At 40.6% G+C, this 144,179-nt stretch overlaps 5 protein-coding genes across 5 annotated transcripts; 3 read left to right on the forward strand and 2 right to left on the reverse strand.

Moving 5' to 3' along the window:
* The first annotated feature begins 16,910 nt into the window (after positions 1-16,910).
* On the forward strand, positions 16,911-19,397 carry SRP14 (signal recognition particle 14). The gene is made up of 5 exons (XM_053474654.1): positions 16,911-16,992; positions 17,382-17,454; positions 18,552-18,664; positions 18,748-18,780; positions 19,082-19,397. Exons 1-5 carry the CDS (start codon positions 16,969-16,971, stop codon positions 19,169-19,171), a joined length of 333 nt encoding a protein of 110 aa, XP_053330629.1. The 5' UTR covers positions 16,911-16,968; the 3' UTR covers positions 19,172-19,397.
* Positions 19,398-23,002: 3,605 nt separating this feature from the next.
* Positions 23,003-28,314, reverse strand: LOC128505017 (uncharacterized). Its single transcript, XM_053475299.1, has 5 exons — positions 27,938-28,314; positions 27,226-27,333; positions 24,113-24,233; positions 23,448-23,528; positions 23,003-23,201 (listed from the first exon to the last, which is right to left on the reverse strand). The coding sequence occupies exons 1-5, from the start codon at positions 28,111-28,113 to the stop codon at positions 23,079-23,081; spliced, it is 609 nt and encodes a 202-aa protein (XP_053331274.1). The 5' UTR covers positions 28,114-28,314; the 3' UTR covers positions 23,003-23,078.
* Positions 28,315-32,182: 3,868 nt separating this feature from the next.
* On the reverse strand, positions 32,183-86,516 carry PLEKHG3 (pleckstrin homology and RhoGEF domain containing G3). Its single transcript, XM_053474695.1, has 19 exons — positions 86,435-86,516; positions 70,766-70,993; positions 49,570-50,027; positions 48,763-48,863; positions 46,389-46,458; positions 46,020-46,066; positions 44,980-45,130; positions 44,696-44,827; positions 44,080-44,262; positions 43,853-43,945; positions 43,232-43,318; positions 42,748-42,781; positions 42,412-42,507; positions 38,196-38,234; positions 37,785-37,795; positions 36,584-36,775; positions 35,928-36,041; positions 34,017-35,487; positions 32,183-33,571 (listed from the first exon to the last, which is right to left on the reverse strand). The coding sequence occupies exons 2-19, from the start codon at positions 70,947-70,949 to the stop codon at positions 32,637-32,639; spliced, it is 4,398 nt and encodes a 1,465-aa protein (XP_053330670.1). The 5' UTR covers positions 70,950-70,993; positions 86,435-86,516; the 3' UTR covers positions 32,183-32,636.
* A 13,189-nt stretch (positions 86,517-99,705) lies between these two features.
* Positions 99,706-134,057, forward strand: CCDC9B (coiled-coil domain containing 9B). The gene is made up of 13 exons (XM_053475521.1): positions 99,706-99,903; positions 110,927-110,970; positions 111,641-111,751; positions 112,598-112,693; positions 113,075-113,194; positions 114,099-114,239; positions 118,045-118,119; positions 118,400-118,575; positions 120,043-120,086; positions 124,050-124,155; positions 129,493-129,550; positions 129,729-130,172; positions 134,002-134,057. The coding sequence occupies exons 2-13, from the start codon at positions 110,950-110,952 to the stop codon at positions 134,014-134,016; spliced, it is 1,407 nt and encodes a 468-aa protein (XP_053331496.1). The 5' UTR covers positions 99,706-99,903; positions 110,927-110,949; the 3' UTR covers positions 134,017-134,057.
* Positions 134,058-138,189: 4,132 nt separating this feature from the next.
* LOC128504753 (uncharacterized) lies at positions 138,190-139,709 on the forward strand. Its single transcript, XM_053474944.1, has one exon. It carries the CDS (start codon positions 138,730-138,732, stop codon positions 139,651-139,653), a length of 924 nt encoding a protein of 307 aa, XP_053330919.1. The 5' UTR covers positions 138,190-138,729; the 3' UTR covers positions 139,654-139,709.
* Positions 139,710-144,179: the final 4,470 nt, after the last annotated feature.

The following is a 144,179-nucleotide window of genomic DNA, read 5'->3' on the forward strand; positions in this document are numbered from 1 at the left end:
AAAGTCAGGTAATAGCACTAACAAAAGGTTAAATCGTGTTTTGGAAAATGTTACATATATATTTGAGAAAATTCCAAATTGCTATTACTGGAGGAAACCGTAGTTTAGGTACAGATGGGTTGTTTCTCTCTAGTGTTATCATAATTATTACAAATTGTATTTAATTTCACCATCTGTTAGATAGTTTCAAAATGTCATGCACCACCTGTTATTTGTAACTACTGATAAAGGCTTTCCATGATTGCACCTTTTTCTGGCCACTGTTAGTTTAGAACAGGTATCCTGAATTATATAGGGTCGGATATGATTTATAGAAGTGTGCCTAGACATCACGAGTCTTGTTTTGGATGTTCTGCCACTGACAGCCACATCCATTGTCCCAGTCTTACTTTGTTGTCTGTATATGATTTTCTGTTTTATATTACATTATATAAATATTATATACAGCTAATGAGTACGGTGGTCACCATCAGGCTAGTACATGAACAGAATTGACCTAAAAACTCTCTAGGTTAGATTGTTTGCTTAGGAGGCCATATGGTCCACAACTCGTCTAGATGGCAGGTGAGGGGCAGATCGGACAACCAAATAATATGACAAATTCAACTTCAACTTGGTAAATGCAGCTGGCGAAAAGCAACCACACAGAAAATATATGTTATCACACATTGCATATTTCAGGCTGTGATATTGGTGTGTTGTTTTTGTTGAGATGACCAAAAGTTGTAGGTAAAATGGACAAAAGGAAGATGAATGTTTCAGGTTTACTCAATCTAGAATATGTTTAAGCAACTTTTTAAGCAATCCATAGCTCTGTTGATTGTCATCTAGTTTTAATACCCGTTTAAAGGAATTTAGGGATCTGTAATTAGAAGATACCATATTATATGTTGGAACCACTAGCCTACCTTGTGTATGTTGCAGACAAGTATATGTAGGACTACAGCAACAACGCGGGGTTGCGGTTGAACTATAGATGGAGCTCTTGAAATGTCATCATTTGTAATTTATTAGAGAGAGAATATCTCTGTTTTTCCCCAGATCTTCCAGTCCTTCTATAAGGTCACAGTTTCTGTTTACATTTCCACCCTTGACAGAACATTATGGTATTTCATCAGGTCCTTGAACCTGCTCACCCAACAGCTTTCTTCCTTATTTACTATACATGAAATGACTTATTTAGACCCTTTTTATGTAATACTAAATAGCATGATATATTTCATTAAATTTAGAGAACCCTGTATTTGAATTTGACTGGAACAACAGATGTTAAGGACTGAAAAATGTCTGGTATATGATCAAAGGTTTAGTGACTGTTCACAGGTTTTTCCCTTTAAATGGGAATATAATGGAAAACCTAAATTCTCGGGCTGCACTAAAGCATTGCTATCTTTTTGTGATTTAAGTGTCCCGAGTAAGAAGCCATCTGGATATGACAAGCTATTGCTGTTTCCCGCAGCTCTCGAAAGCTAAGCCAATATAGTGTGTTATGTATTACAGGACTACTATGCTGTGAGGCTGATCTTTGAACCTACTGGCTTTTATCTGGAAAGTGTTATTTGACTGTTTCTGTTAGAATCTGGAACTCGTCATGCAGTGTTCTCTCTCACCACTCACCATGCTGTCCTGGGGTGAGTGGTGTGAGAAGTCTGATGCCATGTGAGAGGTCCTGACCCACGTTGACATCATATTGATTTCTAGAAAAGGGCTCTGGACAAGGTGCCCATCACCGTATGGCACCATGAGCAGATGACACTCCTGTCCCATTGAAGTTAAGGTCTGGCATCTGGTCTCCCTGTTCTAAACTAAATACATTCCCTTGTGTTGTGAGTGAGGGTGATCACCAGTAGCCCATGAAGATATTAAAAATAGGTTTTTAGCATTAATTCATTCGCTATGTTACTAAGTGTAATCCTAATACCCTGGTAAGACTCTGGGCCCACGGATCTTGCCGTACCCTGTGTGTCTTAAAATTCCAGTGAAACATTGGGAGCTTGTTTTTGGTTTCATGCTTTCCATAAATCGCGAATAGCGTGATTGAGCCTTATGATCAAATGTGTGTATAAATTGCGCTGGTCTGTAAATCTGTAGATAAAATAATGTACTGTTAATACACTTATCTCTAAAATACCTTTGTTGCAGCAATTCCACCATAGTAGCCCAAATATATATTTACTATACACAGCATTGCAGCTATCAGGCTCCTCCTTACCCAAAATGGGTATGGTTATAGAAAATGTATACTGTTGATCTGACTGAGGTACCCTCAATATCCAGGAAGGCCCCCCCCCCAATTTCCAATAACCCAATAATGACATCAGAAAGTATAAGGTTGAAAAAGCCACAACCAATTTTATCTAGCAACCAAGTCATTGCCACGCAACCTTAGGCCCAACACCTTGTTGCCTTAACAGGGCAAAGGCTAGTAAACGGAACACATAAATATAATAAACATCAGAAAACATAATCCTAAACACCTCCGCCCAAACACAATAATTGGCGCCAAGGCCTAGTCACACTTGGGTTTTCTGAATCTGACGAGCGCTGTTTTGGGGCAAAGAAAAACCCTACATGAGTTTGTTGCAGCTTACCATGAGCTACGTGCCAGTAAAACCTTACTAACACCCCATAATCTAACTACACAATTTGATTAAAATATATCTGACCCAACTGTAGGATGGGTGCATGAGAGCCCTCTGAGATGCGAGCTTGTTCATCTACTTCCAGCCCACGTGTCCACTTACACTTCAGACAGTTCTCCTGCATTTTTGGGGTAGATGTATTATGTATAGACTTAAATCTGCACCAGTGGTGGGATTAAAAATGGCTTAGTAGAGGGTGGCCCTTCGTCCTATATAGCATTGCTAAAAAAATATATATATATTATGTAGCCCAGAAGTTTGATGGACAGTTTTATCGGATATCATTTTGTATTATAAAAAGGGCCAACCCCAGTAAGTTTCTGCTGCAAAAAAGGGCCGAGTTGAATCTAAAGCGCGACGATATCAGGGAGGTAAAATATCCCACGTCTCTACTAACCCCTAAGTTAATGATTACACCCCAAATGTATAAAATATTGGTGATGGATTCCCTTTAAACATTTGAAGAGGGTTAATGGTTAATGAATACCAGGCTGATTGTTCTAGAATAAGAATATATATTTTTTATCACGGGTTCCTCTGTACCATATATTGTATGCTCTGCAGAGTGTTGTATTTCTGTTTTGCGATGGCACGGTGGCCATTCCTCTGGACAGTTTTGATTAGCACATATAACATGTTTTATGGATGGAGACCCAGTGACAATGTAGCAATGCAAGGACTGGTTCATCTTGGAAATACAGGCAACATTGATCTCCAAGCAATACAGGCAAAAAACTAGATGCACAAAAGAATGAGCACCCCCCCCCAATCAAAAAAGAGAGAAGTAAGCTAACAAAAGTCAAGTACAACTTTATCCGGAGGCATAATTGCACATATCTAGATAACAGGACGTTAAGATGTCTGCTCCCAGTGGTAATATCACTACATCTGTCTATAGAGTATTGTATATAAGAACGATATTGTGAAATTAAAATGCGAAACAATCAGGTTTGTTCTCTAGATTTAGGAAGGGTCTGTCTTTGTTCTTGCGTATAGCTATCCTACATTAATAAATGCCGCTTGTATGTGTTTGAGCTACAAACCTCAAGATGAATTGGTTAAGCTTATGTGCTATGAAGACTTCCATTGCTTTGAATGAAACATTTTTGATCTGTATTATATGACGTTGTACTTTTTTTTTTGTTATTTGTTACTATCTCTATTTTTAATAAAACATTCTTAACAAAATATTGTTGCATTGTGCACAATTTAATTAAAATAGAAACGTAGTAAAAAGTAAATATGCAAATTGGATGTATGGATATGATGGAAGCTGAATAGTGACAGCCATTCTCCAACCAAGTGATGTGGTCTACACCATATCAATAACACTCGGCCACCAAAATGTCACCCATATTAAATCTAGTTTTGTATAGAAATTCATATTTATCAAATTATATCAAGTCCTAATAAATATTGCATATAATAGAACTAAGGTTCCATAAAGGTTCCATGGAATTTATGGAGGCTCTTCTGGACACAAGCTCTATGTTAATCTTTTTTTGGGGTGGGGGGGATTTTCCATAATAAACATAACATTATAAAAACAACAACGTAATAATAGCTCAGAACACACTTTCAAAATCAACCCTTGACAAGTCTGACCTCCTTGGTGTCCCATGATGGTATACACAGGCTGCATCATTAACTTATTATGTAAAATAATAATAACAACAATCAAAACGGGGAGGAAGGAGAGAAGTGTGAAGAGACATGATGGTGGGGAGGAATATGATGATCAGGGTATGAATATGGTGGTTGTGGAATAATGATTGTGGTTGGGAACAGGAATGAATTAGGATGTTTGGGATCAAGCACGCATACATACACACATGGCCATTCTAAGAACTCTTTTCTTAGCCTGCCTCTTACATTTTTGTCTAGGAGAGCTAAGTTTACATGCGCTGTTTATTTCCTACTGTTCAGTAACTTTGTTTTCAGTAAATAAAATTACATTATTGATTGTGGGTTTTTTTTTCTCTCGCATTATTTGGACTATACCAGTGCTCTCTCTCAGTTGGTCCCAGCCCATTACATGATGTCTTGGGTGTTTTCATATGTATGTTATCTATGACTAATTTGTTTTTCAAACAAACATACTTTTAAAATGCATGATTCGTCCCTATTCTGAACAAAACATTTCTGGGCCAGAACCTGAAATATGCAGTGTGCCCAAAAATGGCACCATGAAATATGGGGCTGGTGTTCAATTATTTCCAGGGCTGGTTTTAATTCCCAGTCCAGCCCTGCTTCTAAGCTGTTCCTCTATGTGTTTAACCCAGAAAACAAAGCTTTCTCTGTTCGTATTCTCTCCCCCAACTAGGTCACATGTCCCCTTCCACGGATTGGTGACGTGGCAGACCTGACATTCACCCTTTGTGGTTTCAGTTGACCTTGTTTACGTCTGAAAGGAAAATCATAATAGCAACAGTAGTGAAGACGGACCAAGACAGACACATTGCCTGTGTTATTGTGAAACTGGAGCTCAGAGCTTCTGACTAAACTAGTGGCTCATGAAGCCTAAAGTCTCAGCCACGCTGAAGTCTTCCACCACATATATAAAACAGAATCCAGACACTACGAGACAGGAACGCCCTACAAACAAAGCATCGTAAAATGATGAGCCTAACGATCAGGCATAAAAAGTAAATATTAACAGGGCTAGGATTAAATGAGGTTTATCGTTTAGAATCCCGTTGATGAATAAGCTTAATGTTGTCAGGGTTAGCTCATTTTGAAAGCTTATATGTATAGCAACCATGTGTCTCGTATCTTTAAAAATATCACACTGGCTAGAGTGGCTAAAAAGGAAACAAGTCTATTAGAATAATTACAAATATGTCTGTAGGGGCACCCATCGCCCATGGCAGATCACATCCTTTGTGAAATAGGTTTACAAATCCTACATAATAAGTTTTCTGAGCGTAGTAATCTAGCACGTGCCTGACAAATGGCACATTCCCTGACATCAGAGAGATATTCATGAATAAGACCGGGGCAGTCTACTGGTGAAATGACACAGCGCTGAGTCTATTTCATTCATGTTATTGTCAAAATGATTTTCCGATTGTGTACAAGTCAAATTTAAGCAACGTAATCCTGACCCTGGCATAGTCTTTTTTGATCTTGTCATTACGTTTGAAGACAACCCACAAAAGGAATGAATGTTCTTAAAGAAGGACAATAACTTTAGCAGAATTGGTTCTGACAGAAAGGTGTCAAAACACACAGTGCATCGCACTTTGTTGCGTATGGGTCAGTGTAGCCGCAGACCAATCAGGGTGCCCATGCTGACCCCTGTCCACTACTGAAAGCGCCTACAATGGGCATGTGAGCATAAGACTACGGAGCGATGGAAGAAGGTGGGCTGGTCTGACATCACGTGGATGGCCGGGTGTGTTGCTTACCTGTAGAATACATGGCACCAGGATACATCCATGGAGGCCCACCTCGCAACTTACAGGACTTAAAGGATCTGCTGCTAATGTCTTGGCGCAGATACCACAGCACACCTTCAGAGGTCTAGTGGAGTCCATGCCTCGACGGGTCAGGCCTGTTCTGGCAGCAAAAGGGGGGCTTACACAATATTAGGCAAGTGGTCATAATGTTATGGCTGATGCGTATATAAATTCCCTACATTGATAGAGATAGAGTGTGATTTTTGTTTAAGACTGGAATCACAGCAGGCTGTCATTGTAGAGTTACTGGGGATCACGGGATAATCCCAGGGGGTCCATGAGCAGGACCCCAGATATTGATTATGTTATACTTCATATTACATGAGCTTTTTATTTACTATAGCAGTCCAAAAAACTGTTGGGCTATACAGATCAAAATGGTGATCTGCCTATGTTTGGTAACTTACTTTGTTACAGAAGCAGATAACCCAATATGCAGTCCTCTTGTATTTCTTAATTAATGCTTATCATAGTATATGAGCATTTCTGCTAACTCTGGTTCTAAAAAAATCCATATCCCAAATCACCCTCTTTCGAACACAATTATCTCTGCCTCCTCCCGATCTCTGTCTTTTCTAGGAGCTCAGAATGTGTGCTGGGCATGAGCTTATTACAGTGTGTTACGGCCAAAAACTCACTAAAGTGTATATAAACAAAACAGTATTATTCTTCTAAATGCCTTCCTCAAATACATAAATAACCATTAATAGGTCACTGGCTACATCCCAAAAACATGCGTCCTTCTTTGACATGATCATCTGGAATGTAAATCGCTCTAACTTCGCATTTCTATTTTGCAATTAAAAAGTGTCACTTCAGTAAAACTAAATGGCATACCCCTCCAACATGTCAGGTGTCCGCCATTGCTGGGCGGCGTGGGTGGAGATGGTGATAGCGAGGCCATTGAAAGAAAGAAAAGAGCTGGAGCCAGGTCTTCTACCTCACCCAAAGAGCCACCACTTTCAGAGCGTTGGACAGCACAGACCTCCGTCGATGGGCCGGTCAGGGGAGATGAAGAGCTCCCCAACTGCCACTGCCCGCAGACTTGGGACAATGGGGCAGCTTGGTGGGAAATGGCCAAAATTTGGAACAGTCTGCGAAGACATGGATGGTTATGAAGGGTGCATACGCTGTCTTATATTGTACCGGATACTTACAGAATGTATTAGAGAACAGTGTTGCTGAATATGCAATTATGTATTGAATTTAGTTTTACCTGCTCTTCATACACACTCTGGGTATACAAAGATACTTGCACACTCCTAATTTATTTAATTTTGCGCCGGCTCGATTACCACTCTTACAGCTGAACACTCCGCGAGCCAAGTCTTCCTTGGCTCGGCCTACTAATAATTATTTGTGGCAGAAAGCCAGGGACTGCCGCCAGAATCTGTCTCACTTGAGTGAACGCGAGTCACCGGGTTTATTAATTCACCGTGAGCCCCATTGTCTGGGCTCCGGCCTGCAATGTTTATTTACTTCAGCAGACCCTGTATTGACACAGGCAGAGCACAGGCTGGCTACATTGTTTAACTCTGCAGTGACCTTGTTTAAACTCTACAAAGGTGTTCAAAACAAGCACTGTATGTGCAGACGGCAAGGAGCAGCCATATACATGGATCATATTCACTAAATGGCGCTGCAACTGGAGGCAAGTGGGTATTCTTATTATGAATTGGCCTCAGCAGAAAGCGTATGGTGCTAGACTGCGTGAGTATGGTGTTAAAGAGTGTTAACATAAGTTGTGAGCAGGTATGTGTTAGCGTACAGTGTAAGTATATGATGTTAGAGTGAGTTTTAGTCTGTGCTTAAGTGCGTGAATAATGGTTTGATGAGGGTTCAGCTGCTTTTAATTGTACGTTTTGTAAATGTAACCAGTCTTTTATTTCAGACTCTGGCTTCTTGAGTGGAAATTCTCACTCTTACAGCCAGGTCACCTGCAGTTGCCAGCAGCATTCATAGCAGAAGTACAATCTGTAACATCTGGTTTATTTATGAGCCAAAAAGACATGTAGCTAATTTATGAAAAAATAATTTGCAGATCATCTTCATTTGGAGACCTGGCAGACCTGGCAATGGACTAAAAAAGAAGATTCTAATGACGGAAAGACCCCAAAAAGAGAAGAAAGTCAGGAGGAGATAAAATAAAAACTATCCAGAATATAGGGATTGTGTTTTGTAATGGAAGTATTATTTGTGTTCTTAATCATGGTCCAAGATGGCAATCCCTTCCCCCTAGAAAGCCACAAGTAGGGATACAGAGGAAAGTTCTGAGTCCCAGACTCAACAATACCACAGGTTAATTGTTATTTATAAAAATCATGTTACATGGATAGCCAGTCGGAAAACCAATCTATTACCGGTAGTATTTGAGTCCACCTTTGGGAAAGGTGAAAAACTAGATCAACTTAGTTCTGAAACTATACCCAGTTCCTGGATCCTCTCTCTTTAAGATCTGATGTGGAAGCCGAGCTGTGCAAATTGGGGGAGCAGAGTAGCATAGAGCCAAGCAAACATAGTAACTGGACATCACCCATAATGAGGTTAGATCAGCTTTGTGGGCTTCTTTAATAGAAGGTAAATATCCATTAGCCCATACGGAAGTACTTTACACATATCTGGCTTGTGACAAGTCTTTCACAAGAATACGCTTGAAGTAAATATACTAGTATTTACAAATCTATCCAAATGAAAAACACCTTTCTAATGTATGCCGACAGTTGAATTATTATCCCAACAGAGTTAGTGGATTTTCAGTAAACAGCCACTTCTTCACTTGAAACAATGCAGTTGTTTCTTAAATCTACAAAAATAAGAACTTTATGTAAGATTTCCTCCAATTATTAATAGCTCACTGTCACTGGGGCACAGTCATGCTAGAATAGAAAAGGGACTCCCTGAACTGTTCCCATAAAGCTGGAAGCATAGTATTGTACTAAATGGCATGTTATGTTGAAGGAAACAGACATTTTGGACAATGCTATGCTTCCATCTCTGTGGGAACGGTTTGGGGAAGGTTATTTTCTATTCTAGCATGACTGTGTCCCTGTGCACAAAGCAATGTCCATGAAGACATGGTTGGATGAGCTTGGTGTGGAAGAACTTGACTGGCAGCACAGAGCCCTGACCTCAACCCCATCCAACACCTTTGGGATGAACTGGAACAGAGACCGCAAGCCAGACCTTCTCTTTCAACATCAGTCTGACCTCACAAATGCTCTACTGGATGAATGGGCAAAAATTCAGACAGAAACACTCCAAAATATTGTGAAAATCCTTCCCAGAAAACTGCAAAGGGTGAACCAGCTACATATGAATGTCTATGTAGCTAAAATGCAATGTCATAAAAGTCCCTGTTGGTATAATGGTCAGGTGTACTGAAACTTGTGTTTGGATGTGTACAGGGGTAAGCTGGGCTGGCAGGCAATTGCCCCCCAAGCCGCCCTAAATGTTAAAAAAACAGCCAGCCGAGTGGCCGATGCTGGCGCACAACCGCCATGGCCGTCTTTAATGCGGGACAAAAGCCCGTATTAACTGTGATAAGTTCCACATAGGCCTTGCCACTTTCCTGTGCGTTGCTCGCTGTGTGAGCAGCGTCTCTTGTTCCACCCAGGACAAGCAGGAAATCAGTGGAGTCACGTGACTTTACGTCAAGTCACATGTCTCCACTCCGTTCCTGCTTTCCCAGGCGGTACAAGAGAAGAACGGAGAGGGATGCAGCAGCTCCTGCAGAAGTGTGCGAGTGGCACAAAGTGATCTGCAGTTCAGGTAAGGTGGTGGGGGAGGCGGTATGAACGAGTATGCGTGACTGAGGAAATTAGTATCGGTCAATGAGTATCTGTAAACGATTAGTATCTGTAAATGAGGAAATGTACAGGTGTTGGGCAGATCCTGTGAGTGAAATCTGGGTGCTAAGGAGGGGCATTCATTCATGAGAGGGTGCTAAGGGGGGCATCATATATATCAATACTAAAGGGGGGGCTGGGCGGTGGGATAAATATACAATGCGGGGCTAGCTGAGGGCAATACACAAGGGTGTGGGCGCATTAGGGTGACTGCGTTGGTCATGTTTTCCAGGACACATATAGCTTTTACATTCTGCTGACCAGCCCAGATAAAAACAAACTAGTCAGATATACATCCCCCATACTGCAGGGAAGCATTTTATCTATGCTGGTGGCATCAATACACAAGGGTAGCAACTGGGGCCATTACACAAAAGGGGGCAAAAACACTAAAAGGGGGTCAACGACAATGCAGTGTGGAAAATACTTTAAATTATTGTTGTAGCTTAGCCCGTCTGGTGGGTGTCAGAGTCTGTCCTAGTGTGTGTCTGGGTGTCAGTATGACAGGGCCTGTCCTGGTGTGCGTGTGTTTGGGTGTCTGTGTGGCAGAGCCTGTCCTGGTGTGTGTTTGGGTGTCGGTGTAGCAGAGCCTGTCTTGGTGAGTATTTGATCATCTGTTTTTTAGTGTACTGACCTACTCCCAATCCCATCGCATTAAATCAACATGTGTTAGAAAATTAGGACAAGATGGCCATGGATGGTGGGCTGATTCGGTGGGACAATAGGCCAGTTGACTAGACTTGCTCCCACGCCGTAGGCAGCCAGCCCTCCCCTGGATGTGTATGTTTGGATACTTGCTTGATAAAAGTGGCAGCATGTTACACTCTTATACTTTTGCAATGGACAGCTGTGTGAATCCAGCCAATGGCCTCACGGGTTCCGCTGCACTTATCACATTAAAGATATGTGGGAGGCAGCTTCAGGCAAGTATTTGTATGGTTTCAAAGATGGCCAGTCCAGGCCTTGTAACCATGCACTTCTACGGTATTGCTCTCTCAGTTAAACTTAACAGCATACCAAGCGTCCTGGTTTTCAAAGGACAATCAAGATTTCTCTGACACTGTACTGCTATCCTGCCTTCACTCAGTGGGGAGCATGTGCTGGTTGGGAAGATACACAGATCTCCCCTGACCAGCCCAGTGATCCCTAAAATCAATTAAGGCCTGTGCTACTGCACCAAATACCTCCACTGCTGCTCCCCAATGGCCAACTCACACCGCTCTGCAGCAGAACATTCTTCGGACCTTACTCACTCCTACCTGCAGCCCTTCCGCACATTACCAAACACAGGTGTCCTTTAAATGTTGGGGTGAGTGTCCTACTCGACTGGTCAGTTTTTGGGGAGATGCATGAAGTTTGTGAATAATTAATTGTACCCTAAATACTAAAAAGTCCACATTGTGATCCACTTCTTGTTATGTTTAGTTATTGTACGGTGATGCAGGATATGATGGCGCTATAAGAATAAATCATAATAAAATGTCTTATAGCCATCTGTATATTTACAATACATAGCCACCAGCCCAGACATCCCGAGGAACAAAACAGTTGTGGCAGCAGAGAGTTAAACAGCAATATTCTTTTGCTTTTGCCTAAATGGGAGACCCCAGCTGTAAATCACATCTCCAGCTGTCATCAAAACACAGAGCAGCCTTTTCTTGGAAAGATTCCTGCTCTGCTTACAGTCTGACAGCTTGCAGAGTCAGCAGAAGTAATCACTGCTTCTATCTGTAGGAGCTAAACAGGGTTGGGGTGGACAGAGATGGAGTAGTGGACAGAAATGGGGAGGGGGGTCATTAATAGGGTTCCTATTAGCCATATAAGAAACAGCTTCCAAGATTTTACAGGACTGTCTCAGTGACTGGGTAGCATTATTTATACAAGCAGGAGTTCTCTTCTTGGTTATCTCACCATGATTGATGCAGTCATTGTAAGTAGCACATAACTTTTTTTTGGCATAGATGACCATGGAAAGTCTAACAAAGAAAACCATGATTGAAGGAATAAATTATAGCATTTATATAGTCTGATATTATTTTTGTTCTGTTGTGCAACGTGACCTCAGGACTCAAGTGTTATTAAACTCCTTAATGCAGTACGCCTGTCAATTATATTAGGAAAGATAAGATGTTATTTTAATAATTAAAAAGGAAAATTACAATTGTATATTGACTATTAAGAATCTGTCTGGAGATGGGCATGCAAGATCCAGTACACATCCTAGATGTCCTTTTTCCACTGAGGTTGAGCTTCATATACCGCTTTTGCTACACGAAAAGGAAGTTTCACGGTCATAGCAAGCACATGGAGGCTGCAATGGACAAGGCCGGAAGAGAAGCCAGATTCACTACACTGGATCTAGAGATCAGAAGTCTGAGACAAAATCTGATTCATTGCACTTGGAATGGAGATCAAAATAGCAAGCGGGGCTTGAGTCTCCTTATAGGAGCTTCATCTTAATATCACTGATAGTACCTCTGAAATTCTCAGATACAGAGATCGATATGAGGATGGGAAAATCCTTATTACCATTATCCGCAATGTATATGGGACATCGCACACTATTTGGTTGTCTAAATCCCTTTATCTTGGTCACCATGATAAGTGGTGCAGTGGTTGCGAAACTGGACCACTCCACAACTGTACAACTGTTTTATAACACAGCCATTAAAATCCAAAACAGGGTATATCAGATGTCAGCCTAGGGTTGGTGGCAATTTTCATTTTGGTGCACACCCCCCCCCTGACACTTACTGTAATTCTATACACAATATTATTATCGATCTGCAGTAATTAACACAGTGCTTCTTACAATACATATATTCAGAGTGTATGACAAGACTAGAATTGACAAAAAAAAAGATAGGTATAGAGGGCCCTGCTAGCAAGCTTACAATCTACCTCTGTCGCCCTCTCTTCCTCCCATGGGTCACTAACTCTAGGCTCATCCCTAACACAATCGTTAACAGACTAACACCATATTCTCACACACAAACATCACTTACAGACACACACACACACACTCTCAACCTATCCTCCTCTGCCTCTCTCTCACCCCCTCTCAGTCTGTTACCCATTCCTCATCTGCCTTCTACTCCTCTTCATCTGCCTCTCTCACATTTTACTTAAGAAACAGGAAAGCTGTGCCTCTAAAATAAAATCGGTGATAGGTAGGGTGTAGGAATATAGACTATAAATGGGTGTGGCGCATTAAGAAGAATAAAAACGTTTGTAAAATGTATAGTAACTGACGTATCGAAATTGTTAGCCACTGCAAAAAAAAAATGTAAGTCAAATAAAGTCTAATCTAGTTATGTAAATGCATTGCCGTGTTCTTGTGCCATAAGAAAAGCACTATTATGTCATATTCTAATTGAATCCTCGTGTTCTAGAATCATCTGATGATCTCCCAGCTGTTTTTAAGCTTTCTTCATCCAAGCCCGGTTAAACGCTATAAAAGCTATAACTAACATGGTTAGCCATACTGTTCCAATGGGAAAGTACGGTGTTAACTCAGTCTAGAAATTAACTCATACATAAGTAGTAGAGTTCAATGCTGTCCTTACGTTCTCCTTACCCAAACGTGCCTGAAGCATGTCTCTGAGCACGTTGGTGATCCATGGTCTCCTGGGGCCCGGCAGATGCAGCCTTAACCATGCAGAATAAAGCTAAGGTCAGGACTGTCATAATACACCGCAATAGGTTTGTTATGCTTTTATTATGATTTATGATCATTTAGTATGATCTTTTTTAAAGATCCTGATGTAGACACACCTGTCTCAACCCCACTCTTCAAATAACAGTAATGTGTTATTTATTAAGCGTCAAAACATACTGTGTGTGAATACGAGCCAAGATTTCCTGGAGCCCCGACGTTACAGACTGGATACATGTGATCTACTCTACGGATCAGCTCCTCCATCTTTACTGCAGGGTAGTGAGTAAACACTTATCTTGGGCTGTGAGCACTCCACGTGTGCCAACTGAAAATCCAAGACTCTTCAGCGGATTTACACAATGGTAACCAAAACATATCTATAGACATGTGTCCTTAGGGAATAGAAGGAAAGTTATCCTAAAAATAGCACTCTTTACCGCCAGTGCCTCTAACTTTCTTCATAAAGTCCTGTTTCTGATACCCATCGACCAAGAAAGGGTAAACGGTATCACTATCCTACGGGAGAAATTGTATAAAGGAAACAGAATAGGTGTCTGTTTGCTACTTTAATGTGGAATGAATTATTGAACAAACTAGTACATAATTAAGACGGAGTACAGTAGTTTGGTTTCTTTTGAAATTAAATTTGTAAGTCCCTCCGGCATTATAGAATGTTTAACCCCTTGAATGCACATCTCGCATTGCTTGCGATGTACTATCAAGGTAAGACCGTGAAACGATATTTTAGGTAAGAATAGATATATCAAGTATGTTAAGACTTTTTAAAATGAGCGACACTATGATGGGAGCTATGCCTCTTGGGGATGGATTCCATCAGCTTCTCAATTGGTCTCTAATGCAGTCTCTTGGGAAATTATTCACAATCTGCATGTGGAAACGGGAAAGAAATAACTTCCCGGAATACCAGACGCTGCAGTCTGTGATACACGGCGTCTCTTCCAGCCATTGTTCGGCAGCAATGAGTGTCAACAAAACAGGAAGTGGCTTCCTCCAAAGCCGCTAAACTCTGCGGCGACCCCCAGTGTGTCTTCTTTTGTGAGTTGTTACAAAGAGCTTCCATTGCCAACATAAGGGGGTCGTCATTGCGTACTTGGGAACCATAGAGTTTGATCCTCCGCCACGATATGTTCAACCTCCGAACGTCAGAGTGAAGATACTGTCAGCAAATAGTTATGGTGACACACGTTGAGCTGCTAACTCATGGTTTTCTTACTACAGCATCATGAAGAGCTTTAGGAAAGTCCCTTTTGTCCATGCGCAGAGCACATATTGTTTTACTATGCACGTGCAGCTGCTAGATGTCCTGATAGCAGGACCTTGGTCTGGACAGCTGACACGCGGGACATATGTTCCTTGGCGAGGGGCCGTCCTGGCAAATTTACAACTATTCTAATACGGGAATTTGGCATGTAGACTGCAGCAGCAAGAGGTCATCTTTAAATATTGGGTGGTGGGGACACTCAGCTTTACCTGCCCCAGGTTATTATATATATATAATATACGCCTGTGTGTGTAATCTCATCCGCTTCCTTGTGTGTCCCTGGCAGAAATGTAATGTGGTCGCTCTACTACCAACTCACACCATCCCTGCCTCTTATCACAAGATTCTACCTCCTCCCTTCCACGGAACAGAAAGAGGAAGCGTTTTGGCATAGACCCAACGGACAAATACTACCATTTGCCAATGTCTTCTACAAGCCTCCTTATAAGCACTGGTGTACAGTCTGCCTGTCCCTGCGCACAGGTGATACTGGACAGGACAGTTCTTCATCCACAAAAACTACTGCTCCACATGCTTGTGTGCAGGCCTTGACTGGCCATAGGGCATACAGGCTTTAGGACAAAGGACAAGGTCACATCTGCTCTAATTGCTTATCGCACAGATCCATAGATGCGTCGGGGACTTGTCTATAATGTCTTTGATGTTAAACATATTGCTCTAAAATTAAGCACACAGAAAACCGATGTTCTGCACAGATATTGTTAACAGGTTATTCCAATGTATCAAAAACGTACCGGTATACTAAGTTATCATATTGAGTTTGAGAAAACAGCGAGAATTATATTTAGATAAGGAGTGTCCCCTAGTGGCAATAAAATGTTGGCACTAGCCGCAGTGGTTCTTAACCGTTTTGGTGTCGCAACAAATCTTATGACCCACGCCTCCCGTGTTTTAACGGCCCCAAATTTAGGCGTAGGCATGATGAGTTTGCATAAAACAATTCATAGTTGAGAGGCTACTCACACCTCCCTTGGAGTCGGTCCAGACCTCGCCAGGAGACACCTACCCCACAGATTAAGAACCCCGGCACTGGGGTAAATATTCTTGCACAAATGTCCTACATTATACAAGATCTCGCTACTGAGTGTCTATAATACCAGTAGAGGTGTACTTCATATCGATATTACGATTTCATAACTTAAATCAACAGAATACACAGGTTCTAAGGATTTTTCTTTCCAAAAAAGCGGAGAAGAGGGATCATCCTATAATATTACCATTAATAGCAAAAAGTCCTGCTTGCCCAATACACCATTTCATATGATGATGTCATCAGATTATGTCATTAAATCACCCTCAGTGCCTCATAAGTCATCACTCAATACATACCTCCATATTTACACCTCAAGGCATCCAGCAAGAGAAATCTGCCGACGGTTCCGCTTTAAGAACATCCACCTGCCCCAATGGAGCAATCACTCAACGTCTAGTTCAGAAAACCTTCAGCCAAATAAGATGACGTTCATTGAAAACCTCTTAGTTACCGGTTGATGACAGTATATTGAGTTCACCTAAAGGCAAAGTAAATGGAATTCAGGTAACTTCATTCATCCCAATTAAGAGGAAGTCCAAAAGGTGATCCTGGGAGATATTCTCTATCCACTTCCCTAACTTAATTATTTTCCCCAAACTACCATGTTATTAATCAATCATCAACCAATCACAGTGGGGGTGTCTGTGTAATAGAGGACAACAGCCATGTGTGGAACAACGTATTAGTGATTTATGATGAAATCAGTATATATTTTTATGTATGCAAGTATGTGTATGTGTGTGTGTGTGTGTGTGTGTGTGTGTGTGTGTGTGTGTGTGTGTGTGTGTGTGTGTGTGTGTGTGTGTGTGTGTGTGTGTGTGTGTGTGTGTGTGTGTGTGTGTGTGTAAAACTTTTCTGTGCAACATAGCTAAGACAGTAAGGGATGTGTGAATGCAGTTTTCCCCCCGGTGGGCAGGTGGCGCTGCCACACTCTATAACACGCCGATCTCTATTGTTGCAATCGCTTTGCATACTTCCGGGTGACGTTTTTCCGGCGCCGGCTTGTGCTGATCTCAGCTCTGTGGAAATATGGTTCTGCTCGAGAGTGAACAGGTGAGTAGGCAGACATACAAACAAAGCGCCATAGAGCTGTCTCTTTTAGAAACAGTTATCATGGATGTGAATGAGAGAGTAGGGGGCTCTAGTGTGACGGAGGATGGGGCCAGGCTGCTAGGAGTTAAGCGGGGAGGTATTTAAAAGGTGGGGGGAGGGTTGAATAACTCATTTTATAAATGTGAGTTCTGAGCCATAGTCACTGAATCTAAAATATACATTCCACTGGTATGGGGCACAGATTAAGGAAATGTTTGGGTTTCATCTGAGTGCTGCTTAGTAAAGAGGGGCCTTTTCCACTTGTTTGCAGTCTATGTGATTCTCTGCCCCCCCCAATACTATTATAATAGGTTTCATGAACTTGTTTTTATCTTACTCTTGAATTCCAGTTTCTCACTGAGCTGACGCGATTGTTCCAGAAATGCCGAACAACAGGAAGTGTTTATATAACCCTGAAGAAATGTATGTGGTAACGTATGCTCTAACGGGGTCTTCATCAAGGCAGCATGTTTTATATGAGTTGTCTGTAGCAGCTTGTTTAACCCCTTGAGGACTGGTGTCCTCGTACTGCTTCTTCCCTTGAAGACCGCAGTTTTATTTAAATATTTTAATTCCGTGCTCGTGATTCGCTTCAAAGCGATCACATGCACGGAATTGAGGGGGAGTGGCTGCTACGGATTGCTGGGGACACCCAGAGGTGAGTAGCAGCTGCCCCTCATGATCCCAGCGTCCATAGCGTTTTCCTGATCACCCACCCTTAACTCTGAGTGGTCAGGGTGAGTGACCAGTTTAGTAAATCCAATGCTAGTAAGCACAGTGTGTACTCGTACAGAGGAATGGAAGGTTTCAGGTATGAAGAAAGGCTAGAAAAGTAAAATTTGTACACATTAGAGAAACTGCGTCTTGAAGGGGATATTATAATATATAAATATGTACAGGGCCCATAAAAATGGCTCTCTGAAGACCTGTTCGTTAATAGAACATTACAAAGGACAAGAGGTCACCCGCTAAGACTTGAAGAAAGGAGATTTAGTCTATGACAGCAGACAGTAAGGACAATAAAAGTATGGAATTAACTGCCTGAAGAGGTGGTGCTAGCAAATACATTAGATGCCTTTAAAGGTGCCTGGGTACTTTTTTTAATGAAGCAGAACATAGGTGGCTATGTGTGATATATATCTATGTGTAGGAATTAATATTTAGTGCTTGTTGATCCAAGGAGAGATCTGATTGCCATTTGGAGTCAAGAAGGAATTTTTCATCATTGAAAGCACAAGAAATTGCTTTAGGCAGCCTTTTTAGGCAGATAAAAAGTCTGTGAAGTATACCAAGTTTCTTAAAGCAACTCAAGTATTTAATAGTCATTCAGTATATTTTATTGCATATCTCCCGAAGTAAGGGAACCAATGAACACTTTACTACTTTGTTAGATCCACTGGTGATATGCAAAAAAATACATTTTAATGCATATTACCACATTGTTTTATTTGCATCTGTACATAATACAGATAACATTTTTTAATAACAAATTGTGCTGGTCTCTGCATTGCTTTCAACAGATGATGGTCGAACAAAACCAGTTCCTCGAAAGGGACAATCTGAAAGCTTTGAACCAGCGGATAATAAATGTCTTTTGAGAGCTACTGATGGAAAGCGGAAGATTAGTACAGTGGTAAGTCTACTGCTAGTCAGATACTTATTGCTTACCCTACATCCAGCATGTCTTAAGTGTTCTTTGTTTTCTTCTATTTGTAGGTCAGTTCAAAAGATGTAAACAAGTTCCAGATGGTATGTAATGCCAACTTTCCAAAGCGACCATGCTTATTTAGAAACTGCAGGAACTATCCTGCTGATGAGAATCATTGACTCCAATTTGAAGGCTGTTGATCTGTTGCTAGGCTTCTGGCCATGCAGGTCATCATGTTGGCCAAGAATGATCTAATGCTGGACAGGATGGGACTTTTGTCAGTCTTGTTGTCAAGAATTTAGTATAGGGGCCTTGAGAATGTTTACATGCTGGCATTGCTACCCCCTGCCCATTTTTATTGGGTTTTGCATTATCATTAATCTGTTGTTTTATTTGTCCTAGGCATATTCCAACCTTCTACGAGCTAATATGGATGGACTTAAAAAGAAGGACAAGAAGAGTAAAAGTAAGAAAGCTAGTGCAGCGCAGTGAATGGACTAAGGGCACCCCTTTTATCTCTAACTTGGCTGCCTCTTCCAATGCCTGGGAACTCAAAAGAAAACATGGGTGGAAAAGCTCTAGATGGTACTCACCTACTTGGCTGGATTGCAGTGGCTACTGCTGCCTCTTTAAATTTTATTTTGTAAAACAATTTCCTTACATTTTGGTTGTCAAGACATGTATGAATATTTCATTAAAATTGATTCTGTATTACAGATTGTTTTTTTTCTGGCAGCCTGTAATGTTATGCTACGGCGGTTATAGGCACAGCGGATGAGGTTTTTTCCTTCTCTTTTTTTTTTATATTTGTAAAGTCTCTCATGACTGCCAAGATGGCACAAAATATGTATCAGGCTCGAAATTGGCAAGACCTGTATACCTTTTAGGATATGTCAATATTTACAATGTTTATTCAAGATTTATTTTAGAGTTATGTTGAATAATATCAGTACCCACATATTTAAAAATAAACATTCTAAAAGGTCCCTGTCTTCTAGCTTTGCCTTTCTGTTCATTTTGCTAACATGTCATAATTACATTATTTGTTAATTTTTGTTTGAAATAATGCTTATGAAACAAGAATCTCCAACTTGGGTAAACGAAAATGTATTCTTTTAAAGATACTTTGATTTTTGGGAAATAAGGGGTGATTACATTTTCGTGGTAGTTCTTGCCTCTTTCCGGATATGTCCTGCCATGAAGAACTGAAAGCCTTGCTATGTCTAGTGGGCTGAATGTCATATCGCATTAACTTCTATGAGAAGTAGTTTTATTTGTATTTTTGTTAGAAACTGGCACTGTCAAGCAAGAACAGTAAAATCCAAAAGGCATGTTCATAAAAAACTGTTCCATAAGCATTCCACAATTACATGTGGAATTGTGGTAAGATTAAATGTAAAAACACTACTGGATGACATGAAGGGTATATTGCAATATTAATGTTTTCTAGAGCTAATATGCAAGAGCCTTGTCATGTTGGGTGGGGCTTAAGTGAAATGTCCAATCAGAGTGGGTATGGTGGAGTGTGATTAGACTTTTCCATTAAGCTCCACCCTGCGTCTCTGGGAATTACTTTGGTGGAAAAGCTAATGTAGTGGTGCAGATGGGGCGTGGGAATAGACTGATTAAGGACAACGAAATGAAGTAGTCAAGAGGGTGATACACTTAACATACATCGTCCTCCAGAATGTATCGGAGGTGGGTTGAGGCTGATTGATTAGGGAAAATGCTATGACAGCAGGTCAAAAACAAAAATGTACAGCATAAATTTAGTTAGTATGGATGTGTAAGGGTGGTGGTAGCATGGCATAGGGAGGCTGTACTCACACTCCTATCATCCTCAGGTTCCAGCATGTACTGGCTGCCTTGGCTTGATAGGAGTGTGATTGCTGTTAGCAGATATATATATTATATATATATACCGTATATTCCGGCGTATAAGACGACTTTTTAACACCAAAAAATCTTCTTAAAAGTGGGGGGTCGTCTTATACGCCGGGTACTTACCAAGCCGGAGGTTCCCACGAAGCCACCAATCTCTCTAATCACTACGCGCCGGCTATTGAGGCCGAGCGCAGGGATGCCGTCATGTCCCGGCGCCCGGCATCAATTGCCGGCGCGTAGTGATGAGGGAGCAGGGAAGCCCGAGGTCTGGCACTTGAGACCTCGGCTTCCCTGCTCTCTAATCACTAGGCGCCGGCTATTGATGCCGAGCGCAGGGATGACGTCATGTCCCGGCGCCCGGCATCAATAGCCGGCGCGTAGTGATTAGAGAGCAGGGAAGCCGAGGTCTGAAGTGCCAGACATCGGGCTCCCACAACTGGATGGAAGAAAGAAGACAGAAGATAAGGTAAGAGATGGGGAGAAAGGGACAAAGGGGGGAGAAATATATACACACACACACACACACACACACACACACACACACACACACACACACACACACACACACACACAGTTGTATATATATATATATATATATATATATATATATATACACACTGGTGTGTGTGTGTATATATATATATATATATATATATATATACACACATACGTGTGTGTGTGTGTATATATATATATATATATATATATATATATACATATACATGTGTGTGTAAAGGCAGGGGTGTGTGGTGAGGGCAGTGTATAAATGTGTATGTATGGACAGGCATATGTGTAGATATATATATAGATATATATATTATATATGTGTGTGTGTGTGTGTGTGTGTGTAAGGGCAGTGCATGTATGTATATGTCAGCAAATCAACCAGCAAATCACCGGTAAGGTACATCGCTTGCCGTGATTGGCTGGTTGTTGTACGCTGGGTAGAGGGGTAGTCTTATACGGCGAGTATAGTCCAAACTCTATATTTGGACTGTAAAAGTTGGGGGTCATCTTATACGCCCAGTCGTCTTATACGCCGGAATATACGGTATATATATATATATATATATATATATATGCCACTCTGCCCCATGATATGCCTTTTAACCCCCTATATGCCACTCTGGCATATAGGGGATTAAAAGGCATATCATGGGGCAGAGTGGCATATAGGAGGGTATAAGACATTTCTGGAGGCAGAGTGGCATATAGAGGGTTAAAAGGCACATCATGGGGCAGAGTGGCAAATAGGGGGTATAAGGCATTTCTGGGGGCAGAGTGGCAACCCTGGGGGCAGATGTGCATAACTGGGGGGGGGCAGGTTGGCAAATAAAAGGAAATAAAAAAAAATATATATTTTTCTCAATCATAGCTTGTATTAAATATGAAAATATTGTTTACATGAATTAATATTTACTAGTAAAACTTTTTTTCCTATAGGGTAGTCTTATATTCAGGCTTTTTGTTTTTTTCCTAAATTAATATTTAGATTTTGGGGGGTCGTCTTATAATCAGGGTCGTCTTATAATCGAGCAAATACGGTAATTCTTGCAGAAACAGATCATGGGGCTGACACTTTGTAATACATATTGATATCAAGGAGTTGAAATTCAAACCGTTACCACAAACCCCTGGGTTAGTGAATATATTCAATAGATGCTTAAAACCGTGAGTATGACCGAAATGGTACCAAAAGCGGATTGGAGGTGTGATGCCTCAATTTCATTGGGAACATTTTTTCTGCCACTGATTGGCTGCCTAAAGCAGCCAATCATTGGTGAAAACTGTCAGACTAAAGAGGAGGTCTTGCTTTCCCTACCTCCATCTCCTCGTTCATCTCCAAATACACTCCTATCGGCCTCTTCATTCATTTGATGATCTTTGTCTGTCCTCTGCTCTGATTTCCACTACTCATGCACGCTTTAATCGTTCAAATAAATCCCACTTTATTAAGGAAGCCTATCGCAAGCAGGTTAACTCCCTTCCTCCCACCTACCTCACCATTCCTAATCCCTCTGTTGGATGGGGACTGTACTTGTGTCCACCGTTTATTCTATGGGGACCTGTAGATACAGAAAGTTTATCGAGACAGGGTAAAGTTAATTCTTAATTCTTTTAAGCTAAAGATCTGAAAAAATATTGTAAAAAAATAAGTTATGAGTACTGTAGCATTGTTGAATAAATGTAGTTATAATTGTAAGAACGACCACCTTTAATTTTCGGTATACTTAACCCATTTTATACTAAGTGTAAATATTAATAATGTCATCGAAATGATCAACAAACAGGCTACACCTATGAGTGAGGCAACATGTGAGGCCGACTGCAAGAACGGCTGGGTGTAACTCAAGTGCTCCATCAAAGCTGGTCATCTTAAAACACAAACTTAAACCATGGTTTTAAATTTGAAAGTAATACAAAGATGTCACTTGGCAATTAGGATTATTGAATTAGGATTATTTTATTTTCCCTAATAAAAAATGGTGTCTGTGGTATGCTTTCTTTTTCTCTTCTACACTGTGATGGCCTGTGTCCCTTCTAGTGGTTTCGTTTTACCCATCTTGTTGCTCAAACACTTCCTTTCCTCTTCCTGGTATCCAGCTTCCATAACAGCACAAATGTACGTAAACAGACCCTGTTGAGATAAGAGATACAATTATTAGTTAAACTACATGCATTTATGCACAATAATTTGGACACCCAACTAAATGATGGTGTGACAAGCTTTACGGACTAGGCTGTAACATAACATGCGCAACAGCATACATCAGAGAACCAACAAGGATGATTTAGATACAAACAAACCACTTTTCTTATTAAATCGTTCATAACCCATCCATCATCCATTCTACATGTAGTATCAAAGAACAAATCTATCTACCTTCCAGCCTTCCTCCACATCTGGTGTCCATTTGTCTTTTAATATTGGGCGAACAGCAGAAATGAATTCCATTCCCACATACTGCAGAACGAATTATACATTTTAATAACAATCCCCGATCTTGGGCAGAAAATTGTCAAATTAAAATATGTATAGTTGAGTTATGTTGTACAACGCTTATGCAAACCCCCAGGTTGGTAAATATACCCCAGAAAACCTTGCTTTTTTCTGAGCAGTTTATAACATTCAGGACCAAATGAACAATCCATTCTAATCATACCTAAGAACTCATGGTTTTCACCCCAATTTCAGGATGATGGGGCAGATTCTCAGAGTCACACAGTTTCCTTCCTATCACAGACAGCTCTGAACATGTGCACGATTCCCAACTGGTATATTTGCTCCCAGTAGGTTATGGTTGATATCCCTGCTTGTAAGCAGGTGACTCTAATAAGTGTATCTTTAAATAATGACAAGACAATGTTTCCGTAAGGATGGTAGTAGAGATATCTGGTTAACACGTTTGGCAAGTCACTATATAGAATCTTTACGATGGACTATTAAAAGGGTTAATATTTCAAGAGTCTCGGGATCGGCTCATTTATAACGTTTCCAAGTATGATTCTAATCCACAAGAATAATTATTGAATGCAATTAGGGTTTACCTGATAATATCTTGGTGGAGCATTATATCTATAATGACTTCTTCCAAGTTTCAAGGCTAGCTCTTCCAGTCGTGTGACATTATCTAATCGTGCTATACTCTTCTCCACAAAAGACAGGACCCTGGCAAGCAATATGTTAATGACAGAAAGCAGTTTCATGACTTTTAGTGATACTTTATTATCATTTTGAATATAGTATCTGCACCATATACCAACCATAGAAGCAAGATATACTTTCCTTAGATACAACAGATCTTGGCTAGAGGCTGCAGTACCATCAGTGTCTGGCTCAGTATATAGTCATAGGAGTTATGCTGTACCACCATCAATTACTGGCTCAGTATATAGTCATAGGAGTTATGCTGTATCATATCTTTTCAGTAAATGTTAATTTTTCCAACGTTATTAATGTTAACTTATTTATTCAGATTTCAATTTCATTCCAGTTGACATACAGTTTACAAATGTGTGCAATAAATATTTTGGCCAACATTAAGTTTTTGTGGGTGTCTTTAGATTTTAAAATGTGTGTGGAGGGTGCCACATACAGGATCCGCCCCTGGTACTCTAGGTACGACTCTGAGGAGGCAAATTGGGCACCCTTCCCTAGGAAACAAAATCTGTTGATGACTATATCACTGTGTTCTTTCCAAACCTTTTCTTTTTTTAGTTAAGAATCTCTGAAAGAACTTTTTACTTTACAGGGAGGGTTGGAGGTAAATGGAATAGCCTCCCATCAGGAGTAATAGGGGCTAATACAGTGAAGGAAATTAAACATTCAGGGCATAGGCAGGGCCGGACTGGCCCACCGGGATACCGGGAAATTTCCCGGTGGGCCGGAAGGTCCGTGGGCTGGGACCAGGGGCAATTGCCCCCCAGGCTGCCCGAAATCTAATCTGAGCGGCCGCTGGGTGCTGATGCGGCCGGCGCTACTATAATACTTTTTTCTTAATTTAATATGGCAAGCTGGTCCGGCTTGCCATATTAAATTTTAAAAATGTATTACAGTATCGCCGGCCGACCGCATCGGCACCCAGCAGCCGTGTGCGATGGCCGCCTAGTGATGGGAGCAGCGTGAGGGGTGAAAGCTCCGCCCCCTCGCACTGACCTTTCACCCCTCACGCTGCTCCCATCACTATGCGGCTGTCAGATTGCTGGGAATGTAATCTGAACGGCCGGTGCGTTCTGATGCCGCCGGCCGGCTCTGCTTTAATACTTTTTTTTTTACTTTATATGGCGAGCCGATCCAGCTTACCATATAAATAAAATAAAAAAAAGTGTTAAAGTAGCTCCGGCCGGCGGCATCAGCACGCACCGGCCGTTCAGATTACATTCCCAGCAGTCCGATGGCTGCATAGTGATGGGAGCAGCGTGAGGTGGAAGCTCCGCCCCCTCGCACTCAGACTGCTGCAGCACCGGATGTCAGGTCAGTGAAGAGAAGTAGAAGGTGAGTAAAGTAATGTATTTTTTTGTACAAAATGTATAATATTTTTTTGAATGTGTTTTCAGCATGTGTGTGTATGTAAGTGTATCCCCCTATATGCCACTCTGCCTCCAGAAATGCCTTTTACCCCCCTATATGCCACTCTGTCCCATGACATGCCTTTTAACCCCTATATGCCAGAGTGGCATATATATGGGTATAAGGCATTTCTGGATGCAGAGTGACATATAGGGGATTAAAAGGCATATCATGGGACAGAGTGGCATATATGGGTATAAGGCATTTCTGGATGCAGAGTGACATATAGGGGATTAAAAGGCATATGATGGGACAGAGTGGCATATAGGGGAACATAAGGCTTTTTTGGAGGTAGAGTGCCCCATGATATGCCTTTTAACCCCCTTTATGCCACTCTGCCTCCAGAAATGCCTTATACCCATATATGCCACTCTGTCCCATGATATGCCTTCTAACCCCCTATATGCCACTCTGCCATATAGGGGGTTAAAAGGCATATCATGGGACAGAGTGGCATATAGGGGTATAAGGCATTTCTGGATGCAGAGTGACACATAGGAGGTCAAAAGGCATATCTGGAGGTATAGTGGCAAAAAGGGGGTTAAAGGTATATCACGGGGCAGATGGGCATATAGGAGGATTGAAGCATATCAGGGAGGCAGAGTGGCATATAAGGGATTAAAAGGCATATCATGGGGCAGAGTGGCATATAGGAGGGTATAAAGCATATCGGGGAGGCAGAGTGGCATATAGGAGGGCATAAGGCTTTTCTGGAGGCAGAGTGCCCCATGATATGCCTTTTAACCCCCTTTTTGCCACTCTGCCTCCAGGAATGCCTTATACCCCCTATATGCCGCTCTGTCCCATGATATGCCTTTTGACCCCTATATGGCAGAGTGGCATACAGGGGGTTAAAAGGCATATCATGGGACAGAGTGGCATATAGGGGGTATAAGGCATTTCTGGAGGCAGAGTGGCATATAGGGGGTTAGAAGGCATATCAGGGGGGCAGAGTGGCAAGCCTGGGGGCAGAGGTGCATAACTCGGGGGTAGGTTGGCAAATAAAAGGAAAAAAAACCAAACATGTCTCAATCATAGCTTATATTAAATATGAAAAAAATTGTCTACATGAATTAATAAAGAAACAAAAGTTTCTTACCAGAATATCGTGAAGAATAATGTGATCAGTGTTTTGTTCCACTGAACTTTTTCATCTAAAATGTTCGCAGTAGTAAATGTTTTGATCCCATTATGTGTAATGTATTTCATTTATTAGGGCCTTTTAAAACTTTTGCTTTCTGGCATTTTAATACAAATAATGAGATAAAAAGAATGGCGAATAGTGTGAGTCGGGTATGTATAAGGGGTGCGTGTGGTTAAAGAGCGCGACCGTGAGATAAACTATATGGGGCTGGTCTCCAAATTTTTCCAGGGCTGCTTTTCAGTCCCAGTCCGGCCCTGGGGATAGGCATAACGCTATCTTGAATTTAAGACAAGATCAATGACTGATTAAGATCAGCTCTCTCTGGAATTCTCCGACTGACCAGAACAGGTTGGACTGTCAGTGCTAACGTATGTTAGTCCCTGCTATGTTTTAGCGACTTCACATTATGAATTTGATTGTAGAGGGTGCTCCTCAAAGCTTTCTCACCTCAGTCCATGAGCACGTAATTCCTTACTTCTTCTCAATCCATCCAGATCATCCACATCGCGGAAAAGAAAAAATACATCCTTACACTCCGGGTGTGTTTCAAACAGCCTGAAATCACACGTATCATTTAGTAATCTGTCTGCTGCTCTGGCAACCAAGATGATTGTCTTTTTTTTTTCTCCCCAATGAAATTACCATCACAGCTGTTCATGGGCAAATTCAATTCACATTTACAAAACATACACATGGATTCCAGCTATGACTCTCACACAGTAGACATTCAGAGGTTTCAATTATGTCAGATGTTTCAAATGTAGTCATGGGCACATGTGTTGGACCTGTAGCCTTCTTCAGTAGTACTCCCAGTAGGCTATGGTTGATATCCCTGCTTTTAAGCAGGTGATTCAACTAAGTGTATCTTGAAATAATGACAAGTCAATGTTTCCATGAGGATGGTATTAGAGACATCTGGTTAACACATTTGGCAAGTCACTATATAGAATCTTCACAATGGACTATTAAAAAGGGTTAATATTTCAAGAGTCGCAGGATGAGCTCATTTTGAATGAACTTAGAATGTTACTCCCGGTTTAGTGAATACGCCTAAAATACAGATCTTCATTACTTTTAAAGTTTACTTATTAATCACATCTCTAATTGTTCAGGACTATTCGAACAGATGTCATATAGCAGATAACATACAAATCCTTACCTGATAAATATTATAACTCCGACCTTCGCTATATCCTCCTGAATGAGTCTCCAGGATTCCGTAAGCAGCTGCTGTTGCTGCGTCGATAAAGCTAGTGCAGGCAATAAGAGTTCAGGTACTTCAAGGTCCCTAGAAGTTCTTCGTGGCCAACCCAGCCCTGAAAAAACACAACCCATGGCTACTTTAGGACACTTTTCGGTGTAATTGTATTAGATCAGTAATGAGGGCCACAGGGTGCTGAAGTAGACATCCCAAACCGTCTTTGTCCAAACCAGAAGGCAAACAGTCTGCCCGAGGAAACAGATTTGTCAGAACACAGGATGCCAGCAACGACAGTCACACCAACACTATCTTAATATCTCTTCTAGTTTCCTATCAAAATCGCGAGGCTCCAGCTGTGACGAGGGGAAGGCAGTCTGCGCCCACTGGAGGTCCTCAGATGCTGCGTGTCTGTTATGGCTCCAGGGAAGAAAGGCTGACATGTTAATAACCCATTAGAGCTAGAGAAACATGTGCAAGTCACAAAATTGCCCTGGCGACAAAGGATCTCTTTTACTGACAGTCCTTGTCACCTTGTGCTCAATGTCCCTTGTCACTTAAAGTAAACAACAACAAAAAAGTCAGACTGGAGGCGTAAACTGTTGGTTATTTTTTCTATCGCCTGTTGAAAGCAGACAAGTAAACAAGATGTATCTATCAAGAAGCACAGACATGCTTGACTCTGTCTTAATGGAACCTGTGATCAGATTAAGCAGCGATAGATTAATGCAGCCTTACAGCGCTGTGCTAACTGCTCTTCATTGCTTGGAGGAAAGCAAACTGAAGGCTGCGTTGAAGAGCTTCGCATGGGGGCCAGATCAAGTTTTTTTTTTAAATACTTTTTTATTGAGGGTTGGCACCAAATATTCCACATTCCACAGGACATTCTGCCATAATGTATAACAAACATACTGACCTCAGCCAGCGGTATCATTGGATCCCCTCCCAGAGGATCCTGACCACCTATATGAATATGTCTTGTAGGTCCCCATACGCGGTAATAAAATTATTTTCCCAGTGCTTGGTGTATATTTTCTCTCAGGAGTTTGTCTTTGTAGCTTTTTTTGTTAGTTTAAGCTTTACGCCTGGCACCACAATTATTTATGTGGTGGAGATGGTCCACTACTGAGGTAACTTGAGCTAATATTCCTCATTTTTGGTTTCCATCTACCAAGACACACTGACTTTTCTGTTTCTGAGTACAAACATCACAGCCAATCAGATGAAAAATAAAGGGCTGTATTCACTTAAGGTAGCGTTTTCAAGAGAGTTATGGTTTCAACTCCCTCACATCCCTATTGATTATGAAGGACCAACAGTGGCACATTTCTCCAAGAAGGACTTAGCTGCTCCTGTACAATGCAAGGAGAATTTATAATTTAATGTATGAAGAAACTGCAATCTCACTGATTTTACTATTATATTATTCAGAGCACACTGAGAACTTAAAAAGAGTACTAAGAAACCAGGGGAAGGAAGCTGGGCAAAGGCATAGGACTTCCCCCCCCCCCCATGTACTGTTGACTACCATAATTATTTTGCGCATTGTTGTTTTTTTCGTTGACACCAAACATACAAGGAGTCCCGGCTCAGACTTTATCACTGCTGGTCTTGGCTTTCTGGCTGCCACCACCTCTGGTTTTGAACCATCCTTCCAAAAACTTCCAGTAAGGGAGTCAAAAACTTCTCACCGGTCTTCTGGCTGAAGAAGTAAAGGCAACTTGGTCTGTGGGTCGTCATCCATCCAAGGATTACAAATTGGACATGGGATACAATTCTTTTTTGTGTGAAAATGGAGCATTATTTTGAGTTAAAAAATTGGTTTATTTATACTGCATAATTACATGGATACCTCCATAGCCATTGAGTTGAATTTAAGAGATTAGTAGCATTAGAAGCAGTGGAATCCATACTTCTCAGCTTTCTCTCACGTATAACAAGTTTTCCAATGTTTCTACACAATTTATTACAACTTTTAGATATGTAGTTCCATGTTTCAATATATTTGTTGTAGTTTCTCTTCATTTCTGTTTATTTTTTGTAATTAATGTAATTAATGATCCTCCTTTCTGTTAACTTATTTATATATGCCCCGGGGGCTTAGTCCTTCATTCACGATTAAGTGTTAAGACACAGAAAATATCATCACGTGTCTATTACCTGTGGGTCTGTTGCCGTTGGCATCTCTGCTGCCATACGCATTGCTCAGTTGGTTTAAGAGGCGATATCCTGGTTCTTTTATTTCCGAATTTGCTTTTCATACGATATATGGGGTTAGCATGCACGTATGATGTTAGAGTGTGGTGTTAGCGTGTGGTGTTAGTGTGAGCGTCGGCATATGGTGTGAAGTTAGTCTTTTTTTGTACAAAATGAGGAGCCAATGTGTATTTTATTTTTTTAAACGTGAAATTTTGTGAAAATCCTAACCTTTCCTACTTACCCTGGCCAATGCTATAATTAATAAAGATAACAACGATAATTTAAAAACGCCATAGCCACTTAATTTCCACCCCTTCACAGCCACCAAAATTTCACCCCCTACACAGCCCCATCTGTTCCTACAAACTTCTGTTTCAGCGCTCCCTTGTGGTCCGCACGGCTTCCGTGTTGAGTGGCGGGATCGGACATCGTAACCCAGTGCTCAGCGTCATCAACAGGCACATAGTGCAAGGGAGCACTGAAGCAGCGGTCAGGTTAGTTCTTCAAGGGAGAGGAGGACATAAATGTGTGTATGTATGTATGTATGTATGTATGTATGTATGTATAATATATATATATATATATATATATATATATATATATATATAAACACACACACACACACACGTATGATGTCGAGAGTCAGTGGCTGACAACATCAAAAACTTTCTCTTACTGTAAAACACAAACTTATTTCTCCTGGACCAAAAACAAACAAACAAAAAAAAACCAAAGACAAAAAAAAACAATACTACTATAGTAATGAAATCCAAAGAACACAAGACCCTGTCCCACATACTTTGATTCCTTTAAATATGTTTAAAGAACAGGGATATGTCTGAATTGGAGCCTATAACTAGTCTCAATATTTCAAGTTTTGTTCATTGCTTTTTTCTTAAACACACTGACATCCTACCAAGTCCTCAAAGGTGGCAGCACCCAGGGGAGACCGGAAATCCATTAAACTTGCATTAAACGATTACCCTTTTGCAATGAACTGAGCTGAAAAATGAATGCATCATTAACACAGCAGGGTAATGCTGGAACATCCACGTTTAAAGGACATTGCCCTTAAAAACCGGGGGTCTTTATTGCAGACGTCAGTCTCATCGTTACTAACACACATCCAACACTCACAGGGGCTCCTAATTAAACTGCAAACAGCATCCAGTACGTCAATGCGCTCACTCGCCTGCTTCCTACTGGCCAATATAATTATGTAAAGTTAAACAGAACACTTTCCATCATGAATGTTCATTTTCTTTATGCAGAAGTCTATTCGTAAAATCTAACGTATCACCAGAAAATGTTAAATGAACTATTAAAGTCACTCGTTAACCCTTTCACGTAATAGCTGTTCCTTGCCAATCTTTACAATTCACTCGAGCATATACATTTCATTATCGTTCTTCAGAAAGCTATGTTACACATTACAGGTGGAATCGAAATGGTTACAGCCGTAAGAACTCCTTAGCACCAAATCATCTTCTTGTCCCGCCATATATTCTAATTGAGCCTATGTCGTAGCAGATGTCAGATACTGTACTTTTTCAGAATCAATATTTCATAAGTCAATTTAGAACTATATCAAAAAGAAAATAAGGACTAGCTTGTCACATGCTTTTTGGTACATATTTCAGGTACCTTTAGATATATACACCGATCAGCCGTAACATTATGACCACCCGCCTAATATTCTGTAGGTCCCCTATTGTGTAGGTCTAAAGTGCGTACCTGCTTAATTGGTAGAGTGCTTGAATACAAGATTCCCAAAACCAGATGCAATTTGGGGGAAAACTAATTTCCCCCAAATTAAAGTTTTACCCCAATTTTTTTTTTTTTTAAACACTACTACTATTACTTTATTAGTTAAGAAACCATTCTGAACTTTAGGGAACCCTCAAGATGTTTATAAATATGTATAATTCAAGAACTGATATTTTCAGAATATGTTAGATTCAAAATTAAACTAAACCACTCAAGACAAAGCGACAGAGGCTTTAGGACTAAATTATTGCAATACGCTTTATAGAATGAGTTGTATTTACATTACAGAGAATTAGAGAAAAAAAGCTTGATTTTCTGAAATATTAAAATGGAGCTGATACAAACCAAAAATTACTAGCCAAAGTATACACTTTGCATATTCTGCCGTAAAAAACAAAAACAAAAAAAAAAAAGGTAAATGCAAATCATAAGCTGGTGTGTTTTATACAACTTACCAAATTTAATAAGTAATGTCAAAATACTACATTGGCCATTGGAAAGAAATAGAGGTTAAAATACAAAATGCTGCTATTATAATTTAAATAACATCTTTCTATACAAAGTTACTTTTTACAGTGTCATTTCTGCAGTGGTCAGTGATACACATGGTGAAAACCACGCGTTTTTACACAAAAGATGCTTCCATTGGAAGTTAGTATTCCATCTGGATTTTTTTTAAAAAACGTTTTTTTTTTCATGAATTTTCATGAAGTTCAGAATGTTTGCAACTACTTGAGGTCAGTGTCTGAAATTTCTCTCTCAGACTCTTCACTCTGTTCTGCTCATTTGTTTGCAAAAGTTGCTTCTCCTGCTTTGATTCTCCTGGTGAAGGATCTTGATTGGGTTCGGTGGAAACTTCTGTCCTTGCGTTCTCCTCCCTGATTCTATATTCTTCAGACTCTTGATAAGCTTTGCAACGTTCAATCACTGCTTTGAGGGAAATCTTTTCTCTGGTGGTTGGTGATCTGATGTGTACGTATGTCTCATCACTTTCCAGATCATGGGCAGAACAATCTATAAAACCTTTAACCATGGGGAGCTTCTCCATCACTATAACTTTTTTGTTATTCTCCAATGTTGCTTCTGCACTAATATAGTAGCCAACGTCCATCCCTTGTCCAGAATTTCTACTGTTCTGAAGGGTCTTGGTTTTCTCTAGTAGACCGGGTGAAACAGGCATAGTATTTTCAACATTACTTAGTGGTCTGTTACTATAGCTTGTTTCTCTATTCTTGCCATCAGAGTAATTTATGTTCATACTGTATGAGTGGGTCATATGTTCTTTATTTTGATTGAGCGAACTATCCTCTGTATTCTCAATCATCTTGTCTGGCACAGAATGGCTCCTATTAACTGAAAGAGCTTTCCCAGTGCCAGCTGTGTGTGTGTACCGGGATCTCAGTTCTCTGACATCCGGCCAGTGGAATTTTTCTGTTTTAACTGGACTCAGAGGACTTCTGCCATCAGACTTCCCAGGAGACGCAGTTTCCTGGCTATCATCAGAAGTGGAGAAAGAGAGGCGCTTTGGCGATTTTTCCCTGAACGAGGCAGATGTTGGACTTGAAGGGCTGAGTTCTTGCAGCACAATATGGTCATAGGTAGGAAGTGACATCATGGGCTTTAGTTTGCCTACAAAGAAACAGCAAGGTAGTAATTTGAGTTAACACTACACAACAAGAAGAGGTTTGGGCCATGCATATATTTTACAGAATCAACATTGAAACATTAATATTAACTTGAGCTAAGAGACCAAGAAGGCCAAATCCCCCAAAGCAGTGGTGAAACAGGAGAGCTCTCTCGAGGTATAGCTGCACACTTAAGACAGGTCAGCCAGCCAGCTGGCCGGCCAATATCTTATTACAAAAATCAGCTGAGTAAATAAACCCCAAAGAGATACATAGAGAAAGACATGTGCAGAGTTTTTAAAAACAATTTTACAAACCATTGTGTGTGTACAATGTACAAGTGATCCAGTCTGTGACTTAGCAGTACAGAGATTGGATTTGGATGGTGGCTATCGTTATGTCATCTAATATATTATTTGTGCCAAGGAAAACATTCAAGAAAAACTTACCTTTTTGCTCTATTTTTTCCTCTTTAACAGACGGCAGGCTACCTCTTCTGAGCTCATCTTCTATTTCCTTCAACCGTCTGTGAGGCACCGGCTTATTACACTTTATCCTCTGACTGTACTGCCTGGCCAACTGAAACACCTTGTTCTTCATCTTTTCTGACATATCTGCATCCATGCAGTTTGCAATCTGCATTATTTGGGGGTGAAGTTTGATGGGCGTTCTGAAGTCCTTTTCGTTAAAGACTATATCAGCTGTCCTTAACTGGTTAGGAGACGTGCTTTCTGGCGTGGTTACCGGAGATTCCTCCGTTATGGTACTAAGGTCGCCGTCTTCCAGTATCACAAGAGGCTCAGGAGATTCCACTTTATTTTCTAGGACTCTTGCTGGGTTGTCCACGCTGTTCTTAGTGGTGACATCTGTTATGACTACATTCACGTCTTTCCATGCACCCACGTTTTCAATCTCCTCCCAAATTTTCATCATTTCCTCAGGAGATTTGAACTCTTCATCAGAAACTGGGAACTGGTCTTCTGCCACCCCGTTCTTGGATGCCACAACTGATTGTTTTGCTTGGAAACTATGTTGTTCTGAGTCTTCTGTCACTGAACTGGACACATCTCCCCAGGAATTAAGCCTGCTGCCTCCATTACTGATATTCCCAGAGCTGTTGAGTCGTGCCCTTGGCAAAGAAACCTGGCTGGTATCACACCGGGGCAAACTGTTTATTTTAAATACAGAATTTCTGACAAGTCCAGCGGGGATATAAGTCAAGCTCTCCCGGCGCTTGATGCTAAACGAAGCATCTTGATTCTCTGCATTGTCATAGTACGATTTGATTTTGTTGAGGAGTTGTCTATCTTGGATGGAAAGAATGGATTCTCTTCTCTTACAGCTGACTCGTTCTCTCTCCTCAAACACATTTTCTATGCCAGAAGGGTTGCCATTATTGAGAGTAATCTCTGTAATGGCTGTATCAGAATTTGACAGCGATTCTTGGGCTGGTACAGAGTTTTCAAAATCAGAGGACCCATTTTGATAGAGCATTTTATCTGTGCATTCCAAGCTTAATACACTGCTGCTCCGGCTTGTTAATCTGGGGGTTAAATAACCGATAACTTTCCCATCATCCAAAGCCAAGCTACTTCTTCTGGATATGTTGTTTATAAATCTCTCAGCAATAACACTAGCTTGGTCAAGCACAGAAGGAGGTAGGATACTGGTTGATTCATGGGATGTTGCCTCTTCGTCTTCCTCCTCACTGCTGAATGTCTTGAGGTCTTCTGTAGTTTCCGTTTCTACACTTTCCGATGGATTATGTGCATCCTGGTGAATCCCTCTTTCCTCCTCTTCTGGTTGATTATCCTCAATGTGTTCCAAAGGGGCAGCTAACACAATATCAGAAGAGCTGACCACAACTGTACTGTAAGTGGCTTCTGGCTCAGAATTTTCTTTTTCCATTTCATACACAACCTTAATAAATAAAAAAAAGTTAATCATATTTTTTGTTTGAATACTTCGGTTTCATACCTGCCAAAAAGAGATGTTCTCAAATTAGCCCAAAAGAAAATGATGCCTTCAAATGAATAATAAAGTTATTAAGGAGAACTTTGCACTAGGGGAGTAATAGGAACGTTCTATAAGAGAGGAAGTTACAGAATGCTAAAGAAATGGGACAAATCCCAGATGATCCCGGGAATATACCTGTATGGTTGAGGTACAGGGAAAAGAGTAACAAAGCAATTTTCTACACAATTCTAATACATTTCCTTTTGTCTCCACGTTTGCTTCACTGGTTAATCTCTTCCAGACTTCACTTTTCTGCAGGTCATGATTATTCATAAATATCAGGTTCATCATCACAAAGATGTCTCGGAAAGAATGTGTTTTAATGGCCCGCAAGGGACTCTCACCTCTTGAGATGCAGCTGTAACCTCCACACTCCGTCTCTTCTCTGCATTTCCAGAAGACTGACTGTTCTGTCTCTTAAATCCTTTATGGGATTCTTGTGACACAGACTCCTTGCTCTGGAAACATAGTGGTATTCGGTGAAAACATGTAGATTATTGAACATTATAACAAAAGCCAGGACACTATTTCCACTGCGTATTTTGAATGACCAACCCAAGTACTCACCACCATGCATATTAAAAAAGGTTCATTACAAATGCATCTAGAAGTAACACATAATATAATATAACAATAATTGTACGATCAGAACTATATTAGCGTCATCAAAACACCACCGGTTAAGTTGGTCCATGCAGTTAGTAGCCTAGGCAATTAGAACATAGGACCAAAAACGGAGGCATGCACACGGCTCAAAGTTAGCAGGGACAAAAAGAAAGCCATGCAAGTTCACTGAATACGGATTAATGGTGTATTAGGGATGACAGCTGACAGCAAGAGAGGGATTTAATCATTAAGATTAAACACGTGCGGAAACACACGAGGAGGAAGAACTCAGAAAGACCCTCACCGTAGGAGCGCCCAATGTATTAAGCAAATTCTTGGCTCTATAGTGCCAGCAATGTATGACGGCCAGCAGGGAGCCGGCAAAATCAGCTACCTGGTCATCCTCTCTCAAATGTATTTCCACCTCTTCCTCCTCCTCAGAGGCACTCAGATCTGCCCCCGAGTTCCTACTCAGTTGTGTACTGGCCGGTTGCTCTTCATGTCCCTCAGCCTGAGGCTGCTCTATGCTGGTATTGGGCTGGAGAATGTCCCCAAAATCCAGTAGCGCTCCATCACTGCCTGCGTGCTAGATAGACAAGGACTGCATTTTAACGATGACCTTCTTCACTGTCCCTGTCATTCGGAGGCAGCAGAAAGCTAAGCAGTGACGACCCAACGCTATGGCCGTCCTAAAGCTAAATATACCACGAGATTTGAAATCGCTTTTCCATTTGCTTTTTTGTGATTCTTCATAAGGTGAAGAAAAAAAAAAAAAAAACTTAAGATACTTAAGAAAACAAATAAAATTCAGGCAATGAAAAAGCAGCCATTACATCAGGCCTCGACAAACCCCGGACGCCAGGTTGCCATGGCGCCTGGGAGGTATAGTGTATAACTTTGCTTAGAACATGAAGTAGAACATATTAACAGATGCAACAGGGGCATGAAGAAAATTGTTGCATATACACTAACCCCCCCCCCATACTTCCTCAGACCTGTCTGCACGGCATGTAAGCTGTCTGCTGCTGTCTCCCGGGGGCCAAGTAACACAGGCGCCCATGGCACCTGCCTCAGCGTCCCCCTAGGGCTTGGGGGCACTATTAGCTAAACAGTGACTAAAGGCAAAGGCATTTTCATTCAAATGTTTAACACAGGTTGCTATTTCCAAAGTTGCTGTATATACAACCAAAACAAAAAAAACCAGAACCATACACAACAGGCTTTAGACCGACTATTTTCTCATAGACATCATAAAGTCATAATGAAGCAAAGCAAATGAATATTCATTTTTCAACATATCAAAATTTTTATATCCCATTGTACACCTCGGCGGAATATGATGGCGCTATATAAAATACATAATAAATGTACTCTTAAATTGCTGTGAAACAGAAATGCATGTGAAAGCCTGACGTATCAGTCTTCTAAGAACACGGCTGGCTTAATATTTCCGCATTTATGAATTGTGTCTTACACGGTGAAATCAAAAAACTACTTATATTACAATATTTTATAAAAAGTAGTTTGCATTCATTTTGTTTTATTAAGCAACAAAAATAAGAAAAGAAAAAAAAAAAAATCACATAACCAGTTACCTTTAATCCAACTGGAAATTGTAGAAGAACATGGAAAAAAGGGAAGAAACAAAAAAAAAAAGTCAATTGTGCTGGTTGAAGCAACGGATGTCTTCACGTGCATAATAGATTTCTCCTGACTATATAATAATAATAATACACACATTAAAAGATAATTATTAATAATCATTAAATGCCAGAAAATTCCGTAGTGCTAATAATATTGAAATACAGGACTTCATGGATTGGGGGGGACCCTATACTAAGATGACAGCTCGCAAAACCACTATAAACTGTCTGTTGTCCATACATAAAGATGGATTTATAAGTGATTTAATGCCAAAAATTGGGCAGCACATGTTTTCGAGATACTGGAGTTGGGCACCTCGCTCTATAAAAGCAAACCGCGTTCCGATCTAATCGTGATCTTACCTTTCTCCCCCAGTTGCTTTAGAATGTGTTTTGCTGGCTCTAAAAAAAATAAATGAATATGTATTAAAATTAAATACAGTCTACAGCATATTTGTCCCCCTCCCCACCATCCTTTGTAATTTATATCAAATTATTCACAACGTAAAACCATTTGATGACGAGAGGGTCAGCTGTGCTTCGCTTAACATGAATGAAAATTAGTAATATATTTTATGCACCAAGACGGTACCGAACATTTGCATTTGGTTGTCGTCATATAAACAAAAATTACCATGATAGAGGAGATTAAGTCAAAGAACGCATTTTCAAAGCGATCGCGCACCGTAGAACAGTATGGGAGAGGCAAGCAACGGACTGACAAGCACAGCGCACACCGCTGGCACGGTAGCGATTACAGATATACCTGTTCCTGTACGGACGCCATATGCATATACCGTTTAATAGAACCAATTGCACCATCCCTTTGTTTAACATTTTTGTAAAAATTGTATACGCTGCTCCCACTTAACACAATTTTGTGGCTCAGATCTTGCCCTGTACTAAGTAACAGTCTGTCGGAGGAATCACTTTCGTGACGCGTGGAACGGCAGACCACGTTGCATTCATGTTCCGCTGGATCACTTATCGGTATAGAACGTAGCACTCTTAACCCCATACAAAATAAATAAGAGAATCTCGCACCAGATTTTCTGCGGCCGTTATTGGCATGGCACACGTCTCCCTCCTTAACATTTCCGGGGTTGTACCTAGAGTGACTGGGATCTGAGGACGGGATACAGACAGCCTGTTAGACATTTTGTTTACTTTTCCCCACTAAATTCCAGTTTCCGGTTAGCAGTTAAGCCATCAAGGAAAAAACGACCAACTATGTTAGGGAGGACGACCTCCATTAATTCACATAGTTGTGTTGAAGCGCAGGACAGAAGCAGCTATGGGTTCCTCAGGACTTAATAAATCTCTGATCGTCGCCGATAGATTAACCATAATCTTGGGGCTATACATTTCATTTATTATTGTTTAATAAATGATGCCATATTAGCACAGCAGATGTTTGTGCATAAAAGGGAAAACGGGCAATGAATTCTTCCATTCCGGCTTTGACCCAATAAAGTACGTAATACGACATTGGAAAGGAAGAAAAACATTTAAACTATGGAAAGCCTTGGTTGGGGAAATTCTCTAACAAAACATGAGTAAAAAGAGTCTGTTAAAATAATTCTATAGTAATATTGAGTCAAGCTCCTCCATTAGTGTGTAATGGTGTGTATGCTGCCAAGTTAATTTTCCCCGAGTAAGAATGGCGATTACCTTAGTAGATTTTTTTTTTATTTTATTATGTATTTCATATAATTTGTATAATATGTATTCATATTTTATTTGCCTATGTATTTTCTATTTTTCTTGAATAAAAAAAAATAAATAAAAAAACCTTTTTGTATATATATATATATATATATATATATTATATATATGTGTGTATATATATATATATATATATATATATATATATATATATATATATATATATATATATATATATATATATATATATACACACACATATTGTATATGAAGACCGTGGCGGTCTTAAAGCTTTGCAAATCTACAGGTAATTCAGTGAATGCACCATTCTACTAGAAAATAGAATGTTTGGTTATAATTATTTAATCATACACTAAATGCCTAATCCCTGGCTTTGTGTGAGAGTACCTGGAAGAATTATTGCCGATTTGATTTAGATTTTTCTTCTAGTCACTCATTTTGTTTAATGATGCCTGCTATTACCCAATTCCTAGTGGAGGCGTTTTCCATCACACTTTTTCCCACCACCATACCTAATTTGAGATAGATCAGTATATACAGTATATAAATATACATACTGTATATCGTAATAAGTACAACTGTGGAGCTTCCACGATTCATCCAAAATTACTTTGCAGAATTTATGTGTCAACGGCTTATGAAACAAGAAAATCTCTGATTTAACGTGTCAGTAAGTTAAACGTAATAGGCCTCCATAAATTAACAGGCGTTACAAAATGTAATAATTACCAGTTTTGTTAAGAAAGTTTAGTAAGTACTATACTACACACACACACATATATATATATATATATATATATATATATATATATATATATATATATATATATATATATATATATATATATATACCATATTTGCTCGATTATAAGACGACCCTGATTATAAGACGACCCCCCCCCAAAATCTGAATATTAACTTAGGAAAAAAAGAAAAAGCCTGATGATTGAGAAAAATATTTTTTTTGTTTTTATTTCCTTGTATTTTAGAACCTGTCCCCCAGCTACGCACATCTGCCCCCAGGCTTGCCACACCAATATGGCACTGTGGCCCATGATATGCCTTTAAACCCTCTATATGCCACTGTGCCCCATGGTATGCCTTTTGACCCCCTATGTGCCACTCTGCCTCCAGAAATGCCTTATACCCCTATATCCCATTCTGGCATTTAGGGGGTTAAAATGCATATTATGGGGCAGAGTGGCATATAAAAAAAAGGGGGAGACAGGAGGATCCAGGTCCCCTGCAGCGGTGCGGGGGATCTGGATCTTAGTCTCATAATCAGACCTCTATTTGAGGTCTGATTAGAAGACGAGGGGTATTTTTCAGAGCATTTGCTCTGAAAAAAACCTCGTATTATAATCGAGCAAATACGGTATATATTATACATACACACACATATAAATGTGCCGTATACACCGGCTGCCGTATTTTTTATTTTTTTTATTCGCGTGAACAGACAACACGGAAAAATAACGATGATACTATAGACCCAAAAGACCGACATTAACTATACACAGACTCAGAACAGCCAACCCACATAAGGGTTGCAGTATAATAAACCTTTAACTTAGAATTAAGTTCACAAAGGAATTATTATTAATCATTATTTAATTATTATTAATCGGTACCGGTACTAATAAGGTCCATTAATACATTCCTGGGACAAAAATTTGGGTCAGCATTTCTACCAAAGGAATAGCACTAATGGAATAGAAAACAGCAGGATATTCCGGATACCCCATATGCCACAGGCAGGATAATTGATATAAGAGGGACGTGAGAGCTGATCTGAATAGCTGATGAGGGATTATCTCTTAACAAACAGTAAAGAGACCGCGCTTTAGAGACGACACAGATCTGTGCATATGCCGGTACTGAAGAGAAGAAGTCAAACTTAAAGGGACACTCCAGCTTTTAATATGCACTTTAATACACGACAGTTGCATGGTGCCCCAGGTTAATGCCCCATTAGGCTGATGTGATGTACTCACCTCGAGCGTCAGCTCTTCTGAACATTGCGACTTTGTTTAGACCCCAGTGGCATGTGTAAAGTCTTGCCACCGATTTTAATAGGAGTGCTTTCCTGCCATCTTCAAGCGGCCAATCAGTGGCAAGAAATGCCACATCATGGAGGAATTGTGTGTCAGTTAAGTGCTTTATTATTATTATTGAGTATTTTATTATGCATTCTTCACTAGTAAAGGTCCTGAGGACATTAGAAAGTCCCATTAAAGGGGCACCACCATTTTTTTAATTTTTGTTTTTCTTTTAAATCAGAGTAAAATATGTCTTCAAAAAATATTTAGCTGCCTTTTTGTCACTTCCAACCTACATTACTGTAGACACCACTGTAGTTTATGCGCAAGTTGATTTTTTTTTTGTTCAGTGAAAAGTCCCCTTTAACAGTTTAGGAAGACGTTAACAAAAACGGTACACATTAAAATGAGATATACTGGAAGTAGTAACTCCCCCAAATCGACAGTGTGTAACTAACTTGTGTAATACATTGTTTGACTTCTTTGAGAAATGGAGGACTGGTATCGGCTACCGATGTAATAAGCTACATCGGTTACATCTTACAGCACATAAAGGAGAAAAGCAGCAGGTACAAAGCAATGATTGGGGTCTGGCAACTGCTCTGCCATGGATCACAGAATGAGGCATATAGATAAGTCGTATGGTCTTAAAGGCATAAGGATGCAGAACAGAATTTGCAAGCTGTGCCAGTACATAGAAAGCATCTAGAATGATGACCCCTGGGTTTATCGTAGCCTTGTTTAGTCCACAATCATCTATGTATGTTAGTATTTCAATGTGTCTTAGAATTTAGAACGCTAGCTGGAAAAGCATCTTTAACCATGCGATTCAGCTCTAGAAAACAGTAACGTACCAGACTGCCTGCGCCCTGACCGGTGAGTGACAGGGGGGTCCACCGTTGACATTGCCTTCTTCAGTCTCTCAGGGCTATATCTGTATCGACCTGGATCTGAGACATAACAGAACTGATCACTGCTTTTATTTACATAGCTCCAACACTTTTCATTGCTGATTAGATAGATAGATAGATAGATAGATAGATAGATAGATAGATAGATAGGACAGATAGTCCTGCTCACTACTGCAGTCTAAAGAATAACAGAAAAAAAGTCTGCAGGAATACCAAAAAGGTGGGTAACTAGGAGGAGTTCTCCCCCGAAAAAAAATTTATTTTATGTTAAAGACTTACAAATGGCATCCATCTCTAAAATCGCTTCCTTGGCCTGAAACAAAACAGGACATTTTCAGTCTTCATGTACCGAATGGATTCCAAGCTATGTGTACATTTTTTTAAACCACGCAAGCACCACCATTATGGACCCCCCCACACAAATTGTATTTTTTATCTGCTAAAAAGAACATGCCAGGATACATTTCATCTGTGTTCATGAGGCTGTTTATACCAGATGTGTGTAACAGTGGTCATGCAATAACTTTAAAGAATAATAGGAGCTGTAGCCCACACTGGGAGTGGTAGTTCCCATTCCAGATCACTATCTGGACGCTCAATTTTGCATGTATGTTTTAAGACATACACACGCACACACTCATACATACAAATTACCATATTTTTTTTACAACCATGTGATGTTCTTTACAAAGCACTTTTTGCAACACAAACTGCACCCGAGTTCAGCTACTTCCTCTGCTCTTCTGGGTTTAGTTTTTTTTACCTTTTGTGGTATGATGGCATCATGATTTTCCAAAATAAGCTTCTTGATATGGTGAGTCCAAAGACGCTTTTCTTCCACCGTCTTGGCCTGAGGAAGAAGAGAGTCAGTAAACATAAGTAGTTTGCATAACACAATTATGTGTGTTAAGACAGGATATTTTGATATGTTTTTATGAAATCAAGAGACAGAATATCAGATCTTTCTCCTGTTTTTAGGTTGATATATGTAAAGGACATTTATCTTGGCACCATCTTATACACCACCTTCCAACAACAGATTACGCTAGGCGTATAAGATGGTGCCAAGATAAATGTCCTTTAAATATATCAACCTAAAAACAGGGGAAAGATCTGATATTCTGCTACTGAATATTGCCTCTGCAGAGCAGGCAGATACCTGGAACTGAATCCAGATGCTGGACATGCAAAGCCAAGGAAGGGGCTTTCCTCTACCTGTGGAAGAAGTCCATACTAGTACAGCCATTTTGGGCCTACTGGTACAAAGTCAACCTTGTATTGCTATTCATCATTTTTGGTGAAATTCGGTGACGGTATCAGTAAGGCAGATATTATTTGGTTCAGGTCCTAATGCCCCCTTTAAGCAGTTACCGGACCAACTTACCTGCAAGTTATGTTGCTGTTTACTGTTCTTATAATGAGTTATACTGAAGCAGAGCGAGTCCCTGGTGCTCTCGATCAGCATTAAACTTGAACACTAGAATTGAGAACCATACATATTGATTAAAATAAAGCAAACAAATAAAATCTATTATTCTTTAGTTAGTAGGAAAATCTAGCTCCTTAATACCAGTATATGTAGGAACACATAAATGAATAATGGACTTTTACCGGAATGTGGGTTTTGTAGACAAAGTGATCCCCGCGTTTCTTGGTGATGAACAGGGCCTTGTCGAACAGGAAAAAGGTCCTTTCATTACGGACCCTTTGGACCCTGAAAGTTCCTTCTAGAACTAGCTCTCCGTAAGTGGTCAGGTCCAAACCTTTCCAGTTTAATAAAAGAGACTGGATCTCCTGTCGTAAAACACAAAAGCATCGTTGTTAAACGGAAAAGTCTAAAGCATTCATTTCCTTAAAGGCACATTATAGCTGCCCTGTAAGTTATTTTGTTTTGTAAATGTCTTCGACGAGTTTACCTGTGCATTGGAGACTATTTTATCTAAGACCAAGGAATAAGGTTTGCATAAAAATATCATCCTCCCTAGGTTAAAGAAGTACAAGAACCCTGACCCCTATGTTACAAGTCCCAACCCAATGCATCGATATTCAAGATGGGGTATGCGTAGGGAGTAGACCAGTGAGTGACTACAACCCCTTCAAGAAGATGGGTCCCATAAAGCTGTACACCCAACTGACTATTTATTTCAGGTGCCTTTTACAACACGATAACCCATAAAAAGACGATCCCGACCTCTCCCCTTATAGGATGGTAGTTTTTACGTCTCACCTGCAGCCGCACAGCATGCTCATGCTTCCTCTTCATATCATTGATGTACCAGGCGACACCGGTCATGGTTTCTATAGCTTCTTCCACAATCTCATACCCTTCTGCTTTAACATCGTAGTGCTTAGCTATTTCCTGAGGGATGTAAGAAACATGGGTAAATATGCCTTAGACAAGAGACCATTGGTCATTCAAGGTCAATATTTAGCTATGTTTCCCCTATTTAGGTTGGACTTATGTTCTAAATTCTCAGCTGCACTTATCCTGCGCCATGTTCACAACCGTACCTGTAGCAGAAGGTGATATTTCAGTATTCTCTGTACTGGTTTCAAGAGGTAGGAACCTAGCGGAAGGGACTGATTAAGCATCTCCTGCTTCTCTCGGAAGAATTTGGCTAGGACTTTGTTCCTCATGCACTCTGTCAGGGTGGCTACAGAGCTAAAACCAGAAGTCAAAATGAATGGTGATTACCAGCACTCCCACAATCACAATATTAATACTTCAAAATTGATACCACTTATTTCAGAAAGCTTTCCTTTTATTGTCTTGGAACAGAATGTTCTGTTTTGATGGCACCCCAAAAGACCCTTTTTTATCTTTCATGTTTTGTGACGTGCTTTCCTTCAGAAAAGCCCCATAGCACCCTTATAATTATAGGCTGGAAAATATCCAGTGTACTCGAGACTATTCCAAAGTCCAGTTTCAGTAATAGTGTAATCTGTAATTAACATACATTATTGCTGTGCTTTGTCACGCGGTAGTGGTTTCCTGTTTTTACTCATACACTTGTTCAGACACATCACAGGCCCTCCCTATCTCCTGCACCCTCCTTTTCTGGATGAAACACCCTCCATAATCAAAAGAAACAAGAGAACGTAGAGCACAAACTCGCTCAGCCAACTTCACCACCAGCATGTTGCAATTGAGCTAAAGTTCTAGCTGAGTTGGCCATACTTTGGAAATGGTGAATTTGGGCCCTAATAAACCCTAGAAGCACAACAAGTGTGACATCCCCATTCACGGGATGTTATAAAACAAGGCTTTAGTGGGCCAAATCCAATCCACAAGTCCGACATTCCAGCATTACAACATCTGTTGTTTCAGGAAGGCGTGGTGGTTGCAATATGGCAGCAAATTACCATTAACACACGTTAAGACATACTATCACTGAAAGCGAAGAGGGTCCTGTTCAAGCCACACCACTTTGACCCCATTTAGGTTTAGCTAGTCTTTAGGAGGCTGCCAACGATGCACTGACAATATGATGAGATAACTTTTGTTGTAATAAACCCTAACACAAAAACATTAATATATGTTCCAGACTTACTTGGGGTAATTTGTGCAGTACTGGGTGTAAATATCAAACTCCTGGCTCTGTAAAACAAAAGATATATATATATATAGTGAAGTATGCTCTCAATCTTTTTTTACCATGATATATATATATTAGTTGGTAGCCTTGTCACCATAGGACCCTTCGGTCATGTTGGCTGTGGCTTAAGGCAAAAGTCTAATCACATGGCAAGTGGTGGAGTCCGACTGGGCCTTCCCAATCAGCTTTGTGGAGCGTTTTGAACATTTTAAAAACTAATGATTTCACGCGCAATGCAAAGACAACCTACAGTACACAATACCATAAGCAAACAAAGTTACAATAGGTTTTTGACGTCTCGAGCAATAAATGGCTTTCACTGACCTTTTCAACAAAGCAACTGGCAACAGCCACGGGGTCATCCCTGCAGCTATCGAGATCCTGGAGAAGCTCGCTGTGTATAAAAACACAATAAAAACACATTTAAAAAAGAAACCATAACGCCGCTTTACACATTAAGCTGGTTCACATGTGGTCTATGTATATAGGCGATTATTCAAATGAATTTGGTCAAGACCTCTAATTGATCTCCGGTGAATGTAGTTTTGAGAACCTGCGATTCCGTGTATAAAGTATGAAGTATGTGTCCGTGAGGAAGAAAACATTGTTCCCAATTTATGAATATTCATCAACACTCTTCACGGGATTGCGCATGCAATTCTAGAAGAACATCCAGATTAATGACGACTTTTACACCAAGACAAGTCATTTGAAAACGGCAATAAAACCATGGTTAACACACGATTAGGATGCATTTTAAGTGGTATGCACATCATTGCCAGGGGGTTGGAATAACAGACTTTAAGATTATAGTAGTTTAAAACCAGCACACAGTCACAAAAAATGAAAAAATGTGCATGCGATAATCCGGAATAAATAAAACACCATAGAACGCGTCGGAAAGGAGACGCTTAATATATCCATGCAGCCAAAGGATGGTAAAAATAGTATGGTAATGAGAGCATCCGATGAATGAAAATAAACACACATGCACCATATTCCTTTATACACACTTATTGAACACGACCTAGACAGTGACCTACCTGATACTAATAGTTCACTAATGTGGATTGGTGGGGAAAAGTATAATGAAAAAAAAAATGCAGATATACATTAGGTTTCAGTAAAAATACAAAAAAAATCATAGCTGCAAAATCAGTGTCCCGGTTTAGCGTCATCACAAGGAGGAGGTAGCCAAAGACTGTTTGTGTGTATTTTTTTATATATTATATTAAGTTATATATTATACATATACACACACACCTAAAATATATAATAAACCAATTGATATACAATTTGTTAAATATGATATATATAAACAATTATAGTATATAAACACACACACATACACACACAACCACATTTGTTTGTTTTTCTTTACATTGCTTTGTTAGAAACAGTGAGCTTATGTTCCTCATTTTAACCAAGGCTGCAAACCCAGTATAATAGAAAATGAATCATTTTCAAACCCCCCCCCCTTAAATTACAGCATAAGCCGTTACATATCAAACCTTTACCAAACACGCACTAAATAAAATCTAGTATATCCAAAATATATGGTGCAACGTAAATGGTACATATTGGAGCTTTCCAACTAACTCCTGTGGACAGCAATGCCGAGAACTACAGAAGAGGGTTAAAGCCTTTACAAAATGACATCATCAGGAACAAAACTAGTACCGTCTTCAGTTACGATCTAAGTGTACATAGCCAGACCATCAATCTTGCTAGAAGCCAAGCACAGACATGGAAGTAAATCTGCCTTCTCAAAACGCAACATATAATATTACAAATAAAGGAGCAGGAATGGACAAAGCTCTCAGAAACGTCCTTACATGCTGCATTTCTTACACAAACACTTTCTCTGCGCCCTCAAACCACTATGAGACATCAAGGATCCACAAAAAAAAATACATTATAATATGTGGTTCCTGCCAACGGTATTTTCCTGTATGATAGAAATCTAAAAAATGTTACAAAGTTATGTCCCCGCAAGATACATACTAAATTACTAAGCGCAATGTCATAGTGTGTGTTCTGACATGTTAAACAATAAAGAAAAAACTGTTACTGATGTGCTTTTTTACAGAAGACAAGTACAAACCGACATTACGCAATCCATAGAGTCATTTTTATCGACTCCTTGGCAGGCAATTGGAGAGCTATAGCTACATATGTTTTGCGAGAAAACGGATCTGTTTATTCCGATATTCTTGTTTGGATCATAATATTCAAAGTATGGGGCTTCATTCCTTTACTGCTATATAGCTAGAGAGACTGCTTGAACAAATAGAAATATTCGTCAAGGCCGCTAGAATCGTCTCTTCCAGTAACCATTGGACCACAGATGGAGTTATGAAGAATGAAACACATGACCTTAAACGATCAAGTATTTCATGGGTAGTAGACTGCATCATATCGTACATTTAATACACTTGATAGACTTAATTTATACAAATCAAGGTAATGGGGTATTTCTGTGCTGCAATCCAATAAACATTGGCTAAGAAACTAAACCCTATTACATATGTTTATAGCTATAGAAGGTTTTAAAACAAAAAAAAGCTGTAAGAAAAACAAAAAAAACAAAAACATATTCGCTGGACATTGGGCTTTTTGTCAACTCTATGGACATCGAGAGAAAGGTCTACCAGTATTTTCAGAAGGACAAAATAAAATCCAAAACGAAGCATCTCACCTGTTGAGCTGATAAATATCCTCAATGTTTCCAAAGAGAGCGCTGACTTGCTCGGGCTTCATAGGAAGCTCCTGTCTGTCTATAATACCCCCGAGATAATCCTACAGAAAGAAAACGCAGACTGTTGGGTGAAACTTTTTCAGGGTTTTATTGCTGAATTATTTTGTTTTATTGACCCATTCCTCTGGGAGTCCCGAGCTTATGGTGCGGATTTTATTACGTGATCTCGTAATAACCTATGTGACAAATTGATTAACCAAAACTACTTTTCTTATATATTAACACGTATGGCGTTTATTGTGAATATTCCAAATATGGGGTTAACTCTTTGAATTCCTAGCTGGAGTATTCACCAAAATGTGTTCACATGAGGCAAGCAAAGACTGACTTAAATGGACCAGTGCTTTAACTCTCAAACTCTGAGCCTCCTGTTAAATATAGAGTATTTTAGAATGCTCACACCCGGATGTGAAATCTGATGGGTTTCAACTAAAAACGTGGAGAAAAAAAAACAAAAACCAAAAAAAAACAACCCAGCTATAAATGGCATGTTTATACAAACAAGCAATTCTGCTTCACAAGAAACCGCTCCTTGAATAAGCAATAGAATGAACACAACGTCAAGCATTTTTTACTATAAAAGGTTTTTTCCACAGAGGTCTGAATATAGAGGAGGAAACCTAAAGCAGTGAAAAAAGGATAATTCCAACAGCTACGCCATCATCCCCTGTAGAACAAGGAGTTGCTGGAACGGCAAGAAAACTAAATAAATAAATAAATAAATAAATTTAAAAAAAAGACACCTACCTCTACAATGCTGCGCAGGTCCTGGACATACATCCTCTCGGTTTCTATGATCTCCAACACCACGCGTTCCACGTAGCTTAATTTATGTGTGATTACATTAACCTTAGTCCCAAAGGGCGAGAGGGATCTAGAGCCAAGACGACTATGCCTGTTTGCCGTGTTGCTGTTTGGAGTACGAGCACTTTTCATCCCGCTCTGCATTTCTCGGTAGGTTGCTTGCAGGCTACCTGCAGCAGATGACACCAGCTCCATGTCCTGACGCGTCTTCTCGTTTTCCACCTGTTCTTCCCCCTTAAACCCGCCACTTATATTCTCATAGATTTCACGGCAAGAGCCAGACGATGCTGTGGAGATGACGCTCACAGGCCGGTCAGAGTCGTAAAACTCTGTGCAAAGTGAGGTGGAGCTGGATAACTTCTCATTGCTACTGGAAGAAGCAGCAGAAAGCCTCGGGGACTCTAGAATAAATACAACAGGGAATTTACATATTTTTTTATTTATTAGGATCACATTAAAAATAGTTTTTTTTTAAAAAAATATATTTTGCTGTTTCCTTTTTTAAAACAGTTCTAGTTTTTGCATAATATGTTTCCAGGCAACTGCCCATTAGCCATAGTACGTTTTCTGGCTGCGTTATCGTAACCCAATCTAGTGGACAAAAGCCCCGACTCTTTATCTTACTACCTGTGGTAAAGAATACAATGTTTCATGTTAACCAGCCAGACTCACTAATGAAAGTCAATGGAGGAAAGGACTCAATATTTGGTGTGACCTTTGCCTTGAAAACAGCATCGATTCTTGTAGGTACACTCGCAGCTGTGCAAGAGGAATAAAACTGGGTGAGGAATCGCCAAACTGACAAGGTTAAAAGTCATACGCCACGGCAAGACTGAGCACAGCAACAAGACACAAGGTAGCTATACTGCATCAGCAATGTGCCAGGCAGACATAGGTTTCAAGATGATCTGCCCAATCTGTTTTGAAATAGAAGCCGGCAATGATGAGGACCATAGACGCCGCTGTGGGCCAAGAAAACATACTGCAGAAGATGAAAGATACATTGTGCTTACTTCCCTTCACAATCAGAGGATGTCTGATTCATTAAGTCATTAAGAACTATCTTAAGCGTAAAGAAGAAGAAGGAGTCCTGGAAGTGATGGTATGGCCCAAACAGAGCCCTGATCTCAACACCATTGAGTCTGTCTGGGATTACAAGAACAGAGAGGAGCTAATGAGGCACCTAAAAATACACAGAACTGTGATCAGTTCTTCAAGATGTTTGGAACAATCTACCTGCCAAGTTCCTTAAAAAATTTTTTGTAAAAAATAAGCTATTAGCATCTATATAATTGACAGCATTGGTAATCTACAGCATTTATTCACACCTGCCTAAACCTTTTGCACAGTGCTGCATTTGATTTCTCTACAATGTAACAAACATCATTAAAACTCCCTTCCTCTCTATTGACAGTACGTACGCATTCTTTCACACGTAATTGTAGGTATAATTCACACACACCTAGACTACGTCATGAAACAGGTGATGATACTGAATGTCTAAGTGCTGGCAAGGTTTCTTCACTTTCAGAATACCTGGGCCTGCAGACATGGGCAGGGCTCGCAGTTTTCACACTGGACGTGCCAAGGTCTCTCCGTCGCTTTTCTTCCATTCTATTCTAAGGGCACACGTGTCACTTCCCCCCACCACAGGCAGCTCCTCACTTGTGTAAAGAGAATGAACTCCCAGGAAGCAGGTGCAAATCCCATGACATCCCTACACACACACTAGCCCTTTTGTTAGCCCTCAGAACAGAAACTAGGCTGACATTTCCAATGGTTGCTTTCGCTATTTTGGAATTTTAAGTTATAATTAAGGTTACTCAATAGGCTGACGAGATAAAATACATAACCGAGACAACAACAAAGCACTCTGAACTTGTGGAGAAATTTACCATCATGAGAAGGCAATGGGTTTTTTGTTTGTTTGTTTTTTTATTATTAATTGATATAAACTTTCCTATTTTTCCCCACACGCATCTTTACAAATGATCGCGGATAGTAACTGCTTCCGCTATGACATGGGAAGAGACTTTCAAACTGCAGACAGAGGCTGTTCTGTGCATTACCCATGATGCTTCTCACTGGCACAAAACATGGCATTATTCAATCAATATATTATATGTGGTTCAGTCCACTGTGCAGACTGAAAAACTCTAATCAAAAACACGCCAAGGTCATAATCACACATAAGTAATAGCCAAGTGGGCAGAACCAGGGAAAGCGCAGGGCTACACTTCCTTTAACATTACGAAAGTAAAACAATGGGGCGTATAACCGATGAATCATTCCAAGCAGGGCTGGGGAAAGCTATTGAAAATGCCGGCAACCTGAGTGTTCTTTGCCCCCAGGGGTCAAGATAGGAGATATATACACAGATCAATATTACGGTAACAAAAAAAGTTAGGTGCCAAAACTTTAAGTGCCACGGCTAACTTCTGGGATATATCTGATTACAAAGAAAACATAAGAGCATGCGATCTCAGAGGAAAAGCGAAAAGCGCATGAGATAAAAGGGGATTAGCACCTAGAAAGAAGATCTAATTGGTGAGAAATGCTTGGGTCACCTGTGCACCAAAAACTTAAAGTAGCCATCAATTGTGATTAAAGGTTAAAGGTCTTAATAGCCCATTAATCGAGATCATTTACATTGCACTGGAGCACCAAAATGCGCAATGTAGATGAAAACATACAATTCAAAGACTAAGTAGTTTAAGTTATAATAAGCTCCTGTTTCTAATGAGAATAAGCCACGGGGTTTCCGAGTAACAGATAACATTGCCTTTGGTTAACGCTTTAATGTCCATTCTGGTGCTACAGGATCTAGGTAACACATCCCAGTAATCACCTGTCAAAAGAGAGTCTCTGGGGTTAATGCCGTAGGAAAACCTTATCTTACACACAGAAATGATCAGCCACAATAATTAAATGCTTAACGACTTTCCAAATAGCAGGCACCAAAAATACACAGACAGGTCTGGCGGATCTAGGTTACTTGCACCACCTTATTATTGTATGGGGTAAAAGTAAAACCTGTTTTTTTCTCCTCTGGCAATCAGATGTTGCCCAATTTCCCAAGTAGGATTGCATTATTCTGTGTACAGGTGAGATACACCCCTGAACATGTGTGAGCAAGTCCTATGTGCCGTTCCATCATGCCAATGCACAACTGAGTATAAAGGGTGAGGATCTTCTACTGTGCCCTTTAAAGACTGGGTGTAGTCTTTGTGCCATTTCACAGCCCCCTCTCTGTTCGTGGAGTAGACATGTGCCAATGTCAGAAAAGATGTCTTAACATGGGCCTTCAAGCAATATAACTACTACCAACACTCCTGAATTCTTCAGGACAGTCCTGAGAGTGGCGCTTACACGCCAGTAGTTTTCCTGGCAAGATCTAATTTATCGGGACTGTAACCCGCTCTGCCCACACACACATAAAATATACAGAGAGAGGGGAGCACACCCTAAAAAGCATACACATTCAGATTCCTGGGTCGCTGCTGAAATAATAACAACCAATAAGTATACAAAACAGAGCAAGAATTCAGTGCATACGCAGCGAACACCACCCAAAAAAACCATATCTGCAGCATAAACATTGGGTTTCCTTCACACTATTTGGCCATATAGCTTAGACCCCAACTACGTCAAAATACCCCAAGATTGGGAAGACAAGAACATAGGGATGTTCAATTGCTTAATGTATTTATTCAAAGCAGAACTATTTTTTGCTTCCAAAGATTATTTTTAGAAGAGTTAGGGTCAAGATCCAACATACTTAATAGGTAAAGACATTTTGTCTGGTAACTGCATTTATTTCATAAAATCGGAGAAACATGAACTATTCCCAATACATACGGTTCTATTGTAACCGATCGTAGCAGTCATATAAACACACCTTTAAGCACGGGGCGGTAAACACACATTTGTCAACACACTAATAACAATGTTTCCTTGAAGGCTGGCAGGGTGGATTAGACCAACATATGAGATGGACAGAAGAAGCAAAGTCACCGAAACAGGGGATTTACACCAAAAGATCCAAAACAGATTGTCGCACTTTGACAGTAGAAAGCAGCATGGTCAGGTCCAGTATACTTATGAAGAAACAAACCCATTGATCAGAAACGCAGTGAACATCTTTCCAGGAGTTGCGATAAAGACTATAAAGAAAATCATTTTAAAGCAGAGTAGGGCATTAATACGTAAAGCTACAGATGATTAGATCCTGAAGAACCACAAAAAGACGGTGTAGGACCAAGTGGTAGGACCTTGAAGTCTCATGTATGAAATGATCACATACCAAACAGCCGTGAGATCCTGCGATTGAATCCTTCAAAACGTCCTCTCTCATCAAACATTTTGTCCCGATTTAAGAGCCCCTGGCCTTCCTTCCATAGACGTTCGGATCTTTTCCTTACATGGAACGGCTTCTCCGGGAGTGGTGTGGACACACTGACATCACTCTCTCACCTGCAGACTCTCAAACCACCCTCCTCTCTCTCTCTCCCCACCTCCTAACAGGAAGCAAAACGTCACAGGATTCCTCTGCCCTCCCACCAAATCACAGGTGTTCTCAGGTATACCGCGACCGGGAAGAAAAGGTTTTAAGCATGTACTTTGCATGCAGAAAAGCAGCCAAGAATAGTTTCTTTGCACTACCCGGTTAAAACGAGCTATTACGTTTGCAGAGTCTGTGAAAGGCGGACAACAGCAAGACTTTACAAACTCGTGAAGAATGTGGATGTTGATCCGACGTCTCACAGAAGCCAAAAACCACTCTAATGAAAAGTCTGTAGTGGCCAAACTCTAGATTGGGTTCCACGTGCGTGGAGTGATGTAGGCTGCATCCATGATCTTTGTCAACCTTCTTAAACGAAATGGTAGGATTATATTGTTATATATATAAATTATATATTGTGGAGGTAGAGTCGGCATCTCAGAAAGCACCAAGGGCTTTGAAATATTCCCATTACGATAGACTTGACCTCTCCTGCACAGACATGTACACAGGATCCTCTCATTAAAGAAAATGCATTCCTTTAGGTTTGAAAGAGCTTGCGTAATCCTCTAAAAGCTTTGCAGAGCACCCCAGGATCCAGGACGCAAAGGGGTTAATGACGGGCTGGGTTACACGGAAAGTCCACCCTTCCATCCAGAGAGGGGAAGTACACATCGTGTTAGGGGACACATGCCTTTGTATTGTATGACAAACGTTTGTAACTACAACAGCTGTGGGATCCCGGCCATTACTGAAGAGCACATTATATATAATTATATATATAATATAGGTTTTCCTAAGATCTGTATGACAATTGCATTAAATGACTTGTTGCCGTTTGCCTTTGCTGCCACGAACACATTGTAAAGCAAATAAAAGAACGGAATTAGCATTTGCAATTCATGCAGGTTCATACCGAGAGCTACTGGAAAGCATGAGGCAACGGCATGCGCTGGGTGGAGTTCCCTCGGTTTCCTGGCCTCAAGGGTTTCTCATGCCAGACAATCAGCTGGAACCTGTTAACATCATTCTTATTTAGACACCAGTTACATCAAACATACCCACAAAATTACCACCAAACTATTTATCGTTCCGAGGATTTATTTAGGTAAATGCATAGTAAAGTCTACTAAGCAGGACCAAGATGTAGCAAATCAAAACAACTTGATTTGGGAACATATTGTGGTGGGTGGGCTGGCAAATACACCAAGTACGACCCATTGATGTCATCGGGAAAGATCAAGCGAGCATCTATACCAAACCAAGTTGAGCCACGCTCTAGTTGAACTGGGCTAGGCTGGAGCCCACCTCAAGCCAATTCCAACTTTCCCAGCTTTAGAGGTGTCAAATATCAAGGATCAAAGGGGGCTCTGCTGGGAGGACAGTTGGCATCTATGGATTTCCCATGTCTCCTGCACCGAAGGTGCATCTGTCATGACAAAATAGCATGGATAAACCCAATAGTGGGAGACGAAATTAATTTCTCTCGTACCTCCTCATTCCACCATTACCAAGGCTACCTGGTCCAATCATCAACTTAACAAGAGGAGATAAGTAACCGATGGGAATAATGATGCATAACCAAAGAACAGGAAGTTGAATATTTACATTATTATATGGTCTTATTTAATGTGTAGAAATGCGCAATGCTGGCTTTGACAACGACAGGTCTGCTTCAATAGCAAATGCAGGTTATATTTCTCTAGTCTGTTTACACTAAGTGTCAAGGCACTTACTATTACCCCATGATACTAGTTAACCTATGAATGAACTTTTAAAAATACAAATATCAACACTTGGGTCCAAATAATAGTGCAGCGGGTGCCTGTTTACAACAGATATTGTGCACCTTGTGTTTCAATTCAGGTGTTAATACTTTGTCTATATGCTAATTCAGCCCATTTGCAAAACTTTACATGTGAATTCTGCTAGAGCACAACATAAAATAACCACACCAAGTAAAACTGTTAAAGTAAATCAATAGGAAGTCCGCTTATCCCGACAGAGAACAGTCATGGTCGTAAGGAGAAAAAAGGTCGGCCGATAAAACATTGATAATGCAACAGATTGAATGACTTGGCCAACCTTTATTGTGGTTTCTCTAATCTACGGTTATGTCTGTGTTAATCCTGGGATTAAAAGAATGTTGATGTTAAATGCCTACTTTGAAAGAAGCTTTGTTGGAGATACAAGATCAATTCAACTCATTTTATTCCATTTCATGAAGGTCTATCCGTACGACTTCTTTACATTGCACATGATTGATTCAGGTAGGTAGATCAATCGGCAAATCAATACGAAATTCATTTACGAAATAAATTAAGCATGACCTAAAGGCGGTTCGTTAAGAAATTCATTCCAGAAGAGTCAAAACAACATACGCAATCCAGAAATGAATCATAGATATTCAGATGGTCCATGCTAATCTCTCGATTCATGAATCAATATAGAAGAAAGAAAACGTAAAAAAAAAAAAAAACACAAAAAAACTTGTGAAAAGACAAATGGCAAACAATAAATCATGTATAAAGTCTAGAGACGCAATAGTACGTGCAAAGAAGCCTTCAAAAGTAGAATCGGCCAGCTCGCCACTCTCAGCTGCCTAATTCCAGAAAATAAGAACAATCTCACGTTCCTCGTGTGCGTTGTGCGGGAAACAGTCTTAATTATATAGTACGCAGGGAGATGCCAAGAAGATAAGTATACGGCACACTTCAGACTTCCGTCCGTCTAAGGCCCCCGGGGCTAAGTTGTCCTGGAACCATGGTTGGTGACCATCAAAAGTGCAAGCAGGATGGCCGAATCCGAATAAGAAGTATTGTGCCATTCGCAGAATTCTTAAATAGATTTAGGTTGAACTTGCATACCTTGGGCAATGTAGCAAATGTCCCAGAAGAGCATGAGCAGTTCCGAGCTCTCCTTTTTTTTGTCCTAGAGGTCACAATGCTACCCAGTTTCGGCACGTGTTGTTTACACAATGACTCTAGGTGGGACGTGCCCAGCTCTATTCTTAAGCGGTGTCACTGGACACACTCTCAGGAAACGCTCTCCGCAAATAATCCTTTGGCAAACACAGACGCACCCATCCTCCGTACAGCTCCATCCTGGCGGGATTTACATTTTTTTACTAAAAACCACTACGTAGCGCGATAAATGGCTTGTATGAAATGCTGCAGTAGAACTCAACAATTGCATTCAAGAACTTCGCTATGCATGAAGGGAGGTTCTCCTACAAGAAGGAGAGAGCCGACCCTGCGTAATGCATATTATACATCAGACATGTATTATTGTGTAGTGCTACATACGTATAACATGCCTGAAGAAGAGACCTAGTCTTGAAAGCTTGCAATCCATTATACGTCAGTTAGCCAATAAAAGGTATCATCTGTACCAAATTTGCTTTCTCTCTTTATACAGCAACAATATTTATGGAAAAAACGTGAATTAAACTGCCTGTTACTTTAACGCTATTTAAAAGAAACGGGTAACACTGAAATGCATACGTCTATAGTTCAAAGTACTCGTTAAAACTCAAATTCCCATCCGAGATCTGGAGGCTTCCTGTAGAGATAGGCTTGGGTAATGAGGTCACCGGCATGTCAAGCATTTTTCATCTATCAGTGTACATACTCTGGCAGCAGCAGGGGAGTGGAGCCAGGCGTGGACTACACTCACAGGTAAAGAACGAGAATGTCAGCAGCGGAAGATTATTCTGCGAGTGCCAAAAGGGTGTGCAGTACTAAGCCACCAGACGCTCAAAAGATCGAGAGGACTCTTTCTTTGAAATCAGTAATTAGTTACAGGCCAATAGTATTAAACAGGTAATGTAGTATATTCGCGGAATTGTTATGGCTTCACAGACATAAGCTTATGCAAGACAAATTATTGTGACCTACATAAATCAGTTACATTTCATTTATAACGCGCCAGATTTCTTTTTTTTCCCCTTGAAGCTCAGAATTGCTGCCGAGTCTATCAGCGATCTGGGGACCTAAAGTCGCCATAATGTGAATAGCAAAAGCAGTAAAGGGGTCTCTAAATTAAGTAGAATTGGGATCTATGCGCCAACGCTCACTTTCTTCATTGACTGGTTTTAAAGTTACAAACGTAATTTTTTTTTCCTTTTTCTTGGATTGGCTACTTTCAAGGTCATACAGAATCACCGCCATATGCATTTGCCTCTTTCTCCACCTCCCCAGCTGTTTTCCACGCAGGAGATGGGTTTGGCCGAACACATCTCCTCGCACGAGATATACCTACCAGCAGTCTGCCCTGCGGCTGTCTTGGTGAAGGTTGCAGGCAAGTTCTATTCCGACCCCTGTGTGCATGCATGGAAAGTGATGCCATTGATTTTAATGGAAGCACTTTCCTGCACATGACTGGCTGCTTCAAGCAGCCAATCGGTGAACAGAGTCACCAGGAGGAGGGCAGAGAAGCAGCTACTAACTTAGGCAAGCAGCTACTAACTTAGACCCACTAAACTATTAAAAGTTCCACTCTCTCACCCAATTCTATCACAAGTAATCCTTGTTTGGTTGGTTCTCCATTAAGCGATCACAATCACCTTATATCATATACTTTCAAATGTTTCATTCTCACTTTGTGTTCACAAATATTTACCGGAGGGGTGGGGGCTCCCTGCTGAGCAAGTCATTCTAGGCATCCTATTCCCTGGCCGACAAGAGACTACAACCCGGATTTTGGTCTGGATCCCAAGCACGCTGATGTCTACAGCCTCAGGCCAAGTGTCCTGAGCAGCTTCAGGAATGTAGGAGGAGGGCATGCTCCTCATCAAACACGAGCCTCCCAACATCAGGAAGCCTACAGGAATTTATTACAGACTACCACACTACAATGTGCTGCTATCTTTAGACTCAAGGCCAAGAAAGCTCCAGAAATACAACGCCTTTGATCATTGCTAACTTGGTGATCCTCCATTCATTGGTGAATTTACCTTGGGTCCCCCCGCCCACAACAACCAGGACAGGAGTCCTTTGTGTTCCATTCTGATTTACTGCGTCTAAGTATTAGACATTAGGCTACTTTTTAAATAGCCTGAACATAAGTGACTTAATTTACTACCAAGACAAGTAATGCGTTTATAAGGACAGTTATTAGCACCATGCTTGTTAACATTAACAAGTTTCTCATAATAGCGTTTGTGATAGACCATTAACAGTCATGTCATCAGCTTCTTTTAGGAAGATCCTAGGTGTGGCCATGGCAGAGACGACACCATTTAACATCTATGATGATCTATAAAATTTATAGATCATCATTTAGAAACTTCACAATTATATGTTTGTCTAATTAACTTGGGAATTGTTTGTGGTCACAGTTCCTGCCTCAATAGAGGGGCTTGATTTACAGTAAGGCTCAGGGCCGCACTGGCCCACCGGGATACCGGGAAATTTCCCGGTGGGCCGGCAGGTCCGTGGGCTGGGCGGCCAGCAGACTTACCCTGAAATGCAGAGTGGCATATAGGGGGTTAGAAGGCATATCATGGGACAGAGTGGCATATAGGGGGTATAAGGCATTTCTGGAGGCAGAGTGGCATATAGGAGGTTAGAAGGCATATCAGGGGGGCAGAGTGGCAAGCCTGGGGGCAGAGGTGCATAACTCGGGGGTAGGTTGTCAAATGAAAGGAAATAAAAACCAAACATGTCTCAATCATAGCTTTTATTAAATAAGGAAAAAAATAGTCTACATGAATTAATAAAGAAATAAAAGTTTCTTACCATAATATCGTGAAGAATAATGTGATCAGTGTTTTGTTCCACTGAATAAAATGGAATTTTTTCATCTAAAAATGTTCGCAGTAGCAAATGTTTTGATCCCATTATGTGTAATGTATTTCATTTATTAGGGCCTTTTAACACTTTTGCTTTCTGGCATTTTAATATAAATAATGAGATAAAAAGAATGGCACATAGTGTGACTCGGGTGTGTATAAGGGGTGCGTGTGGGTATAAGAGCTTCACCGTGAGATAAACTATATGGGGCTGGTCTCCAAATTTTTCCAGGGCTGCCTTTCAGTCCCAGTCCGGCCCTGGTAAGGCTTCCTAGTGCTATAGCGGTGGAGTCTATAATATATTATATATATATATATATATATAATATATATAGAATTATATACAAATACATAGATAGCAATGGCAGAAAAGAACCGACTGGCAGACCAAATCATCCTTCTTTGAATGACTTTTAGGGTAGCTTCATGCACATTCCAAGTGTTCTTGATTTCCTTTAACTGGAGGTCTACTCTAGGTACCTACTACCCTTTCTAGAAAGTAGGACTTTTGTACAGCATCCCACATTGCAGATGAAAGGGAAACAAGGAAATTGGCATTAAAAAAAAAAAAAAAAAAAAAAAAAACGCCCCTTCCACTTATTATATTATTTTCCTTATGGGAAACATGCTAGATATTTCATATTTCATACATAGAAAACAGAGACAAAAAAAAAAAACAAAAAAAAACACACAAATGCTTTAAAAGGGCTCGGCATGGTAAAAAATGTGGGGGATATTTTCTTACAGAGGCATGACATACAGGGCTATAAATAGAATAACATTAATATTCTCGATCCAAGGAGAAATCCGATTGCCTTTTGGAGTCAAGAAGGATTTTTTTCCCCTGATGGCAGAATTCAAAGTAGCTTAATTAGGGTTTTTTTGCCTTCTTTTGGATCAGGAATAGAAGGGTTAGGTAGAAGGGTTGAACTTGATGGACTTAGATCTTTTTTCAACCTTATGTACTATGTAACTATGTGTGTAAGAGTGAATTAATTGCATTAGCCCCTCTTTCCAAGCACATGTTTAGTCTATGTTATGACAAACTTATCAGATATCGACACAACCAAAATGCTTTTCACCAAAATATCAACATGTAATATTTATTAAATTCTTGGGAACTAACATACCCAACAAAAGAATATGCTAGTGCTTTATGAAGAACGTATAATATTACGTGTGATTGTATGTAGATATTGTTTCAGGTTCTTTCTATAGCTTAAGACACAAAGGCAAATAGAAACGTTTGCTACATTAACCTCTATGCCCAGTCCTTCCCTGACTTTACCAAATCACTCGCGGGTCCCTATACTTAAATAATACAGCCCGGTAAAGATGTCATTTATAGGGAGTCACCACCTGGTGACGAGCACTGCGCTGACAGCAGTCCATATAAAAATCATTACATGATTTGGGGAAAATATAATAAATTCATACAGTTAAACAAACAAACCAACCAACAAAAAAAGAACCAGTTTTGATCCTTAACTATCATTACATCAGAGTTGAGTGTAAATGGGTGTAAAACCAGGCATTGACTGTGTCTGGCAGCTCTTGGGGTTTCTTTCCCCATTCTTGGGGTAAACGGGCAAATTCCTAGAATCACCCTTTAAGTTGGCCAAAAGTTGTCTCAGTAAAATATCAGTTTTCAGCTCTCCAAGAAAAGTGCCAAAGTTCGAAAACTTTTTAAATAATAAAAATGTCCTTTACATTGTAGAAAACACTGGAGCGAGGCGTGAAATCCACGTCTTATTGCAAGGATTTAGCATTCTCTACATGCTAAAGGTGGATTAAATAGTATTCACAGTGGCTATTTCTGTATGTGCATACTGCGCATGAATGAGTATGAGGTATGAGGTTGAAGTGTGTTGTAATTTTCATTTGGCTGAGATGTGTGTTAGTGTGGCCTGGTCAGTGTGTTGGAGAGTAGTTGGTTGGTCTAACGGAGAGCCATCTGCATGCATCCGTGTAATAGAGCGGTCAGTATAAGTGTGTTTCATCGTGTTTTCAGTATGGTTAAGAGCTGTCAAAGTTGTATCTGTTTGGCCGATGCCTCTTTTGGCGTGAGTCAGGCGCATTTTCTCTTTTGGGAAGAAAAAAAGTCCCCAATTTGCTAAACTTAATGGGGCAATTCCGCCTGTGTGGAACACAATGTTATTACATATTTAAAAGCAAAAGCACTAAACCTATTTCTGAAATAAAAATTGTAATTTAGTAATAGTTTATAATAATTACAACAAAACATTCACCTATACTAATTCACAGCAGTGGTTACCAACAGTGTCCGTATTATAACTCTACGATAGGGTAACGAAGCAACGTCTTCCGCACAAACCTAGTTCTCATTACAGAACATAACACAATTATATTACACAGACTCAGATTCCGTAGCGTGATTACAACAGAGGACACGAAAGCGTTCCACAAAGAAAACTTAAAATTGACAATAACTTTAAGCCATATTGGTACATAAGGAGAAGAGGGCCCTGCTCTTGCAAGCAATCAGTCTAATTTACTGTGTATTCCTGGGAGAAGATATTTTTGAAAAGATTAAATATTACATATAGTGTACAGGAGTGAAAATGTGTGATATGGGGAAAAGAGACACATCTACCTTAATAGAGACAATTCAGAGGTATGCGGGGAAACTTCCTCAACCATCTTCGACATATCAATACCATATCCTATACATCCATTAAAATAGTCAAAGGACACAGTGAGAGACAATCAAATCTAAAGACCATGTTCATAGGAGAACTTCCAGATATCCCATATACATTAATGTTATAATATACATTATGAGGGGCACAGCCCAATGAGCTTTGCCTGTAAGATGCACTTTAGAAGGCATCGCTAAATCAATAAAGAAGGTTTTTGGAGACAGATCTCCCCCCAAACAAAACTATGCATTTGGCCAGGGCTGGACTGGGAATGACAGGGCAGACCTAGCTCTTTAAGGCCAGCAGCTTCCTGGTGGTAAAAATGTGGGCAACGACTGGACATGCGTGGCAATAGGCTACATTTTTACGCTCATGTAGTGTATGGCTGGGAATATGCAGCATCAGACCGAGTGGGTGCGTAGTGCTGTGGGCCAATGGCCCATGTGGCATTTGCCCAGTGTGCCAAACTTGCACTTGGTCAACTAGACCTTCTTTCAGCAGCAGCTCACTTAGATCTTTCATAATGTATCGGGATATCATGGAGATGAAATGTTCTGCAAACTTCCTCCACTGTCTCACCGCATCCTCTAGGACTATTTTAATACATACATGGTATGTGGCATTAAGATTGTTATGCCCAGGAACTTGAATGGTTAACCAACTCCCCAGCTTCATTAGTAGTATGTCTACAACAATCAGCTTCCCTGGTCCTCCCACCGTGCAGGGTTCCAAAGAAAGATACATTGCTGGTACGGTTTTGCAGAAACAGCCATCTGCAAATGCCAAGCTTCATAAATAGGTCTTGTGTTATCGTGCCAGGGTGATGAGCACCCCTTGTGTGCCATGAAAACCACCAGGCGGCAAAAAAAAAAAAAAAAACAACACACAAGAAGTGGGCAGGATACCGATCTTCCACCTGTTACAAGAACGATCCGGGGGGGGGCACGGGGAAACAGAGACTTAACACAGATTACAGGAGATACAAACAGGGAGATCTCATAGATATTCTCAATTAACACCTTTACCCGCCAGGCCATACGTCCAGCAGCTATGTTCCATTAACTCTTTCAGCGCCAGCAACTTTTGAAGCATATGTTTAAGTTAACTTCACTTTTAACCCTTTAATGATCAGCGTTAGGGAAACATGTAAGACAATATACTGCCTCACACACACACACACTAGCATTCCAATGCGTTAACAATGTTAGCAAAACTATTCACTAAACACAAGTGACCTTTCGAAAACAGGAAGGAAAGAGAATTAATTACCTTTGTTGTTGATCAAAAGGGGGACGCGGTAGTGATATGCTGCTCAGGTCCTCAACCTTTACACAGGAGCAATGGTTATTCAGCATTATCCCAAATTTTCCAGCCTGGGTGCGAGGAGTTCCCCCCTCAGGGACTATCAGGAAGTCGTGTACTGAGTCAGGCTGAGAACCGTTTGCAGAGAGCGCTGGACACAGGAGTAACTCCCTCCAGGCGGAGACTTACATTCATAATGTCTGAAAGGAAGAGGCTTAAAAGAGCCAACCGAACAGGTTCAGGATCCCTGGCCCTCATTCACTCGCTCGCGCAGATAAACATTCCTATCGTGTCTTCAGCACATGCAGTACGTTATGCTACATTCAAGAAGAGCTTGGTTTAGTTTGTATGATATTTATGTACATTGTGGCACCTACATATTCCATAGCGCAGGTCCTAAACTTCCTACCCCCTCGTTTCTATATCTTTCAAATGCCGTGGGAGGCACTTACAAGCAGCTTGACACCCCACTATCCCTGGGGTCTTTGTATCCATTACACGCTATGTTGCAGGAATTAAAATTTATATATATAATAAACAGGAGATTGGAATCTCTTTTGAGCAGGGCCCTTCTCGCCTGTTGTTTCTGTAAGTCGAATTGTTATGTTATATAAAACAAATAATAATAATAACTGGTAAAGGGTACAATGTAGCTACCTTTAAAGGTTGACATCCATGTTCCCCTCCTCCAGCACACAACTATTCAAGCAGTGTTTAACCTACAGGGTAATAATTATTAACCAAACAGCTTCCAGAGGTCAGGGTGGAAAGACGAAGCGATCAATGCTACATCAATGCAAATCATGGACCGCCGGCATTTGCGTTTTGTCCAGGATCCTGTTTTTTGAGTTGTTTTTTTTGACCGGACTATCTAAGGTGTGAACATATTCAACAGCGATCTACACTGGCCCAACACAAAAGGACAATTCTTAGCAGTAGAAGATCAAACAACGAAACAAAAAGGGCTTTGTTCATGATGGCTTCTAGTCTACAAATTACCACTATTATGGTTTCCTATCTTGTAACCCCTGATGTGCCGGGGAAATTCTTTTAAAAACAAATACAGAGTAACAGAGCGTAGCAGAACAGCTCTGTATCTAAAGTAGCCATGTAACCACCCAGCATTTCATTTGGTGATTTTAACCAGGAGCGTAACTAACATAACTGGTGTGTATATATATATATATATATATATATATATTATATATATATATATAATATATTTAGTGGGGTTTAAGTGGATGGCACCATAGTGCAATTTAAACACTAAACAAAGACAAGAATCAGGATAGGTACATTTTATATAACGCCGAACATAGGGATCGACACCTTGTGCTTCAGGGGGCGTCACTGTGGCAAACTATGGGTTAAAGCTCTTAGGAGATAAAAGGGATAGGGTCCTGCTGAGACAATCCTATAATCTGTGTGAGATGTTCCTTAATGGTCTGTTACTTAAATAGCAAATGCCTCAATGGAAGATTAGCTGCACTATGTAGATGTTGGCTTCAGATAAGGTGAGAGGTGGGGGGGTTGGGTAATCACTAGGTGTGCAAACAAATATAAAGAAAAACGCGGAATTTTTTCGGCAAATAAGAACTGTTCAGCCCTTCTAGTCTGCCTTTGTCTCGGCTTAGCTTCAGGATCGCTCTATGCCTAGCCCATGCGTGCTTAAATTCCTTCCCTGTATTAGCCGCTACCACTTCTGCTGGGAGGCTATTCCGTTTATGTACCACCCTTTCAGTAAATTCAAACTTTAATATACCAATATGTAGGAAGGGTGGATAGCGATAAGGTTTTCAGACTGTTGCGGTAACTTGATTTTTAAAGGACTTGTTTTGGAAAATATGTTTAAAAAGGTGTTACATTGTGTACATTAATTTTAAAACAATTCAGATGTTGCTATTAATGCCTACAAAGGAGATTTGTTCATGGGAGTCTTTTTTTTTTTTTTTTTTTTTAAATCATGTTTGAAATCTTTGAAACCACCCATAAAACATATAATAATAATAATAATAATACATTAGTAAGACTGGTTATTTGAGAAGACCATGTTCAGAGATACAGTATATACTGTTTCCTGACATCTGTACAATTATATAATTATTATATATAATATAATAATTACAATAACAATTATGATATATTATATTGTATTGTCTACTTTTAACATGCGCTATAAATTGTACCAACATCGTCGGTAATAAAGACCTGTTTGCTCACAGCACGTGTATTGTCTTGCATGTGAAAAGCAAACTGTATGTTTGTCGTCTCTGGCATCCAGATGCCGGGGACTAAAATTCCTTTGCGCGTTGGGCCACCAGATTGTAGGTCGTACGCCGTAGAACATGACATCATGCTAAAGACCAAAAACACACAATATTATTTTACTTTTTTTTAGTTTTATGCCAATTGCCAGGCCCATAATAACAGCCCACAAAAGATTCCGGCGTGGGGTAATGTAGCGGCCCATGGTGTTTACATCAGAGCGGACTAAGAGGTGGAGCGCAAATATTTAAGAAAATTAAAAAAAGGAGCCTTTAAGCTCAAGAATGACTTGATTACAGAAAGCAGAGGTATACTGAATCATGTGACAGCTGTTTTGTCCCTTTAAATGTTCATGATGACCTCCTTGCTAACGCATTAGGGGCGGTTCAGCAAAGCCCTCCATGCGCATTTGCCCCTTTTTTTCCATCCCGAGCTATTTTCAGACCCCAGTGCCCCTGCATGGAAAATGCCCCCATGGTAAATGCCCCCACTGATTTCAATGGGAGCATCTTTGTGCCACCGATTGACTGTTTGAAGCAGCCAATCAGTGGCAAGAATTGTTGGAGGGGAATTGTTGGAATAGCTCAACTATTTGAAAAGAGTACTTTAATATGAATTCTTCTTTAGCGGGGGGCCATCAGAAAACTGTCCCTTTAATAAGGTGAGCCATGTTGGCTCTTGTAAAAGGGATACGTATTTGATATATAACATATTACATTAGCGAGGCTGAGAGACAAAGCTGATGGTACGTTGTAAGGCATGTCTCTGTCCTGCTATGTCGAGCTAATAATCTGGCAGGAATGCGGGTGGGAGTTAAACACATAAAGAAGGAGGATTTTGCTGAGTATGGCAAAAATCGGATGCAGAATGAGAATGGAAGTGCTGGGAGTGTTTCTGCCGTACAGGAAGGGGATAATGCTTCTAGGAGTTGTATTAAAGCACGCCAAGTTAAATGGCAACTCCCGTCATTTCTTATTAAAAATACACTTTGAAATATATTGCGCTTTTTTAAAAGAGTTTAAGTTTTTGCATAATAGGCAGCTGCATTTTAGCCACTTGTATACATTGTATTACTGCTATAGATGCTCAATCTACCAAGCACACTGTCTCTGAAATTCTATGAAGGAGCAGACTACTTAGCTTTGCTATTTATTATTATTATTATTAATATTGTATTAATAATTGTAAGCTCATTTGCGCAGGACATTTTTTTCAACCCCGTTTCTGTAATTGTTAAATACTGCTTGTTATGTCCTGTTTACGCGGAATATGATGGCGCTATATAAAATAATAAAAAATAATATTATCTTTTATTTAGCCAATAGGTCCGTGCTCACAGGAGGGTCAGCTCAATGTGGTGTTTGAGCAGGAAAAGCCACCCAAAATATCACATGACCGTCAAAAATGGCGGCCTTAAGGTCTGCAGATAAAGGAAGATTATCGGAGCAAAAAAAAAAAAAGAACATTTTTCCCCTTGGTGCTAACTCCATTCGTCTACACGGCATTGTATTTTATGATCAAAGGGAAATATTTTTAACAAGGAGGACTTTTACAGTCGGTGACCCAGCAAGCCCACGGCTGCTCACGAGACAACACAAATTAGCCGTGTGGTAAAAAAGGGAGCCTCACTGACAAGCCTCACTGATCATACAGTCCATCCACCAGTCCATGGGTAGCGGGAATACATCCCTAACTAGTTCACAGCTATGAATAAAGCCTCTTGAGGCCATCGGCGTACAAAATAATGATCTATTAAGCCTCTTACACACAGCTGATCCTATTGTATATTTACAGTTATAGGGGAACTGTCAGTATTACAGCATATATATGTATGTATGTGTGTATATATATATATATATATATATATATATATATATATATATATATAATTTAATTTATTCAAGATAAATATACCCCATGCTTTTTCTTTGTCCATCAGTTTAAATTATAGAGATATTGGATCTGCGGGATCCTGCAGCAAGTATCAATTTCTTGTACTGACATGCCTACACACACATATGACAAGATGGTTGCTATGGTGACAATACCACTTTACAACATTTGCACCAGGATCTGTTATTGTATATGAATAGTTTCCACCAGAGGGCAGTGTCACAGCTAAGTAGACCCCCCCCCCCCGAATGGGCTTTTATTTTTGAAATGTTATGCTTTCTGCCCGGGTCACATCATGACGAAACTTGAGAAATGCACATTAAACATTTTATTACATTATTGTTTTAAGGGCTACGATGTTAAATAAAATGTTATCTGGTACCAGAATGATGCAGAGGGGAATAAAGTCCCATTTCTGTAGCTGAGCCAGCTGGCTCGGGCTCAAGCCCCCCATCCTCTATCCCTGTTTGACTTGTCGACACGGTGGGAGCAAGAGCTCTAGCCAAACCGGCTAAAAACGCACCTTCACTTTCAGCCTTGTCTTGTGTCCCACTATGGCCAGCCGGCCCGCCTCTGCTCGGCATGGTTTGTGTTTGAGTTGTTCATGGAAATTACTGTAACATATATTAAAATGTAAAGTGGGGCTGTGCCAATATTAGCGGTTTGGTCTGTGATATCGTATCTAATAAGGGTTTAATCACCTTTAATCGCCTTCCTTGTTCACCTACATGCAGACATCTAATTTATCGGTTGCTGGTATAATAACACTAATAATAATAATAATATTATATAGGTCTAATTATAACTCCTCCTTTGAGATGGCAAAATATCCCTTATTAAGGCAGATCTATGATGTTTTTACAAACGCTATATACAACATAAACTAATGTAATGTATTTTCACAGATTAAAATAAACAGTATATTAGAATTCCACCTTCTGTGTATACAATGGGAGCAGCCATCTAAACGTCCTGTTCTCAGGATCTGCATGATTCCTCCTTATTATCTCTATCCCTCCTTACTATCTCTGCCCTATTATTACGTGCTAATTATTGTGGATTACCTCTAGCATCTTTTGCGAGTTTAAGAAGTGATACAATATATATGAGTGTGTCAAAGTCCTGATATATATATATATATATATTATATATTATATATAATATACGTAAGAGTGTGTCAAAGTAGCATCCTGGTCTACCAGAGAATATAAACCTCCACTGTCCTTAGCTTCTTGTTGCTGATGCATACATACTTTATTCTCGCAATTATTCCCCGCTTCCTTAGATTAGACAGTAAACCTTTTAAATGGAGACCTCCAAGTCGGTTCTTGATAGCAAATGTGGTGGACACTCCAGTCATCACATTCACTTTAAATTTGATGGGTCAAGCAAATGCACAGCACGGTTCATCTCTCTTTTCCCAAAAAAACAACTATTAACACTGCAGGCGGTGCATTCAGCTGGATGTGTGCATACTCACCGCCACCAAGGTTCCATGCTCCCTCGAGCGAGAGGTCCAGGAGGTCTAACAAGATCCTCTGGATGCAATCAATTGGAGCACACTCTTGTTGTTGACAGCTTCGAGTGGCCAAAAGTTGCACGAAATGCTGAGACCAGTTAAGTAAGTTTGTTTCATTTAACAGGTAAAGAATGCATATTAAAGTACTTAATAAAGTATTTTAATATGCTTGGGAAATGATACGAAAAACCATAGAGGGACACATCGTTCCCACGTGCGCTCAATGTGCGCACTCGGTGGGTATTGTGCTTTAGGGCCCCCAGAGCTCTACTGGATCTAATCTCTAATGTTCCAATCTGGTTGGACCAAGTGGTGCCACTGGCCTCAGCAGATGCACCATGCAGGCATCCTTGACCTTGAGCATGGCTCATTGAGCACTGGTACACCAAGGGGCCTGATCAATTTCTAGCAAAGGGCCGTGGCCCAAGTCTAGGTGGCCTAGGCCAGTGTAAGTGTCCGTCAGTGGAACGTTTGATCTCTGGATGAATTTAAGCAGCTAGATGTAAAGATCTTGCATGCTTTCGCCTCCTAATTATTTGAGGAAAACGCTTACGTAGAAAATAATGTCATTCAGCCCTAGTGCTTGCACCTGCTGCTCCAGACACTGGCACAAAGTCATAATTAAACGCTCATATCACATGAAGGAGTTTGCCGGACGACGGTCTATTCACACAACCCAGAGTTGATAATTTTCAAATTGTCAGATAACAATCTACCAAATCTACCTACAAATTGGAACTGTATTCATTAGTTTTTCTAATGCACTCTTTGTGCTTAGCTTATCCAGCACAGCTTATCCAAAGATGTATTCAATTCTCTTTTGTAACAAGGGGGTACCCTGATGATGTCATGGTGACATCACCAAGGTCCCTATAAATACTTATTTCTTAAGTGATGTTGCCTCCTGCTGACAGAGGGGAGACCGACCTGATCTGCTTGATCAGGGGTTATTTTAGAGGTTGTTATAACCACTTTTTCTCAGGTTGTAATAGTAAAAACAAATAAACAGCTATTTTTTTTTATTATGCAGCGCAAAAAAAAAATTCTTGGAGTTTTGATTTCTAACCTATTCATATCTTAAGGCTATTTGGAGTTTTTAATTCTTTTTCTTTATTTGAATTCTACAAGCGGAGGAAAAAACTTTGCTGGGGTAGCATAAATCACTTCACTCACTGCCTAAAACAACTTTTTTTTTTGTGATATTTTACCTTTGTCGTTCTTTTGTTCTGGATGCTCCGGACACAGGCCATGGTCTTTGTCTTCTGCAGTTTGGAATACATACACCCCGCTGGTGGCGTCTTCTTCTTCATTGGAATATTCAGGGTTCACGTCTTCATCCTCTTGGTTATATTCTTCCAGTCCTGGTGTCTGTTGGGAAGTTGCTGAAAACATATCCTGGCTCTTCACACAAACAACTGTTACAATGAGATACCAACCTGCAACAAAAATGAGACATGGGAATTATACAATGATGTCAACATATAATACTACAAGAATATCAAGCGCATAAGAAATATTTATTGCCGCTTTATCACAAACTGAGTTTCCTGCTGACCTAAAACTGTTGGCTCAATGATTAGCCCTTGAAAGCCGGCGATGTGGCAACCTCATCAATCCATCAGAATGGAATTAAGAGTCTAAAAGAGCGATGTTTAAGATTTCAGATGTATCTAGAAGAATCCAAGCTTCAAGTAGCCCCTGTTCCCGAAAACTTACTTCTGTTGCATAATAACAAATACTCCCTAACTCTTTGGAAAGTACACCGATTCTAATTCATTTATTTCTTCCATGTCCATCTCCACCAAAAACATTGGAAATGCCCCAATGTGTCTTTCCTTTCTAATGACAATAATAATTTATAGCAATGCAACCTACGGAATGTCAACAGATTGAGAAAGTAGCATAAAGCACGGACATCTGAGAAGGGGACGCTTTTCTACAACCCCATAAAGTTACATGGTAGAGGTATTTTTTACATATAAGAAAAAATAAACAAGCAAAAAAAAAAGTAATAACACAACCGTGATTGCCTCATAAAATATTAACACATAAATGATCCATCATTTTATTTTTCTGCTCAACGCTCCCTTAAACGCTGAATTAAAAGGTTCGTTGAAATAGTGCTGCTTAGCAACAGAATCCCGTCATCCTTTAAAAAGTCTTCCTCTATGCATCAGATCACGGCAGTCTGACCTCCTACAACCACTCCCAGTCCCCTTTAAAGGCAAACACCCCTTCCGTGCAGCGCAGAGGGTTAAAGGTTTTGAACAAGATACAGAACAAAAACTCTACATCATTTGAATGAGTGTACCCAGGGCCGGCCTTAGGGGTGTCCGACCTGTGCGACTGCACAGGGCGCCATGGTAGCAGGGGCGCCTGCCCGGGACTTAACTTAAAACATCGTTTTTTGTTTTTGTTTAAACTTTATTTAACATCATTCATGTTAAATAAAGTTTAAAAAAAACAAAAAAAAAAAGATGCTTTAATCTAAGTCCCGGGCAAGGGCGCCGTGAAGGGCGCTCGTGAAGTTCTCAGCAACCGCTCCGCGCCCCTTACTCTCCGTGACTCAGTCGCAGTGCCGGCATCTAATGTTGAGTGCCAGATTATTCCGGCGCTCAACATGAAATGCCGGCACCGCGGCAGACCGTGAAGACGGATGCCTCCTGCTCTCACCGCAGGACTCCGGCAACAAGGTAAGTGTGTGTGTGGGGGGGTGTAGTTTGAAGGGGCAAAGGGGGGGTGTAGTTTGAAGGGGCAAAGGGGGGGCACCAGAGGAGTAGTCCGCACAGGGCGCCACAACGCCTAAGGCTGGCTCTGAGTGTACCAGAGTAGTACATAATAATTTAAGTATTTAGTTGAGGGGAAAAAAATGCCTAGATGGAACATCACCTTTAAAACCAATCCAGAACGATCATTAATGTTGTGTCACACGTAGAGCTATAGAAAGATCTTGTATCGAAGCAGAAACACCGGTTAAACTTACATGTTTGGATAATATTAACCTAACTATATAAAATATTTTGCACTGATGTTTCTACAACATTCTGGGAAAGAGTCAATTATTTCTTGTTATAAACAAGAGGATTCAGTGAAAGAGAGCGATTTGCCGAGTGGAGTCATGAGATATGAAATGTTTACGAGACCAAGAGAGACAGAGAATGCCGGAGGAAATCTGAAGGGCTTTTGGGATGGAAAGAATATCACAAAAATATTTAACGGTGAAAGGGGAATATGAAAAAGGAAATCCTTGAAGGAGCGCAGTCAATGCAAGACTTTGTCTTCAGAGACTAAGGGCAAAAACCGGACCCTCAACTAAGCTTAGATACTTTGGACACCTAACTGAAACACTGATGAGGCAAAAGAAGCATATAAAACCCACTGACGTTAGTGACGTGAACATACTTAATCCACAGTAAAATATCCTGCCCTGGACTTTCTGGATGATCCTCCATTTGATTGAAAATACAATTCTAGCAATCACATCAGAGCTAAGTATTAGCACAACACACAAAGTCCTTATCTTACTTGTGGTAAACAACAGACCAGCATAATCCATTCAAAGGGACCCAAAAAAATATTCTATGGGGCAAGCAGCTTCATTAATAAAAAAAAAAAAAGCATATGTGGATTAGTGAACACAACGTGCCATTGGAACACAGGAGTGATGGGAGTGATAAAGGGCCATTGGAACACAGGAGTGATGGGAGTGATAAAAGGCCATTGGAACACAGGAGTGATGGGAGTGATAAAGGGCCATTGGAACACAGGAGTGATGGGAGTGATAAAGAGCCATTGGAACACAGGAGTGATGGGAGTGATAAAGGGCCATTGGAACACAGGAGTGATGGGAGTGATAAAGGGCCATTGGAACACAGGAGTGATGGGAGTGATAAAGAGCCATTGGAACACAGGAGTGATGGGAGTGATAAAGGGCCATTGGAACACAGGAGTGATGGCAGTGATAAAGGACCATTGGAACACAGGAGTGATGGGAGTGATAAAGGACCTCTGTACGCCTACAAAGATATTCCATTAAATATCAGCCATTTCCAGCTACAATAGTCATGTACAACATAAACAACGAATCTACACTGTATTTCTGATCCATGTCATGTTATTTTAATGTTTATATATATATATATATATATATATATATATAATTTTCTGTGCTGGGCTGCAAAAAAATACATCTCATTCACACGCCTGCGTTAAAAAAAAATAAAAGTACAGAAATAAGTACCAATTACGCTTTATTTATAGAGCAGCAGCAGATTCCATAGCACTGTTATAATGAAGGAGAGTAGAAAATAAAAATAACATCAAAAAAGACATTAAAAACATTGACATAGATTAGGGCATACCGGTACAAAAAGCCTATATAACTGGAACGGTACAGAAACTAGTGTTCGTTCTCGTATATTTACCGGCATACGCTTTGCCCAAAGACGTCAGTATAGAACAGTAAATTATATTCGTGCCGTGCTGAAAGAACCCAATTTGAATGCCAAGTTACCGGCGTAAATGCAGAACCTGTTTTTTTGGACAGACGTTATTTCCATAACTGGAAGCCGTTACTAGATGTGCTCCAGATAACCAAATATTTCCCAACTTGCGGTTGCAGATAGTTTTCAATTTAACAATAGCTGTAAAAAAGGGAACCGGGGTATAAATGTGCCCACATGGAAATCATAATGGTTTTGTTGATCTGGAAAAGTGGTGGCCTTTCATAAAAAAAGGGAACTCTAGCCGAGTGGGTTATGGGAAGGAGATCTTTGAATATCGTTCCAAATCCTGAATCGAATAAAAAAACAAACTGAAATAAAGCTAAAAACTGTTAATTATTAGACCAAACCTGATAAGGACATTTATCGTAACAATCCACGCTAATCTGGTAGAAATAGTAGAGATGAGTCAAGTGAGTGCACTCAAAACATATGAGTGATAGGAATAAAGCTCTCCAGAATATAACGCTGAATAATTGGACTCCTATACAGAACTTGAGGTCAGATATGAATCATTCGGCCCTTATAGACTGCTGTATAATACATATAAATGAATGCAATTGACAGGCACGGTAGATAAAGCTCGCTGCGTTGTATACTTAAATGGACACTCCAGCCATCATATGCCTTTGAATGTCAGGATAGCCGTGTGCCCCCTTTCCGTGGTGTCAGCAGAACTCCCCCATATGTTTTTGCCCATACCCCGGCCCCCTAGAGCTGGGAATGGGGTCTGTTAAGTAGCGAATCAATGGCAACAGAAAAAAAAAAAAACATATCACAGTGGAGAGGGCAGCTGCTGCAGCAGGACTGCAACTTTTAGGTCAGTTTTATTTCTTTTTGGTTTTTATTTGGAGAAATGCATATTATAATAGTCACATAACACTATAATATGCATTTTTCTACAGAGCGCCAACTGGGGACATTAGTCTGTCCCTTTAATGTAAAGTACAGCACTTTAGCTAAAATGGAAAAAAAAAATGAGTAGCAAAACAAAATAGCAAGGTTTCATTATTCCTCTTGACAGCACAAAGCTATTTTTGTAGCCTTTACTCAGCAAATCCCTTCTTCATCTCACAACCTGGAAAAGGAGAATTGGCTGACATTATCAAACTACGTTTCTATATTTTTTATACATGGACCTGGTCTTCCAAGTTATCTGATATATGTTGTAGCAGCCGCTAAATGGGCAAATAGGGCATCAATAAAAGGTCTTGAAAAAAAATATTTCAATATATCTCCAACTGTATACGATCACTTATGATGAAATTAAATGCATACATAATCAATACCGCTTTCCAGCATTTCAAATAGCCAAAAAGTGACACTTTTAAATACGATGGCATTGCTTCGAAATACTTGTCCTAACACCCCTTCTTTTTGCAGGCAAGAAATCAGACATTAAGTCGGAATCATTGGTGGCATTACAGATGACCTCAGTGACCTCCGTCCACATCCATGCTTCTCAACTGGCTGCTTTCCACATCATTAAGGGGCGCTTCACAATAGAGTTTACAATCACGGCTAGCACGGCTGAATAGATTTCTGGTATGTACAGATTCCGTATGCAGAAAACGACTTGATCTATACATAATCTCAGCCTGAAATATCATTTTACTCTTAGACCACCAAAAGTGATAGACCCTCACCATATAATTAAAACATTGACAGCATATAGAGTTAATAACCATTTTGATGTACAGACATAAGGGGGGGGGTCAAAATAAATGGGGGGTTCTTACAACAGAACATCAAAAAACCTTCAACATTTATCAACCATTGGTATATCCAATAACCAACAGCCAATCAGTGGTGGGAAAACAGGACCATGAAGGAGACACTGGAGCTGCAGCTTCTCCTAAAGGTAGAGATGTAATTATTATATTTAATAAGAGGTAAGGGTAATTACCAAACAGTGGTCTCCAGAAGGGGCTTCCCAAATCGACAGCATGAAAAAAAATTACATCGGGGGGGGGCCGGGTTGTGTTGTTTATAAATTATTAGTTCAACCTATACTCTACATAGGGGGGGAGTAAAGAAAAAGTGGAAAGGTCACATGCTATAGATTTTCGAAGGGGGGGGCGCTATATTTATAGATCTGTCAGTGCACAGCACAAGCTGAACAACAGGCAGGACCCCGGACTGTCACATGGACCCTATAATAATGCAACTATTCTGGCGAGAGGATACAGAGAGCATTGTGAGCGCAACGCCAAGTGAACTAAGCTTCTGCAATGTACAAGAAATAATTGTTTGGGCTGCCCTTTCATTCTCTTTCGGGCAACTCTGTTTAACTCCTTCCTTGCCAACTCTCTGCAGAACAGCCCCGCTTCCCCTCTCTGGCTTTGAAACGTTAACACACTGCTTTTAATTCAGCATAAAATGTAATTACCAACAAAAAAAAAAACTTCATACGACTAATAAGACTTGCTTAGTGTAAAGTAGCCCGTTGTGGTATGTACTTTGAGCTATGCATTTTACATTGTATAATTGATTATCATAAAACACTGCAATCATCGATGCTATTATTGAAATTATATTTTTTTTTCTTACAGTAGCTGTTAGCTATGTTTTTCTTCCTGGTTCCAGCTGGAAAGTAATTGCTTCGAGGAAAAAAAATCAAGTCGATGATTATACGTAACCGACACCAATTACTTTAATTTCAAAGTCGGCTTTCTGATAGAATGTGGGGATTGTTCTTGAATGGCAAGTAAATTATACTTAAACCAATGGGTTGAAAAGTTTAGAGTTAAGGAAAAACAATAGTTTAAAGTGGCAGGGGAACATTAAGCGATGATAAAAGCCATTTGAAATGATTTGAAGATAAAGAGGGGCTCCTGGCGGGTTTCATAAGGAAAGGAGAAGCCTGAGTCCACTTAAAGGGACCCTCCAGCCATCATATGATTTGATGCCTACATTAGCTGCGTGGTCCCTTTAAATTTTTGGGTGGTGTGTTTTGCAAATGCATTTGCCCCCCAAAAGTCAGGCTGGTACTCAGAGTACTTTAACATGCATTAGTCCATGGGTATGATGTCACAGACGTTATACTGTTCCCTTTAAGTATCATCATGGAAGGTCCTTACATCATCAAACACATACAGAAGGTTGCTAATAAGGGAATGTGTTTATTAGATGACTCCGTAAATCACTTTCACCATCACTCAATAAAACAAAAAAATGAAGTAGCCGAGCAGTTTATAAATTTCTTCAAACTATTCAATGAAATTAACATAATTACAAAATTCTACAAAGGAAAGTCATCATGAGTATTCTACAGCAGTATGATTGTGGTTGTGCAACTTCAACTAAAAGAAGAAAAAAATTCACAAACAGTTCTCCAAAATAATTCCAAAAGTTGGGCTGTCCTTCAAAAGCGGGACACTTGGGACATATAGAACATGTAAGGAATAGACTGATGCAAGATCAAAAGGCCAGCTCCCTGCTGGGTTGGCTGTATCGTATGAAAGCCACAAGCTGTTTCCTAAATATAAACCATCAATCGCCTATCTCTTATATTAAACCCCTTCATTAAGCTTCTATATGTCCCCAGAATTCTGCTCTTCAAAGGGTACAGTGCCTCGTTGAGACCAAAATTCCTCTGCCCCTCTTTCCCCAGAACTCAAAATGATTGGTGGGTATTCGTGTATCACAGTGTTCCGCAGGCCTACAATGTCACAATAATGTGTATATAAACAAATAAGAAATGTGTTTATAAGATACACTGTATAAATAAAACACATTCTTCTTCTAAATGCCTCACTCGGTTACATGAATAGCAATCAGTAGGTCCCAGAGTCATATAAATAGTCTTGGGAATGCATCACCCCAAGTTGCATAACATAAAGCTCTGGGGGGCCCATCTAATGCGTATATCATTTCTTGGATTTGATTGGCTGTTTTTGTGGTTATATTATGGGGCAAATAGACACTAGCTGAAGAGAATCAGATTAGAATCAGCTCACGTTTGTGCATGGAGAAGCTTTCGGGGCTTCTAACACCTGGAGGCCCCAGCACCCCAGCAGCTGCAATGACCTTGGTTATGTCCTCAACCAACTTTGGTCACACACCCCAAAACAAAAGTGTCCCTCTGCAGAATTTTTAAATGTTAGGAGGCATCCAGTTATACTGGCATAGACAGGGCCTTCTTAAATCAAGCACCTAGCCATGCAGTCTGCGTTAACAAGCATTTGTGAAAAAATGGGTCATTCTGAACAGTTTGGGGAAGGCCCTTTTCTATTCAAACATGACTGTGTCCCAGTGCACAAAGCAAGGTCCATAAAGACATGGTTGGATGAGTTTGGTGTGGAAGAACTTGACTGGCCGCACAGAACCCTGACCCTCAACCCCATCAAACACTTTTGGGATGAACGGAGATTGCGAGCCGGACCTTCTCATCCAACATCAGTGCCTGACCTCACAGATACTCTACTGGATGAATGGGCAAAAATTCCCACAGAAACTCCCCCAAATCTTGTGAAAAGCCTTCCCAGAAGAGTGGGAGCTGTCATATCTGCAAAGAGGGGGGGGTCCAACTACATATTAATGTCTATGTACTATGTATGTGACGTCATAAAATTCCCTGTTGATGTAATGTTCACGTGTCAAAATTCTTTTGTCCGTATAATGTACAGATGTCTGTGTCTCCTTCCCACACTGTGTATATGCCGTACTAACACTGGTGCTGTTTTGCTCCCACACATCAGGCGTTTGTGCAATATTCATTCCAAACGCGCAAACAAACTTAAGCCAGATGTCTTCTAACATACATTCAAAGCTTATCTAAAGTATCTGCGGCTGACGGTGACCTTATAGCCTTCTCAGAGGAAGCAAGTCTTCCTAAAACACATGAAAACGGTTCAAAATGTCGAATGGGATAAAGACGATCGCATTGCTTTTACTCATTTCCTGTGCTGTGGGTTTTTTCCACTGATCCCATGCCCATTTGGGAAAATAGTCGCATTTCCCTTTAAAGAGAAGACAAAAATAGTTCATTTTCCCACGGCAGCGTCAGCAAAAAAAAAATACAGCAGTTTAAATAGCAGGAATCCCCCCCATTTTAATATTAGCCATGCAAGATTATTAATAAAAACAGTATCTGAGTTTAAAATGCTATGTTTCTAGGGGCCTGCCTATCTAGAGAATATTTCTATTTACGAAACATCCAATCACCCTTTTCTGGAATATTTAAGAAGAAATATTTAAACTGCTACAAGAAGTGATTTTATTTAAGGATTAGGAACGCGGTTTTAATTTATGTAAGCTGTAACGGGAAAGCAGTAAGCACGCTAACCGGTCCCATGTCCGTGGAATACATCAGAGATTGTCGTTGTATTGGCTTCCTGGAAAATAAACATACGTTTCCCCAAGGACTGTCCTTAAAATAAAACAATTAACGGTGAGATTTTAAGAAACATTATATTCCATATAAGGAAATCACAGCAGAATAGCTGCCCAGGGGGGATCCGTCTTCCAACAGCAAGAACGGGGTTTGAAGAAAGCTATTATCTGGAAACGCTTAATAACTAGGTAATAAATTGGCGAGGAATTAGATTTAGGAGACCGGAAGAAAAACACTGAGTGGGCAACATATTCATCCAAAATGATGAAGAGTGTCTATTCGGGCAATGGCTTGCATTATAGAGAGTAAAGGATTCATTCACCTTTAAGCATAGCTCTCATTAATCAAGCGGTATCTGCACTGGGGGTTTTTTTCCCCCCCTTGGGTTCCCACAGTCTTAGACATAAAGGTCTGGATTTCCCGATTGTTTAGGTTTCTTGAGACGCGGCACACATTCCTGCCGGGGCACGTCTGATTTTACCTTGATAAAGGGTTGATAAAGGGCTGATCTTGCTGGTGTAGTGTTTACAAAACTCTGATGACGGATTGTGTGTGTTTAACCAGATGTTGGACACAGCTGGTTGTGTGTTCTCACCATCTGGGCTTGCCAAGGTTTACACAAGAGTGTGCAATTCAAAGCGCCTCCTTAAGGGACACGTAAAAAAGTGTCAGACATTGAAAGATAATCCCCAGTCATTTACTTTGTAGCTAATGTTTTCACCTTAAAGAAACATTTGGGGTTTGCAGGGTTAATGCTATATAAACAGAAGACACGTTACAAACACGTATATCTGTTTGACGTAACTGAGGAGAAAAAAAATCAACATACCCGGATCTGTATAAGACCCTTAAAGAAAGAGAGAACTATTTTACTTCACAGAGATCAGTGGCAAAATGGTACAGAAGACGATGCTAAATGGGGAGAAATAATCATGTAAAACAGGAAGTTCTAATGGTCACGTGGTATACATATATGTAACATTTACATGTATCGATAAACGTTACATAGGTTTATTTATTCTACTCGACTGTAAAATTTAACCCCTTAAGGACAAACAATGAAAACATTGCATTTTGAGCCCGTACACGTACAGGCTTTGTCATTAAGGGGATAATTATGTGGGAAAGTGACCGATTGGGGTAAATCTTATCTTTATTCACATAATCTTTGGGGAAATCAATATAGACATGAATTAGAGGTTCTCCGTATTCATTTTGGCGACAATAACTGTTACTCTATACTTCCATAATCAATCTAATCCGGATATCTTTGGATATCTTTCTCTTTCATCAAATATATGACGTTTTTAAACATGTACTTAATGTATTTAATGACAGATATTATCATTTAGGACCCCTCCGCCCCCAGCTTCCTGCATCTTGTGGATTGATGACCTGTTGTCTGTCCCACTTCCTCCGTGGAATGCAACAGATTATAAGATTTACCCCTTCAGTCCTGGGGTTTTCATAACCAAAGGTTCCTTGAATGCGAGTGTACTGGTGCTTGTGGCGAGTGCCGTTGCACACGATCACTCCACAGGAAGCCAGGGATGTTGGCTCCTGCCGACAGGTGAGAGTCCAGGCTGTCAACAGACGGATCGACCAAGCGTGTGGCGGCAAGGAGATGTCCCTGCTGCAAAAAAAAGGCAGGGTGTACCTGTACGTCCTGATGGGCTTCTGGCCACAAGTTTTAAGGACATACCGGTACGTCCTAAGGGGACTAAAAGGGTTAAATATAATGTGAAAGCATCATCCCCTTTATGAAATTCGGTTAAATTGCCTAATCTTTCAGAAGCTGATATCAGCAAATAGACTGCATACGGTTTTGGTTGGGATCATTAAAAGGGAGCTGTTTCCTGTTACGGTATTACTCTATATAATACATTCATTACAGCTCATTCTAATACCCCAAGGATTCTGGTATCTGTGTCAAAATCTGACTATTATTATCGAATCAATTTCATCCCCTTCTCCTCACTGAACTAACAGTTTCTAGTTCATGAGTAATATTATGTTTAACACGAATGGCTGTGAATTTGTGATAATAGCTTTGCAGAGGAACCACACGACCTGCATGAGCTGACAGTCCCGCTGTAATGTAATCTTTCACGAGAAATGGAGAAGCTTTCTTTCTCCGTCCAGTTCTCCCTGTATCTTCTTTTCTTCATACGCTTCTCCATGAACCAGGCCACCTGGAGCACTTCCGCAAAAGTCTCCAGGCACACCTTCTCCACCTGATTGGAGGAATGGAGGAGTGGCTGTCCCAGTAGATTCGCAAAATAAGGGGAGCTTTTCTGCACATCTCTTCCACGAATCAGCGTTGTTTTGGCCTCTTGGCTTCTCCGCTTTCCTCCAATCAGAGAGAGGGAGGCTCCTCCCTTTTGCGCAAGGGCTCTGGGGGAACTGGTTCACGGAGAAGAGGACAAAGAAAGAAGACAAAGGAGAAGTGGAAGAAGACAGAAGAACTAGAAGGGACAGAGTTTCTGGGAGACTTGGGACCTCTGCATGCCAGTATGTCTCCCCCTGATGAGTGGCACCCGAGGTGGAACCCCCTACATACACCACTGTAAATGTAAGCACAGTTACACGGGATTATTAGGTATAGTGAACTGTAAAGTGTACGATTTGGGAAAGTGATGGAGCCTCTTTAAGAAGTTAGGCCACATGTGTAATGTTGGTCTGAATGTCCATCATAATGAAGTGGGTCACGCACATAAATCACCACGGGATGCATGAAGTCACTCGACCCCTTGTACAATTTTAGGTTATTTTCAACCTTTCTGCTGTGGTTAGGAAGTGTCAGACATTCCAGCTGTGTGTTCACAGGTCACTGCCCGAGTTACATCAAAACAAAGAATAAACATTCCAGCCCCAAAACACACACATTAGAGAGAAACAGAAACGAAACAGTCTTACTCTCAAATACTTTGCATTAGCAACAAATTGACAAATGTGGATTTTCTGATCATTACAGCTGTGTAAACCCTGTGAGTTCAAGGGACTCTCCAGTGTCCTGCACAGCCTCCTCAATGAAGAATGCATATTAACCCCTTAAGGACAATGGACGGTCCCTAAACCCATTGGGCTTTGTCATTAAGGGGTTAAAGTAATTGGCAAGTGCGTCAATATGCATTCTTCAACCATGTGAAAAATAGTATACCTTTAGGAAAAGCTGCAGCTCCGGAGTACAGCGCCAATTGTCACACCGATGATTGGCTGTTTAAGCTTTTTGGTAACACTGGCCAGAACCCTCACCATGCCAGCTATGATATGCATTAAAGCTAACCATATACATCCATCGTACCAACATTATTTACTAACGGCAGATGTCCTCGGTTTTAACCACTTAAGGACAATGGCCGGTCCCTAAACCCATTGAAAACAATGCATTTTGAGCCCGTACGGGCTTTGTCATTAAGGGGTTAAAATTATCTTTTTAACATGACGTCCAAGGGGTAAGCAGCTACAGGTATTATAGCGGACATTTCAGCAAATGCCACAGACACAGGTGTCCAAATCTGAATAAATACATATATAAATAGTGACGACAAAAAAACAATCAATTGGCTCATCTAGTCGGTTCTTTGTGAATTAACTCTTTAAGATAGCTCTGAGTTCGTCTTAACCTTCCATAACTTCCTTTACTGACCCTTTATGGGTACTTTAGCTATGCCCGCATGTTATTAAAGTCCATCCTCGCATCCCAAAGTGATGCAGTGTACTTTTGTGTGGAACATGGTGAAGATCTTAGGGACCATTGGTGTGTGTATCAAGCTAGCATACGTTGGAACTACATCCTTCAATCCGTTCAATCCTGAATGTCCTGTAAATCGACAGCGCCAAGCACACTGGCCATCAGAATTATAATCAGATAATGCTGGTTTTGTGCCCGCTAGCCCCACACAGATGCCCATTTAGAAGCATCAAGGACAGAGCAAGTAGAGAAGACATCACATTCCAGCTAATGCCGTGTTCCTGAAAACATGCACATTAGGGTAACTGTAACCTACAAGGACTTCACCATCACTAAACGATTTTATTGAAACTGCCAACTCCGTGGGATTTTTTCTTTTCAACCAGTGAGATTGTTTTGGAGATTTGAAGATATTCAGCGAGCTCAACACAGACTAAAGCTTCCAGGAAGCTGAGATCTGTAGCAAGTTGTGGCAAAGCTAAGCCGAGTAATTTGATTCATGCCTGCAAGACTCCACATCCCACCCCAAATAAAGCCTTCCAGAACCAGCCAGTTTCTCCCCAACGTGTAGGAATAATCATACAAATCCTGGGAAGACGAGTTAAGACGGTTTCTACCATGGTTTAACTATAGGGAGGTTGTTGACTACATATAGGTTGTTTGCTTTATAGCCCGAGTGTAATTATATAGGTTTCTTTAGTGTTGTGAGCCGTAGAGAATGCAGGATTTGGAAAAAGTGCTATTTCCACTGTATTGACAATTTATGGTTCCTGCATCCTGCCAAGAATACCTTGCTGCAGCCGACACGCAACAAACGAGGATGGACTCCATGAGGGCCAACGGAGACGCTCACGTACCAACTCCCACCAGTTTATTGTGGATGTTATCACATTTTTATACTTATGACTCACATTTTTAAACATATACTTAGAAGCTGTACTATCTTTCCGCCACATTCCGTTCCCCCTCCACTTTCTTTCTTTTAAACAATTTACATATCTAATCTCTTCCCATTCTAACAGCTCCTTAACACACACTGTACACAGCGTAATTGTATTCTTCAACAGAACAAGCCATACAAATAATACAGGAACAAATGGCTTTATACTAACTCTACACAGTAAATGTCTGTGTGACCTGCTTACCATGTTCCCTCTACGCTGCAAGCGCAATGGTAACTATACAGAACTTCCTAATTAGTAAATACCCTTACTGAACTTGGATGTATAGGAAACTATATTGGATACTGTATTCAGCAGGTACCAAGAGAATGCCACTGGAATGCATAGTGGCTACTGAAAAGTTTGGTGGTGGAGTTTGGTGGCTGCAGCATACAAAGACATTTAAGACAATTGTGTGCTCCCAACTTTGTGGCACTGGTTTGGGGAAGACCCTTTCCTGTTCCAGCATGACTCAGCCCCTGTTCACAAAATAAGGTTAATAAATACATGGTCGGACGAGTTCGGTGAGAAGGAACTCCAGTGGTCGCACAGAGCACTGACCTCAACCCCATCTAACACCTTAGGGATGAACTGGAATGGAAATTGCGAGCCAGGCCTTCTCGCTCAACATCAGTCTGACCTCACAAATGCTGTACAGGATGAATGGGAAGAAATTCTCACAGAAACACCCAAAAATATTGTGGTAAGCCTTCCCAGGAGAGTGGAGGCTGTTATTGCTGCAAAGGAGGGGCTCCATATTAATGTCTATGGTTTTGGATTGGGATGATCAACAAGCTCATATAGGTGTGATGGTCAGGTGTCCACATGCTTTACGTCATAGGGTATATCTAACCAAAACATAAATTCTTGTATCTGTCAGGTACATCATTATCTAATATGTACAGATTTCTGTTTTTCCCCCAAAACACAGGCTGCTGTAGCAGTTAAACTTTTATAAGGGTTCTCACAACAAAGGGAAGTAGATCAACCACACCTAAAAGCAAATTATCACTGAAATAACCAAGCAGCACATAAAGTATAGTATAGTGTGTTATTCTTTCAAATGAAATATGACAATATCTATGGAAATATTTCCATTGATGTCAATCTGCTGTAACTTGCATTGCTATTGGGAAAGAGGGCTATCTCACTGCCAACCTCAGGAAAAGGTTCAAGAACTATCTTTCCAAGTGTGAATGAATAAATACATCCATAAGTAAATCCATGAATAAATTAAATTAATAATCCTGGGGAGGTCCTTATTTAGAAGACTTCGATCTTGGTGGACTGGGGAAAAGCATAGATTTCAATGCAACATTCAATGTTTCTCTATGTTGGCCATGCACCTCTGATGGGACCTATGCTTAATGGGAGCACCATAGGCTTTTCAGTCCAAAAGTGACATCTGACTAAAGTCTGGAAAAGAAGCAACAACCTTACAGCCAAGTGAAGTACAGCCACAAGAGAACCAGACGGTGGAAAGTTGTACCAATTCCCAGAGTTCTGACATTCCCAAGACATGCGGCCACATCACAAACCGTCAGCCATACGCATGCAGAAGAGATTTAAAGCTCTTCTGGATCCTACTACCCACGCTTGATATTCCAAAAACTACGGAACCATTTCCAATAAAACTCAGCTGCTTCTTTCAATTAATATTCGCGAGAGGAGGACAAAATACAGAAGATACAATAAACTTTGAAGCGCTTAGGTTCTTATAAGTTCTTTCGGATAAGTCCCTTGAGAGATGATGCGGGCAGGGACACTACTGGGCTATCACATAAAGGACAGAGAGAGATCCAAATAATTCGAAAATCTGGAATTGTGTGTCTATTCGATCCCGAGAGATATTAAATATTGACTCTGTTACTTTATATTCCTGTAGTGCACAGACCTAAACACATGTGTTTGTTGTTATTTTGCTTCTCATTCAGTATTTATCCTGATCTGTGGGAATTAAATCAAACAATTTTTTCCGGTTTATTAAATCTCTTGGAGACTTCGCAGCCTCTTTAAGTTCTGGAGGCAAACACTGCGCTCTATAAGCGATGTCTGCTGTATGTCTTCTCCATGTCATATGAAGACATCCCGGTCCGATGATCACACAGCATCCATGGACAGCAGCTACATGCCCCGGGACGCTGCGGCTCAACTTCCGATGAGCCATTCGGTTCACTTGAACCATCTCAGTCGGGGACAGGAGGAGACGGGTGACCTTACGGCACGGAGCCCGCGATTACATAAACCAGTATAGCTATCGCCTTATATCCTGGTCGCCGGGTAACTACATCTGACCCATTTAACTTCTAATTTCTCTACATAGAAGCTCTGCTGATATTAACGTATTTATTAGAATGGCCCCCGCTTCTCGCTCCCCCGGTGGCTGCCCTAGCATGGCTACTCACCGAAACCACTCGGTTCATTATCCACCGGCCATGGACCAGATGCACAGACCGCACCCGCACGGCAAACCACGAGTCCAGCGCTGCCGCCGAAGACACGCCCAGTAAGTGATAAACCCCGCCTTCCCGCCGTGAGAGAAGGGAGAACGGAACGCTTCTTCACTGAGCGGTCTATGAATAACCACGCCCACTTTCCCATCAATCACGGCGCTTCAAAATGTACCCCGCCTACAACCACATTCCAAAGAGATAATACCGAATGCTCGTCACCGTGCCGAGGACAGCCGAATAATAAATAATACGGCATTAAAGAGTTAAATGTAATTTGAAAATAATGACATGCTGTATATCTGAAAAGCTCCCATTAAAAGCAATTATAATGCTTTCTGCCCATGCGCTTAAATATATGGCTGCTTAAAAGTATAGTTCCACAGTAGCGCCACCTTATTCCGCAGTGCAGTACAATGGGTAAACAGGACAAGTAGTATATAAGATAACAATTATACTTACAGGAACCAAATAATAATTGCATACTCTAATTTTATATATAAATTAACCTTAACAGATCCTTCATTGTATTTGTTTTCAGATAAGACAATATTGACATTGTTGTATTTTATTTTGCTTAATTAGTTTCTCTAGATACAATGCAGTACATACGTATGTTTATGTCTTGGATGATTTTAAAGGGTTGAAACATTTTCTTACAAAAAGGGTTATTTGATAGAATTTTGTTAACTAGAAGGGGCACAGGTTCATTGCAAAAAAATTTGTATCCCCTTCATGTCAAAGCCCGTACGTGTACGGGCTCACAAGGCATTGTCATTAAAGGGTTAAAGAACAACACTTTGTCCGGGCTAAATCAAATTGTGTGAAATCCTTCTGATGACCACAACCAGCGTTCCCATAAGGCTGTAGGTTTCTAAGCACTAGTACTCGGAGAACAATAGCTTGTCAATACAATACCCAAAACACACAATTGGCAGACCACACACATTGTGTGATACTTTGCCTTTTATTAGACCAAAACTCACAGTGATAGCTACCTGGGAATGTCCCGGGTTAGGCCACCCGAGCTTTACCCCCTTCTGAGGAGTTGGCTTTACAATCGGGTGGTTCTAGCCATAAAAATTTGTGGGGAGTGGGAGGAAAATGGTTGAGAAGTTAGGGTTGTGCAAAAGAAAATAAAATGATTTGACCACTTGGGGAGAGGAGTTTTACGTGAACCAAATTATTAGCTACCACTCGCTGAACTTTTAAGATGATGGAAGAACATATTTGAGATTACTTGTATATGGATGAGTTTGTGTTAGCATGAATGTGTGTGTGAGCATGAATGTGCTTGTGTAACTGTGTGTTAACATGAATGTGTATGTGTAAGTGTGCGTTAACATGTATTTGTAAGTGTTTCTGCATGAACAGTGGTGTACCTGGAGTATTTGGCACCTGGACAGATTCTATATTTGGCACCTTCAACTCTAAAACACCCACAAAAAAAAGGTTTACAAGAATAGATTTCACTGCTTTATCCCAGCATTCTCATCTGTTTCTGCACCCCAAGGACTTGCTTACTAGTTTCCTGGTGATCTAGGGGTGTGTTTTCACAAGGGGACACACAATGACACTGTCCAGATCCAGCTAACTAGCAGGGCAGTTGAAGGACACACTAAGCCTTAGCATGTGATGTCACTGCCGCTCAGCGTGTTAACCAGAGTGCTCAGCGCTCGCCACTCCGCAGCATGAGCACAGACCAGCTACACATTAACTCCACAGATGATGCACAGAGACCTGCAAGTCGGCAACTGTGAGACGTGTTGCTTGGTGAAGTGACCTTGTGGTTTCTAGTTACACTCATGCTAACACATGCACATTCACTACTACATACATACTTGCATGCACACTGCCTTTCTAACTACCTTATCAACTCTTTCATCCCCCCCCTTTCCTGCTTGCCTGCCTCCCTCACTCCCTTACCCTTTGTTTCACCCCTGACATCCCTTACCCCTTTATCTTTCCAGAGGCATATTTCTTACAGCTTTCCACATGGACTCATATGACCTTGGCACAATCCCACTCCAGCGAGTGGGACTGGCCCTTTTTTTGAGAGATTGGAAGCAGCCATCATGCCCTTGCTCTCTATGCTCCTGTTTGTGTGTAAGCATGAATATGTATGTCTAAGTGTGTGTGTGTGAGGAAGTGTGTGTTAGCATGAGTGTGTAAATGTATGCATGCTGGCAAAAGTGTGTGTTAGTGTGTGTGTTAGTGTGTGTGTGTATGTGTGTTAGCGTGAGTGTGTAGGTTTGTGTAAATGTGAGAGTGTGTACATATGCGTGCTAGTGTGTTACAGGGGGAGCAAGAGGCCAATGGTGCAACTTGCCTTTACCTGCCAGCCCTCCCCTGCTAAGTATAGATTCTAAAGTTTAGGACGATGGTGTTCTCAGTCCTAATTTCTTCCCAGCACAGTGTTGCAGAATGTTAACTATGATAAAAAGGTTTTGTACCGTGTTAGCCGTTGAGAAAACAGGAGAAAGGTATAGTTAAAATGATACCATTAATTGGCTAACTGAGAGTTTAATTGCGAGCTTTCGAGACCAAGTTGTTAGGTCTCTTCTTCAGGCATTAATGAAGCTAACACAGACTTTTCTAAATACAAAAGCACAATTCTAGACAGTGACATGGGAATACTTACGATGAACTTTAAAGTTCATCTGAATTAGGGAGGGAAACCTTGTATTATATAGATTTAGGTATCCTTTGCCAAAGGATGACAGCCTGTGAATACATAGACATTGTGCTTCAGTCGGATCATAAAGCCATATGTTGGCAGAGTTAATCATGTCAGTGTTCATAGTGCCACCTGCTGTAGAATTAATTCACAACCACAAGATTTGGAAACATCAAACAGCTGTTTTTCTTTCGAAAGTTGCAATCTTCGAATGACTCAGGATAGTACATCAGCAGGTAAATCTCCTTTATGATGAGATGCAGGACATGCTATTGTTTACTAGTGGTGGCTGTGTCTACTTATTTTCGAGATGTGATACCATAATAAATGTGACATGGGATCAGCCATATATGCATTTAACCACCCCTAGCCCCTTGTTTTGCAGGAAGCATGTTTGACTGATTGTTTCTCCTGCTTACTGTGGGTATCTCTTAGTGTGAGTGTCTGAGTGTGTTAGTGTTCCTGGGTATGTTAGGGTGCGTCTGCTTATATTAGTGTGTGTCTGCGTGTCTGAGTATGTTAGTGTGTGTGCATGTGTCTGTGTATGTTGGTATGTGTGTGCATGTTAGTGTGAGTCTGGCTGTGTGTTATCATGAAGCCAGAAACTGACTCTAACACATACAACCAGACACACCCAGACACTAACACCTACACATACATCCAGACACACATGCCTTAGCCGCTCTACAATTGCATCTCTGGCTCTAGTTGGAAAGTCAGCCAAAGTATCATGACTGACAACAATGGCGCCTCCAGGTCTGCAGATAAAGGGAATTTATGGGAACAAAATGAGGGGTGACCACTAGCCAGGTGGTTTCTAGGACATAAAAAGGTAACTCCAGAACTCGGGACATACTTCTTACTCCATTATTGCCCCATTCAAACCTGGACTGGTGACATTCCTTGCCAAAAGAACCACATTGAGATGATTCTCCAGGACAATGCTAACGAAGTCTGAAGTTACAGACCTCGCGCTCCCACCACAGGATACAGGATGGAGGATGAAGACTGAAGGATGGTGGAAGAGGTAAGAGATGGGGAAAAAGGGATGTAAGGGCAGTGTATGTGTATGTATGTGTTTGTAAGCTTGTGTGTGAGAGCAGTATAGGTATTTGTTAGCTGGTGTGTAAGGGCTGTGTATGGATGTGTGTGTAAGGGCAGTGTAAATGTGTGTGTTTAAGGGCAGTGTACATGTATGTGTGTGTGTAAGGGCAGTGTACATTTATGTGTATGTATAAGGGCAGTATACGTGTATGTATGTGTGCAAGGGCAGTGTACGTGTATATGTGTGTGTTTAAGGGCAGTGTATATGTGTGTGTGTGTCAAGGCAGTGTATGTGTATATGTGTGTTTATAGACAGGTGTGTGTAAGGGCAGTGTACATGTATATGTGTGTGTCAGAGCAGTGTACATGTATATGTGTGTGTAAAGGCAGTGTATGTGTATACGTGTGTTTATGGGCAGACGTTTGTAAGGGCAGAGTATATGTGTGTAAAGGCAGTGTATGTGTATATGTGTGTTTATGGGCAGGTGTGTGTAAAGGCATTGTGTAAGGGTCCTGGGAGGGAGGCTAACATTAGCCTTTTTTAATTTAAAAAAATCTCTGCTGCTGTGGACTACTCTTCTAATGATGTTCAGCCAGCATTATGGTGGACACCTGGTTGGCTGAGAATCATGGGAATTTTAGTTCACAGCTAGCATCTGCAGCTTTACTGTTGCTGCACTTCCCATGACACTCAACCAGCATCATGGGAGTAGTATGTGTGGCTGAGGCTCATGGGAAATCAATTCAATTTTTAATATGCGTGACTGCTGACAAAAACAAAGCGTGTTTTAAGTGGCGATGCAAGCGCAACATTGTAAAGTGCAATTACTTGTATCGGTGAGTTCCCCAAGATTAAAAAAAAACAACACATTTTTGAAATGTTGGGAGGTATGAGATTGAACCATTCAGTTGTTTACAACAGGCAGTATGATAAGGAGTGAGCTGCCTGGAAAGCAGGCTGTAATTGTGCAAGGCACAAGTGCTGTACCTTGCACAGAAAAAAAGTGAAATGCACTTATACTGAAATTTCAAGGCTATGTTTATTATGGACTAATCGAGGCAGCTGCCCTGGGCCCGGGGTTACCTATTTTCGTCACATAACGAAAGTACACTGTCAAAGTCCACCTTATTTTGCAGAGCACCAAGAAATTATATCATATTCTGAAACCCAGAATTAAGTGATACAAAAATGAGAAAACACACACAGAGCTCTACTTCCATCAGATAGCACCAGGGCCGGACTGGCGATAATGGGGAGGCCCTGGCATTTTAAGGCCAGAAGCCATCTGATGACATGAGTGTGTTGGTCTTGACTACTTTCCTGAGCCCTAATGTTCTGCCTGGTATCCTTCTCCAGTTGTTCACTCCTGTCCGGTTTCCTGCTATTTCTCTGCCGTTTTCTGCCCATCAGGTGAACAACAGACCTTCTGGACAACTAGCTTCACATTGCAAAACTGTACAAAGAGATCCAGAAGAAGGCAGCAGATAAACGTAGACATACAGCCCCAATCCTTCAGATCAGGTGGAAACCTCATTGCAGGGAGAGGCTCGGCTCCAACCCTGTGTGGGGCAGAAAGGTATAGATGCGCCTGGTTGCAGGCGTCTTAGAACCTCAGATGGTTTAGCAGTCTGAGGACCCAAGTAGCCAGCTGTGAGATCTTCATCACAGGATGTCTGCCCAGTAGTCTTCATCTTCTGAAACAGATTTTGGGCAAAGGCTAATCTTGGCCAGTAGGGGAGGTGCTGCTTCATTGACATTTGCCATACAAGTGGTATTGGCTCCTAACAAGCCAAAATTCGGTGCCCTGGTTGCTAAGAAGTACTTAAGACGGTGCCGAGGATTGTAAGGCCGAGGAGTGTCATTCGCCATCCTTGCCGGCTCTACACTTGCTCAGTTTGGGGATTTCATGGGTCCTGGAGTATGCAAGGCATTGACTCCACTGCATGACATTCCCTGGAACCCAGGCCTTTCTTTCTTGGGGCAAGAGGGAACCATTTCAAGTTTGAAGGGGCACTAACTGAGGTAATGGAAAAAGAGATTCTGTCTAGCCCTTTCCTCAGCAGAGAGAGGGCCTCTGGAGTGGCTGATGTTTGAATGGAAAACACAGGCGGTTGCTAACACAGGTAGTGGATGTAGTTGCAACTCTGAGTCCTTGGCAGAAATGGCAGCGGGTCTTGTAGCTCCTGATGATTCATGTCTGAGGTCTGGAACTGATGCCACCTTGCGTACCCAGTGGGGTATCTGGATCTGGGGCCAACAGGGATCTAAGGTGTTTCCTCTTACCAATAATAAAAGGTTCATGCCTGTATATAGTTTGTCAGCAGCACAACTTGTAGCATAACCAGAATTAGAGACAACTTTTTTCCTGTGGGCTCCACAGTGTAGCTGGAAATGTTGGGCTGCGGGCTTCGAACACTGTCTGTGCCTGGTAGCAGATGTCTGTTTGCTGCAGCTTTAGGATCCATCCTTGGTGCCACCTGCAGGAACAGGAGCGGCAGCTGGTAAGCTGGCAGACGGCAGCAGGCCAGGGGGCTGTGAGGTACAAAGGCAAAAACGGGAACGTGTCTAAAGCCAGGGGTTAAAACCAGAACACATGGATCAAGCAATAAACAAATGAAAATGCAGGGCCAGGGGGAGACAGGAATCCCAGCAACCTTCGGCTGCGAAACTGGTAGGTGCATGGTCTGCCGTCTGCCGTGCCCCTGCCACTTGCCGGAATACCGTCTTGACACTGGCAGTGTAATTTTGATTCTCTGAGAAGTTACAACACATTCCCTGACCATCCGTGGTATGCTACAGTGTTTCCTTCATCACCTCTTTACATACCAAGGTGGGGTCACCCCTCCTCCACTCAGCTGCCTTCTTACTCTGTTCTGGATCCGAGGCTGAAACTGACTGCAAGCCTACTCTCTGTGAGTGCTAGAACGCGTCCTCAATGAAATATTTTGTACAAGAAGTGGATAATTATAGTCTGGTTTCTGGTTTCTAATTATAAATTAAATCTAAATTAGACACCCCAATTTTGCTAAATGACTGGTTAAAGGAGATTAGGAAGAAATCCCCCAGAGTTCATGATTTGTCTCTCCTGGAGACTCAATTCAAAGTCATTAACAAATGGTATTTAGTTCCTACTCGACTTACATAAATGTCCTTAATGAACTCTAACGTATGCTGGGGCTGCCATCAGTCAACAGGGTCATATCTACAAATATGGTGGTTCTGTCCTATAGTCTCTAGGTTCTGACAGGAGATCCTGCAATTCTTAAAGTCTATAGACAATATCATTATACCAAACTCTCCCCTCTCTTTACTTTTGCACCTAGGGTGGCCCTCTATGACACAGACACAATTAAACCTTACCATACACACTTGTTTAGCAGCTAAAAGACTTATAGCTAGGCAATGGAAACAAGGTAATTACTTTATTATGACTCAATTAATAACCCAACTAAAATTCCAAATTACAATGGAGAAAGAGGTTTCTCGAACGTTATATTCTTCACTCAGGAAAACGCAAACATGGGAAAAATGCCTTCTAAAAATAAACAGTGTAAATACAGGCAACTCCTCTCCATGCCCGAATACCTCAATGTCATTGTATGTTATATTGTGTTTTTGAGTAGTAATACATACCTATGTTCGAATGATAATTCTAACTGTCAAAATCAAAGACAAGCTGTTTTGCTATATTTATGCATTTATGTACTAAAAAAAAAAAAAAAAAAAGTCCAGACATCAACCTGATTGAAATGCTGTGGTGGGACTTTAAAAGCTGTGCATAAACAAATACCCGCAAAATCAAATAAACTGAAGCAACCTTATAAAGAAGAGTGGGCCAAAGTTCCTCCGCAACAATGTGACAGTCTGATAAAGTCATACAGAAAACAATTGCTTCAAGTTAGTGCTGCCAAAGGTGGTTCTACTATTGAATCATAAGGTGTGTTTTCACACATGGGTTCTCCATTTTGGCTTTATTTTTGTTAAATATGTGCTGTTGTTCATTGGACAATATGGGGGAGTTTCTGTAGAATCCCCGCATAAGCATCTGCCCCTTCAGCGTCCACTAGCTATTTTGCGCAGGTGTGTTTGGTGGAACACGTATCCCTGCATGTGATATATTTACGGCCAGTCAGCTTCAGCACTTGTTTCAACCAGCCAGTCAGTGGAAAGGAGTGTCAGATCACAGAGGAGGAAGGCAGCTGCAGCGACAGGGCCGTAGCTTCTATGTCAAGTTTGTCATTTTGAAGGAAACGGATTGCTACAGCTCACGCCCACCTGATGCTCTGCTTTTAGTTTGGGTGTGTTACCGAATATACAGTCTAATCCTGGCTGTAGGCATGTCAGTGACAGCCTGGGAACTATGCCAATGCCGTATACATATATATATATATATATTTAAACATTTTGCAACAATATATGACTGTAAAGCGTCATTTCCAGGGAACTAAGAATGGATTTTAGACGCTTTGCTTGAAATATTTTTATTTTAGGTGGAAATGCTGCTTTCGGTTCAACGGTTCTAGGTTTGTAATTTATGTAATCCATACGTTTTGTGTTGATGGATAGATAGAGGTTCATTATCCCAATTAAAGAAGCCTGAGAACAAGAGTTAGGCATAATTTAAACACTTTCATAGATGTCTCTTAAATAGAGATACATTTCAGTTTCATCTTATTAAATATACTTTTCCCAGGCTTCTTGTCTAATGACAGTTTAATGTCTCATCCACCAAACAGTGTATATTAAAATACACTGTAAGTACTTTAATCTCTTCAGGGCCACGACATTTTTACACGTTTGGAAAACCGCATTTTCACGTTTTCTCTATTTGTCCTTCTTCAACTGCTATGTCTTTCATATTTAGTGTACCCACACACTTTTCAATACAGGTTGGGAGAAAACATAGTAATCTATATAATCCATCAGTTAGTATGGGATTATTAAAAAAACAAACCCATTGCTGTACAGTTTTAACTCATATAAATTGTACACAGCCGGTGCAAATGAGAAATAAAATCACATTAAATCGCTGTGTTTGAGGCTATAAGTTTAGCCCTGCTGATACTTAAAGCAACAAAATGTACTAGTACATCCATCATCACAATATACATTCTTTACCTATAAATACATTATAATTTTTTAGCCAAGCAGGGGCTGGAAATTATTCGGACCTCTTTCTGCAAATCCCTTGTGGATTCTTGTTAGATCCCCTGGAACTCTTGCATGAACTGAAGGCATATCCTGCAATGCAAATAGACGCAAATAAAAATATCAAATGCCGTCAGGAGTTAAAGGGCCGTGCGAATGACTCTGTTGGTCGCCTGCAGTGGCCTCCTCTGGCACTAACCAATGGAGCGCACCTACGGATTTCCGCTCCCACTAACCCCTGCGATGCTGCGTGGATAAAGTAGGCTAGATGGGGAAGAGATAAGGGAGATTAGTAAACAAAGACGAAGATTTTTCGTGTTGTGTGTCTTCCTCTTCGTATACGTTTTGCTGCCGCCATGTTCATATGTTCGGTATTCGGGCTGAACAAAGAAAACGCACCCTTCGTGTTCGTTTTCATGTTCGCCCAAATACGAAAGCACAAGTCTAATTTCAACTACCTATACCTTGTGCTTTTTGTTTAGCAATCATTCGAATTATCTTTGAAATATTTAGCTTAACTTTGTTAGTGCCAGAAACATGTGATATGCAGACCCAGGACCCACACAGCCCCATTAGATTATAGAAAAACATTTCTGAAATGAAGCGCTGATCATCTCCATCATCTACCCACTTCCCAGGGAAGTCTTTAATTGTACATACTAGACTTCCGATAAAAAGACAAGTCTAGCTTTTACAGCTAAACACCACGGCTTCCTCTAGCGAGAAAAGAATGCTGCAGAGCGGCCACAAACTGATCAGTAAAGTCCTATAATATTACCACTTGTTACCATGACAACCAATGCTGTTAAAGAACAAATAAAAGAGGCAACATTCTGGAAGCAATGGCTGATCCCTGTTAACTTGCAGGCTTCTGTGAATGTGAACACATACTTCCCTCAGACTTAGAGGGTGCCGCAGAGTTTGTCATGCATGAATCTTAATCAGGCACTTCATATACTAAAATAGAAACTGGGCAATTTATGGACCTGTGCTTGACATCATGAGCCATCAAAAATAGGAATGTTCTGGCAGATCCATGACAGCCCAGTCAGCAGGAGGTGCTTCAGAAATGTAATTCTGTCTAAAAGTTTATGTTAGTATATGTCTCTTCATCACTAGCTTAATTGGTTGCAACCATATAGCTCCATGTCTTACAACTAGTATGTAAAAAATTTGGTTCCATTTCACATGGCAGGAGATGTCGGTAGATAGGTGGAACCAGGGGCGTAACTAGAAGCCTCAGGGCCCCGGTGCGAGAATCTGTTAAGGGCCCCCGCAACCTCAACCCAATCTATCCCCTTCTCACACCATCTACCCCCTCTTTTCAGGCTATCTACCCTCTCCCTACCCCCCATTCTCACTATCTACCCTCTCCCTACCCCCTTCTCACTATCTACCCCCTTTCTCACTATCTACCCTCTCCCCCTTTGTGCAGTCCTGTGGTGGGGGCGCGAGGCCTCTGTCTTGCTGCTTGTGGCTTCACTGCTGAGTGCTGGCATATGACGTCATATGCCCGCGCTCAGCGTGAAGCGCCAGCATCTGAGACAGATGCCTCATGCTCCCATCACTGCGGCATGGCAGGGAGCAGAGGAGACAGAAGGGCGCCGAGCGGTTCCTGAAAACGATCGCTTGGCACCCCTTGGGCCCCCCTGACTGTCAGAACTCCAGGGCCCGGTCGCGACCCCGGTAGTTCCTCCACTGGGTGGAACATTGTCCCAGTAGTGGTATATGGGACAAAATCTTGTATACTTCCTTGGGCTTTCATCATGTCTAAATGCAGCCCGTATAATGTACTTTATATGCTGATATAGTTGGAAAAGTTTTTTTTCGAAAAGGTTTGTGAAACAGAAGCCCAGTTTCACGTAGAACTTAGAACTTTAATGGATAACTAAATCGGGTTCACAAAAGGGATGTTTTCACGGAAGCCTCTGTGCCATGGGCTGAGGGGCCTGAGTGCCAGCCTCCTCCCTACACACCATGGGCCATGGTAAGGAGTGCCACATTATCTCAATCATAAGAGACCTCTACGACCAGTATATGCACCTGAATCTGATATCCAGCAGGTTTCCTGGAGCGCCCGTATTTACCATCCTCTCCCCCCACAGACTAAAATAGAGACCCCCTACTGGGCTGAAGTGGACTGAGTGCAAATACAGAGTCATGTGCTAAGGAGGGCAGGATGAAGAACCGTGTGTGTCTATTGGATGTAAATCAACCCCTCGTACTGTCTATTGGATGGAAATTAACCCCCTGTACTGTCTATTTGATGTAATTCAACCCCTTGTACTGTCTACTGGATGTAATTCAACCCCTTTTACTGTTTAAATACCCATGTGTTTCCAAATAAACCAAGTCCTGTTTTCACCTCAACATGAATGCTGCCTGATGCTTGGGGTGGTCTGCTATGATCAGGACAATAGCCACATTGTGTAGCTAAACTTCGGCTAGCCACAGTGCCAACACAGCTCTGGTGCAGCAGCATTCCCCCTTTATCTACAACGCTGGTTCTGCCTGGCGCTGAAGGTGTTAATTGTTGGTGTCCCGGCAAAAGGAAGCAACGATTGGTGGGAGTACCCAGTTGGGGTACAGGGCATCCCATCACAGATGTTCTTTTTAGGGCTGCAACAACTAATCGATAAAATCGATAATAATCGATAATGAAATTCGTTGGCAACGAATTTCATTATCGATTAGTTGAATCGATTATTATCGATTATAAAATGAGGGTTTTTTCAGAGCAAACGCTCTGAAAAATCCCCCTCATTATATAATCCGTTTAGTCTGACTCACCGTCTCACAGCAGCAGCTCCTACTTACTCCCCCTCCCTGTAATCACTGTGACAACTGGCCCCGCCCCTTCCTTCTCCAGGCCAGAACCACATGGCTGTGACACTCATCTAACTGTAAGTATATATATATATATATATATATAATGTGTATGTGTGTGTATATATATATATATATATATATATATATATATTTGGGCTACTGAAAGTTAGGGGAGCTGGGGGTTAATTTAGGGGCAGTTATGGTTAGTGGGGTGTTTAGGGTTAATTTAGGGGCAGTTATGGTTAATTGGGTGTTTAGGGTTAATTTAGGGGCAGTTATGTTAATAGGGTGTTTAGGGTTAATTTAGGAGCAGCTGTGGTTAATGGGGTGTTTGGGGTTAATTTGAGGCAGTTGTGGTTAATGGTGTGTTTAGGGTTAATTTAGGGGATGCTGTGGTTGATGGGGTCTTTAGGGTTAATTTAGGGGATGCTGTGGTTAAGGGGGTGTTAAGGGTTAATTTAGGGGCAGTTATGGTTAATGGGGAGTTTAGGGTTAATTTAGGGGAATCTAAATCCTGGGGGCAGTGAAGTGACATATCTGGGGGTATAAGGCATATACAGTATATAAGGCATATGTGGGGAGGGCAGTGTGGCATGTCTGGGGAGGACGGAGTGGTGTATCAGGGTGTATAAGGCATATCTGGGGGTAGAGTGGCATATCTGGGGGTAGAGAAGTGGCATGTCTGGGAGGCAGGGTGGCATGTCTGGGGAGGATGGAGTGGGGTATCGGGATATAAGGCGTATCAGGCACAGTGGCAGATGTGGGAGGCAGCGTGGCATATGTGGGAGGCATTGTGGAGTGGCAGATGTGGGAGGCAGCATGGCGTGGCATATGTGGGGAGGGCAGGGTGGCATGTCTGGGGAGGATGGAGTGGTGTTTCAGGGGGTATAAGGCGTATCAGACAGTGGCATGTGGGGGGTAGAGTGGAGTGGCAGATGTGGGAGGCAGCGTGGCGTGGCATATGTGGGAGGCAGCGTGGAGTGGCAGATGTGGGAGGCAGCGTGGTGTGGTATATGTGGTAGGCAGCGTGGCATATGTGGGGGGGCAGCATGGCATGTCTGGGAGGCAGCGTGGCAAGCCTGGGCTCAAATGTGCATATATTGGGGGGCTGGTTGGGAAATAAAGACAAGAAATGTATTATCAAAGTTTTTTTATTCTGCTGTTTGTATTTAACATCATTTGTTTAGTAAATTATTTTAAATAAATGAAAAATTTACATTCATTTTTTTTATCCGATTAATCGATTAATCGAAAAAATAATCGGCCAACTAATCGATTATTAAAATAATCGTTAGTTGCAGCCCTAGTTCTTTTCATCAAGGAATAAAAAATATTCTTAGCTGATTCTCCTGTATCACAGTACAACTAGTCATTTAATTAAAAACATGAATCAGGAGTAATTCAGATATTCCAAATGCATTTTTTAATGCGATCATTTACATGCATTCAGGAAGATTAATTGTTAGCACACTGCCTGGTAGTTGAAGTGTGCTGTGTGTGAAAAGCAAGGCTGGCAGAACACGGTCATGCTGATGTGCCCTTTCCGTGGCTGGCCTATTAGGCTGCCTCCGTTTTTTGGCTAGCCTCCCAGAAAAGGCTTTTGTAATGAAAACATGATCTTGTATGGTGTACAGCCAGAGCAGAGGCTCACCGATGTCTCTGCTGTTTCAGCTCCCCTTTGGAATCTACTGAGGTCCACCGTTGGTTTCCAGTATGCAGAGACCCGTGAGTGTTACTTTTGTGTTTTCACCTCCTCTAGAAAGCCAACAAACAATTTACACTTTATGTTTATTATATTCGCATTGTGAATTCCTTTAAGTTTTTCTAATGATATTTTCGATGCCTGAGGACCATGGGCGTAGGAACCCCTAAAAATCTGGGGGGGATAGCATTTTTACTGGTAGGGTATATTCTTGTTCAGTAAACTGGGAATTGTTCATGGCAAATTTTATATAAATGTATGTGTGGTGTGTGTGTACAATTTCCGCACAAAAAAAGTATCATGTTCAGTTTTCACAGACAAGCTCTTTATTAAACAAACAGGTCAAAGAAAATTAACCAAAAGTTTGGCCTATATTTCAGTTATTTCACTTAGAACAACCGGTAATAATACTTTAAGTAATGCACAATTGCCAAAATTTTAACAAAAGATCCTACAGAAATGCAATGATGCAATTAACCCTTTCCGCATTTGTGGTCTGGGAGCAGACAACACTTAAATACTCTTATAGAAATATTTTATTAACTGCAGGCAGAGTAAGACCCTACAACCAAAGCACTGTAGTGGTTATGGTGCAAAGTAGCTGTTTTGCACACTGGGGCACAGTCATGATCCCCAAAACTGTTCCCACAAAGTTAGAAGCATAGTGTTGTCCAAAATGTCTTGGTTTATCGCCTTCAGCTCATAAAACGTTCTACTAGATAAATGGGAGAAAATTCCCACAGAAACTCACAAAAAGACAAATCTTACAACCACAGATGGACCCCACTGGACACGGCCACAGAGACTACTATGATGTATTGAAGGAACCATCTAAGACTCCTAACACGTCATACACACAGGAACATATCCACACACTTAAACACTTGAATAACATGCACACGCATGCACACACTTACGTACACACACACAATGGGTTAAACATGTGTTACAGGGAATCATAATCTTCCCTTTAAGTACGACATGCCTGCTCATACCCACATATGCACTGCTCTTACGCATGCCTGCCCACAAAAACACACGTATACGCTGCAATTGCCTGCACATACACACTTGCCAGTACTCACACTTATGCACTACCCTTATACACGCCTGCCCAAACATACATAATCTGCTCACACACACATGCCTCCCCATAAATATACACTGCCCTTGCACATACTTACACAGACATATACACTATAAGACAAATACACTCCTTATATACACACATATACACTGCCCATACAGACGTACACGTATACAATGCCCATACACACGTACACATATACACTGCCCATACACACATACACACTGCCCATACACACATACACATATACACTGCCCATACAGAAGTACACATATACACTGCCTATGCAGACATACACATATACACTGCCTATACACACGTACACATATACACTGCCCATACACACATACACACTGCCCATACAGATACACACATATACACTGCCCATACACACATACACATATACACTGCCCATACAGACGTACACATATACACTGCCTATGCAGACATACAGATATACACTGCCTATACACACGTACACATATACACTGCCCATACACACATACACATGTACACTGCCCATACACATATACACTGCCTATACACACGTACACATATACACTGCCCATACAGACGTACACATATACACTGCCTATGCAGACATACACATATACACTGCCTATACACACGTACACATATACACTGCCCATACACACACATATATACTGCCCATACAGACGTACACATATACACTGCCCATACAGACGTACACATATACACTGCCTATACAGACGTACACATATACACTGCCTATACACACGTACACATATACACTGCCCATACACACACATATACACTGCCCATACAGACGTACACATATACACTGCCCATACAGACGTACACATATACACTGCCTATACAGACGTACACATATACACAGCCCATACAGACGTACACATATACACTGCCCATACAGACGTACACATATACACTGCCCATACAGACGTACACATATACACTGCCTATACAGACGTACACATATACACAGCCCATACAGACGTACACATATACACTGCCCATACAGACATACACATATACACTGCCTATACACACGTATACATATACATATACACTGCCCATACACACACACATATACACTGCCCATACAGACATACACATATACACTGCCCATACACACATACACTGTCTATACAGACATACACATATACACTGCCCATACAGACATACACATATACACAGCCCATACAGACGTACACATATACACTGCCCATACAGACGTACACATATACACTGCCCATACAGACATACACATATACACAGCCCATACAGACGTACACATATACACAGCCCATACAGACGTACACATATACACTGCCCATACAGACGTACACATATACACTGCCCATACAGACATACACATATACACTGCCCATACAGACGTACACATATACACAGCCCATACAGACGTACACATATACACAGCCCATACACATATACACATATACACTGCCCATACAGACATACACATATACACTGTCCATACAGATACACACATATACACTGCCCATACAGACGTACACATATACACTGCCCATACACACACATATACACTGCCCATACAGATACACACATATACACTGCCCATACAGATACACACATATACACTGCCCATACAGACATACACATATACACTGCCCATACAGACGTATGCACATACACGCACATATACACAGCTGCCCTATACACATATGCCTGCCCAAGTGCCCATACACATGCCTTATCATATGTATATACACACACAAATCTACCATCAGACCCCCCCACCTTCGTTCTCCACATCAGACCCCCTCCCACCTTCATTCTCCACATCAGACCCCCCAACCCACCTTTGTTCTCCACATCAGACCCCCCCACAACCTTTGTTCTCCACATCAGACCCCCTCCCACCCACCTTTATTCTCCACATCAGACCCCCCTAACCCACCTTTGTTTTCCACATCAGACCCCCCCACAACCTTTGTTCTCCACATCAGACCCCCTCCCACCCACCTTCATTCTCCACATCAGACCCCCCTAACCCACCTTTGTTTTCCACATCAGACCCCCCCACAACCTTCGTTTTCTACATCAGACCCCCCCACAACCTTCGTTTTCTACATCAGACCCCCCCACAACCTTCGTTTTCTACATCAGACCCCCCCACAACCTTCGTTTTCTACATCAGACCCCCCCACAACCTTCGTTTTCTACATCAGACCCCCCAATAATCAACCATCCACCCACCTTGGTTCTCCACAAATCTTACCTTTTCTTCCTTCTTCCTCCTTTCTGCTTTCTCTTCCTTCTTCCTTCTTCCTGCTTCCTGCTTCCTCCTTTCTGATTTCTGATTTCTGTTCTAACTTTCCTTCTGTTTGCCGCTCGCAGTCTGTGCAGTGCGGCTGCGCACAGCTGTTTCTGCTGAGCGCCGGGGCTGGATATAAACGTCATATCCCGTCGCCCCGGCGCTCAGTTACAGACAGCTGGTGAGTGTGACCTTAATGCAGCTGCAGGACTGGTTGGGGAGATCACGGATTTCCCTAACCAGTCCTGCAGGCTGCAGCTGCCGATCGGGCAGCTGTGAGCACCCTCACAGCTGCACCCGAGTGCGCTCACCCTGGGGGGGATTTCTATATTATCGGTCCCCCCCGCATGATTTCCTGGGGGGGATCCGTCCCCCCCGTCCCCCCCGGTTCCTACGCCCGTGCTGAGGACGTTGTTACATGGCTATTAAAACTATCAGCAAAAATACCTGGTATTTCAAGCTGACAGCTTCTGTTTCAGCTGTTGAGAACTATTGGGTGTGAGTAGTCCGTATGGCGTTAACACAGCATTTATTCTTTCACTAATTCAAATTATTGCTTCTATTGTGATTTTTTTCTTTTTAATTGTTGCTTCTGTGCGCTTAAAAAATTAAGCCAAAGTATGATGAGCTGCACTGCATATAGCATTACTTTTTGTTGAAGGGATTGAAGAGCATATTATAACCAGCAGCAGCAGCAGAAACTAATCTGGCTGCTTTGCTATATAAATGCAGAACCCTTTGAATTAATTTGATGGTAATGCCATGATAAAATGAATGTTAAAACAGCCATTGAAGGGCACAACATTAAAATAGCATTGGTCCTCATTTTGGGAGCTCTGCTCAGGGCACCTCCACACCCTGGCCGTCTGTTTGAGGCCAGCCTGCATGCAGAAAAACCAGATGTCCAACCCCACCAAATTGAGAGTTTTTAAACAAGCCCACTCAGGGTGACAAACTACTATGCCTCTGTTAAAGTTAACAACCTTCGAAGTGGTGCTGTTAAGCTTTCTTCTGGCCCTGTCCACACCCCTCCGCAGACCTAGAATTCCTCCAAACCAGACGGGTCATGATATTGGCCCACACCAGGATGATGGATGGATGAAGCAACCAGAGCCTAAAACCAAATGCCTAGCAAACCCCCTGAATCTGATGGATTTCCAAACCCCAGGGAGAAGCCTCCGTAGCGCCCCAATACTAAAAAGAGTGGGTTCCAAACTTCTCCTGGCCCGGAGCACCCACATTTTCTTTGCATGAAGTTGGAAAACAGAGACGGTTGAGCTTTCTACAACAAGGAACCAGCCACCACCAAGAAAGCCTCCAGACACTAGTTTGTGCAAACAGCGGGACCAACTAGAGTTTGTAAATACACCATAATCCTTTTGCCCTCTCTAATCCTAATAATTTCACCATCCCACAAAACATCAGAAAATTGCAAACTTCCTTGTAATGCTGACAAAGCTCTAGCCAACTCCTGACATGGAAAGCCCCAGAAAAAGCCACAGAGAAAGCCAAGAGAAGCACTGCCAATATGTCACCGCCCAACAGCAGGCTGGTAACTGCTAGCAGAAATTCCCCCCATACCTTCCAAACTCTGCCATAGGCCGCACAAGTCCACCGATCTCTGCAACATACTCAATGCTCCTGGAATACCACACACCATGTCCAATCTCGGCAGACCCTCCAGAGCTGCATCTGGAGCCAGTTGAAAGAATCGATCTAACTGGGTCCAGGAGGTCCCCCAACATATCATTCAACCACATATCAGCTTGCTGTCTAGCTATATCTCTGAAGGAGCCCACCAGTTGGTCCAATCTCTCCATGATGCTGCCAAAAACCTATGCTGATATAAAGGCTCTTCCAGCCACTCCTATGGCTCCACCTAACCTCCCAAAATCTATACCCACCAGAACCAGTTAGAACCTTATGCCTTTGTCCTCCATGTCACATTGGCCTAGACTGCTTAAGCTGCCAGCCATCACTATAACAAGCAGGTCTGTTCTAGCAGAAGCATAGACCTCTCATTCCTCAAATGGCTACCAATCTCCAAAAACAAGGTGACACCTACAACAAACTAGACCACAATTCAAGAGGCACGTAGAAAAACTCAGGGGACAGTTTCCTACTTGACATCACCATTTCCAAGTTGCCATGGTGACTAGGGCTCCCACCAACGGACTTCAGCAAGGTAAGTGAACTACAAAGGGGGGGGGTAGATAGTGAGAAGGAGTGAGAGGGGGTAGATGCATATGTGAATGAATTGTGTGAATGAGTGAGAGAATGCAATAATGGATATGTGTATCAAAGATAGCACAAGCAGGATGTTTGAGCCTTGGGGACCAAGATGGCACAGGGTAGGCTGTTTGGGGCAAAGATGCCTCATGCTGGGCTGTTTAGGGACAAAGTTGGCTCACTCTGGACTGAAATCTGTGTAATCTGGGTGCTGGCCAGGTTCTATGTGGGCAATGTGGACGCCAGGGCTGGCCTTTGGAGTTTACAACCTGTGATCTGTGCCATTCAGGGGGTTTATCCATACCTTTAATACTGAGTTTACATGTGAATTCCAGTTGATTTATACCTGCAAAGCTGGGTTTGTGTGTTATTCTGTTGATCTGCACCTGTTATGCTATGTTTCCATACATTGAATGTGCTGTTTACATGTGTTGGTTATTTGATCTATACCTGAAGTGACAGACCTCATGCTCTTATAATAGCAGAAAGAAGATGTATGATGCAAGATGATGGAAGATGATGGAAGATGAGAAAGGCTTCTAAGGGCTGTGTATTTGTGTGTATAGATAGTAGTGTAGTGAGAAGGAGGTAAATAGTAAGAAAAGGGAAAGGAGAGGTAGCTATAGAAAAAGGGGGAAGTAAGAATACTCAAATAAAGAGTGAAAATGAGTGGAGGAATCAGGATCAACAGGAGCCAAAGTCAGAATCAGAATCAGAATGAACCGCATACAGCGCCCAGAGTACGAGATAAGACTCTCTTTGATGTCTTGGCAATCCATGGACAGCTAAAGTGCCCTTAAATAGCCCAGGCAGATAACCCCGCCTCCAGTTACTTGCAGGGAAAAACATTAACAAGAGGTACTGTCCCTTTAAACTGTGGTTTGCACATGTGCAGTCTTCAGCTTCCGGGGGCCATTTTGAAGTGGCGCACGTTAGCGCACGAGAGGGATGGCACGGTGAGGCGAGGCTCTAGTATGGCGGTGGGAGACTGATACGGCCGTAGTAGTTACAGGTAAGGTGGTTACATGTGTTAGGGCAGTATATGCGTGTTAATGGGCAGCGTGTATGTGTAAATGTGTGCTTATGGACAGGCGTATGTAAGGACAGTGTAAATAAAATAAGAAAAAAAAATAGCTGGGGGGCACAATTTTCCATTCTTGCCTCAGGCGCAAAAGGAGCTAGCTACGGCTCTGGCTGCATGACTAGTGATCCAAATAGGGTTGCCACTTTTATTGCAAAAAAATACAGACCGTGCTAATTTGCATAATTATATGCATGACATTACAGAAACGTAATGTGCACCTACCTTCCCCCCCAAAAATATTTCCTGTCACACAAACATAATGTGCACCTACCTTAGTTTACATTTATCAGTGTAGGCAGGAGTAGGGAAATAAGGCTTTTTCCTCCGAGTCCACAGGCAGCGAGCCTGCGCCGGCCGGCCCGCAAATGCTGCCAGACTCCAGAGCGTTGGGGGAGGTGACATCATAAAATTAAACATCACCCCCCCCCAGCGCTCAGCCTCCACCAATCATGCCGTCTCGGCATTGAGCGCTGTGCTAAAGACAGAGCGGCATTGAGGGTATTTTTAATATACCGAAACTGGCAGTGTGCTCTAAATACCGGCTGTGCCGGTGAAATACCTGCCAGGTGGCAACCCTAGATCCAAATATTAATAGGGAAATAATAGGTAGCTGAGTCAAACTATTTAAAAAAGGGTGTTTGGGGGAAATGATGTCAGAGGAAAGTGTTAAAGAGGACCTGATCCAGAGCACAGGTTGGAACAGAGTTTTTTAAGTAATGATGAAAGTAGTAACCGTGATGAATGTCTAAAGATATCGGTGACCACCAACTACTTCGTAGAGTTTTATTTGTGTCTGCAATAGGTCTGCAGATATGAGGAATATTCTGGAATATATTGCAGTTTTTCAATGCCAGGGACTCATGCGAGGCCATCAAAAACTAAATTCATTCAGCTTCACAATATATTGGCATACCCTACAATGCATAGGGGTATTAATATTATTTATTGTTTTATATAGCACCATTATATTCCGTAGCGCTGTACAATTGGTAGACACAAAATAACACGTGACCCCAATGATTGCGCATGCAGCGCGCTGCATGAACATGGATTAGGGTACGCTAGAATGCATTCTTCGTTAGTGGGGTTGTAGGCGATAGTGAACTGCCCCTTTATAGCGCATGTGATGGCTGGAGTGTCTCTTTAAAAAAGACAAATGGTCTTCACCTTGTTAGAATATGAGAATATGTAGTCCGTAGTCAGTTTTATTGGTCCAACATAAAGATGTGAAGTTACATATCCTTTTGGGGACCTCTGAGGTCTCTTCTTCAGATGGAGTGACCTCACGAGTCTCTTAAGCTTATGTAACTAAGTATTTTTCTGTTGGTCTGATAAAAGGTCTCAACAATGAACTATAGACTTTATCCTCTTTCTTTGAAGGGACATTGCATGCAGGAAAGCTAACATTTAAACCAACGGGAGTGGATACATCCGGGGGTTCTTGTTAGACCCCCCTGGAAACCTTAAATGGATATCCTGCAACGTAGAGGAACTTGTGCTTCTTGAACTCGCCGTCCTATGCATGCGTCGCTGTTCTTATTATTTCTATACATTTGAGCGAAAAAAATAAATGTGAATTATAAGGTGACATTGGCCATCGTATGCATTACAGCGGATATAATAACTGGAGTGTATGGATCTGCTATCCCCAAGGATGTCTGCTTAGTGTATATATATATATATATATATATATATATATAATGACCTTTCTGTCAAGTCGCATTAGGACCAAATGTGTACCTTTTTTCTATGCTAGCAATAACTTTTTGGTAAGAACCTGAATAGCAAGATAAGCGCTACCGTGCAATTTATTTTATACACAGGTGCATATGATAGCTGTGTCCCCTTTAAATTTTTGTGTGGACCTCTATTGCATATGGATTTGGCTCTCCGCCTCCCCCAGCTGCTATGCTTGTTGGGGTTGAGCACAGTTCCTGTTGCCTGTGTCCATGTGTTGCTGTTGAGCTCCATTGATGGCACTAGGCAGCCAGGCTGTTGCTCTTCAGCTCTGGAGCTGCAGTTTCTCCTATAGGTAGGTAATTTACACTTAAAGTACATTAATATGCATTACATTTTGGTAAGGGTGCTTGAGAAATTAGGCTTTACCTCTAATGTTGCTATTATGTCCATTCTGATGAATTTAGCACTGTTCTAACTAAATGCAGCAGTAGAAACATTGTTATTAGCACTGATGAATACAACCCCAATAATTATTTTTTTTAGTGTGTAATATATTGTCTTTTATTTGCTAGGGACACCTATCATGTGACACAAAAGCAGACATTGATGGCTGTTGCCCCAGGAAAAGCTAATGTGTTTCTGTGTTGTTTTGTCCAGTGGCGTAACAACCAGGGTGTTAGGGGTCATGACTGCGGCTGGGCCTGCCGCTCTAGAGGGGTCTGTCCTTTTTAAAGCTGCTTTCCTGTACACCAAGGGCCTTCAGCTTAGCTCTCTGGGGCTGGCACGCTGTGTTCCTGCCTCCCCGATCTGGCCCTTTGTGAACAATTTTGGACTGGTACAGGGTAGCAAGAACACAGCAGGGCCAACTTTGAGTAAAAGGGAAGGTTGGTGGAGGGAATACATATGTTAGAATGAGAATTTATGTATAAGTGTGTGTGTTAACATGAATGTGTATGTGTTCTTGCATAAATGTGTGTGTGAGAATGAATGTATAAGTGGGGGGGCAAAATATGGCATAGGCATGCTGTTTTGGGGCAAATATCACACACAAACTGGGGGGTAAAGATGGCATAGAGAGGCTGTTTTGAGGGCTATGATGTCACAGCCAAACTGTTTTGGGGCAATGGTATCACTGTGGGACTTGTTGCTTGTGAAATTGGGGAGCCCCATGGCAATTTATGCACCAGGTCCTTGTAGTTTCTAGATTCACCCCTGGTTTTATCATTAAGCATTCGGGGAAAGAATAACATGAACAATTTAGTAACTTGCTTAACATACTATGAATTACAGTTACTGCTTTCTCTACATGAAGGTATGGGTAACCAATTGGTCTTCATTTATATTAAAAGTCCATTTTCTGTGCCCGTTAAAATAACAGTTCCTAGAGTGAGACGTTTTTTGGATGGCATATGGTTTAAGTTTCTATGAATGCTGCCCTTCCAGCTTCTAAACGTTCAATGGGAACGTTCTCATTTGCTTTTTTCATCAAACTTTCCATGTTTTGTTGCTAGGATTGTTTACACAAATTACAGTTTATAGGGTTAAATCACATAATGCAGTATACAAACACAGTTTAGGTAAACAACAAAAACATTTTCACGCCAGCCTTTGGCTCTCTTTGTGCACCCGCTTTTATGGGCCTTAACTCCTTCCACTCGGATTTGCCTGGCTGAGGGTGATAGGTTGTAATCAAGATTTCATTTAAAAAAAAAACATGTAACTGTTTATACAATAGGAGTGTAGGTCATATTTTTTTTATTTCATTTTTATCTTTTCTTGGGCTTCTGATCAGCTTATTCATAAAGGAAATCCCGCGTGATCATCTCGACACCCAAGACTTCCGACGTGGGGAGGCTAATTTAATATGCATTCCGGTTTGGTGGAGCTTGAAACGTTCCCTTGCGTCTGATTTATTATAGGAACATAATATAACTCTTCCGTTGTAGAATAAGCATGACAAAAACATATACCGAGTAATCCATTCAGAATTAAAACTGGACTTATGCCGAAAGCATGTTGAATGTGGGTTACATCATACTCCATATATACCCTTATCATATAACTGAATAATGAATCTTAACCCCTTAAGGACAGTGGGTTCTCCTTAAAGCCATTAAAACAATGCATTGTGAGCCCGTACATGTACGGGCTTTGTCATGAAGGGGCTAAGAATTGTGTTAGGGGTCAGATATCAGCCCCGCTCATGTACCACCGGAGAAGGACGTTAAAGGGACAGCCTCCAGCCCTAAACAGTCTCAACAAAATATTAATGAGCATTAAAACACTTCAGCGAGTGATTCAATATGCATCAAGGTCGTGTTTTGGTGTCAAAGCTGTGTAGTTTTTTCGTATGTCTCTGTTGCAAATACACAAGGCTCACACGACGTGTTTGTGTTATTCCTATATCATTGTTGGGGATGAGGGAATGTATACTGTGGTTTTCTTAGATATGTGGGTCCACAGGGTCACTCATCCCTGGATAATAGAAACAAGCTCATCAGATCCATGTGATTTGAGCCATTTTGGGAGCTTTGTGAATAGCTTAAAATGGCTGTGCCTGTGAGGGGGGTGTCATGTAGAGCGTTCAAATAAACACATTAGGGTGATTTTTAAATATAGTTTTCGAAAGTCCCCCATAACAACATCATGTTTGTTTTGTTGTAGACTAAATCGTAAATACTTTTGCAATGGAGGAAAAAAATCAGAAGGTACGTAACCATGTATACTGTATGTACATGCCATATGATATGTTGACAAGGTTTGCTAATATGTTTGTTATTAAAACATCCAGGACTACAAAAATAAATATATTTTTTTTTATTAGCTTACTAGGACATTCCAGTAACTGGGAAGATCTTCTTCCACTAGACGTCCCTGGCAAATTATATGTAAAGCCACTCTTTCACCTTTCATTCTAAATAAAAGTGCGCACTACATTTTAATCATGATATAATGCTTTCAGACCAGCACTGTCATATCAGACACGGTTCGTATAATGTTATGGATGAGCCTAACCTTTTTATGGTGTTTATTAATAACATGTAGACTGTAAGGTCATCTGAGATACTATTACTTTTATTTCCGTAAGTCTAAATTGTTATGTACGGCTTAAGTCCTGCTTGTCCAATTAAGCAGAATACGATGGCACTGTATGAATCAAATATACCTGGCCAGTCCCGACTTTCAGGCACTGTATTCAACCATACAGTTTGCTATGTTATTTTTTTTTTTTTATAGCATAAATGTAGTTATTGCCCTATTTATGATTAGTGGTAGACCGTTTTTTTTTTTTTTTAAGTTTAAAAAAAAAAGAAACCCAAAGAAATATATTAGCATATTTATTATTACGTCACGTAATTGTTTGCTATTTAAAACCAGGATTTAATATGTGATGGAGAAATCCAAAGGAAAGAACAGAAAGATGCTGAGTTGGATAAAAAGATTCAAGCCTTAAGGAAGAAAAATGAAGCATTAATCCGGAGACACCAAGTAAGCAGTAACGCGTTCAATCAGTCCCATAATGGGCCATGTTTATCGGGGTAAAACTAAAGCTTTTTGCATTACTTAATTTATTAGCATTAGGTGTAATATCTATATTTTGTTGTTAGTGTAATTTTGTTTTTGAACATCAACATGAACTTTGTGTATGCATTAATGAGTTTATATTAGAATGCTCTTTATATTACAATTAAGACAGGTGTTTAAGAGCATTAAGAATAATCTAAATGTGATTTATATATAATATCAGCTTTGTCATTGTTAGGTCATCTTGAACCAGTCGCCACGACTTGCTGATTTACTCATGTTGTCTCTGTGTGTATAAAAAGCCTTACAAAGCCTAATAAATCAGGTCACCCTTTGAAGGTGGTATCCCGTCTGCTTTCTTGGGGGCTGGTAAGCTAAGTGCTGTCTCCCCACATCTTAAGGCTGTCCTAAAGCCCCTGTCCCCTTGAAGGCTGAAAGCTCTCCCTGACTGGGGCAACTCTGCGAGACTGGCTTTGGAAGGCTTATCCTTTGGCCTTGAAGCAGAGGCATCTCATGCTTTATTTCCTTGAAGCTTTGGTGATACCTTCCTTGACATCAGACCTGATTTCCATAGATTAAGCCTAGTTCTATTTAGGTAACAACCTACAGTGTATGCAGTAATATACAGTATGGTTTAGAACATGATATTTGGGTGACATCCTACTCAAACATTCTAATCAGATGTTTCTCTGCGTATTAAGGACTAAGCCAATCTACATATTAAGGTAGTATGGAGTAAGGGCTAAGCTCATAGATATAAGACCCATACAAAAAAATGTTTAAATATATCAGAACATATTGCTGTTGCAGGAAATTGAGGAAGACAAAAGAAATGCAGAGAAAGGAGGCATGGGAGTAACCCCCCGAAAGGCTAAACAAGAAAGCCTTACTATAACCATTACAAAGGTACCTCGTGTTTCAGTTTTTTCTTAATAAAAGAACCGAAATGCATTTTTGTTTTATTTGGTCATAAAAATATCTGAAGTGCCGTCCCTAAAGGAAAACATAGCTTTTCAGTGTGAAACACTGTGCTTTGTGGTTAAGACTCCTCTTTCTCTGCAGTGGAAGCCCAGCAAGCAGAGGTCCGTTTAGCATTAAACCATAGAGAACAAAATAAATAAAAATGTTTGGGCTTCTAATCAAACAGTCGGAAAGTATGGAATTTTTACTATTTGGAACGCTTATTGACCATTGATCATCATTATGGTGTTTTATATGTCTTACATGTCATTTAAACTGTACAGTTACACCTTACCTAAATTCTGTTTGTTTGTATTACTAATTCAGGAGAAAAGAAGTGAGGGTTGGATGAATACTGATGACAGTGAAGATGAAGAGGAACAAAAAATTACATTTTGTATGGGTAACAAAATGCAGCTGGCTGTGACAGTGGACAGTAAAGTTAAGGTTAGTTACCTTAATATTTTGATATTAAAGTAGGACACGTTTATAAAGATTGATTTTTGGATCATTCAACAAAATGTTTGCATAGTAATTTTCTGCTTGACTGCCTGCTCTATATCCTTTCCTAACTGAACAATCTCACTGTCCCCAATATCATCTTAATGTTCGTTTTGGGCTGCGTTACAACAGGGTAATGGCAGCATAACAAACATGTTCCTTTTAGGAACCTTGGCAAGGGTTGTGTTTGAAGGACATCACTGGAAGACTTTCTAAAAAAAAAAAAAAAGTCTGGTATACCTTTTTTTTAACATTGAGGGTATGGAACATAACTAATTTCATTGGATCTATTTTCCGTTTAGGTTCTTGCACATACAACCCAGCTAAGTCTATAGAACAATAGCACAAATCAACAAATGACTGAAATGATGGGCTTTTGTCTTTTACATGCCTATGCCCATGTTTTGTCCCAGGTCCAGCTTTTGGGTATATCGACCTTTTGTTCTAGCATTACAATTCCATGATGCACAGCAATCATCCTTTTAGCAAACTTAATTCAAAAATACGCAATTGTTGGGGGGGGGGAGCTTATAAAAAGGTTGTTCTGTCATTATCCGTGGTTGTACAAATTGTAACCCAGATTTGTCCTAGCCACATATGTATGATCCTCTTTGTGAGACACACAGTTGTACAAATACACACTGGTGACATTGGTACTGACCGTTGTGGTCATTCCAACGCAACCATTTTGTAAAATATAGTTCTTGGAGCTTTTAGAACGCTGATTGGCACAGGAGATGTCATTTGGCAACAGCTGAAGAACATGTATGAACGTGTATATGTATAGCTTTATGTTCTCTGTATTGTTTTCTGTGAAGTATGATCACATGACCTATTTAACTATGTGCAGAGTAAGCGCTTTGTCACCAAGAAAGTTGACCAGGATGATCACGTCACAAGCGATCTCTCTGGTTTAGACGAGGAGCAGGTGGACCATTTGTTCACTTACGGAAGAGGACGGCGTATGCAGATGGCTATCATAACGGAGCAAGTAAGTATTGTGGAACCCTGCGGCCATTAATACCTGCATCTATACACTTGGCTCTTTGTTTAAGGATTGCATTGTATTTGGGTTGGGTTATGAATTCTGGTTTCCAGAAGAGAGTATCGTTAAAGTGAAAGGAAGTATGATTAGCTTAGCGCAGTGTGGAACCCTCAGTTCCCCAGGAATATCAGTCATTTTTTATATTGCATAAGTATACGGGTTTAACATATGTCATATGATATCAATGTCTAAATTTGTATTGTGTATTTACAACATGTAATGTTCTATTCTTTTTATGCATATGTGACTGTTAAGGCTTTAGAACACTGTGACACTTATTCTCAGCAAACACTCTGAGCTCCAAGAAACAAAGGGAGATGAGTGGAAGAAAGAGGGACTGAGGGATTTGGTCCTAAAGAAGGACAGTCCCTTCATATGTATCTGGATTTACATATGTTCAACTAACAGAGAACATATTAATATTCTTTAGTATGTGGAAACCTTAATGAAAGTTTGGTTGCTAAGGAAAAAAGTGGTCAGCCTTATTTCATGCGTTATTGGCTTACAATGTGAAATTATGAAAACAAATGGAAAAGTTCATCTTTGCAACCTGCCACCTGCTAAAGGTATACCTTTTAAGAATAACAACACTAATTTCTCATTGACTGCTGAGATGGACCAAACATCTTTGCTCAGCCATTAGTGCCATCTGCCACTGGCGCCCTTTGCCCAACCCTGAACGATGCAAATAAATCTTGTATATCTGAAGAGCTGTTTGTTAATATCATTTTGCCTGCTGTTGTAATGGCTCATAACAAATTGAGCATTCCAAAACTGCTAGTATATTGTATCAGTTCAGATGTTTTTCTCAAGAAATTGACCAAGGTATTCCCTTCCTTTCCACATGCGTAAGGGAATATTGTACATTAATGGAAATTTTAACTAGGTTTAATATTGAAGTATAAAAAAAATTGTTAAAGTATATTAGCAAATTCATTGACCGTTCCGAAGTGTTATATTATTCAGTTATTCGTATAATTCTCCTTCATCTTCCTGCTAATTAGTGTATTTTTGACTTCTGTACGACTCCCACCTTGATCAAAACAACCCCTGCAGGGACGTAGGTGGAGGAATGCCTGAATCTTGTTTTTAGAGCAAAAAAAAAAAAAGCTAACTTTTGCACATCTGTCATCAAACGCAATAATGTGTCTTTTAAACGATGTTTTTAGGGCTCTCAGAAACGTCAACATAAATTATTAGAGCCCTTAAAGGTAAAGTTACATGTGTGGCCGCAGATGTCTTTTGAAAGGGTAGGAAAAACTTTCCCCTGGCCAAAGGGTGATGCTTGGGAAGAATAAGATGGAACAAGAATACTAGATAATACAACGCTGTTTTCCAGTGTTGGCAAGTCAATGCATTTCTGAGAATGCCCTGAAGATGGTGGCAAACCGCTATGAATTCCTTCCTAATCTTCCGTCACTATGAATTTCGAGCTAATGTGACTGATCAGACTGTTCCTCCTTATTTGAATTTATTTTGCATTTGAAAAGAGAGTTTTGATTATTGGGTTTGCGAAGGTGGATTTCATGTGTTGTCAATGTACGTAGCAACCATTACTTAATAAATGATATAATTTTTTCTCTTATACTTATTTATATCATATTATTTATCTCTAGATTGTAAACTCATTTTTCTGTATGTCCTCTTGTTATGTTTTATACCACTTGTTAAATCCTGCCTACCTATTGTACAGCACTACTGATGATGCTATATAAAACAATAAATAATAATAATCATATATCACTGTCCCATTTTAGATAGTTCAAACAGAACGTTGGAGGAAACATTGCAATTTCTAGAAGACATAAGCCTCTTGCCTTTTTGCCTCTTGCGCCAAGAAATTATGCAGCGCTCACAATACATATATTCACAGGGTATGACATAACTAGGCTCGACAAAGACAAACCAGTACATTAGGTAAAGAGGGCCCTGCTCCCAGGCTTAGACACTAGAGGATAGAGTTAAAAATGTTGTTCAAGCCTTTTTTTTTTCTCCGGTAAATGTTGGATTGGAGAATTTGTTAGGGCCGCGCTGCTTCCTTTTATGGTTCGGAACTGTAGACAAAAAGAATGCTATGTCAGTTGGCAAGAGCGCCGCACAATAACTCCGAACAAGAGGATTTAACTAGTACACAGAGCTCTGAAACGCAAGGTCGGCAGAAAACGTACCAACCTGTCTGAATAAACATCAAATACAGACAGTATAGAAAATTACCATATCATTACACAGTAGAAATGCGGGGTACAATTATTTTCAAAAGCCTGCTTTGAAAAGTCCTGCTTTTTTGGCATGTGCTGCATATCGCTTATAGAAATATCTAGAATCGCCAGGATTTCCTCGATTTAGTAATACTCTCGATTAGCAATACTCTCGATGTGTATTACGTAGAGACCTTTTCATTGTAGATTAAACATTTTAATCAAGTTCTAGATCCCAATAGCTGTATTGAGTTTTAAATATATATTCACATGTATGACTATGCTTGTTAGAACCATCTGTGGCCACAATGTCTCCAATTAGTCAAGTAGGAATGTGTAGTCTCTATTTTATCAGATCATTTGAGACCTTAAAAACTTGTGTGATTCCTCTTGTGGAGCCACCTACTGTGGCAAGCACATGTTGAGTACAGAGGGGATGGGATCCTTGAATAGTGTCTTGAGGAGCAGTAATTGAGGCGTTTCAGAATGACACTTTGTTGTTGTTTAAGCAGTTCTTTGGTGTATCTTTACAAGTGGATGTCCAACTTGTCGTGAACAATCTAATAGGTCTATTTGGGATGAGGAAGGGACACACCTGCTTTTGATGTGGTGCGTTTCATATCCACTAAGTACCACCGTTTCTTACAAGTGTGCAATAAAGAATGGCAAGCGAGGATTCCCCTTGAGTATGGATACAGTCTGTAACAGATGGGTTAAACCTAACATCCTGCATACTGTGATTTGCGTGTTTTATGCGGTAGGGTGATAACCGCCTTGACGCTCATCAGTGTGCATGCGTCAGGATCGTTGGATTCAAGCTTACTGTGCTCAGGGTGAGCACCGCTGCATTGAATGGGATGCAAATATCTGAATTTCTGAAAGGAGGACCTACCTCTCCTGGAAAAAATTAAAATATCTTGTTTATGTTGGTACACTAAATGAGAGAGGGAAAACCCGGCTGAATGAAGGCACAAGGGAAATGTACAAAATGCTTGTCATCTAATGTTAAAAGGAGCTAGGCCACCTACTTTGCTGAAATTAACACATTTATAACTAAATACAGCATTAGAATCATCAGCTCTGGTGCTGTTTAATGTGGAAAACTTTTCCCAGAAATAATTTAAGCATTTGTAGTTTTTGCCAGGAACATTTAATTGTCACGTGACATAAGATCAGGCGCAGTCTGTTTCCATAGAAACATATAAAGCTTTGGGTTCTGTGATTAAGCCATCTGCATGGAATGACAGATCTGCTTTGTTTGTTTAACATATTAGACAAGTGGGACAGCACCTTTTAATGATCATGCTATATCAATCAATCAGTTCATCTTTCTCTATGTATTTAAAGTTAGCGTTTTCTTTTTTTGTGATTATTTTGATAACCGGCACAATACTAAGTCTAATGAGCAGGGTCTAATGATCAGGGTCCTTCGGACGTTGTGTCTGTTTATATTTCTTGTTTGTAGAACCCATTGTACAAAGCAGCAGAATTTGTTGATGCCACAAATAATGTGTCCAAATTACCCACAAATACCGCTTTGCTTGTTTTTCCAGGAAAAAGGAAAGAAAAAAGCAGCAACCCAGAGATCTAGACTAGAGAAGGCATGTAACAGGGATGAAAATAAAATGGTAAGAACTGAATTTCAGCACTTTGATTTCAGACTGTGTATATAAAAATAAGTATCAGAAAAAAATCTTTTTGATTAGCCTTTTAGGGTGCTGTTCAATCACTAAAGGGATATACAACACCCTATGCTATACTTTCAACAAAGAATCAATATTTGTGACACTTTTGGCTCCTTGAAGGAGAATACTGAGTACTGAAGCTGAATTTTGATAGCATGTGGGGGGCATGGTTGCACTTCTGTCAATTCCTTACTTCTTCCTATTGTTTTTTCCCCATTAATAGATGAATGAGGAGTGTCCAAAGAATTACTCAAACCTGAGCATGGCTGCAAATCAGAATTCTGAGTACCAACAGTGGAAGAAGGAGAGAGAGCAGATTGACTTTGATAGGGTTGCAAGGCAGAGGAATTCGAGAGGAGAGTGGCGACGTGCATGGGACATCGATAAGAAAGAGCATATGTAAGGATCATAAAACAATGCGTGTTATCTAGGTTTGAACCTTAAAGGGACAGTATAATGTCCATAATTATATTTTTACATAGCCAATTTACATATATTTGTTTCTAGTTTGTTATAAGTTATATCTTCTATTGGGCTGTTTTGCATTAATCCTTTTGAACAAAAAGGATCACAGTTCATCAGGAGCCATCAGGCCCTGGGCTGACACCCAGCAAGGGTGCAGTTACCTTTAAATAACCGCAGACCAGACCTTCCTGGAACCTCGTATTGCTGATCACTGTGTGATCAGCTTCAATGGGGATGAACGTGTTCCCCAAAGTGTTTTCCCTCCTCCAAAAAACTGATTTTTTTTAAATGGTAAAATGGCAGTAAAAGTATGGCTGCTTGCCCAGGGTGCAAGCTGCTATTAAAAAAGGCTCTAAGCAAGGTGAGGGAGTGAAAGAATAAGGGAGGGAGTTGGTATGTGTTTGTATGTTAGTGGGCATGTGTATGTGTCTATGATTATACAGTATATATGTTAGTGTGTGTTTGCATGAGTAAGTGTGGATTAGTGGCTGATGAAGCCACTAGGCTTTACCTGCCCCCTCCCCCTGGCCTAGAAGGTGCCAGGCCTCCCCTAGCCATAAGTGCCCGTATTCAAGCCGATACTACTATGGAATGAGTAGGTTTTACAATTGTGTAAAAAATAAATTGCCCCGTCTGGTTTTTCTGCATTGATTATTTTTGGCAATGAGAGTTATTAGATCTTTAACAAAAACCTTGTATTAAATAAAAGGCGTATTGAGTGAAGAACTACATATTTTCGATACATATGTCATTTATTTAAGACTTTTATGCAACATCCAATGCTCTTTTATGAAAAAAGCAGTTGTCCCCTTAGACTCAAACCCAGTTATGCCACCTTTACCAACATTAACTGTCATCAAACGTTTCATGCTGTCACTGATTTATCACTCATCGCTGTGGAGGGACCTTTATTGAGGATCCTAGACCAAAAGGCATCCTATGTAAGAAAGCAATAATTTTTGTTTTTACTGACTTATGAATTTACATAATTTGGAAAAAAATGACATTCATTCAAGAACTCTGCCTATAACTCGCATATGCATTACTACACACTCACACGTACACACTCACATTCTATTTCACACAAACATACAGATTCATGCTAAAACACCATGACGCATACGGATACATGCTCACATGCTTACACATATACCTTCATGCTCACACATTCACTCTCACACATACTGACTCACTCTCTCATTCCTGGACATTTGTATTTCTAAATATTACTACAGCCTACAAAATGGTTTAACACAAAATGGTTTAATCAATGAAAATATTCAATAATGCTAAAAATCAGACAGGGACACGTACATTTTCATATAACTGTAGATTTGTATGCAACGCATTTTGTTTAACCTGTTTGGACTGTGTTTAATACCCTTTGTTTAATTCTGTCAGGTTTGAAGATGATGCAATCCCAGATAGATTGTCTGGCTGGATAGGTGAGCATCATAAGAAACCATCTAGGAAATGCTAAACTGACGGATTTATTGGATAACAACATTTCACCACAGCCTGTGCCCAACCAATACTGTCTGAAAGATATTACTATGGCTGTCAAAAATGATACACGCATTGCTTCTTCGGGTCCCCATCAAGGCAAGGTCTATTATACCAACTAGAGTGTTCCCCATACAAATTGGAGTAAGACAAAGGCCCCTTTATGTTTCAAGATGGCCTTGTATCCCATCAATGTATGCAGTCATTGTATATGATGTATTGTGGGTGGGAGCAGTTCAGTATAGGTTTTCCAAAAGGAGAAAGCATCCTCTGTTCTTGATGGGAAAGCATGTCTTACCTCAGGTGACAACTTGATTATCTCTGAGTTTGGGATATTGTGGAACTTGTTTGTCTGTTGTTTATACACTTCCTGCATTGGCCCAGACTATTTAGGATTTGTTCTGAAATGTTAACAAGTTGTCAGTGTAGTCAACCTTGTGGCATGATGTTCCAAGTTACTGGAGAAAAGACTGCCAGGTGATTTATGTTCTACACGATAACTTCTAATAAGTAAGATAATATGTATTTTGTTAAAGTAGTAAGTTAAGCAAATAGTAGTGTTTGTAGAAAAAAATGCAAATCACTCACTATGCTAATGTTTTTTTTGTTACTAACATATTTAAATAAAACAGCATGTTTGTCTTATTAACAAGTGTACTTGTCCTTTTGTCCTTGACCTTTTATGTAACGCCTAAAGTTTTAATTCCCGTGCTAACATTTCACATTTGCCTTGTCTGAGTGTTCCACCGCTTCTAGAATAGCTGAATAAATATACAATTTATTCATCATGCTGTTCTTGGGATATCAGCCGCCTTAATATTTATCTTTTTCTGCAGTCTGTTGCAGTTTAATGCAATTTAGACAAAACCTTCGAGGGAGGATCAAAATAACAAAACATAAAATGGCCCCAGACTGGCCATCCGGCACACCACCAGGAAAATGGTCAGTAAATCAGGCCGACTGGGCCCCGTAGTCACCTGATCTGATGCCCTAGTACGCTAACATGCAGCCTCGCAACCGTTGGCTGCACTAACATCATCAGGCAGCTGCTGGCCTTAAAGTGCCAGGGCCACCCCATCGTTGCCAGTCCAGCACAGTACACCCCTCATTAATGCTGGTTTGAAATTAGTTAGACAGATGGTGCTGTGACTTGTAGTAGTCAATTCCTATTTAAGAGACAGTCCACCTAGAGCAGCCAAATGGCTTCTGTTTTGTTTTGTTTTTTTAACCTCTCCCTAACAGACGGAAAAGGGACTTCTACCTGACTCCAGCAGTCTCCACAGTGATAAAGACACTGGCTATAACTGTCTCCCTCCAACTCAATACACAGTCTGTGGCAAGGAGCTTGCTTATGCTGTAACAGCACTGAACATAAACGCTATATGGACAAAAGTAGTGGGACACCATTACACCCTTTACAGCTATAACCACTTACATTCTTCTGGGAAGGCTTTCCACTGGAGTTTGGTGTGTTTCTGTGGGAATTTCTGCCCATTCATCCAGTAAAGCAATTGGGAGGTCAGACTCATCAAGGTTTGCCGTTATTGGCCCTGGGCTTACCTGATTACTCTGCTACCTAGTGATTTTGTTATGCATTGCCCTACTTGTGTACTGTACTTGGCTTGTCTGACTACCTGTGCTGTGTGCCAACTTCTGGCTTGTGTGACTACCCATTTACTATAGCATACCCAGCTAAGTCTGACCATCTATTCTACACTTACCCATGTTGTTCTGTATCCTCATCTGTAATTTTAGCCTGCAGATTACCTATGCAGGTTTCTAGATCTGTCTGTACATTGCCTATTACATTCAGTACCAAGCTACACCTGTGCCTCTTCACTGTTGGGGGTACCTGTACAGTGATCTCGGGGGCCACACTCCTTTCTAGGTTACTCAGGGCTGAAGAACTCAGCTCATTCGGATGTGACAATGAGTATTTGCCGATTTCTTGCAAAGGTGTTTAGACTAAGGTATTAGCTGTGCATCAGCATAAATGGTAAAGACCCCATACAATCCCTATGCTTATTAGGGGACCCTTTCCAGCTGTGGACATAATAGGACCATTTGGACAGTGAAACTACAGTTGTAGATTTCATTATGTGGTATCCAGAGGCTGCTGTCCTTTCTACTGTTACACATGAGGCCATAGTGGATGCCCTCCTTACCATATTCTCTTGATTAGGGTTTTAGGGTTGGGAGAGCACCATGCATGTCCTAGCAAAGGGTATTTTTGAGTATTTGGTATATGAATGCCTTTAAATCCTACTGGAAGCATGATGAGGCCATAGCCACCGTGTGCACCACATCCAGTAAGTATGGGGAGCATACCTCTTAGCTGAGACCCAAGTAAACTGACAAGCCCGAATCACTGCACTAATCCAATAATGAAGGAATCTTTTTCATCACGCATCTAGTCCAACAGGTAGAGATTCCAGCCAACCTGCCCCTCAACAAACTACTTATAGGGTTCCTGAGGGGGTACATGCTCATATCAAGAAATATCTCTTTCAAATGCTAAACATAGGAGTCGTTGAGGCCCTTGGACTTTGCTTGTTCTCCTGGTAACTAAAAAGGATGGTACCACCTATTTATGTGTGGAATACAGATGGCTTAATGATAAGGCTGTTACTTGATGTCTACCCTAGGTCAACTACGAATGGCTGAAGTGACGTACCAGGGCCACTGGTGGGTCAAAGACCGTAACCAGCTAAATCTGTTAACTCACTGAAACAAAATAAGTGCTAGATTTCTTATGAACCGGCAGCTGCTACCAAAAGTTTGTGCCCTGATATAACCAGATCGCTAAGTACTTTACTTACTGGACTCTGGAGCAATAAAAATGTGTTCTCTGGAGTGATTAATCACACTTCACTATCTGGAAGTCTGATGGATGAATCTGGGTTTGCTTCCAACTTTGCGGCACCAGTTTAGGGAAGGGCTTTTCCTGTTCCAGCATGACTGTGCCCCTGTGCACAAAGCAAAAAACATAAAGACATGGTTTCACACGTTTGGTGTGGAGGAACCTGAGTGGCCTGTGTAGAACCCTGAGCTCAACCTCATCTAACATCTTTGGGATTAATTGGAAAGCTGATTGCATGTTCATTTGGCTGAATGGCCAAAAAATCCCACACCTTCATCAGCAGAGTGGAGCATGTTATATGTCCATGGTTTTGGAATGGGGCATCCTACAAGCTCATATAGATGTGATGGTCAGATGTCCACATACTTTTGGTCATTTAGTGTACATAGGGTGTTTCCCTTCTCTACTCTTTCACAAATAGCTTCCATAAACAGATACCTTCAAATTGAATATTGTCACTGTAAAACAGAAAAGGCCTTATTATATGATTACATCATTTTTCTGTCTACACATACTTTGGATGGTGGCCACTTTTTGAACAGAGGAAAGGCTAACAATCTCAACACTGTCACACTGATGAATCACTCAATGTGCTACATAACTTTTAGTCTTTGTTAACTTTATATCCCATTGCATTGACACACACAAAATACACAGAGACCTCAATGAAGCACCAAGAGGTTGGATGGAGTATATAACCTGTACCTGCCCAGAGACAGCCTTGTACGCGCAGACATTCTCCAGATTAAATGAACCACCAAATTAATGAATGACAAGCACGTCTTCAGGTAATAAATATCAGTTATCAACATGCTGTAGTTGATGCAGGGCCTTAACATCCATGGTGCAAGAGGGGCAGTTCCTCCAGTCACCCAGACACCAAAATCTTTAGTTAAGGGTCTTGGTAAATGGGTAGCGTGGCTCAGCTGCACGGCTAAAATGTTATTTAAAATTAAATACTGATTGTAAATTAGGGGCAGTTGATGAAATCTAAAATAATGTCCAGATATTTTGTATTAATTTTCATTTAAATTTAAATTTTTAGGTACTGAAAAACAAATGTCGGCACAGACTGAGAATGTAACAAAAACATTACCAACCATAAGCAGTAAAGCTAAAGGCAAAGATCGACTCACTGGCAGAGCACAAAGGTAAGTAAATGGTGAAACCCGGAGAGCGAAAAAATCATGTAAGTTTTTTGTTTGCCACAAGGAATAACAACAACACTCTGTTAGAAGCATCAATATTTAGTAAAAAAAAAAAAGAACAGTGGGACTGTGCCTTTAAAACTGACCATGGGTATGTTTAAATCCCTAGCCTTTACCTCCGTTCTTTCTTATTAAGCTTGTTAGAACAGGCCTTTTTCTCCTTCTGTACCAATATGACTTAAAGTATTACACCATGTGTTACACCCAGTGTATTACACCATGTCATGATTTATTCAACAAAAATAAAGTCAAAAGGGAGAAGCCATGTGTAAAAAGTTTGGAGGAATTTTGGCCCACTTTTCTTTACAACGTTGCTTCAGAGGTTGCTTAATAAGGTGTGGCAGGCAGTAGTGCTTTCCTATCAGTAAAACTGGCACTAAATTAGACAATGGAGGCAGTGATAAGCTGCAGCCTAGAAGTTGCAGAATCTTAACAAGTGAACTGATTTACAACGTGGGGCAGTCCCTTTTACTGTTAATAAGCAGCGTGCTTCTTGGTGTACACAGAGCTGTTAGGCTAACAATAGAACACTTTCCAGGTGCCGTGTGAGCTCTCTCTGTTCCCCTGGGATTGGCTGAACAAAACAAACCAGCAATATTTTGTTCATCTCAGTTCGAGGAGAGAATTATGACTCAATTTCCATTTGTTTTTTAAAGGGTTGGTGAAAAGTTTATGACACTGACCAATAAATGTCTATCTAGGTGTAATAAAATTACATTAAAATGCAAAGAGATATTGTTAATTTATCTTATTAAAGGGACACTCCAGCCATGATATGCAAATGATTGATATTGATATGATAGGAAAACAGGGTGTCCTAAAGAACCACACCACCATTCACGACACACCAGTCAGAGAACACTTTATTGGGACTGAACATGGTTTATATAACCAGTTTAGCAAGGGAAAGGGAGTTGACTTAGACAGGAAATAGGAAAGGATTAACATAAAACCATATTAATCTTCTCACACATTCAACAATGGTGAATACACTGCATATAGAGATTGGGAAGCAACACTTAAATGTACACCAGACAGTGAGTCATTCTCAATACACATACAAGATGAAAACACAAAGGTTTACAATTTAACCCCTGCGTGTTAATATAAATTTGCAGTCCCAATAATTTTCCTGAAATACGTGTCCAGCATCAATTTTGGCAGGCAAGTGCACTGCACCCTGACACTCACTTTCCAAGGGCACACTCCATGCCCCACACTCCCCAAGGGGACGTGAGGAAGAACATTGCAGGTTGACATGGCAGGGTTGGTAGAGACAATACAGGTGCTGGTGAGAGAGTGTTAAAATAAAGTCAGAAAGTATTTGACGTTGGAGTGAATTTGTATGTTAATGTGTATGGTGTTGTAAAGTGTCTGTGGGTGTTAGAGTGAGTTCGCATGTTAGTATGTTTTAGTTTGTGTGTAAGTGTGTGTACTACTTGCCAGGGGTGGGGGTGGGGTGCCAAAGAAATCCTGCATCCTGGCACCAATAACCCTAGGTTACTGTTTTTAATTATGAAACTTAACGCATTCTGACTATACTTACCTTATGGTATATTGTATATTTACATTTGACACTTTCTTGGATGTGCCTACCCCACAAAATATTTGATCTGGTTACAATAGAGATCATTGAGATCTATGCAGATCACAAATTCATATTCAATCATAATATGTTTAAATAACGATAAAGGGAAAAGGTGAAAAGTGTAAAAGTAGCTGCCAAACAACTTCTACCCCTTCCTCTAGAAACATAAATGTTTAAAAGTATTAGTTTGGGAGCATGAAGGGGCTAAAATTTTACTAAATGCTACAGATCATTTTGTAGAATCATGAAAAGCGGTAGACGGTGGACATATTGGTGGTTGTGGCCTCATTCTACAACTAGAGGGCATACTTTATTGCGTTTTCATACCATTTAACTATTTCTGAGTATTATAGTGGCAAGTGCTTGAGAAGTCCACTTTTTAAAATGTCAAATCTACGCATATAAAGTGCTCATGAATAGGCATGCTACAGGAAGAAAAGGTTCCTAGGTACAGTGCATACATACAGGACAGCACAGAAGATGGGTGAGACTTGAACTGACAAAGGCCCTATTACTTGGACTAACTAGTTAGCGGACTATTAATCAGATGAAGCATTTATGTGCCATACAGTCAGTGATGTATCTCCCCAACCAGCCCATTTATACAATGGAGGCTGCCTCTATAGACTGCATTAAAAGGTGCCGTGTGCCCTTAAAACACTAACCACCGAATTATGACATCATCTCCTGGTGCTTTGTAGGGGATGGCTGGTGGCGCTACCCTAGGCCTGACCTAGCGCAGCACCAAAGGTAAACACTGCATAAAGTGCTACCACTTTTCTGTCCATCTGTGTCAAACATCAAAACATAGATTTTAATGTTAGACAAGAACCATTTAGCCTATCCAGGTTACCTGTTTTTCCTGCTTTATTTTGGCCTTGGGTCATATGCCTATCCCATGGATGTGTATTAACCCATCACATCTGCTGGAAGGCTATTCCATTAATCTACCACCTTCCGGGTTAAAGTCAAGCTTCCTTACATCACCCTTATTTTTATATACCACCAGCAGATTCCATGGTGCTGTTACAAATGGGAATAGTGAAAAAAAGGACAATTTATAATGACAATAACATTTACACACATTAAGTTTATCTTGCTGATGAGCAATGTCACATTCCCTGAATTCACGATCATATGTGGGTGTATGTGAGTTTGTAAACGTCTCTGAATAGCTAGGTTTTTAGTAAACTTTTAAAATTTACTTTCTCTAGAATATCTATTTCTTTCTAGAGATGGTGGTCACCAGAACTGTACACAATACTCTAGGTGAGATCTGTAAAGTGACAAAACCACTTCCCTTTATCTGTATAGCACAGCACACTGCTTGCTCTTCCTGCGCTTTGTTGCATCGCCTGCTACCTTTAAGTCCTTTAGAAATAATTAATTAGTCCTCTTACAAGCTGACAGCACAACACACCTAATGCTATATCTTGCCTTTGGATTTTTATATCCCAAGTGTATTATTTTACATCTGTCAATAATGAACTGCAGCTGCTACAGTCTCAACCATTCTTCTAATTTACTTAAATCATTAGCCACTTATTTCACCAGGGATATCTACAATCTTGCAGACATAAACTACATACTTTACCCTTAAGACTTTTTGTAATATAACTAATAAAAATAATTAAAATAACGTGTCCTAGTACTGATCCATGATGTACTTTATTAGCAAGAAGATTTTCCTCTGAATATTTACAATTTACTACAACCTTTCTTATTCTTCCACCCAGCCATTGCTGTATCCACGCAACTATTTCAACACCAAATGTCTTACTGAAATCAAGATAGCTTGTTTCTTCATCTCACTTTAGATTTCGCAAGATATTTAATCCCTTTTTAATTTGTTTTCCTTTCACTTCTCCACTAATTTTAACTGTTTTTTTTTTAATTGGATATTTGAAGTAAACAGCAGTGCACTTTTGTAATAATTGTGATGGTAGTATTCCTCATGTAAGAAACAAGCAAAATATTGATCCACTCCCTCGTCATATCCTATTGTAATTCCCTACTAACTGGTCTCCCCTTCTCTTGCCTTTCACAGCCCCACTGCATCAATCTCTCCATTGGCTTCCCAAACCCTCCAGAATCAAATTCAAACTTCTTACCCTGACCTACAGAGCTTTTACAACTCTTCACCCCTCTACATCTCTACCCTCTTATCCAAATAGACCCCTAAGCACCCCCTTTGTTCCTCTCAAGACTTGCATCTTTCTTCTGCCGTCATTACCTTTCTTCTGCCTTCTTCTACCGTCATTCCGTATTCAGGATTTCACCCGTGCTCTACTCCTACTCTGGAATTCACTCCATTCCATTAGGCTTAGACTCTTTTATGCCAATTGCAAAATCTGTCTGAAAGCCCACCTTTTCTCCATTGTGGTTTGGTGCATTTAATACTGCATTTGCTTCCTTAAGCCTAGCTTTGTATAAATACCTTTCCTAATTCTGATTGACCTTAGAGATCCAAAATGCTATCTTCTCCTTTAATATTTATGCCACTTCTGCAGAGTACTACAGTGGCTTATTTTTACTTGTAACCTTACTGACAAGTTTAGTGCAATGTATTTCTGCCTTCAGGAAAACTCGCGTTTCTCCTGGACTTCATCTAAAAATGTCTAGCTCATCAAAGATTCACCAAAACATGTTTCCATTTTATAAAAATGGAAAATCCTAAACCATAGTTGGAGACTGAAAAGATATAAAAGGATTGTTCTCATAAACAGTTACCAAGCTTGATATTTAAGACTTTTTTGCCTGTATACTTATTTGACTATGGCAGTCTACATCCAAGTTGATGAACATCAACTACCTACCATATTTATGGGTTGTTCTATTATTATTATTTCTAGTTGTAGTGGCGGTAACAGTATTATTTATTTATGCAGCATAATCAGATTCTGCAGCACTGTACGCTGAGTAAACTGGCCAAAAATAATGGATCACAGCAATTTGGAATTAAAGAGACAAAAGTTTAGGATGGCCCTGCTCAATGGAGCTTACAGTCTAGGAAGCGGGCTGTATTATATGAGCTGCACAACGGTATCCCAGTGCAAACATTGTTTAAATAAAAGTTAATCTATACATACGTAAAGACTGACTGAGAGTGATACCATATGGTGGGAGACATCCGGCAACTGGAGCCATACTAAGAAAGTTGAGGCAGTGGGAGGAGTGGGGTTAATTGGTCAGTTTATCGACTTTATGGGAGAAATAGGTCTTACAGGGTTTTAGGAACCCTTGCTCTCTGTGTCCCTGTTTTTAAAGTATAGAATATCGGTAAATTACAAATAAAGGGAGCGATTTTACGTCATTCCAAGAGATAAATGCTTGGATTCTATTTGGCTTGTAAAAGAGCTGATATTAACCATTGTGGATGTTGTCCCTCCCCAGGGTGCACACTTAATGGCGCAGTAATGATTTCATATTTTTCCAGACATCAGTGAGGTGTAAAGTGTTATTGGGGATCTGGATAGAACACCTTTGGATTCTATATGGTACATGACAAGTTGAGATGCCATCAAGCCGAATGGGAAAATATAAGTGGCTCGGCAGAGAATGGATATATTGGGAGTTATAGTTGACATATACAGAAGGACTTTACCTTTATGGTAATACCGTTATCTTGTAAGCTCTTGGATAACGTTGGTTTATTTATTTTACAGCTGTTTTTTGTTTGTTTTTATTTTTAGGTGGGATAACATGGAGGGAAATGTATTTTCCAGTGTGCTAGAAGAATTTTCTATGCAGGTTAGTATCTATAATAGAAAAATATAATAATATAGAGAATACTTTGTATGTGGTTTAGTAAATAATGTCCTTATTAAAAGTTCATCAAAACGCAGGTTTGGAAACAGACCGACTTTACCAACTTTATTTAAAAAAACGTTTAAATTATTATTATTTGTTTTTATTTTATTTTTTTTAGAAAGGTCGAGATTTTCATGAAGCCCCTCAACGTTTGAAAGTGCGTGTAATGGAAGGAAAATGTCCTACCATTGAGAATTCCGAACCTTCAAAACAAAAGAGATCACTGGAAAATAAACAAAAGACAGAAAATGGTTCTCTGAAGCTCGAAAGTGCTGTTTTAGGTGCTTGCCACGACACTTGTTCACAGGAGAAGAAATTATCTGGAGATTTAGCGGGAGGAATGGGTCTTGAAGACAAATGCGAGAAACAATTGCAAGACAAGCAAGTGGAAGAGTTCTTCCCAGATTTAGCCCAAGTGGATAGTGATACAACAGACTATTTATCCGTGCTAAACAGTGAAAGACAACCAGTGAGCCTTGGACAACTAAAACCTGAGCGGCCATTACTGGTTAGAGAAGACTCAGCTCAACAATGCGGTGACAAACAATGTGCCAAACCACAGGTGAGTTATAAAGTCTGCATAACCATTTATCTCAAATGTGTGTGTCCAAAGGCTTTGGGATAAATTATTCCAATTATATCATTATGATCAGTGTACTAAAATGATGTTTTTCATATAAATGAAAGCAGTAAGAAAATCCATAATAACATGATGCACATTAGTTTGTAAACTACCACCTTCATATTCCCCACAACAACTGAAGCCCAAGCAAACCTGCATGCTTTGCTAAAAGGTATACAGACTGGACCAAGAGATCTGTTATTGTTTTCTGTATTGTTATTATCATGTTCCTATTTCTGTACCAGAATTGCCCATTACCCTTTCCTGCCCAGACGCAGCAGCCTCTTATTGTAACAAAAAAAAATACACTTGCTTCATCCCTCGACAGCATAGCTCCAATTACTACATGTTACCACCGACAATTTAAACGCCAACCACAGCATACCAAAACCACACGGTTTCTTCAGAAGTGCTGCCGCACAGCTGAGCACTACTTTAGAAAATCCAAATCCAGCGAAGACTTTTCTCACTATAAATTCATGCTTCGCACCTACAACTCTGCCCTCTCTCTCGCCAAACAGCTCTACTTCTCCACTCTCATATCCTCCCTTTCTTCCAACCCGTGATTTTTACACAACTATTTTTTTTCAACAAATTACATATTGAATCATATCTGTCAACTTTTTCAACTTACTTTATCTTCAACAATGCAGCATTCAGGATAGGAAAAAGTCACATGTCACAGCCATTGATGGTGTGGTTCTGCAAATATAAAGGACAACCATTAATCAACATTGTTTATTAAGCATCCCTCCCTTCAATAAAAAAAATCATGATTTAGAAACAACTATTTTTTTTTTCAATATGCTTACTACCCCCCTTTCTTACTTTTTATCTCCCTTTCCCCCCTTCTCACACAATCTACCCCCGCTCTCCCCTCTTCTCACACTATCTACCCCTCTCCCTCCCTATTTCTTCATGGATGTCACAACGCTACCTGAAACTTACTCTTTCTTAAACTGAACTCATTATCTTCCCTCCTTCCATCTCCACTCCACTACCTGAATTCTCTATCACCATTAACAACACGACTATCTCTCCTTTCCGTCATCCCTCACATTCAGTGCCTTGCCAGATGCTGCCGCTTGCACCTATAAAACATCTCTTGTATCTGCCCATTCCTCACCCGAGAATCCACAAAAACTCTGGTTCATTCACTTATCATTTCCCGACTCTCTCCTCTACAGTCTGTCCTAAATGCTGCTGCTAGGCTTATATTCCTTGCACGTCGCTCCTCTTCTGCTTCCCCACTCTGTGAAACCCTCCACTGGCTCCCAATTACCTTTATAATTAAATTTAAAATCCTGGTAACATATAAGGCCCTTCATAATACTGCTCCTCCCTACATTTCTGCCCTCATAAGCAAATACTCTCCTATTCGATCCCTACGTTCTTCCCATGGGTTAAGGCTCTCCTCCTCACTTATCACCTTTTCCTGTCTACAAGATATCACTCGGGCTGCCCCATATCTCTGGAATCTACTCCCAATGAACCTTCAGCATTCACCCTCCCAACATTCAAGAAACATCTCAAAACCCACTTCTTCAGAGAGCTGCTAGAACTTCCTTGTCATTGATACGACCACCACACTACCTCTCACCCTTTCTCTGTGCCTTATGTTTGTCATCCCATTCCCTCAAGATTGTAAGCTTGCGAGCAGAGCTCTCTCCATGTCAGTAACTGGGTCTATACAGGCGACTGTAATGACCCTGAGCGCCCAAAGATTGTGTTTAGGAGTTCAGGATGCAGAAGCGGAGCCACAGGACCTTGTGCAGGGCGACTGCACTCACCCGGGTGTTGAGCACCTAGGTTTGTGCAGTCCCTTACCAATGAATACAGGAACTAGCTAGGACTATAAAATAATTGGTGACTCCGTCACATCATATGGCCATAGTATGCTTAGCCCACCACTACGCCAAAGTACTATAATATTCGGTGGGTCCTAACGCTAAACCCTGCCTACTGACTAACTAAAGCTGAAACTGAATATTGAATCTATACACAGAACAGAGAAGGACATACCTATAGACTGCAGACTGAGACAAACAGAACAAACGGGTGGGGCGCACCTTATAAAGGAAACGGGAGCTGAAGCAAAGAGCAGAACCGGAATCAAGGAATCAGAAGCACAGAACAGAGCAAAAGGAAATACAGGAACGGATTGTAGCGAAAAAGGAAAAAACAGAGATATGCAGCTCTGCAGCCTGGATGGGGCATGACAACCCCCCCCCTCCGAATGAGCGGCCTGGACGCGAACAGAAACATCAACAGAATGAAGGCCCACTCTCTGATGGGAGTTCTGATTGAAAAAGACAACCCCGGAACCAGCAGCTTTAGAATTCTGGAATCTCTTCAAAAGGAGTCCTTCGGTGACCAGCACTACCACTTAGCAGATCAACTTCCTCCAGAACAGGAATCAGCATATCTGACCCGGAATGAGGAAGTCGCCTCTTGCGAACTCTCCTCCGAAACAGAAGTCAGCATACCTGAATGGAAATGAGGAAACCGTCTCTAGTGGATCCAGGTGTAGAAACAGGCATACGTCATAACAAGCATAAAGCCCACTTGGCAGGGCTCAAGGCAGGTAAGCCCACTTGGCAGGGCTCAAGCGCTGCTGACTACACTCTGCGAACCCCCGACGTGTTATGCCTGCGGCCATATGCACCCTGAATGCGCCTGATCTCGTAAGCTAAGCAGGGTCCTGTATTCATGTGTGCCTTTGCCCTCTATTCCCTGAATCATCTGAGGATTTAGGTTCCTCTCTCCTCTCCCCATGTCCCAGTTAAGGTGTCCTATCCTTGCTTAAAGGAGAAGCGTCCGAGGATCCCGGCTCCTCACTCCTTCCCTTGTGTTCCTTGTTCCCTGTCCTTTGTTGTGCCCTGTGTCATGTATGTCTTGTCTGGTTATGTTTCTTGCCTGGTCTCCCTATCCCTTGCTTGCTATGTTTCAGCTGTTACTCTGCTTAGCTTCCCTACTCCCAGCCTGCAGTATTCTGCACATGATTCTAGTGCTATGTCTCATGCCTGCTCCAGGGTGCCTGCAGGATATCACTTTGTTTTGTTCTGGACAACATCCGCTGCTATGTCAGGGCGCTAGTACGTGGCCGCACAACCCTAGGTGCTCAACACACGGGTGAGTGCAGTTGCTCTGCACCAGGTCCTGCAGCTCCGCTTCTGCATCCTGAACTCCTGAACACAATCTTTGGGCGCTCTGGGTCATTACAGTTGGCTTTATGGACCCAGTTACTGACACTCCACCTAATTTATCGGTTTGTCTTAGTCTGTCAAATCTCGTCTTTTCGTACCCCTTGAATATATGTATTGTATTAAGTGCTGTGTAAGCTGTTGGCGCTATATAAATAAAAGATAATAATAATTATGCAAATCTGCATAGAAACAATCAGTTTGGGTGGCAAAGTCAGCTAAGTAGATCAGCAGTATAGTGATAAATACTACCGGTTATGAGACGACATCTAATACACACATGCCAAAAATGGCTGTACTAAAACTCCCTAAAAGGATCTCACAAGGTCTCTTCAACCCAAAGCCCGTAGGAATCGATAGCCATACATGGAATTGAAATAAAAACCATGGGAATGGTTCAGATAGCCTTTGTTTATGTCTACGTTATGTGGGATGTACAACTAATTGTTCCAGAATTGTATTTGCACTATTCAGCAACATGTGAAAAGCAAAAATACTAAATTACATTTCATCAACAAACATCTGATAATTTTTGTGATATTCACATCTCTCATTTTCTGTTTCAGGTGGATTGTTATTAACAACCTATGCACCTTAAAGTATTGAAGTTTGCTCTTCTTTACCAACTTTTGCTTTGGAATATTGAAGAGAGAATGTAACCAAAGAGCAAAATGTACTTTTTTTGAGTGATGAAAATATTGTATTGTTCCTACCTGGATTTAATCTAAAGCGTGTTGCTTTGAATTCAATTTCTCCCTAAGGAATTTAGTGTTTTGCTGCATTTGATACAGAAACAGTCGTTTTCTGCAATAAAATTTTAGCAACTTGGTAATTTGCTAAAATGAGTATGTTATTGTTAAAAACAAATATAGTATTTCAGGACCCCTTGAGAACATACAGTATGTTAACAGCTTTTAGAATACATTAAATATTTTTTACTTTAGGTTTTAGGTTTCTCAGTGAAAGTAATGAAAACATTACTTTTTCCATTCATATTTACCCTGTAAAACTTTAGCCTTACATGGAACGTATGTAATAAAACTCCTTCAATTGTAACTTTATATTTCCCAACATTTCAGGTGCCCAAAACAGTACACCTTTTTTGGGGGGCATAGTAAGAGGTGTATGGGAAGTGGTTTGTGGCAGAATGATGCACTCATCTTACTGCCTTCCTAATGTATGCATACATATTTACGATGATCATTGTTTGTATGACTGACTACTGTACTTCTTACTGTACCCCCGCTTTATAAAACTGAAAAAATGTTAAGCACATCTGTTAGTGCTAAAGAAATAAAAAAACATTACATACACGTGTCACTGAGAAAACATGCAATAGATTGTGTTGTTGACGTGGCAATGGAGAAGCGACAACTCTATTAAAAGAAACAACGGCTGTTGACAATATAGGAGTTGCATGCAATAATGTATTCTGGCCTGGGCCGAATAGGAAGGTTCAGCGGGGTAGCTGCCCAAAAACGTGTGAAAGATGCTCCTCTTGTGCAATCAGGTTCCCCGATGCGCTGCTGCTGAACGGCCTCCATAGACTGCATCCAAAAGCTCTGCGTGCCTGGAGTCTGACGTCATATCCCGGCCTTCCATAGTGGAGATGGTGGCTGCGGAAAAGATGGTTCAGGGCTCGGGCAGCTCCAGTGGTAAATACATCCCTGGTTGCATGATAGGCTATATAAATTATTTCATATGTCAAATGTTTTAAGCAATTTATGTTCTCACTGGTCATCGCCTTAGGTAGTACTTTTTAATGCCTTACACACACTAGGGTGGTGTTTGTCTTTGTATTATATCACATTATAGTTATTTAGTGTGTTTATACTGCTGATCTGCAGATTTAGAGTGAATTTGTTAGTACCGTTTTTACTAGTACTAGTAAAATGTTGGTTTCTGCATTTACCATATTAAAAAAAAAAATCCCTTCAATTTGTCATATTGTTTTCTATTTATTTTCAGCTAAGATAGCACAGGATAAAACATTTATAGAATAAACATTTAGTATTTGGTAGATTCTGATATGGGAGTTAATATATCCAAGAGTTTAGATTTTGTTATATTTAAATATTATCAATATTGTGCAATTTCTAAGAAAGTATTCAGAAAATACAAATGTGTGTCTTTTTATCTTTTTGGGGGGGTTATTTAATTAACATGCATACCTGGGAATTTGACCCAGAGTCTCCTAGTTTACTAGGATTTCTCCATTGCAGCGATAACAACGCAATCCCCTCCAGGGTTTTACCCCGCTTCCCCGGGTGCTTCAGTTTGATGTTTGCCTGGACAGGGGAGCTGTATTTGGTCACACACTCCTGCCGACTCACTACCTGCTTCCCACCTACTAAAGGCTATCCTGGGCTAGCTCCCCCATATCTGGCTAGCCCAAACCAGGTAGTCTACCCTGGGAAGTTCCCAGATACTCTATACGATAGTCGTGTTCTTAAAAGGAACTCTAGGAGATAACCATATGATCGCGAAACAATATATTTCTATCTTGTTTTCTTAGGCCTTGTTTTTTTTCTTCCCCCCTCCTGTAGTTTATCACTGACCCATTAATAAATGTATATTGCATTTCCGTCCACAGTATTAAAACTATTCTATGCCTGAAAGGGTTACCACATCAGTTGAGTTTTGTATGTTTTGTTCTCTGTGTGCTTGTTTCACTTGCAACCCCTTGCCTTTATATCAGCTGAAACAACAAAGAGGTGGTAGTTTCCAGCTGAGCTTAAGCAATTTTCTTTGGAAAAGATATGTATGTGGCCTTGCTCCCTGAGTTGCCGGCGGCATGAATCCCTTGATAGATTAAGACAGTCAGCAGAGACTTCTTCTGACTCATCGCAGAGACAGACAGAAATACGATGTCATTATTGCTAGCAACAAGACAAGAAATTATTTTCCAAGGTGCATGCGGACGAGCGCAAGTCATCTTTTAATTTATGACCTGGTCTAAACCTACATGCTTTCTTCTACATTTGAATGCCACTGTGCAATTGTGAAAACAAGGTTGCAAAGCTCGTAAAAAATGTCAGTTACGGGCTTTAAATGCACATAATTACATAAGAAAGCGTCAGTAGGGAAAATGAAGTGTGTAGGCGTGTTGACGTATTTATGCATTTTGCACAAAACATTCTTGAAAAAGTAAAATAAATGGAAACAATTTTGATTTGTACAAGTCTTTGTTCCTTTTATATATAGCCTTAATAACAAGAAGTTTTCGGTTTTGGTATTGAGTCGTAAATAATGTATCGAGTACTAAGACACAATATGAATGGCAGTTTATTCACTTTTCTGGCACTGATGTAATCTTGTTTTATTCAGTCAAAGATTTATATAAGCCCAGTTTACCGAAGACCCCTGATGATGAAGTGTGATGTCATGCATATCATATTGGGCTTGAGTTAATTGACCTGAAGAAATCTAGCTGTAGTCAGAAAATACAAATGGCTGTTCTGTACACAGTATGTACATAGAAAGTAACCTTATCATCTAATCACACAACAAAGGGCACCCTGAAAACCAAAAAAACACCACCAATTAGATCAAAAGAAAAAAAGAAAACCAGTTAATGCGGATTGGAAACTGGCAACAACCTTTCCATGTAACCTATATAACTGCTATAATGTGCTGTGTATGGAAGTTCTTTGAGCGACAACACACTGCTAAGGAGCGGAGAATGTTTAGAGACAGAGAGAGTTGACACCAGGGGTATAAGAGGAGTGACTTACAGTCTACACCTTTGCACATACAACAAACACATTTATACTTTTAGTTGTGTGATTGCTGGGGCAATTTGTTAAATCGGGTACAGATAGTGGTGCTTTTAACAGTCATTATGGGACTTGCGAGTTTGAGCATGCTTAGTAATGTGCAAGTAGTGTAGGAGTAGTGGTGTGGTTGTCTGGTTAATATGGTGCAATTGAAAGGGTTAAACTCCCTTGGGGTTTATATTTGTCAGACTGTTTGTTTCTCTCTTCCACAACTATTTAGTTTAGTTATTAACTTAATATACGGCCAAATATACGACTGTTTAACAAGACAATTATTTTTAGTAATTTCTCAAATGTTTACATATATACCATTTTTATGTTTCATGTTATTGGTAAATTTAATAAGTGCGTTCTTCTTATAGTGTATGCCAACATTCAGATGCTAAATAAGAATAGATCCACAACACAAAGAAAACTACGCTTGAATCATTGAAAACATCTGTGAAAATGAACATTTAATTTATAATGTAATATACTCAATATTTTTCTATTAAATACTAGTATATGTAATATTCTCTCTCCCTAATTTTATATTGAATTATGTATACACTAGTATCTAACATCGCTATAGGGTACGACTATGATTTATATTCTCCTTTGATTTCTCATCCATACTAATTTGTTGTAATTATATATAACTTGAGAAATTGTATCTATATGGTGATTAAATGGTAGTGTAGACTGTGCAGTTTTATTTTGTTTATTATGAATATGTAGTTGTATTTGATTTATTATTTAGTTATATTTGTTTCATTCTCTGTTCAGATGGAATATTGTTCTCCCAGGCGAGAATCTTTTTTCATTAAATAAGGCTACTTAATTACATTAATTAATTTCTACGAACGGGTATAAAAAAAAACGTTTGTGGTAAAAATGTGATACTTCGATTTAAAAATAAATAACAGATAAACTTATTAGACAGAGGTATACAAAAGAAAAACATATTTCGTACAAACTTTTGTCTTTTCTGTTTTTTTTCTGAATGATGCTAAATGTATTGCTCCTAGCAAGGTTTGGCATATGGTCATTGCCATGGCAACCATTTGCTACCTCATCCTAGCATCACTCGGTTGCCCTTTTAAGAAGCTCTGTTATTTCCGTCCTAGCCTGCTTTCCCCTGTGTATACTGCCGAAGGAAGCCGCGTCGCTTGGTACAGGCATTAAAAAAAAAAAAAAAGCAGAAAAGTGAAGCTGAGGATGGATCGATTCATTTACAAGAAAACAACAGCATATCCATGTGCTCAGAGACAAAGGATAGGTTATATCGTCTGATACCGACTGAGGAAAAATACGCGCGCAACTCAACCGTATCACCGTATGCTTTGATACACGGGATTGTGAATCTTCTGGGATCGACGTTCTTTGACACCCGAAAGGATCAGTTATGCCCTAAAACAACAGACCCAGGGTTTTATATATATATATCGACACTTTGCCCGGCTTGTACTGCCAAGAGAAGGTGACGGTGTTTCCAAAAAGGACGGCACAGTGGAGCACAGAGGTAAAAACAGGGGCATTATGAAGGACAAAGACTACCATGCCGGTTTAGAAAGGGGAAAGCCTGCTACATACACAGGGGACAAGAAAGCAAAAATGGCAGCCAAAACCAATAAAAAATGGGTAAGACTGGCAACTGTTTTCGCTTACGTGTTATCCGTTTCCCTGGCTGCTATTGTCTTAGCTATTTATTACAGTTTAATATGGAAACCTGTGAGGTCTGGCGGTGAAACGGCTAATGGAAATGCTGGTCCCGAGGTAACGACTTTTAGAAGCAACATCACAACTCTTGTGTCTGACAATAAGCCGAATAACAGCATTCCTAGTAATGGAGCAAGGACCGGCATTGATTCAGTGAAAACATCTTCTGCATTTCCGGATGCAGTCAGCCATGTAACTCCTTCACAAAAGGTAGCGACAGAACACACCATGGTTCAAGCCACAATACCTAATGGAGACTCTGCAACAGAGCACGGGGTGCTTGTGCTTACAACAAACCCCATCATTCAGCAAGAAAGCACATTGGAGACAGATGGTCAGGAAATTGTGACACCATCACCACCAAGCCATAACACACAGGTATGGAAAGAGGCCTTAAGACCAGACACAAAAAATCCTGTAAGCAGTAGCCCACTGCCTGCACATTTCCCCGTAACTCCTACCCCCGCTGACACGTCCCTATCTAATGATGATCTACTTATTCAGCCAACCAAAGGCTTTAATGGAGTCGCAGAAGATCTTCAAGGGTTTACATCAGTGCAAGACGTAAGAGATACTACACACCACTTATTTGCTCCGTCTAATTTCAACAAGGACTCTCTGATAAGTGGTAGCACAGCACCATTAGAGCGTCAAACCGCTGAAGCTGAAAGAAGCCATGAGCCTCAGGGCTCTACAGACGCAGTGACATATTCAGGACATACATCTGCAGCAGGAAGCCTATAGGATTCAGTAATAATGACTCCTCTGGGAACATAGCAAGCCTTTTTTATGTGATGGAAGAAAATAACATTTTTAATGCTAATTCCTGCTCATTGACCCTTCCTCGTTCCCCTTCTCTGACTCACCATGCTTCTTTCCTGATCAAAACCTAAGCCTATATATTAAATTATAACAGATATTTTTGTTAGATAACTCTTTTTAGATTCTATAGTATAATTATAGACTTTTGAATAAGGATTGATCATATGCTGGTGTAAACTCTGTTAGCATGAAATCATATCATGTATCATGAAATACATTACATGATTACATTGTTCTGTCTGTCTGGCAGGGTAATTGTTAATATAGATATAGATTTAGACATGTACAATTCTCATGGAGTGGCGCTCAGGTATGTTGTAACAGGAATACGCACAGAAAACTCTCTGTACATATGACATGTTTTCTATTTCTGTGTAATCAAGGTTGACTATCTACACTAAAGAAAAAAAAAATCATAGTACGGATTTTAAGGGCTACTGCTATGAAGGACACATTTAAGGTTCGATTAGCAATTAAAGCATTTTAATTCAAACATCTGTAAATGTCTTGTTTTCAAATTGCAGCTGAAGATTAAAAGTAATTTTGTTTTTACAATATCATATGTGCCGGAATATGTCAATATATAGAATGATCGATGCGTTCTTAATAAAGAAAGTAGTCAGTGCCTGGAATAGCATCCCATAAAAAGTGGTAGACTTAATGTGGGTGGTATTATTATTATTCTTACATTTTCTATAATGCTTATACATTATGGTTTTTAGATACTAATTACAAATCGCGCAATGTATAAAATGCACCAGCAAATGCAACCAACCCAAATGTTCTTGAATTATAATTTTGTTTGGATACCCATACAAAACAATAACTGGGATTTTTATGTCACAAATTAAATATAAAGTTAAAAACAAACAATCTAACAGAAAAACTCCCTCTTTATTATGATAACCACTCCGCTGCAATGTGACCCTTTTCGTAAGGTCCAATGTTCATATTGACAATAGGGAGATATGAAAAGACTGAACTGTGGCTACTATAAACATTTTGAATCATATATTTTCATCACAATAAAATCTGTGTGATATTGCTGGATGGCTAAACACACATTAAATTTTATTACTAGGCTAGTGTTACATTTTTGGCTTTAGTTTTGTTTTCCAGCTTTGCCGTATGTACCACTGCAACAGAATTACAAGGACATCCTTTAAAAATGAGAGCGGATGTTACCCTTATCTAGTTGGTGTCTTCAACCATATGTGCTCTATACATGCTTTTCATTAGCTAAGTTAATTTGCATTGAGGGAGGATTGCACGGACCTCCAGTCCAGCAGACTATGGGGACTATTGAGAGATGCAGGGAAACCTGCTATGACCCCCTAAGGCAGGGGTAGGCAATCTTCGGCTCTCCAGATGTTGTGAACTACATTTCCCTTGATGCTTTGCCAGCATTATGACTGTAAGAGCATTATGGGAGATGTTGTCCACAACATCAGGAGAGCCGGAGACATAAAAAATGTTTTGATTCTATTTTGTTAATTAAACAATGACCAAAGCAGAACGCAGGTCAATGTGATATTTTTTTTATAGATATAAATGTTAACAAAAACTCATGCTATTTTTTGGGGGGGGAATTACTGTACCGCAGAGTTGAGAGGTATAGCATGAAAGCAGAGCATCTGACTGAAATGTCAGCTCGTACAGTAACATCATCAGAGACAGTGCTTGGGTTAAAGTGAGCACATCGCCTTAAAGTAACATTAAGGAAATGATAATGGATAATGACAATAATGCAACACAGTGTAAAACCTACGAATATGTTATATTTGTACTTTATAAATAAAATTTTATTTCATTTATACCCCTTCATGACCAATTACATAACTGGTACATCATGAAAAGATGCCCATACAGGACCAATGATGTACACTGTATGTCATCGGTAAAAAATAGTCCCACATCTCTGCAATTGCTGTGATCACAGGTCACCATTCAGGTATAATGTGAATGGGTTAAAGCTGAATGTGGGGAATATGTACGAAAATTTCATTCCAAAGAGCAAAATTACCTTTTGACTAAGGAATAGTGAATGTGGTGAATATATAGTAAGCTATTAGTAACCACTGCTAATAGCATAGTTTATGCGCTGTAAGCACAAAGTGGGAAAAGGTAATTTACCAGAAAAACATCATGATTGCAGACAACTGACTAGCTACTGAATGCAGAAAGACCATTGCAGATAAATAATAAAATGATACACATTACTGAAAAGTATTTTAGACACTTATTAAAACAGTCGACATGGTTGAAGTGGTTGCAGCCCCTGGGCCACTGTACTAGGGTCTGCTCACAATATTGGGACCGAAAATCCCTGTGCCCTACTTTCCTCCCCTGATGCACCTAGAACTTATGTTTGGTGCATATACACATATGACAGTGTTCTACAGTCCTAATAGTCACAGTAATGTTTAGATAAAGCACTAAATTGTATAAATAAGTAAGACTAGTCAAGATCATTGCTGGTGGGAGGTCCTTGGGGGGATGGCATCAGTGCGGAACTTACCTATCTGAGGTTCAGCTCATTCAGATGGCATTGGCACAAGTAGCTAAGTGCAGGACTTACCAGGGTCTAGGTCCTTGGTGAGTGGCAAGGTGTATGCCTACTGTGTAAAAGATGTTATGCTGGTGGCTACGCCTACGTCAGTACTTTTAGGAACCACATCTTGGAGAACTAATCACAGTTGTTCCAAAACTAATTGTCTTCTTTATGCCGAAGATAGTTCTTAATGACTTTGGCTGTATGTTTGGGGTCGTTGTCATGCTGCAGGATAAATTTGGGGCCAGTCAGATGCCTCCCTGATAGATAGTACTGCATGATGGATAAGTGTCTACCTGTGCTTCTCAGCATTAAGACCAAACCCCAACTCCATTTGCAGAAATGCAGCTCTGAACTTGCAGAGAACCTTCATCATGCTTCACTATTGCCTGCACACACTCATTCTTCTACTGCTCTTCAGCCCTTCGGTGAACAAACTGCCCTCTTCTACAGCCAAATATTTCAAGTTTTGACTCATCACTCCAGAGCACCTGCTGCCATTTTCTGCCCCCTGGCTCCTGTATTTATGTGCATAGTTGAGTAGCTTGGTCCTGTTTCCACATTGAAGGTATGGCATTTTTTCATCTGCTACAAATTTCCTTGGCTGACCGCTGTGTCTTCGGTCCTCAACATTGCCTGTTTATTTGTGCTTCTTCAAAGGAGCTTGGGCAGAACATGTGAAAACCCCTTAAATGTCTGCCTGGGAGAGACTTTGCTGATGCAGTATAACTACCTTGTGTCTTGTTGCTATGCTCAGTCTTTCTACTGTGCATGACTTTTGACATTAAACTCTCTTAAGCAACCTCACCCTGAGTTTGAGTAAGTTTGGCTGTTCCTCACCCAGTTGTATTCCTGAACTGATCTCCCAAAACAGCATATGAACACTACTGAGAACTGTGACATGTCGGCTCAGGCCTCCACAGTTCATTGCCACCACGGATTCTTAAAAGGTGCAGCGTGGGGATATCACTGTAAAGGAAATCAGGATGTCTCTGGCCATCATTGCCACCATTCTCTTAGCAAATGCTGGCTACAAGATGGAAAGCTGCTCTGGTTCTCTGCGTAAAAGTGCTCCTCTGGGGCACAAAATCTCCAAAAGAACTGCACCACACAGTCACAACACATCAATCAGGATGCAAGAGAACAATTGGGTCTGGGTAAGGTTTACATAGCAACATTAACAAGGGAAAGGGAGCTGACATACAACAGGAAACAGGAACGGATTAACATAATAGAATTGCTAGCGATTACACAACAACATCGGCACCAGGCATCAGCGAATACACAACAGAGGTAAAGTACCACTTAAACACAAACAAATGGAAACAAGGGTAAAACACAAAATATTACAATCTAACCCCTGCAATGTCAATGTAAAATCGCAGTTCCAATAATCTTTCCAAAATGGGGGTTCAGCATCCGTTACAATGGCATTGTATGCTGGTGCTCAGCAGTAAAATGGATATCATGTAGAACTCCTTCATATAGACTGCTTTGATGGACAACTGCTGCACGGACGTTTATATTCTTGGCAAGGCCACCTTGCATAAGGTGCACTAAACTCATATTCATTTAAATAAAGTGACAATTAAATGCAAAATCTGGCAACGAGAGCAGTACACGTATTAACAGATCCCTGAGTGTCTCATCAAGATAGTAAAGCACCCAGGGGAAAGTTTGTTACTGTTCTAAGCTAACAGAGACTAATTGCAAGCAATATCCCGTTCAGTATGTATTTAAAACACATGGCAAAGTACTTCTGGGAATGTATAATACTCTTCTGCGAAGAAGACTGCCAGATGCGTCCCAGATGCCAAAATTTAATTTTGATTGAGAACAGTAATTAAAATTGTGTGAGAAAATAGAATATCCGACAGAATTTACTCTGCATGAAAAG

The sequence above is a fragment of the Spea bombifrons genome, chromosome 9 (assembly GCF_027358695.1).
Source record: "Spea bombifrons isolate aSpeBom1 chromosome 9, aSpeBom1.2.pri, whole genome shotgun sequence".
NCBI classification, from domain to species: domain Eukaryota; kingdom Metazoa; phylum Chordata; class Amphibia; order Anura; family Pelobatidae; genus Spea; species Spea bombifrons.

Coding starts and splice junctions, on each gene's coding strand:
- LOC128504753 (XM_053474944.1), top strand. CDS start 138,730: ATGAAGGACAAAGACTACCATGCCGGTTTAGAAAGGGGAAAGCCTGCT.
- LOC128505017 (XM_053475299.1), bottom strand. CDS start 28,113: ATGGGTTGTGTTTTTTCAGGGCTGGGTTGGCCACGAAGAACTTCTAGG. Junction 24,234..27,225: donor TTACGTGCTCATGGACTGAG/GTGAGAAAGCTT, acceptor ATTGCTTGCCAG/GGTCCTGTCTTTTGTGGAGA. Junction 23,202..23,447: donor ATGTGGAGGAAGGCTGGAAG/GTAGATAGATTT, acceptor TTATCTCAACAG/GGTCTGTTTACGTACATTTG.
- CCDC9B (XM_053475521.1), top strand. CDS start 110,950: ATGGAGGAAAAAAATCAGAAG. Junction 118,120..118,399: donor ACAGGGATGAAAATAAAATG/GTAAGAACTGAA, acceptor CCCCATTAATAG/ATGAATGAGGAGTGTCCAAA. Junction 124,156..129,492: donor CTCACTGGCAGAGCACAAAG/GTAAGTAAATGG, acceptor TTTTATTTTTAG/GTGGGATAACATGGAGGGAA.
- PLEKHG3 (XM_053474695.1), bottom strand. CDS start 70,949: ATGTTTTCAGCAACTTCCCAACAGACACCAGGACTGGAAGAATATAAC. Junction 38,235..42,411: donor GTCAGGGCGCAGGCAGTCTG/GTACGTTACTGT, acceptor TATTTTTTTTAG/AGCCAGCAAAACACATTCTA. Junction 35,488..35,927: donor TTACAGCTGCATCTCAAGAG/GTGAGAGTCCCT, acceptor TTATTTATTAAG/GTTGTGTATGAAATGGAAAA.
- SRP14 (XM_053474654.1), top strand. CDS start 16,969: ATGGTTCTGCTCGAGAGTGAACAG. Junction 17,455..18,551: donor TTATATAACCCTGAAGAAAT/GTATGTGGTAAC, acceptor TGCTTTCAACAG/ATGATGGTCGAACAAAACCA. Junction 18,665..18,747: donor AGCGGAAGATTAGTACAGTG/GTAAGTCTACTG, acceptor TTCTATTTGTAG/GTCAGTTCAAAAGATGTAAA.